Source organism: Pinus tabuliformis, chromosome 4_2 (genome assembly GCF_031772625.1).
Source record: "Pinus tabuliformis cultivar Carrire ecotype Pingquan chromosome 4_2, CPIR1, whole genome shotgun sequence".
NCBI classification, from domain to species: domain Eukaryota; kingdom Viridiplantae; phylum Streptophyta; class Pinopsida; order Pinales; family Pinaceae; genus Pinus; species Pinus tabuliformis.
This window is the reverse complement of record NC_142304.1, coordinates 631816835-631961013: the sequence shown is the minus strand read 5'-3', so window position 1 is coordinate 631961013 and position 144179 is coordinate 631816835. Positions and strand designations below refer to the sequence as shown.

General features: G+C 36.9%; 1 pseudogene; it reads left to right on the top strand.

Annotated features, from left to right (window-relative positions):
• Positions 1-15298: 15298 nt before the first annotated feature.
• Positions 15299-15655, top strand: LOC149170941 (antifungal protein ginkbilobin-like protein pseudogene; annotated as a pseudogene).
• Positions 15656-144179: the final 128524 nt, after the last annotated feature.

The window sequence follows — 144179 nt, the reverse complement described above, 5'->3', positions numbered from 1 at the left end:
GCCATGTTGTTAGTGGCTTTTCCTAAGTGTCCATGGAAGAGGGTGATTATGCTACCTGTTTCATCCCTTAGAGCTCCCCCAAAGCCAGCCTCCCCCAGGTTGCCTTTAGAAGCTCCATCAATGTTGTACTTTAAAAAACCTTTAGGGGGAGGATGTCATAATTCCTCCACCTCATCTCTCATGCTTTCTTTCTTGTCTAGACCTTGAGGAATAAGCCCCTACATGTCTAACAGTTGTAGGATTCTTGACTCTTCTGCTGTAGGATTCTTGACCATAAGTTTTGCGTCCATATATCACAATATACCAAGTCATGTGAATCATTACATAGGAGTGATGCTTTATGCCTTTAATAGAATAAATTTTTCATAATGTATCATATGATATCATGATATGAATTTAATAATACAATTTAATTGGAGGTAAATCTTTTTTTTTCATTAAATCTTACTGGAAAAGGATCTGTAATACTTTTCTAATGTTTTGTAATTACTTTTTCAATTTATTTTATATTAATTAACTAATTTTTAAATGTGATGTTATTGAAATATGAAATGGAAATTAAAATTTCAACAAATTTTAAATTGGAAAAAATCATTTCAAGACAATCCAAATTTTCTCATGAATCACAATCGATAGATAATTTTTTTAATAACCTTCTTCCCTTTGCAATGGAAAAACGAAATTATTAAAATATAAACTCTTATCTTTATCAAAAATTCAAGATTTATATTATTAAAATAATTGTATTCTACATAATTTAATAATTTTGTGTACTTATTATTATACTAAAAGTTAATAATTTTACTCATAAATACTTCATCATAGTTTATATACAATTCATAATATGAACATTGTACCATAAGCCTTTAAAAATCAGTGTCTTGAAAAATAGATTCTTACTTATACTCCAGATTTCAAAAACCAAAAAGTATATCGCAAAAATAAAATATTTATAAATATTTAAAAGGATTATTTTTATTTGGTTTTTAAAAATTATCTTTTCGATAAAAATTAAATTAATGATGATGAGGGATTGACTCCTATCAACATTGATGATTCCTATTAATATTTAACAACATTCAACGATTAGTGAACTTCTCATAAGTTCCAATTGGTCACCCTCAACAAGAGAAAACAACCTCTTGTATTATTATTATTATTTTATGTCGGGTTCATCTTTTCACCAAAATGGGTGGCCAAACAAAATAAAATACATCTAATTCATAATATTTAAATCCAGTGTAGTTGTCTAAACAAAATGAAATACGTCCAACTCCTAATATTAAAATCAGGTGTAGGTGTCCAAACAAAATTAAATACATCCAATTTATAATTTTAAAATCTACCATGATACTTCATGATACTAAATACATCTAAAATGGCTACCCAAATAAAATGAAACACATCTAATTCATATAAATCGAATGCAATTTCCTAAACAAAATAAAATACATAAAATTCATAATATTAAAATCCAATATCATAGTCCAAACAAAATAACATACATCCAATTTATAATACTAAAATTTAAAACAAGATAAACACTTCATAATACTAAATGCATCTACTTATAATTCTAAGATCTACAATGAAACACGTACTTCATGATACTAAAGACATGAACTTTAGGAAATAGAATGTGACATAAGTAATTTTTAAAATGCCCATACTACATGGACTACGTCATGATACTAGAATATCCAACCAATACGTCTACTTGATAATACTAGAATCTCTTTCCACTGAGTAATGTTGGAATTAAAGAAAAGAATGTCATAGTTCATATGTGTGAAGGAAAAAATGGTGTGATTCATCCAAAAGAAAAAAAATTTATTTTTTTTGTGAGTGACACATGAAACCATGTGCCTCCATGGCTATAAAAAGGGGCATCCTAAGCAGGATCGTAATAATGTTTTCCATTGGAAGGGATTTCATTTAGATTTCATTTATTTTATTATTAGAGGTGATATTATTTCATTGGAGGTAGCTATGGCGATCATGTTATTTAGCTTTCTTTACCTCTCATACTACTATTCCTGATATCTGTGGTGGATGCACAGGCACAACTTCATATGAGAGCTTCTCCATTGGAGTTTTTCAAAACACAACTAAAACTAGGGTCTGAAATTTTTGACCATTGATATTCAACCTAGCGTCTGGGTGCTCCAGATTGTCCACGCTCCTGGTCCCTTGAGTCTACATGACCATGCACTAATCAACATCGGAGGCCCTCCATTAGATCGAAAATTTTATAAAACATTTTAAGCCGAAGGTTAGAAAATTTATTTCCTTCGAAAAGATGAGCTATGAAATGTTTTCGAGCTCCTGTAATCACCTCCAAAAATCTCTAATGTCTAACCTTACCATATTGGCCCTAATATACTTTCCGTTTCATTTCGGCTCTCCTCTGAATTTCAGCTCCAAAAGTTTCGGGTCTCTGATCGGATAGTGGTATCCAATATCTTGAGCCTTCTCCAACAATATCTTTCAAGGTGTTGCCTCATAGATGAAATTGTGTCCATTTCACATAAATGTAAGAAACTATTACACATACAACACAAGAATTGAAATATTTGATCAAGAAATACATGTTCTTAGTTATCCTTCTTAATTAGACAAACTGATGAATCAAGAGGTCCTACTAAATCAACACAATGTTTGGAGTGGTGGTAGGATTTTTCCCATTAGTGCAAGGGGAGCTTCATGAAGGATATCCACCATGTGGTCTCAATATTCACTCGTTAGAATCATGTTCAATATGACACTACTTCACAAATTGCATTCTATAGATTCATTCAAATCATGGATGTTCTAATTTAAAATTTCATTCATGTTTAATTTAAAGAAAAACATGATTGTTGGAATTCCTTACTGCCCCTCTGGGAAAATATTTTTTTAGTGAGAATGTATATTGGGTGGTGACATCAATAAAAAAACATGCATTACTGGGAAAGATTTAGTGGATCCCACATTCAATATCAATTCCAAGAAAATTTATAAGAACTTATCTAGAAATTAAATTAGGTAGAGATAAAACCTTCCACTAACAAATTCGCTTCGACAAATAATGAGACTAGATTGGGCCATTATACTACCAAACTCGCCAAACTTAAGCAAACCCATGAAGAAGGTTTGGAGCAAGTGGATACTAGAAAGATGAGATACGTTGTGTGATAAAAATATCAAAGGCTTCAATCTTGCATTAGAACAATGGGCTCAAGGAAAGTAATATGAAAAATACGGAAAGATAGAAGCACATGAAAAACATCATGGACATTATATATGATAAGATGGAGAAAGGGTTAGTAACACATGATTTGGTAGAAGAAGAATAAAAAGAATCTATATCATAACATAAATATCAGAAAGAGGAAGAAGAGATTCGGAATTTAAACAAAAAATAAAAAAAAAATATTAAACCTTTGAGATATGAACGTGAAATATTTTTCACAAGAAAGAAAAAAATTGATTTTGGGAAAACAATATTAAAGATGTTATTATAAGAGGTATAAAAATTTCACATTTTGTATCATTCAAAGAGGAGGAAGTTTGATATCATATATCAACTTCATGCTCATTATGGAAGGAATTACAACATGTATCAATTTTATGCTTAGCATGGAAGGAATTACACATGAGCAACAGTAAAAAATGTTTTAAGCAAAAAAATTATAGTTATTTTACATAATTATGCTTATAAGGTGTGGAACAGGCTTTCCATAATTTAATTGTAATGTGCCAAAATATTCTTATTATTCTTCATAGATCAAGGGTTGAGATTTATCTCCAAGGTAGTTATGATCTCTTAATTAATTTATCTCAAATTAATTAAGTAAAGAAAATGCCATATGAACAATTTTCGTATTGTATAGCTGGTCTTAATAAGACATGGTATTCTCTCACGTTGTTGTAATATGTAAATTTGACATGTACCATGGAGTAAGTGTTTCGATGCTCACCATGTATTGATATCTATCTATTTTTACCTACCATTTAATTTATACAGCTACACCATTGAAATATTTTAATGGGTATTCAAATATTTTATTTATGTTCAACGATATTCACATTTAAAAGTTTTTTTCTTTTTTATTAATATATTTTTAAATATATGTCTCCCTTATATTCATAAGTATCTATATACTTATTTCACTTTTCTTGCTCGTTCACTCTCTCTCAATAAATATTTTACATAATATTTTGTTCATAACAAACATTGACATGTTTTTTAAACATCTATTTCCTATAGTATATTAAAAATGGAACCAATTAAAAATTAAACCAATTGTGAATCCCTGTTTCTAAGAAGTAATTGATTTTTTATATTAAACTGCATTTTATTCCAAATAAATATTGAAATATTTTAATTACCATCAAATTATATCTGAAATGAATTCACATGTTTGACAAAAATGGTAGTCAATAAGAATGATTCTAACACTAAAACAATAAGCACCATTAATAACTCGCAAAACAATAGCAACCATCGATTGTGGGTTTGGTACAAACCCTTATGTCATAACAACAGGGAAGTACCTGCAGCCTCATTGATCCAAGTTTTGAAACTCTCGCTATGGTATTTATGATAATATAGCACATGTACAACTCGTGCAAAAGGCTATCAATGTATAGTGTGACCAGCCTAAAGGTTAGTTATAAATATTGCTATGGTAAGGGTCTATTAATGGATAAATGCATGTGATGGGAGTAAGCACATGCACAATGTAATTGATATAATATGTTGGTAAGGATTGTCATTGAGTTAGCCAAATTCAAAGTTCAAAATCTGATCCTAAAGGTTTCATGAGAATAAACTAATAGTAGCACAATGGAAAGGAAAAAATCTTAATAATAATATTAACATAACAAATGAATTTGTGGATTTTGTTAAAATCACATATACATTTACAAGTGTGTATATATGAATATGATGTGAGGCCAAGTGAGGCCAAATTGTAGTATAAGTAAAAATCAATAAACGTATTTTATTATAAAATATTACCTTTTTAAAAGTACAATTTCTAATTATACAAAGCGTAATGAATGAAGTCAAGTAATTGGTTGTGGAGATCTTATAAAAATGAAAGGGAAATTTGCGAAAACAAATTAATATCAATGTTCCACCAAGTTTCGGGGACCAGGAGGCGAGGGAGCGGGGATACGCAGGAGCGGCCTATGCAAAAGCTCCGCACCAATTTTTAGGAAACATGGGGGGATGTCGGGATCTTAAAAACTTATAAATATAAAATATAAATCGATGAATCATATAACTGAAACAAATTTAAAACAAAAAGCATGATCATTCATATCATTATCATATAAATTATAATCATACATCATACATGTAATTTTGTAACTGTATAGTGTAACTACTAGTCTACTAACTTACTAACACTACACAATGAAAATAAATTATAAAATTATAAATGTTTAAACTTTAAAACTTTAAAATTTAAACCATATTGATGTTCCACTTCCAACTATGAACATCGAATATTGAATAATATAAAAGTCAAGTCTGATACATCAGCGACAGCATTTCGTTCAACGAAGGAGCAGACAAGAGGCTACTTGGCGATGGCGGCAGTGTTCAGTTCAACGGAGGAGCAAACTGAAAATGAAATGTGAAATGAACATAATGTAAACCCTTCCCAGTCGGTCAAAAAATATTAAAAATTATGATTTTTTGGTTTCATATAAAAAAATTGTGAATTTTTCCTACAGAAACAGCCCCTCAAGACCCCTTAAGGCCCCTTTTGCCTAGGAAAGGACCCCAATTTTAGGAAACGACCCCTTTCAAGTTTCCTCCCATACCTTGTTTTTTAGGAGCATGGGGAAACGTCCCCCTCTCGTCCCCAAGTCCCCGGAGCGCGAGGGAGCTAGGAAACTCCCAGGATTTAATAGTCAAAATAAGTGTATAGAGAAAGCTTAAGTTCTCATCAATAATGATTGTTGAATATGATTGTGAACATAAGTTTTTCAAGAATTGATAATTGTAAGATAAAAGTTTTATATATATGACTTACTAATACTTTTAAAAAAAATGATATTATGTAAGTGCAATAATTAGGTTCATCACAATTATGATGTCGAAGAAGATGGAGTTCTTTTATGTAAAGGTAGGATTTATGTGCCAAATTCTTAAATGATCAAAAAAGTGTTGCTGAGTGAGATGCGTAGAGTGCCTTATGTTGGGCATCCAACCTATAAAAATTACAATTTTTGTAGTCTAAAACCAATAATTTTGGCCACATATGAAGAGAGTAGTGTCTCATTATCTAACTAGATGTCTAGAATACCAAATGGTTAGTGCTGGTTGAGCACAGGCACCCAATGTTTTTGAGGTAATTGTTTCAAATGATCAAATGAGTATATAAAGATTAACCATAACAAATTCCAACAATGTTGAGGTATTAATTTCATACCATTAATAACCCACCATTATCACAATCAATGCATGGATTTTTCCTATATGCAAGGTTCCAAATACACATGGCCATCCTTATTAACCTTTATTTAATATGTCATATCCAACATATATCATTTATCATCATTGAATGCAAATAATTAAGGCATGCCAATTTTTAATGTCATAACAAATTATGATCTTATTGTAGGTTGTGGTGTCCATATATCACAATATACCAAGTCTTGTGAATCATTTCATAAGAGCGATGTGTTATACCTTTAATATAATAACTATCATATGATACCATGATACGAATTTAATAATATAATTTAGTTGGAGGTAAATCATTTTTTATTTTCTTTTCATTAAATTTTAGTGGAAAAAGCTCTATAATACTTTACTAATGCTTGGTATTTACTTTTTCAATTTATTTTATATTGATTAACTAATTCTTAAATGTGATGTTAATGAAATATGAAATGGAAATGATGAGATTCTCAAAATTATAATTACGTTGAGGAAAAGACAGGAGCGGGGAGCGGGAACGAAGTAAGAAGACAACCAGGGTTTCAAACTAGCACAGATGCAATCCTCCATGAAAGGACACACAAGAGGGAGCTCCACTCCTTCCTACAAGCAGGTTGTGGCTAGCAGGGGAAAAAAACCAATGGAAAATGACAGAGAGCCTCTAGATGGAAAGGATAGAAGCAATGAAGAAGAGCACAAGGGAACTAAGTCAAGGGAGCATAATGATGCATTGGAAAATGAGGAAGAAATCAAGGAACAAAGAACTGAAGACAAAGCACACATGGGACCATGCAAACCCAAGGCAGCGGTAACTCCAAGAGTCATTTTAAATGATCCAGCGCTACGGGCACACATGGATCACATACAAACATATGCAATCATTTGTAAATTCATGGGGTTGTGGCCCACTGAAAGAGCATTACAAACGTGGATTAAATACCACTGGAAACCAAAAGGCAGCATTGACCTACATCTTGGGTCCAAGGGATTTTTCACTGTCGTATTTGCAAATATTGAAGATAAGGACAGAGTCTTTGAAGGAGGGCCATACTTTTATGTTGCAGCAGGTCTCTATATGCGACCTTGGATTATGAAATTTGTTCCAAAACGTGAAACTTTTACTTCAGTCCCAGTCTAGGTAAGGCTCTATTCTCTACCTATGGATTACTAGCAAACAGAGTCTCTATCAGCCATAGGAAATAAGTTAGGGCGTTTTGTCAAAGTTTCTGAGGCTACCAGAAGGGGAAAGTATACTTCCTTCGCAAGAATATATGTGGAGATGGATCTCTCTCGAGCTTTGCCGGATGAGGTTATTCTGGAAGTTTTTGATGAGGAATGGATACAAACAGTAGATTATGAACATATTCCTTTCAGATGTCGCAAATGTCACGAGCATGGAAATCTATTCAGACACTTCCCTCTCAGTAAGATAGAGAACAAAAACAAAGCTGATATAATGAAGGATCTAGAAATCTTCTCCAAGGTGGAACACAAAGGAAAAGGGGGTAAAAGAGGACTAACAACATGCAAAGCTGCAAGGCAGCAAGTTAACCAGAACATGTTCCAACTCCTCAAAGTAGATGAAGGTCCAATAGATACTGCTAAAGCAAAGGAAGGAAGCCCAATGGAGGAGGAGAAAGAAGAAGAAAGTGAACAAATACAAGAAAACAAAAAACAAAAAGAATTTATGCTAAGTACTGCAGAATAGGCGATGGATCTTGAAATGACCCAAAGTGAGATGGACATGGAGGACCATGAACTCCAAGAAATTCTTGAGAAAGAGAACCTAGATTTAGAAGGTTTCTTGAATCAAGGAACCAAAGAAGGGTTAGACTCGTTACCTACGGAGGAGTTCAGTAGGGTACAACAGATGTTTTTGTGGAAGACCCAAACCACAGGGTTGGATAGACTAAAACACAAAGATAGACAAGGCAACGAAGGAGTGAAAACGATGAAAAATACAGCAAAACTAGACCCAGAATCCCAGGAAAGAAGAGGGGTAGAAAAAAGCAGAACGACCTGTTGATGGAATGTGAGAAGCTAATGATAGATTCAGGTAATATGAAAGACCTATCTAGTTACTCCTTTACTAATCTTTAATTATGGAGCTCACTTCTCGGAATATCAGGGGTCTAGGTAGTAAAAGGAAACAAAAGTTACTGAGTAATAGAATGAAACAAGCATCTCCGGATGTGATTTTCATTCAGGAAACTAAGTGTTCCATTCAGAAAATAAGAGACATCCACAGTAAATGGCTCAATAGATTTGAGTTTCTGGATGTCAAGGCAGAGAATACAGCAGGAGGTATTCTCACTCTCTGGAATCCACAAAAAATTGATTTAATAGATGCGGAGGCATCTAGGGATTATTTATATGTAGTAATTCAACCAGTAGGAGAAAAGGAAACCTGCATGGTTATAAATGTCTATGGCCCACAAAGAATGGATGACAAACTTAGGCTTCTAAACTCTCTGGAGACTCTCAAAAATAGACATGTAGGAATACCCTGGATCTTAGGGGGTGATTTCAGCATGATTAAATCACTCACAAAAAAAAGGGGGGAACTAGAGTTCTTGACAAAGACTCTTTGGCTTTTCAAACCTTTATTGATAAGATGAAGCTGGTGGATATTGAAATGAATAACAGAATCTTCACCTGGAACAATAAAAGAGGAGGAGAGTCTCATGTAGCTTCCGCATTAGATAGATTCATAATCTCAGAGGATCTTATGCTCAATGACAAGGAAATGGTAGCTAGAGTGCTACCCTTTGGCGATTCAGATCACTGGCCGGTCCAATTGGAGGTTCAGGGCATTGGTAACCCCAGGAACAGACCTTTCAGATTTAAGAATATATGGCTTTCCCACCTAGATTTCATCAGCAATGTAACCAAATGGTGGGCAAAGGATTTAAACATTCAGGGAACCAGAATGTTCCTCCTACAGAAAAGATTAAAACACATCAAGCTTCGGCTTAAAGATTGGAACAAGAATGAATTTGGTAATATCTTTGAAGAGAAAAAAATGATTGAGGGCAGACTACAGGAACTTAACCAAACCCTTATCAAAGAGGGCCATGACAGAGTCCGAAGTGATCAAGCCACCAAATATCAACAACAATGGGAGAATATATGCAAACAAGAGGAAATATTTTGGAGACAAAAATCTAGAGTCCAATGGCTAAAAGAAGGTGAACTTAATACCAGATTTTTTCACAAATCCACCATGGCAAACAGACCACATAATAGAATTTCTTTGATTAAGGATAAAAGAGGAAATATTCTCAAATCTCATGAAGATATAGAGGCAGTGCTAGTCCAGTACTTTAGAAACATAGCGCAGGAAACCTGTTATGAAAGAGATCACTACATACGAGACTTCACTAAGCACATACCTAGGTTAGTTACCAGAGAGGATAATGTTAACCTTTACACCTTCTTGTGACCAAAGAGGAGGTAAGTGGGGTTCTCAAAGAAATGCATAATGGTAAGGTGGCAAGCCTGGATGGTTTCAATGTCAATTTCTTCAAATCCTGCTAGAATATTGTCAAACAGGACATTCTGTAGGTAGTGGAAGATTCTAGGAAGCACAAAACCATTTTGAAAGCTCTGAAATCCTCTTTTATAGCCCCGATCCCTAAACTGGAGCTGGCTCAAACCCCTGATAGATTCAGACCTATAGCTCTATGCAATGTGATTTACAAGATAATATCAAAGGTGGTTGCAAACAGACTCAAACCCCTCCTGCCTTCACTACTTTCGGGGGAACAATCTGGATATGTGGAAGGAAGGCAAATTCTTAATAACATCATCCAAGCTCATGAAGTGGTGCACTCTCTTACTAGTAAGAGAAAAGTTGGAATGATCATGCAACTCGACATAGAAAAAGCTTATGATAAATTGAATTGGAACTATATTAGGAAAGTTCTTATTGCATTTGGGTTTGATCACAATTGGGTAAGATGGATCCTGGCTTTGATTACTTCTTCTAGTTTTTCAATTCTAGTCAATGGCTCTCCTTCGGAGACTTTTACCCCTTCCAGGGGCCTAAGGAAGGGTGACCCTCTCTCTCCCTTTCTCTTCATCCTCATGATGGAAGGACTTGGCACGGCTATCAACCATGCAAAAATAGTTGGTAACACTAGGGGGATACAACTCTGTGACAATGGACAAGCCTTAACTCATCAACAATTTGTGGATGATACCATGCTGCAGGGAATACCCACAGTCAAAGAAGCTCTTGCTTACAAACAAATCCTCAATGACTTTGCCATGGCCTCTGGTATGGAAGTTAATCTTTCCAATTCTAATATTTTTTCTTCAATATTAACATTGCTATTCAGAGGAACATATCTAGAATTCTGGGCTTCCAAAGAGACTCTCTCCCCTTGAAATACCTGTGGGTACCTTTAAATGCAAAACCATTATAGAAGAGTATTTGGGAGCCGATGATTAGTAAGCTGCAAGACAAGACCAGGAAATGGAAAATCAGATCATTAAACTTGGTTGGTAGGTTGGTACTCACAAAGGCTGTGCTTCAATCAATCCCAATCTTTATGCTTTCAGCTATCCCTACCCCAAAAGGAATTCTGCATCAAATGAGAAACATTCAAAGAGACTTTCTCTAGGGAAAGGGGGAAGAAAAGAAGAAATGGGCCTTAGTTGCATGGGAAAAAATGTGCAAACCCAAGAACTGTGGGAGTCTTGGATTGGATGATCGTAACATTCTTTGTAAGGTTCTAGGGGCAAAACTTTGGTGGTGATGGATAAAGGAACAAGAAGCACAATGGGACATCACCTGGAAATAAAAATATGCAAGCTATTAGCTACATAATGACTGCATAAGGATGGATGGGAATATAAGAGGATCTCACATTTGGAACAAAGCCTGTGATAACAGAAGCTTAATTCAAGACCATAGCTTCTAGGAAATTAGAGAGGGAGAGTTAGCCTTATGCTGGGAGGATAGATGGAAACAAGAACCTATTTTGTTATAGGAGGAATTTGAGAACCTCAAAGCCGAGACAGATACCAAGGAGCTCACCCAGGTAAAGGATTTTGGGATCAAACTGAGAGTTCAGGGAAATGGAGACAATGGAGAAAACTTGATCTCTGAAATGGCAGTCCTCCAAAAACTAAGGCCGAAAGACTAATGAAAATGTTAGAGCAAAGGAAAATTCTAGTTTCAAGTGGGCATGACCAGCTGAGATGGGGCAACAACAATGAGGGGAACTTTAATCTCAAAGAAGCTAAACTCATACTCCTTGAACTTGTTTCCCATGCTCTTGACAGGATTTGGCAAAAGCTTTGGAAGCATCAGGGGTGGATGAAAATTAAACTTTTTCTGTGGCTGGTTCTACTAGGGAAAATCCTGACCTGGGATAATATCAGGAAAAGGGGTTTCCTAGGGCCCTATAGATGCCAACTCTGTGAGCTCAACAGGATACCATAGAACACCTTCTCAACAATTGCAGTTTCACCTCCAGATTATGGGATTCTTTTGCAGCTATCTTCCAATAATCTGATAGAGATATTGGAAGTCTTTTCAATACTCTCATCAAATGGCGAAAGAACTTTTCAGATAATGAAGTTCTTGGTTCACTATGGGCTCTTACGCCAAGCTTCATTCTTTGGAATGTTTGGAAGGAAAGGAACAATAGAATCTTCAAGAACGTTAAGAAACCTTCCTAGTTTATTTATGATCTAATCCTAAAACAGATTAAGGAAACGATTAGCACTACCATTTGAAATCTTCCCTCGAATCCCCCCTCCGCTGCAAACTAGAAGATTCTCTATAGGCTAGAGTTGCAGGGTCTTGTTCCTCGGGGCTTAGTTAGGAAAGTTTCGACTGTGGATCCTAAACTAGACTTCTGGCATCCTCCCCCTAAGGGCTTTCTAAAATTCAACATTGATGGGGCTTCCAAAGGTAATCCGGGCGAGGCAGGCCATGGAGGGGTGTTAAGGGATGACAAGGGAAATATTCTGTTTATCTTCCATGGCCACTTAGGAAAAGCCACCAATAACATGGCAGAGTTAATGGCCATGGAACATTGTCTTGAGTTCCTAGTTCAGGAAAATCGCCAAAATACAATCATTGAAGTTGATTCCGAGCTAGTCATTAACTCAGCCAAGAGAATAAGCTGGGGAACAAAACCAGAAAAAGCCTCTGCAAACTAGAGGCTAATTTAACTCTTCCAATAGATTCAAAGTCATCTACAGAGACTGAGAACTGTCAGTTTTGCACATGTGCGAAGAAAGGCCAATAAACTAGTGGATTTGTTGGCCAATCAAGGAGTGATCTGCACAGATAATAGGGTAGTGAAGAACTGGCGAGAGTTCCCTAGAAATAGACTAAATACTGAGTGTCAAAACCAAGAAAATGAAGAGAATAGAATGTTCCTTAAAAGAACCATGGAGGTGGGTACAGTTAGCCAATAGTTGTTTGATCAGAGGCAGGCTCACAATGGGGTCTTTTGAAAGCAGTCTAGAGAGGTTAACTGATGATTCCCTTCCTAATTGGTTCAATGAAGTATCCAGTTGTACTGATGAGGAAGAAAGGGCTTCATGCGATGCAGGAAGGCAGACGCCAATTGCTTCACGCATCGGGTCAAGGAGAGCTGACAATGCAAACAATCGGGAGCATATGACACTTGAAAACTGCGAAACTAGAGATTTTCCAATTTTTCCCTTTTCTCCGCGACCTGAGTACTTTTCAGTTGGTCGCGACCCTCACAAGCAAGAAGCGGTTTTTCCCTTTCGGGAGTGATCCCTCTCGGTGAGCTCCACGTGGTGGTGGGGTCAGGAGGCAAACTACCCTTATCGCACGCTAACTTCCATGAATTTTGGTGGGTGCGACATCTATCTCCACTGTTGGATCTTACCAGGTGAATCAATGGATCAGATCGCTCGTGCAGGTTTGCAGATCCTGGCAGTAAATGGTGAGCATCTTTTCATGGCGATTTGATCTATAACCGTTAGATTAATCGGAAAGGTTCAACAGTCAAGATTAAAGAGAAAGGCTAGGTTTGGCAGGAAAAGAGTTTTCCGAGGGAACAAAGGCTTACCATGCGGGCAACTTAACGAAAGTTTAAGAAATCAGGTGGAATTTCTGCCTTTATATGCAGACAACCATGTATTCTTTTAGGGTCCAAGTCCATGTGTATTTTTCTTTTGAGAAATGTAAAGTTTCGAAATAGGGTGTAGGGAACAGTTTTGATGGGGCTTCTCCCCAATCATCGACCATGAGAGTTTTGATGTATTCTATGTACTTTAGTTTTTGATTAATGAATGGGAAGGTATGACTCTTGCATTAGCAAAAAAAAAAAAAATATGAAATGGAAATCAAAATTTCAGCAAATTTTTAATTGGAAAAAAGCATTTCAAGGCAATTACTACCAATTTTTCTCATCAATCCCAATTAGAAAAAATAAATTATTAAAATATGAACTCTTATCTTTATCAAAAAAATTACAATTTATATTATTAGAATAGTTGTATTCTACGTATTTTAATAACTTTGTGTATTTCTTATTATACAAAAAAATAACAATTTTACTCGTAACTAGTTCACCATAGCTTATATACATTTCATAATATCAACATGGTACCATAAGCATTTAAAACTCCATGTCTTGAAACATAAATTCTTCGTTATGCCCAAGATTTCAAAAACCAAAAAATACATATGAGAAATAAAATATATATAAATATTTAAAAGGTTTTTTATTTTATTTGGATTTTCAACCTTATATTTTTTATAAAAATCAAATTAATGTTAATGAGGGATTTATTCCTATTAATATTTAACAACAACATTTAATTATTAGTGGATTTCTCATAAGTTCTAATTGGTCACCCCCAACAAGAAAAAAATGCCTCTTGTATTATTATTATTATTTTATGTCGCATTCTTTTTTTCATGGAAATGGATCCCCAAAGAAAATAAAATACATCTAATTCATAATATTAAAATTCAGTGCAGTTGTCCGAAAAAATGAAATACATCCAATCCCTAATTTTAAAATGAGGTGTAGTTGTGCAAACGAAATGAAATACCTCCAATTTACAATTTTAAAATCCACCATGATACTAAATACATCTACTTCATGAAATACATCTAAAATAGTTACCCAAATAAAATAAAATACATGTAATTCATAATATTAAAATCAAATACAGTTTTTCAAACAAAATAAAATACATCCAATTCATAATATTAAAATCCAATATCCTTGTCCAAATAAAACAACATAGGTCAAACTTATAATAATAGAATTAAACAAAATAACATAATTCAAATTTATAATAATAGAATCTAAGATAAAATAGACTTATAATAGCAGAATCTAAGATAAAATAAACCCTTATACTAAATGCATCTGCTTATGATTCTAAAATCTACAATGAAGCAGGTACTTCATGATACTAAATACATGAACTTCAGGAAATAGAACGTGACATAAGTAATTTTTGAAAATTCCCATACTAGAATCTCCAACCAATACGTCTACTTCATACTAGATTCCCCTTCATATTAGAATCTCCAACCAATACGTCTACTTCATGATACTAGATTCCCCTTCCGCTGAGTAAGACTGACACTAAAGGATAGAATGTCATGGTTCATACCTGTGAAGAAAAAAACGGCATGGTTCATACGTGTGAAGAAAAAACGGCATGGTTCATCCAAAATGAAAAAATTGTATCTTTTCTGTTGTGAGTGACACACGGAACAATGTGCCCGCAAGGACTATAACATGGGGGCGTCCTCGGCAGGATCGCAATAACGTTTTTCATTCGAAGGGATTTCATTTGGCTTTCGTTTATTTTATTATTAAAGGTGATATTATTTCATTGGAGGCAGCCATGGCGATCAGGTCCTTCGGCTTTGCTTTACCTCTCATGTTACTCCTGTTATCTGTGGGGGACGCACAGGGACAGCTTTCACCTCCTGGTTGGTTCAAAACTGTGGGAAAGCTGCTCCAAGATCTGGAAGAAAACACGCCCTCGAAGGGTTTCGACTACAAGACGTCCAGTGTAGGCATCAGGGGCTCACCCACTGCCTACGGGCATGCAACGTGTCTTCCGGGACTCGATCATGATAGTTGCAGCAAGTGCCTTGCTATCCTAAGTCCCCGCATGTTGCTCGTCGGTGGCGTTGCCATCAGTGCTCACCTTCAACTGGCTGACTGTTCCATCCGTTTAGAGCAGCACCCATTTTAGTATAGACTATACTCCAAGTCATGTTTTACCATGTGTGTGGTTCATGAGTACTCGTAAGTCGTTTGTTTTATAATATTTGTGGTTAGTCACTACTCCCAAGTAATGTTTGTTTAATAATGTGTGTTGTTCGTGAGTACTCCCAAGTCATGTTTGTCATGTTTTACACACAGTAATCGATGTTTTTACAATATGTGTGGTTCCCAAGTCGTGTTCGTCATTTTTGACACGGATAAGTCAATGTTTTATAATATGTGTGGTTCATGAGTGCCCTACGGTCATGTTTTACAATGTGGCCTGGTTACTTTGGATAAATTTTGTGTATTCAAATATAAATGTGATTTAATAAAATATATATATATATATATATATATTTTATTATGGTTAGGGTATTGACTTCTTTTTCATAAAGAAACAAACCATGGAGTACTCATATCTTTCATTTACATGATGGGATTCTTGTGATTCTTGTGGTTTTAATGGTATAAATTGTTTTACCAAAATTGCAATCACTTCGAAGTGTAAGAAAGTTGATTTGGGTGAGTTTTAATTAATCTATAATTCAAATTTCATAAAAATGAGTTGAACATAACGTAGTTTTGAGTATGGTTATTTTTACCTTTTTGTTGTAGATCCATGTAAGGTTTACACATAACTTAGTTTTGAGTATGGTTACCTTTAGTTACTTTTTTTCTTTCCTTGTCTTGTTGCCAATATTTCTATTTCCATGGAGTCGCCATAAAGTTGCAAAATCCTTTCAAAGTATAAACTTTCAGATTGAGCTACTTATTTATTTTGTTCAAATGTGACACTCCTTGTATTTATTTATTGTAATGGACTTAGGTTTGTACTCTCTACATGTATGTATGTATGTATACACCATGTATTAACTTCATGCTCACCATGGAAGGAATTACACATGAACAACAAAATAATAAAATGTTTTAACCGTAATGGTTTTCGATTATTTTATATAAGTACGTATATAGGTGTGGAAGAGGCCTTTCATAATTTTAATTCATTTATGAGTAATTATTATGCGGTCGATGGTATATATTTAACCTTCATAGAATATGCCAAAATATTCTTAGTAGTATTCGTAGATCAAGGGTTAAGAATTTTTCTCCAAGGTACTTATGCTCTCTTAATCAATTTATCTAAAATTAATTAACTAAATAAAATGTCATATTAAGACATTTCATATAGTTCATATGGTATTAATGAGCAATGGTATTTGGTCATGTTATTCTAATTAAAACTATTTACAAGCTAAGAATTTCGGTGGCAAAGTGCCCATGGTTAAGAAAACCATTTTAACATACCACACTTGCCTCCATTTTTTTTCTCTCTCACACACACATATGGGTGGTGGTTACATATTAATTTATTTCAAACATACGAACAAATAATTTCTAAGGTCATTTTTCCTCCATATTTCTTTTATCGTACAGAAATTTAAAGCCATGTACCCATTAGCTTGCCTAATCAAAATCCACTTCTTTAATATTATTCCATATTTCATGGTTTATCATGGTGAAATGCCATATGGTTAGGTTATGTGCTCTAAAATAAAGTATAATTATACATGTTTCCCCTTGGAACATATGGTTGGCACATTTCTTTGGATGGACTATTTACATGTTGTTGATACACTATAGTAGGGTCATGCACATTATCCTTTTACTCTATATCTAAAGTCCCACCTATAGAACTTATTAAAGAACTCAAGGGTTCACCACTTTTGGGCATGGAAATACTTGGTATAAGATTATGGTCCATCATTTAATTTGACCCACCTTGGATACAATGAAAATGGTTTTTTCGAGGTCTCCCATCTACCCATACCTTACTTGGCCTCCATCAATTAAAGTTCTCAGCACCTTACGGACTTTCGCCAAGTGGTATGTGCTAATTTTTTATTAGCTTGGGAGGTACTCCAAGCCCTAGGGTTCAAGGTTTGGAGGGAAAAGTGCAACAAGAGTCACTTGGGGGCTTGGAACCCAACATTGGAGTTTTTCACCCATTGGGATTTGGGCCAAAATAATGAATAATTTAAGCATGAGAAAATTTTAGGTGATAGAGGATGGTGTGGCAAATACAACAGTTTGAAAATCATTCAAATCGGAGCTCTAGAACTTGAGATATGAATTTTTGAAGTTGTCAATTGATTTTTAGACAGTCAAGTCATGTAGGGTTGAGGAGAATTCATCTAATAGAGATGAATCTTCACTAATTAGAGTAGCCCTTCTATTTGGTATAAATATAGGGTGATGTGAGTCTTATTTTATCATCCAAATGTGCAAAATTCATAGCAAATCAACTTCTAAAGAGGCCAAAACTCAAATAATGGGACCAAGTTTGGAAATAGGACTATTTTGGGGTTTGTTCTTGCCTATTTCAGGGGCCGAGTAGGATTAGTAGTTGGTTGTGAACTCCAGGATGAATTTTGGCCACTATTCAAGGTTGTTTTGTGTGGAAAAGACTCAAAATGAGGATTCCGCTTGTCTATTTAAGTGACTAAAGAAAGGCCACAACCCTACATAACTTAGGTGAGGAGCAAGAGGTCCATCTATAGGACTAGTAGCAGCCGAAAAGTCAATCATATAGTAACAACACCTAAAAGGAGGAGTGCCACAGTTGTTAAGGGACAATTTTCTGATAATAAGAGGGTTGATATGTCTTTCATCTTGCCCTAACCAATGACGCTAACCTACAATAGAGTTGAACCAGAATTGATGGATGTTGTAAGTTGATTTAATTTTGAATTGTTGCTAGTTGGTTGGTGTCGAAGTGTGGACAACATTGCATCATATGAAATCCATGAGTTGAAGTTGACTTGGGTAATAGAAGACTTCAACAAGGAGAAAATTTCACAATGAATAATTGGCCATCTTTGGATTGTTGGAGGAAAACATGGTGATAGCCCAAAGTAGCCCTAGAGAATAATACAAGAAGCATGTTGGTTGTTGTGTGGTTGGGTGAAGTTTAGAGCCTAATCTGCAGCACTTTGATGGGGAAAAGTGACCACTATATTGGTGGATTGGATGTTGAGGGATTGGCCAACCTAGAAGAGAAGATTTGATCATCAAGTGTGTGGGGTGCACTTTTTAAGCATATCTTAGAAACCTCTTTCTCCATTTCTTATCATTCTCTCTATATAAACCCATGAACTTTATGTCCTAATTACCATTTTCCCTGGTTATAAGAGAAATCCTTTCTCAACATATTATTTTTCCATCTTTCTTTAAATATTGAATGAAGTGATGTCTTTTTTAGATGGCTAACAAAGATAATTGTGGAGAAGTTCTCTGGTTATTTTTCTTTCAGGTGTTGCATATGAATAAGGACTAAGGATGAGAAACTAATGTTGTCACTTGCTGTTACACTTCAAGGATTTGTTGTTATAGTCCAAAGTTTGTTGTTACACCTCAAGTTTCTTTTAAATCTCGAGTTGTTGTTACGTCTCAAGTTCTTGTTAGATCTCGAGTTTTTGTTACACCTCGAGTTACTATTACACCGCAACTCGCACAGATCGTGGTTGTTGTCTTCAAAGATAGTTGTCAAGAATCATGAATTATCTACCGATGGTCAAAGGATATCAATGGTTATGATTTTGGAGATGATGTAACCTGAATTGGTCTTTTATTGGAAAATTGTTTGTAACACTTTCTATTTTTCTCTTAATGTCAATCAATATGACAATCGTGAGACTGTCATGACTGATCTATTCCCTAATTTTCGAGGCTTGTAAACTTTATAAAAATGTTTTCTTCCATGAAAATGGAATGGCAACATAGGAACAACACCAAAATTTTGATCTTGTAATTTCCAATTATTTTTACTACTTAACACTTCTAGTGATGTTCATACAAATTATATGTTAATTTTTAACTATTTTACATTTCATCCCTGCACCGTGATAGGGACAAAGGGCCTTCCTCTTTAGCAGGGATTGTAGCAATAGTAAATTAGCTGTTTTCTTTATCTTTCCTTTAATTTTGATTTTTTAATGATGTTGTACTAATTGTAGTATTGATGCACTTATGTTTTTAGATCCATTATATGTTGTTACACAAGATTTGTTAGAACTATAATATTTAATCAATTCATAGAGTTTTACGAATGATGTGTGGTGTGCCTATTATTTTAGAAAAACACAAAGTGTGATGAGTGAATTTCATTCCTATAGAATGTATTTTTAATTTCTTCATGAGTGCTTTAAGTTCTGCAATTTTGTTCAATGAAATTTTCTTTCATTTGTTTACCTGGTTGCTATGTATCGACATAGGTAGTGTAGGCACCTTTGAAATAAATAGACCTACCCTATTTGATAATTAAATGCTTAGGGTTTAGTCAAATTAAACAGTGATTAAACTAGAATAACATTTTGGCACCATGAATGGTGAAGGTAGTTGGCGATACAGTCAACCAGTGTGTTTTGTTAGTATCATGTTTATTGTGCACAAGTGTTGGGTGGTAAGACGAGAGGTAAGAACATGTGCATCGATCTAATATACCAGAGTGGGCTCACCACTATGATCAATAGAACACTTAGGATGTGTTAAATTTTGAATTTCTTTTTTTTCTTTAGAAATGTCCTCAATCTCAAAAACGTTAGGTGGTAAGACGAGGGGTAAGAACATGCACATCACTCTAACATACTTGAGTAGGCTCACCACTATAACAACTCAGGCACTTAGAGTGTGAAATAATTACACATAGGGTCCATGTGTAGAGTGTGTGAAGAGAAGTGGCACATAACATAATAACTCTAATAAACCTACAAGAAAAACGGGCCATGAAAGCAACAAGAATGATAGAGATTTAGGGAGGAAAAAATTCATTCAGGAATTAATTTCAAAAGCAGAGAGAGAACAATCAAATTCACAGCGGGATACAAGAAAAACAGGACTACTGAAAGTTGTTACTCCCATATTAAGGTCATAATCATTTGGTTCCTCTGTCTTAGGACCTCATCACCCTCAAACTAGTATATACACTCCCAAGACTATAGATTCAATTCGAGAACAACATGAAGAAACTAGTGGCTAGGACTTTGGGTCAGAAGGTCAAGGGGAAGCTAGTGGGGGGTACATAGAGCCAGAACTGGAAAAGCACTCTTTTACTTAACAATACCCAGATTTAGACAGTGAACCCTAGAGCAACCTATACAATCATCATCTTTGGGAGGGGAATCATTAAAATAAGAAACAGGGGATCTATAATGGAAGGAAATAATAATAATAAGAATGATAATACAAGGACTGATGCCACTATTACGACCTTTGAATTCCCTATAAGTGATATAAGGGGTGAAACTCCCATGAAAAATATTCCCTTATCAACTCTTCCATCTTTTCAAGGAATGACTATAGAGGATCCTAATACATTCTTGTTTGAATTTGATGTCCTATGTAGGAGCTATGATTCCACTTCAAATGATAAAAAGATGAAAATGTTCCCTACTACTTTAAAGGGAGCAACATTGAGATGGTTAATAGGACTGGGCTTTGTTACTATTCAGACATGGATAGAAACAAAAAATGCCTTTTTGTCAAAATATCATGACTATTGTTGGACCAATTACTTGAGGGAAGAAATATTGAGGATGACACAAAAAGAGGAAGAAATCTTGGAGGATTATGTCGAGAGATTCCACTATAATGTACAAAGATCTAAACATAGTGATTTGGATCCAGAGATCCGGAAAACTATGTTATACAAGGAATGAGATATGACATCCTGGTTACGCTGAATCTACTAGGGAAGGGAGATATATCTCAAGAATCATTTGATGAGATAATAAAAAAATTCTGAATATTCTCGAGAGGATCATCACCAGGAAGAAGCATGACATGGGATGCCTCTGTTCGAATGCAAAAATTTGCAAATAAAGGTGTGACCAGAGCTGAGATCAGGAACCTATTCGAGAATTTTGAAAATGACCTTCTCAGTACTCTATCTGCCCAATTGACAATTGCACAAGTAAAAAAAGGCACATGATGAAGCCGAGAAATCTTTGTCTATATTTTACCCAAAAGTAAGGATAAACGTTCTTTGAGTGATTGTAAAGTCAATAGCATCATCTTGTGCAACATTTGTGATTTGGATCACAGTTATAATGGTTATTTTCCATAGCTTCCCAGACTAAAAGCAATGCTTAAAGAGTCAAGTGAGGAAGTCCAGTCCTCCTACTTCATTGGTTCCAGGAAGCCCTGGCAGACATGACCACCAGGTATACCTCAATATTTTTCTTTTAGTCCATGCAATAATGTATATAATGCAAATAAACTTCCATGGAAATATTCCTCACCTCCTCTAGCTGAGTTTTCCTCACCATGGAACCAATCGGATCCCTCTCCACATTTTCATTATACTCCATCTCAATCATATTCTTGGACCCAAAATTGGAGAGGAGATTCTTTAGGTCTAGCCCCTTTTGTGTTACCAATGCAGCAACATTATCACTTGACACCTCTCTCAACATCTGCTGCTACACCTTACCTATGACCCCAATTACCTATACAACCTAATCGTAACATAAATAATAAGGAAGCCCAAGCTTTAGAAGCTCCCACTTCCTTCCCACCTTACTACATCATTTTTGTTGAATGTAATGAAATCTATATATGATTGGGAGAAGTAGTAAAAACCTCTTCTATCATCATTGAGGAAGAATGTGAATCCCCTAAGGGCAGTCTTGTGGACTCTCACGAGACTACTGCAGTAGGTCTAGGTGATGATGTTATATCTATAACAACTAACCCTAATAATGCTAGTAAATTTGTGTCAACTGGATTAGCCATTACAATAACTAAGGACCCCCCATATCAACAAATATTATTAGAAACTAGGATGACTTCACAGCCTGACTCCGATTTTCTCATGTAGTTGAAAAATCTACATGTCAAGATTCCCCTACTACAATCTATCAAGGATGTTTCCATCTATGTGAAAACATTAAGGGACACGTGTGTTAAGAAACATGGAATAAAGCCTAAATAACCTATCACTATCCATGTGATGGGGAAATTATTAAAATTAATGATTGGTTAGTATCGGTTGACTAAATATAATGATCCAAGGAATCCTACAGTTATCGTTCACATTGATGTGATGCCCATCCCAAATACACTAATCGATTTACGGGCAACAATTAATGTGATGACTAAAGAAATCTTTACCATCCTAGGTTTGCACGGGTTGAGACAAACACCTATTATACTAGAATTAGTGGGAAGGTATCGTGTTAAGCCAGAAGGGGTACTCGAAGACATATTTACTACATTGGAATCCTGGAGATATCCAACAGATTTTCTTATCTTGCAACCCAAATCAAATTTAAGGGGGCATCCCTTGATCTTGGGAAGGCCCTGTTTGGCCACTATAGATACATTTATAGGCTGTAGGTTAGGATGTATGACAATTTTAGATGAATAGACTACAAAAAACCTCAACCTTTATCCCCTTGCAAAACGAATAAGGGAGCTCGAAAACCCATTTTGGTATGAGTTCGAACCCGAATCAGATAAGTCCCAACCACTTCTTCCCCCAGTAGAGCCGAGTACTTTAAGGATGAGATAGAAGATGATATTATAAATGGTTTTATTAGTAATCCTTTTTTTGTCACTTCTATTAAGAACTCAAGGGAGGAAGAGGCTATGGAGGATTTGAGCTTTGAACATATGAAGACCACCACAAACATCAAGAGAAGCCCAGTTGAAATAGAACTAGTTAAACATTTGGGTGTTAACCTGAACCTGACTATCAAACAAAAAACAATTGTTACAACTATCACAAAAGTATAAAAAGGAATTTTCACGAAATTACATTGATATGAAAGGAATTCATCCTAGCCTGTGCACACACCATATGTATTGAAAAGAAGGCTACAGTCCAGTTAGACAGCCACAACGACGTATGAAACAAACATTTAAGGAGCTAATCTAGGAAGAATTGAAAAAAGTCCTAAATGCTAACTTCATTTATCCAATTTCTCATAGTCAATAGGTATCCCCACTTATCATTGTCCCTAAAAATAATATACGTAACTTAACAAGGCCACCAAAAAGGATTATTTCCCATTTCCATTCATAGATCAGGTCCTTCACAACATTCCTAGAAAGACATTATTTTCATTTCTAAATGAGTTTAGTGGTTACTATCAGATACAGATTTCCCCAGAAGATCAGGATAAAACCACCTTTACTTGCCCTTGGGGAATTTTTGCATACAAATTTCTTCCTTTTCGACTTTGTAATGTGTAAGCAACTTTCCAACTGGTGATATTGTGGATATCCTCTGATCTATTAAATACCTGTTTAGAAATATGGATGACTTTACACCTTACGACGATGATTTTGAAACAACATTAATTAATCTTGAAAAAGTACTAGAATGATGTGTACAAACTAATATTGCTTTAAGTACAGACAAATTCCACATGATGATCAATGAAGGAATTGTGTCGGGACATTTTATCTCTGCTGATGGAATTAAAGTAGACCCTGCTAAGAGAGTGGTAATTTTGAAAATTCCATTTCCAAAAACGCGAAAAGAGGTATGCAGTTTTTTGGTACATGTAGGGTATTACAGACGATTTATAGAAAAAAAAATTAAGAATTGGATCCCTTTTATTTTCTCTTCTTATTAAAGATGTGGAATTTGTTTGGATAAGGAAATGTGAGCAAGCCTTTACAGAATTGAAAAATGTGTATCAGCGGCCCCTGTTTTACAAGGACCAAACTAGAGTTTTTCATTTCATATAGCCACCAATGCATCCGATACTGTTGTGGGAGTTGTGTTGGGTCAGCTAGAGGATAGAAAAACATATGTTATTTACTACATAAGCAAGAAATTGACTGCATCTAAACTGAACTACATGGTGATAGAAAAAAAAATCTTGCAGTGTTCCATTCCATCAACAAATTTCGAAACTACATTACGGGATATCAAGAGTTTGTGCATACTAACCACTAAGCCATTCATTTTATAATGAATAAACCACTCACTAAAGGAAGGATTACACATTGGTTATTTTTGTTACAAGAATTTGACATAACAATCCTAGATAAACATGGGAAAGATATTGTAGTGGTTGATTTTCTTTCTAGACTGGTTGTTGATAATGAATGCATGCATGCTGAAGATTATTTTCTCAATGAATATCTCTTTTCTATTTCTACTCACTCATCATGGTATGTAGACATCGCTAATTATGTTGTTGTAGGAAGATTCCCATAACACCTATCCTCACATGAGAAGAAAAGAGTTGTTTAGAAAAGTGAAAGATACTCTTAGATCGAAGGAAACCTCTATCACACTGGGTCAAATCATCAGACCAAGTCCTATGTGAGGGAGGATGAAAATTTTGATATCCTTAAATCTTGTCAAGAAGAACCTTGTGGGGGGGACTTTGCAGATAAAATAATAGGGTATAAGGTGCTTTCAACAGGGTACTATTAGCCTACTATATTTTAGGATGAAAAGAAATTTGTGAAAGGATGTGACAATTGTCAGATAATGGGTCAACTGCTCTAGTCACATGAGATGTCGTTACACCCCCATATAGTCTTAGAACCATTTGAGAAGAGGGCCTTAGACTTTCTAGGGTCAATTAGTCCTCCATCTCAACAAAAGTACTACATATTTTTCTTCACTAATTATGTCACGAAGTGGGTTGAGGCGAAGGCACTATATAGAGCTACAAAACAAGTTATTTCATACTTTTTGTTTGTAGACATTTTTTTTCACTTTAAGGTTCCTTGGGAAATCGTGACAGTTGGAGGGCCGCAATTTACATCTCATTTGATACAAAAGATAGTTGTGAAATACAAAATTTGCCATATAATTACTTCACCTTATAATCCACAGGAATATGGCCAAGTGGAAAGCACCAATAAGGTTATTGAGGGAATTATTATCAATATTGTGGCTAGCCACTAAAGGAATTCAGTTTATTAACTTCCAAAAGTGTTGTTGGCATACAGGACTACATGGAGGAACACTACAAGATTCTCACCATACGAATTAGTGTATGGTAGAAATCCTTTATTTCCCATAGAGTTTTGTTAATAGTGTTGGACATTCAAACATGTCAGTGGCTCTCCCTGGTAATAGGTCCCAACTAGACCTCAGATCATTTGGTGTAGAAGTCCCAAGGGTTGGTAGTATGGTATCACCTTGATCGCAGTTGTGCATAGAAGTAAGTAGGATGTCCTTGTTGGTAGCAAGGGTGTCACCTTGTAGCAAGTCAAGGAAGGTGCATGAAAGGATCTAATCACATGGAAGGGGGAGTATGTGTACCCCTTAGAAACATGTGATAGTATGCATCTTGAAAGGGACCACATGAGTAGTAAGACACCATGAAATGGAAGGAAGGACAGTCGATGATCCAAAGGTATGGGTTATATCAGCAACACACTTTGATAAGATTCATACAAACACATATGATGTAATCCATACATACATGCATAAATAACAACTACACACATCATTAAAGTAATGAGGATAGCCAAACTACAATAACAACATATGCATGAAACGTGTTGGCTCTGTTATAATAAAAGAGTGAAATATCCAATCATACATACAACCAAGACTTCCACTAGCCCCGATAGCAAAACATTACAGTCAACGCCGCCTACTCCTCCAAAGAGATGTACAAGCTCTGCAATGTGGAGAAGCTAAGGATCATTACAATACACTCTAAGATTTCTCTAAGTTACACCTATAGGAAGATTGGCTCCCAAAAGCATGTAAAATGAGATTTGAGGTTCTATAAATAGCAAAGGGTGGAGTGACCCTTGACACTCCCCTTTATTACTCTTCACCTACCCTCATGACTCTTCAACTAGCACATGATTATCACATTCTACTTAACATTTGGTCTTTCACTTTTACAACATTTTTACATTAAAATCTTCACATGTACCCGTGTGAGACAAAAATATTCTTGAGTAAGCCATGAAAGACATCATTAAGACTTAGAAAACTATGGGAAGACTAACTCCTTGACATCATCGTGATCATCGACGGTTGTGAACTGATGCTAAACTTGCTATTTTGGTATGGTGTCTACGTGCTCTATGGTGACATCCTTCTGAAAGTGAACTCTTACCTCCATTGCATCCGGGTACACTAATTTGGCACCTCTGTGCAATTCATCTGAAACCATGTGCATCATAGTATTTAGTGTAGTCATACCAGAAACATATTGATGCATAGTGTTTGCGTTGGTGGCTACGCGCATTAACTGATCAAAATACTTGTCCAGCTCGTGTAAGACATGGTTCTTTGAGTTCACCTCAGTGACTGTGCCAATGGATGGGATTGAATGGGTGCACATAATGAAGTCCATGCTCCTAAACACCATGCATCTAAAGTCTTCAAAGTGGTGATGAGTTGCTGAAGTTCCTGAAATTTTCGGATTTGACTCTGGATGTTTGCCTTCAACTCTACCGACTTTGGCTTCATCGTCTTTGGAAAGTGAAATGGGGCTTCTATGTACCTCATTTTCCATGTTTGCATGTGATAAACAATAGTGTACAGATATGACAAGATGTGTGCTCTCCTAGCACAACACTGTTGCGAATCGTTGAGTTGGACAACTGACTTATGCATGGTGACGAATCTGGAATATAGCTTCTACATGACTGTCTCGAGAGATGATACTTCATCTAGTATCACTCTCCTCAACTCTGCTCTAGTGAATGTTGTAACCTATTCTCCTTTGTGCTTGGCCTCTTGTAACTCCTTAGCCATGCACTCACTCTCAAGTGTCAAGAGTATAACACTCGAGTTTGTGGCTTCGGCATATTCTTTCATAGCATCATCAAATGAAACTAGATGCTTGCACACCTTAGACATGATAACTCATTCTTCAAACTTCACAAGACATACATGGACATCCAGAGTACGCACGTTGTGTGACTGAACAACTTTGTATTATCACTTGTCTAAAGATATGTTGTTCTTCTCCACTTCCATATTATCTTCAAGGAATTTTGCGTCTCCTTGATCCCTTGGGACTTTCTCTGCTTCTAGATCTAGTGATGCGAATGGGGAGACCTCTTGGTTCTGAGGCTTGTGGTAAATATTCTAATATGACTCTGGCTGAACCATATCCATATCCATCTGCTCTAGTATCTGTTCAATTTCTTGAGCCAATTCCTACTATTGCCACTGCTCACCCTATCTGCACTGTTCCACCTACTCAGATGAGTCAATAACCTGCATGGGCGTAGTTTCATCGATATGTGCATGTTGCCCCTCCTATTGTACCTGTTCCTATTATGCTTCCTTCCCTATTATGTGTAAGTCTTATTCTTCCGTCACTTTTCGCTTCAACTCCTACAACTCCTTTTCTATTTCCTCCATCTTATGTTTCTCTCTTTCCTTTTGTGTGATCCTCTTGTCGTGTTGTTGCCTATTAGCCTTAACCTCCAAAGATGCTTTCAAAATATGTGGATCTACTTTGAACTTTTAGCTTTCCTCTTCCTCTGCTTTATCAACAACCTTCCCCTTACCTTTGTCATGCATAGGTCTGCTACCCTCTGCTACTATTGATGATGCTACTCTCAGAGATGTTGCTTCCTTCTACTTTGCTAGCCACTCTACAACTATTTTGACCAGTTCCTTGAGCCATGAGAAGTGATAGCAGTATCTCCATGGGTCTTTCTCAAGACAATGACATGCCCCATGGATCCAAGGATGTTGCACCCTCACACAATTGTCCTTCACTAAGTAATGCAGGTCATAAATATTGGAACTTATAGTGCCGAATGTGAATCTTTTGAATTCCTCTGTCTCAGCCTCAGAATGTTTGAGATTCCAGATCTCATAAAAAATGATCCAAAAAGGAAGATAGGGCCAAGGTTCCTTCCTCTTCCTCTCCAGTCAAGCTGAGAACCTTGTTGAGATGTGATACAACACTTCTTGCATGACGAGATTATCCATGGAAAACTTTCGTAAAACATGAGGAGCCTTCTCTGTGTTGTACATTTGTATGAAGGTATCGAGCGTTGAGGCATACCAATCTGCTATATCTATCAATTCCTCCATCGCTACCTACAAGATTCAAGGCGGATATTGTTCAAATATCATCCTATATACCGGGATGACAAAGTTGTTTCATAGCTTTAGGATAACTTCGCGGAATATGCATTCAGAGAACAACTTGTAATAAGTGTGCATAGAAATTTATTAAAGTTTCAATTCCCAACCCAATCTTGGGAACTACTAACAGGAACAAAGTGCATCAACTATGTAAGTGAACATATATATCTTCGCTTGCTGACCCGTGGGCAGATGTCGGGCTTCTGTTACCTGTTCCTTCAACCTGAGAGCCAACATGTCAGACCAGTTGCAAGGTCTTCCTTCGCTCGCTAATTGATCTAACACAATCACCAACTCGATGGGAAGGTCTTTGTGGTATCTTGGCTGTATAAGTGGCATGCGAAGATGACCAAGACCTGATATGCCTTCCACAATATCTTCGTCTTGTAAACCTGGTTGGATGTTGTCCTGAACCTGGCGGACTCTTTCACCTAGCTCTTCAATACGCCTCTTTAATTTGCACTGCTGCTATGTATGGTGAAGGGTGTATCCATCATGATCACTAGCTGTGGAAGTGATACATCTCCTAAAATTCATTTGCCCTAGAGGTAGAAAGTTTCATCCCACTGACACTGATCAACACCATTTCCTATGGATTAGTATGTGAGGCAATCCGGTGGATCATTTCCATGCATGGAAACGCATGATACCTACATGCAATCCAGTACGAGCCAGAGTTGTGTCTGTTGACATAGACCCTAAGGTATTCCATATTTGCCTTAAATGTGCCTAAAAAGGTTTCGTTGATGTCCTGTCATTTGATCTTGATATCCTTGTCTATGAACAACTTGGTGTCTTCATAGATAGGCAAGCTCATAAACACTTTCTCAATTGCATCTCAAGTTGCACTCTCAACGGTGTCCTTTGAACCTGCTCTCTTGGAGGCCATTGTACATGTACTACTGAGCAATGGATCACTACAAGAAAAAAGGTCATTGGTGAGGGTCATGCCTATGACGAACCTTTAAGGTTCATCACCAATGTCGCATATGGTGACAGTCTTTAAAAAAGCGTTATTGTAAGTGTATATAGTGATGGTCCTTTAAGGTTTATTGCCAAAGCCATTTTCAATGACACTTTTGGTGAGTGTCATTAAACGCCCATCACTACTTCTCTCTTTGGTGACACTTCTATTGACGATATTTTATTGACCCTCACCAATGCTCTTTTTGGTTACTTTTGGCGACGGTCAAAAAATGTTCATCATCATTGATCATTCCAATGATTTTTTGATGATGCTTCATCCTTGTGATGGACCTTCAAAGTTCATCACCAATGTCGCATATGGTAACAATATTTAAAAAAAACTTGTTATAAGTGTATTTAGGGATGGTCCTTTAAGGCTTTTCACCAAAGACATTTTGAATGACACTTTTGATGACAGTCACTAGAGGCCCATCACTAATTCTCTCTTTGGTGACACTTTTGGTCAGGGTCATTAAAGGCACATCACTAATTATCTCTTTGGTGACACTTCTAGTGACGATCTTTTATTGACCCTCAAAAATGCTCTTTTTGGTTACTTTTGGTGATGGTCAAAAAATGTTTGTCCTCATTGATCATTCCAATGAGTTTTTGATGATGCTATGTACCTGTTACTATATTTTTTTCAAGAGATAACGATTTAAGACCATTTTTATGGAGTATTTTTCCTTATGTGTCCAAGGTCATAGTGGTTATATTCAGTCAATTTGTTAAGAAGTAATTAGTGTGTATCATTTCCCTCAAGTCATAAGAATATAGTTTTCCTATGAGCCAACACATGATTCATCTCTATTAGGTTTATTATCTAGTAGATTTCCTTTAAATAAAGTTGCACTAGTGTGTGTAGGAACTATATTGTTTAATACATAATCAAGCTCTACCAATTCTATTAGTGAGAGAGGCCTAGCACTCCTCAACGCTCATGTCACATCTTAACATGCTTTGGAAAAGTACACTAACATTCCTTGCAACACCTCGCATGTCGTGGAACATCTTTGTACCTAGAACATATTGTGAGGAGTAGGACCCCCAAGCACATTTTGGCATGTCCTAGCATAGCATAGCACTCCCCTATCATGTGTTGGCATGCCCTGTAGTGCCTACCATGCCTTGGAACACCTTGGCATAAAATTTCATTGACAAACATTAGCACTTGGCACACATTGGCACTTGGAATGTATTGGAACATATTATTAGTGTGCCTAGCATGCCCCTTTTGAAAAATATAAAGTCTTGACTTATTAACCCTCTTATGTGTTCATCTCCCTACATTTTAGCTTGGTTATTCCTTTTCGTGCCTTCAAACTCCTTGACGCATATTGGCATACTCTGGCACCCTGCACATCCTAGCATGTCTTAGCACCTGGCATGCCTTGGCTATGGCACATGTTAGCACACCCTAAAACTAGCTAGCACACTCTAGCACTTCTTGACATGCCCTAATTTTTCGTGGCATTCCTTACCCATTCTTAGCATACCTTGTCACTTCCTCCTTGGCATGACAACTAGCAATCATTGACACTCCTCGACACACCCTCGTATTCATTCACTTCCATGCATTTTGACCTAGTGCTCCCTTGTGTTTTACTAGTACTCCCTATCACTCCTTAGCATGCATTGTCACTCTCTCGCATACCTTAGCACTCTTCTATATGCTTTGCCACTTCATAGAATGCATCACACTCCCTGATGCACTTGGAAAGTCTTCGCCTGTTTGGCATGCATTGAGATGACTTGGTATGCCTTGGCATGGTTTAATATCAAATTTATTTAAGAGCTATTATTGGAAACTAGATGAGAAGGAATGGAGGAATATTTGGCACTTAGAATGCATTGACACTTGGCACTTGGAAACTATTGTCACCTACTGTTGGTGTGCCTAGCATGCCCCTCGTGGAAAAGGTAAATTGATGACTTATTAACCTTACTATGTGGTCATTTCCTTGTAGTTTAACTTTTTCCTCTCTTTTGCTGCCTTGACAGTCCCTAGCATGCATTTTCACACCCTTGTATATCTTGGCATGCCTTAGCACTTGGAACATATTACCTTGTTTGAGATGTCATCATGCTATCTAGCACATGATAGCATGCCCTAGAATTCCCTAACACACCTTGGCAATCATGACCTCACAACTAGCATTACATTTTTCCATGACTTGGGAACCTTACATTCACTAGAAGACCTTGGAACTCCCTAGTTTTCATGCCCTCTGTTATCATCCACAATGTCCCAAACTGATGAGGAGATCGATGGAGGTAACCACATACCAAGATTTTAGTTTCGTAGCTAGCCCTACCAAACTAGAGAGGGCCCTCTCTATGAAATCACAGGCAATAGATGACTGGAATATAAAGGATTTCAGGCTAGATAGCTAGGCTCAGGTGGGTTTATGAAAATTTAGGGGTTTGTTGCTAGGTAAGGGAGAAAAACCAAGTAGTTAGGCCAGAGGATCAAAGGATTACATTAGCAAAGATATAAATGAGCAAGGTAGCATTAATTTTGTGATGGATCTTAGGGATTTTCAGTGTAGTGTAGTGTTTAGAAGAAGAAAAAGGCCTTAATGAGCATAAAACATGAATTCATTAAGCAATAAGGAAAGTAACACATAATGATTTTTCCATCAAAACAGAGATTTATGCAAAGAATTATGTTTATAATCTATAAGGAAAACCATTTAAGAATTGATGAATGGAAAGAGAAGATGAATATGCTATAACAAATAAAAAACAACATCACAAACTTACTACACATGAATTCCTAGATAATAGTTGCAAACTATGTCCTTTGATGTCCAAAAGATGTCCAAGTACAAGATACAATAGTTCACTCCTTTTAAATCCAACCCATTCTGTCACTGATAAACTGATACATAAAGACAAAAAACCTATCTCCCCACTCTCAGGGGTCGAATCCATGACTCTAGGAATTGTTCCATAGTTGTTCTAACCAAACCCTAATGTCTATGGAAGTTAAAAACAACTTCTACAATTAACTTTGACTCCAACCTCTCTCATACATGAGGTCAAATATACATCAAAACAACTTACAAAGACTAACCACCCATTATTTACATTTGATTTTACCCCTCACATTCATCTACTTCCCCCTTTTTACTTTTACCAAAATCAAACTAGGAATTACAAAAAATTACACAGTGAAAATTTTACAAAAATCTCATAAATTTCTAGGTGTGTAGCGAGCTGTTGGAGGCCATTTTTGAGTGTCTTTCTGAAGTCCAAATCTAGATCTGAAGCCTTTTCTAGAAATATGGGAGAGTTTAGATTTCTTTAGAGTATTGTTTCACTCAAAAGGACCCATTTTGTGGCTGAGATATGGCCATTCTCCAAAGGTGTCTCCAGGTGATTTTTGGCCTCAATTTTGCAAATTTCTCAAAAATTGAGCCCTAGATGAACAAAGTGCGAAAATCGGTTTTGAGAGGGGGTAATAATCTTTCCAAAGATGTTGATTTTCCATCATTTGGATCCCTGAGGAAGTAGCGCAGCATGAGCTCACTGCGCTCCTAGACCGAAAATTGCCAAAAAATTTCAAGTCTGCACCAAGACAAAAAAATTTCTCCAAATCCTCCCAAAATTTGTCCAGAGATGCCTAATGAAATATGTTATGAAATCATGGATGCATCTAAAAACAAATCTAACTTACCCTTCCCCTCTTTGTTGATTAGGGTTTCCTTGAGTTTTTCCTTCAACTGCTTGATTTTGACCTTGGCAACCTAATTCCTTGTGTAATAATGGATGGCCATTTTCTTTTGCAACTTGTTATCCCCATTGGCCTTTTCAAGTAGATTCTCAAGGTGGAAATTGACTTTTTCAAGCCAAAAATCCTTGTCCTCATTTATTTCCATGGCAATCTTATCTTCAAAGGTCAATTCTTCCATTGGTGGCTTTTGTTCTCTTTCCCTCTGAAGTGCCTTCCTAAGACCCATTGTGCTTGGTCTCTTCCTTGCCACATGTCTCTAATTCTTCTCAGCGTCCTCATGGTCCACCACTTCATTTCCCTTCATCTCTTGTTTCTTGGCTTTGAATTAATCTTTCTCCATGACTATTTTTTTTTGCCTTAATTGACTATTTTCTTACTCAAGGAATGAAATGATGAATTTGGCCCTTTCCAAATTTTCCTTGAGCTCCATGATCTGAGAATCCTTCTCTTTGATGACTTGTTGGAGAGTTTTATGCTCATCATGTGCCTCAAAATAAACTAGGTCAAAATCATGCTCAATGGGCTCCTCATCATGCAAAGAAGCCTCATGATGTGTTGGTGATCCTTGTTCTATTGATGTAGTAGGCTTGGCCCCTTCCTCAATTTGAGGAGCAAACACAAGCCTTTTGCCTCTATGATATGTCTTCGTCACCTCAAGCCTAGGTTCCTTGGAAAACTCATCATGTTTACTTGATGACCCCACCTCCATGGGATGTATTGACGTGGTTTGGTGCTGGCTTGGTGAAGTGGTTATATGTGTTTTCAAGGTTTCCTCAATGAAGGTGTCCCATATCATGTTATTCTCTGTCAATTGATGGAGCAATATAACCTTTATCAGACTATGGTGAAAGAGGCTGAGATAATGCACTCTTCCTTTCAATTTCACCCTTTCAGACATTTTGGTTAGGCTCCTATACAAGTAGCAGGACAAATTTATAGAATTAGTGGCTATAAAGTGCATGAGCGGTCTTATGTGGTATTGATATAGCCTAGAAAATCTACCCTCACATGTGAAGAAATTCATGACAACCTTCATCAATGGTGCATATCTTTCCAACAAGTATCTGAGTGGGAAAACATGTGAGTGAGCTCTTTTGTATTGTGATTTCAAGTAGGCTTTTTACTCTTCTAGGTCTAGGTTCATGCCTTTGAACCAGTTTTCACCATGTTTTGGTATGCATGTAGCTTGAGAGATGGAATCCACTGGAAACATGAAATACGTCTCCTACAATGGTGATCTTGTCTTCCTTCAAGGTGAGGGAAAATGTACTTGTGAGATGCTCATGGTAACCTACTTGTCGCACTCTTTGACAAAACCCTAAACAGTTGACATCTTCAAAGCATTTCATGACAAATGGGGAGGAGGTGATTTCATTGCAATTAGAGGGCTCAAACGTTAGTATCTTCCCCCTTGTTGTACTTCCTCTTCTCTAATGGTGATGAGTCAGGCTCCATACTTCAAACCCTAGGTGAAAGGAAAGCAAAGACAGTCAAATTTGTTGTTGTGAGGGAATGAGGTGGTATGATGGACATAGGAGTTGCCTAAATTTGTAAGGAAATTTAGGAGGGTTGGGGATAATTTAAATGAGTAGGGGAAAAAGGAATTTTGGGAAACAAGTGAGGGGATTGGGTGGAAAATGCCAAAACATAGACCTATCCTAGAAAGGGGTATATTAGTGTTTAGAGGAAAATGATGGAAAATGAGGAGATAAGGCTTTGTGATTGATGGAAATGGTGTATTAGCTGAAAATAGAGTTGTAGGGACAAGGAATCTAGGGTTTAGGGTAGCAACTCGTCATTTGAGGATCAAAATCATGAAAATCATGTAAACCCTAGAAGAAGAAGTATTTGATCATTTTCTTGACATATGAGGCAAAGGAGGGCATGAAAATGATTAAATTTACTTTCTATAGAGCTTGGAGGATGAAATGACTGAAGAGGAGCATTGAAAAATGAATTTTGTTGGTCAATCAACAATTTTTGACAACTCTGCCCCATGCGCAGAGAAAGCTTCCTATGCACAACATCTTGTGTAGGTGCACATCGAAGGCACTCTGTGCGCAGTGAGAGTCAATTTTCGCCATTTCGGGCTATGGAATCACAACTTTTTGCAAAGGGGAGGGGTGATTTCGATGCTAGGATGGTAGACAAGTGCAAATGAGTGTGAATGATCTCCTCCATGTGCTTTTATAATTTGATTTTGGTGTCTAAGTGATTAATGAGGTAGGATGGCCCACCTCACCAATTCACTTTCTTTTTTAGTTTTGTAGCCTTAGGACCTTTTCTTGTAACTTTAGAACCTTAGGAACATGATTACATATAGAAACATAAATTACATTTGAAATAAAGTGTTATTGAACAAATTTACCTATTGCTACTCATTTTCCGGATTTATACATGAAATTTCAAATGACTGATTTTGTGACCTTAACCCTAATGACCTAATGATGACATTGAGATGAATGGAGACCATGATGATGTGAATGAAGTGATATTAATGATGTTTTCATGATGGTAGACTCAACTGAGTGATGAAAGTGACTGACATATGAAATTCTTGAGAGAGTGGAAATAACCCTAGACACACTAGCCAATAACCAAATTTTTATATGAAGGTTCACTGAAATGACAAAAATTTGACCTGACACCCTAAAAGCACCTTGTAAAATCATATTTGATCACTCATGACAGGCTTAACTAATTGACACTAACACCCTCACATATAACCTTACTTTTTTTGTGACTTGGGAACCCAACCAATTCATTAGCAAAACAATATTGTGCCCAACCCAATGTCTCCCTTTCTCCAAGTTTAGGTCAATGATGCCAAGTTGGAGGTCCACCAAGTCGAATTTCAAAATTCTATAGAAATGAGAATTTTTATATTTGTATATTTTTTAAGATTGAAATGAGAATTTTCTATATTATTGTTGGACCAAAGCCCTAAAATTTACTCATTTAAAAGAACCCAAAAAATACAAACTTATTGGGCACATTCCATTTGTTTATCCTTGTTTTGTGACTATTGGTTCCACACATTCAAACAAATAGAGGTAGGTATTGGGAATGATATGGGTGTGCTAAGGAGATCACCTACCTCTTGATTGGGCATGCATTTTGCATTTTGGACATGTAACACCCAACAACAACTTATTTTTATCTTATAAGTAGAAAAGTTGCTATAATATAGTAGGGCTCATCTCGGGACACTACTAGCAGATCTATTATGGAATGGCACTTACTCATATCATCAAGGACATCTCAAATAGGTCGTCTATATCACATGTATTTTGAATTTCTCTTGTTGATTACAAGATATCCCCAGAGATCAACTTTAGGAAATTCCATTCTAACTAAATAAAAATAATCTTCATTTTTTATCCTCGATGAAGAAAAATAATGGTCATTGGATACATTGAAAATAGATTTTGCTATTGAAAAATGCCAAACAATAAGGGTTTTGATTTAAGATAAGATGATCTAGTCCCAGTGATGTATTCTTTTCATCATAGTTGTAAGGATGAGAAGAGGTTTGCACTGCGAACCTTAGCTAGTAGGAAGGAATTCTTAGTTGAATCTAATCAACTAGTAGGGTAGCATCATCCCAATTGGCTAATGTTATATGTTGGATGAACTTGTTTGCACCCCTTGTTGGTGCTTAGCTTATTTTATGCCTTCTTTTATGCCATAGCAACCTATTGTTGTCCCTTAATGGAAGACAAGTAAAATGTAGATATCAGGCAAGCTCCATCTTTGCCTATTGAAAAAGGTTAGACCAGCATCCACACACACATAGGAGGACTACACTCATCCCTAACATATATGGTATGAGTTTCTTATGCATAGGCCAAGGAGATACTTATCAGTGATGTAAATTGGCTTTGATGTGGAGACTATGAAAAAGAATAATATCATATGGCACATTAGACACACTGAACGGGTTTGAAACCCTCCTCTTGCATAGATAGACACCTTACCACGGGGTGAAACACTCATAAATCAATAGGAAACACTTAATGGCTCTGAAAAGCCTCCAACCTCCCTCCACATAAAACTTGATGGGTTGAAACCCTACATCTGGAAGTAAGGAAGGAAGGATGGGTTCACATTTTGGTTGCGGACCATCATAGTTGGATGGGCAAAGTCCAACGTCTCAATGCAAGTTTCGTCGAGCCTCTCAATAGAAGGCATCCTGCCACTATTATGGAAAGCCACATAAATCCTAGTTTTTCCATTTGATATCGTAAATGTGGGATTTCGTCATTGAACCACTCAAAATTAGATTTTGACACTATGGAAAAATTTGAATTGAGAGGGGTTTGTTGTAGTAACTATCATGATAACTATTTACAAGGAAGGAGGGGTTCGCATAATGAACAATAATAGTAGGCAGGAAGGAATTGGTGTTTTCATAGCTCTCAACCTTAACTGCTCTCATGGTGGATAGTTCAATTTAACCACCTCATCAACTATGTGGTTACTAAAACCCTCTCCTATTTGTTTTATTGAACCTCACTAAATTCATGGGGAACAAAAAAACTGATTATCCAAACAACCATATGAAAAAGCTTCACCTTGCTCGACCTCAAATAAATCTAAGGGGACACTCTCTAACACTCCCTGGCACACATTTCCACACTTTGGTATTTGGCACAATCTTGCCAAGTCACCCTCGTACTCTAGCATTCCTTAGCACTACCTAACATATCTTTTAACTCCCTCTTTAGCACACCTATAGGTCACTGGCACTCCCTATCACACACACTTATCCATTCATTTCCATGCATTTGAAACTAACACTCCTTGTGTTTCCATGACAATCCATAATACTCCTTGATATGCATTGGCACACCATAGCACCTGACAGATCTTAGCATGTTTCTTGGGACTCTATATTGTGGGGAGCGATTAAAGTTGTAACAAAATTCAAGTAATTTACACCTCCAATGTAAATGACATCATTATATGTTTGTGTTAGGTTGTTAGAGAGGTTATTTATAGACAATTCATTTAATGTACTTAGACTTCATCTTTTCAGGGCCTCGACTCTAACATGGATTTGTCCTAGGAACACTTCATGAAAATGAAAGGGGGACTTTTTGTTTAGCCACATACGACAAGAGCACCAAATGTTGCCCTTCAGATCCCCCTTAGTGTGTTAAAAGTGGGTTTACATCCGCGTCGAGTTGAAACTAATCATAATGACCTTCCTCTTCTTAATACCGATGAAAACAACCTCTTATTTTACCTTAGACAATATCATCACATATGAAGTCACACCTTCACCCTATATAATCTTGGTGTACTTCAACTTATCCTCGAATACTAGTACCCATTTCTCGTTCTTAATCTGGAACAAATTCTGAAGAGTCATCCACATCTCATGTGCAGTGTTCCTCCTAGACACTTCCGGCTCATTTAGATAAATTGGCTTCTTAACGACTTTCTCGGTGAACTCTGAGATCTTGTTGACCTACAATACCAACTTGATCCTTTCCTTCCATGTAATATAGTTGGAAAACCCCTCCAACTTGTCCTCATGTTGGAGACTAGCCTACAATTTCAACATTATCACTGAAAATGTGACCAACTCCCTCTAAAGTTGTACTTCGTTGTACACAATCTAATTCATTCTCTTCCAAAGTAGCTCAGACACCCTATGATACCATTTTTAATTTGCATGATCTTGGGTCTAGGATATAATCTTAGAATCTCTGATGCTACCAAACAAGAATCTCAACAAAAGCTACTTTGCACAGTCGAAAATAAATAGTAGTAAATTAGACATGCGCAAGTATAGACAACGTTTTAACAAACATATTGTACAAATATGTGCAACCCAATATTCATTATATTAAACCACTGTGAATAATAAAATAGTCTATGCAATCAATCTTATGCTAAATCACACCTACCTTCTCATTTTAATATCTTCGTGAGCTTTCACCTATGAACCTTAAATTTAGTGTCCTTTACAACCTCGAATGATGGAATAGAAGCTGTTGCAATAGGAGGTAAACTCCATCCCCCTTCACCTTTGTCAAGTCCTCTAGAGACACCTGCAATCTATGCCCCTCCTTTGACTCAACATCATTTTTTTTTTCACTTCCTTTACAAACCCTCCTTCAAGGGCATCCTCATAGGAAGAGATTCTGGTAGAAATATTATGACAAAAAATGGGGCACATCATCTCTTTACAGAGTTTCAAGGGAAGGGTATTGGAAAATAAGTGTCTTATCCTCTATAGCCCTTAATACCTTCTCAATGCATAAGTGAAACAACATAGTGATAACTAGACCCAAATATAGATCTCAGCATTCAAGGCCAAACTCAAATAGAAAGAATCACACCATGGATTAAGAATTGGCATTTGGTTTTGGTAAAATCGAGGACCTCCTTTCAAGATCATGATCTTACTTTTAAAATTCTCAAAAGGATGGTTTAAAACCCACATTAAAAAGGGCATATTTGCACCTTAGCCTTTGCAACCTTTTCCCATGACAAATCTATCTAATGGAGTATTTTGGATATGTTAGGTCTTGGAATTCTAGTGCTGGTGTCCAAGTATGAAGGATTTATTCACCCTATTCCGACATTAGTTTATCAATCCAAGTGTGTATCCTTTCAAGGCAATGCGCAAGGTATATGCAGGGGAAAATCACAATGGATTCCGACCAAGGGTTAACAGTTAAGATTCAAAGCATGGCTATAAGATTAAATTAACTACATCGTTCCAGAAATAATCATAAACAGTGAAGAACTGTAACAACAAGCATAAACTAAGAAATAACACACACACAAAGGCGCAACACCTGATCAGAAGAGCGGGCCTAGCTCTCTAATCAGGGCTGCGTTAGTCATAGAGAATATTGGAACAGCAAAACATGTGATACTTTATTAATCTGTAATAGGTGATTACAATATCAATGGGAGAAATCCACATTTACAGGAACAATCTCTCTTTTATACACAACACGGGAGAATAACATGTCTCCATGAAACAAGGTAACAACATATGCAGAAATATACATCAGTTGGAACGGCACCAACACCAGATAACTGAGATAACAAAAATTCCCAAGAGTAGTTCCAGGTAATCATGACTCCAGCTACACAGCCTCCTTAGGGCTGGCCGTTACCAGATATATTGCAAAATGTTGAAGCGAGGGTTCCTGTTCTCCAAGCTACGACCAAACATTCAATTCAGTGATGTGAATAGATAAGACTCCATGAATTTACTTAATTAATTAAAATATTCAAATCAGACAAGTCACAGGTATTTACCTTATAAGTTTAGCATGGAAAAATGGGTAAATAAGTACAAAAAGGGTTAAAAATGATTATAAAAATGGACAGAAAGATAGCTAGATTAGGTGCCCAACATCTTCGCCCAACTAGTCTTCTGCATGTCCTCATGCAGTCTGCCACCTCCGCAGGTCTAGATTCTATAGATTGTAAGTTTCATGAAGTTGGGCAAGATCGTATTCGGAGGCCATCTATGTTCCTAGAACTTTAAAACCATCCAAAAGGAGAACTTCCTTCCACCAATCCGTTGGAACATCATATGCTGGAGTGTAAATTTCTGCAGTCAACCAAATAATAGGAAACTAAAACTGGATCCCCATCCACCAAACCCCACATGTTTGGACACATGACACATATTTGGGTACTCTGGTGAGCACTCGTGCAAAATTTGGTGCCCCAAAAGGTTCCTTGTTCCGGACAACTGTAGGTGACATCATCCACCTTTTCTGACAGCAATCAAAGGCCTCATTTTGAAAAGCAGTTAACTATTTGACAGAAATATCAAGGCATCATATTTGTGTCCTCAGCATCCTATCTTTGTTCCCCTTTTCTCCCAAAAAGGTGTTGTGCTTAGTGAACATTGTGATTGACCTCTCATGACTCCTCTCACTATAAATGGCTTTGTAATTGATTGGATTAAAAAGTGCTAAAAGCCTTCTGCCAATGGATCTAATTGAAAACAGTGAGGGCCCTTAAATGAATGTACCCTACATACAAAACTAGGTTGAAATCTCTGTCTAAACATAGTAGATACCCATGCAGGTAAAACTCACACATCAAGTGTTGAGTTGGCACATCATGATTCCTCATTATTCGGAGGAATTGTACACCATCTTCTATCTCATAAATAATCTCGTTTTTTATGCTTTCCATGCAGAATAAAAGAAAATATTCATGTAAGAATAGAGAATAACAAGGAGTAGGGGGATGTCATGTCATCACCTCTTGCACCAGATTGAACATCTGCTCCTTATTGGCCTTTAGTTCTGCCACTTGCTTTTTCTAGCTACTCCATCTTGAGCTACTGATTTGCATGCCTTAATATCATAATATCTATGCGCTCCACATATCCAAAGATGGTTGTGGAGGTTGTTTCCCGAGTTCTCCTAATCTCATTTTTATACTGGTTCATAGTATATTTCCAAGTCTGTACCTTGGTCATTAAGGCATACTCCCGGTCTTCAAACAATCTTTCAATCATGTCTGTTTGAGTAGCAGCCGATGTTGTGACTATCTGGTCAACCTAAGTTCCTCCTTAGACCCCTACCACCTTGGACTTCTTAACTTTCTGCTTGTATTTCTTTATCCGTTGCGGAATTTTGTGCACTTACATTCTCAATTTCCTAACCTCCATTTTGAGCCGCATTTTCTCCTTAAAATGGAGCTGATATCTTTGTTTGACTATCAGTCTTCGTTGTTCGCATAGCTCTACCCATTCCTGCATCACCTATACTTCCTCTATTTTAGTAGCTGGAGGTAAATCCCCCGAGACAGCTTCTGCTATGCTGACTTCGATCTTTCCTCCACTCTCTGCTTTTCTTTCATTATTTCATGCTTCACTCCCTTCTCACCTGGCTGTTCCCTTCTAACTTCGCTTGGTCCCTCCTCTTTGCCAACAACGATTTCTTCTTTATGCGTGCTTTCTAAGACCGGTGATGCCCTGGCGAGATGCTCTCCTACTAATGTTCCTGTTGGAGTCCCTTCTGGTTCCTTAGCCTTAGTAACTGTTGTCTCTTCTCTCCTCTCAGGCTCTGAAGTGCCTATCTCCTGAGTAATAACCACCCTGCACGATTGTGGGCTCTGTGCTAAATTTGAATCCATAGGAATGGCAAAACCTTATTCTTCTTTCTGCCAAGGGGAACGAGTTACCCTTTCTCATCGCAGAATAGAGGAGAGGAAGGAGAACCGGAATGAATCCTCAACGTTTGGTCCCGAAGTCGACGATGGTTCTTGTCGGTAGGCGTCAACGTCACACCCTAGCTCTCCCGGTGCTTCCGCCATGGGTCCCCTGGTTTCCTTATCTCTAGGCCCTTCTTGTCCTTGTTCCTTTTCTTCCATGGATTCTCTGGTCGGAGTGGTCGTGACCTCTTCTTCAATTGGATTATCCTCCTCCATCAGCTCCATTGTGGCAGGAGATCCTTGTGGGATACCCTCGGTCACAATATCGACCAATTCGTCCACTCTTGCTTGTTGTGGGTTTGCCTCCGTGGTCATGATGCTACCAACTTTCTATACTAGTTCAATGGGTGGGGCTGGTTCTTATGGGAAAACCTCAGCCATGGTACTAGTAGGCACCTCTGTGTCAACCTCTGTATCTTCCATTGACTCCATAGTTTGGGCTTGCTCTTAGGGAGCCGTCTCTTCTTCAAGTTCTTCAGTTTCCATCTCCATCTCTTCTGGCTCCTCTTGGTCAACATACTCATCATCTTCTGAATCTTCCTCCATGGTTTCAAGTTAATCTACCCTGGCAACCACAACGACTACTATTTCTTCATCTGTGGAATCCTGAAATAGTTCCCACAGAATCAGGATCTGTCTGATGGCATTCATTACTAACAGCTGAACCAACCAATGGTGAATGATGACTGCCAATAACTATCGTGACCTCGGAGCCGAATGCACCATTAAGTGAAGGCTCCTTAATAGAAAATAGGGCACACTCATTGAAAAATCCTTTGCCTGTGGAAATCGCAGGTGAGCTAGTATGTGGAGATGGTATTTGAAGATGTTGGAGTATCTCCCTTCGCAAGTCATATATTTTATGACGAACTCTACGACTGCTCCCCATGGATGTGGTAGCGAAGTTCTATCATATCCCTGACCCTTCTGCATGATACCTTCTCTTTCTTGTAGAAAGGCCTTAGGGAATTTTGGAAGAGAAGTCCTCCTCAAAAACCATCGATGCCCAACTTGAGGGAGCCCACTGACTTTTGGAATGGTTTCCTCTGTTTCAGGGATCTCAATTCCATAGACCCAAGATCCTCCTTCTCCTAAGTTCAATGCAAATTCCACTGTGATTTCTTCATTCGACCCTCTTAGCCTATCGAAATAAACATCCCAGCCTACGTTCTCAAACACTTGCCACACCTCCCGATTACTCCAAGCTCTTGTTGTATCCTCAGGTTCATGTCGCACAAATCGGCCACCCATTGCTGCAGAGGTGGAATCAGCCTGACGACTATAGTTGGCTAGCAGGGGAGAGTGACATGGCTCCAAACCATTGGCAACTGAAATAATGTCATGGCCTCTTTTGGGGACAACGGATGAAACATTATTGCTAGGCTTGAAAATGATGACAGATTATGATGGTACTATTAGATATTGCAAGAATTTAATGCAGTGTGTTGGAAGGGTGACTGATATGACTCTGCGTGTATGAATACGCATTCCAACACATAAAGGTATGATTACAAAGTACCGAAATCATTAGATTCTGTTAGGTGAGAATCGTGTTTCATGAATACTTTTTCGAGGTACGCCATTATTTATTATGACAGTTCCCCCACCCCCCCAACTTAATGGCAGTTGTCCTCAGCACGTTTTAATGTCCTTTTTGGAATATTTAATTAAATCCATAAAATTGACAGAGACATACCTGCGGACCTACCTTATGGTGGAGTAGCAACAAAAATATCTGATGGAGTAACAACACATTGAGTAACAGCAACAATGAGTAACATCAACAGTGAGTAATAGCACAACGAGTAATAGCACGGTGAGTAATGGAAACAGTGAGTAACAACAACAGAGAGTAATGGCAGTTACGGAGTAACAACAATTACAAAGTAACGACACTGACGGAGTAACGACAACGGCGGAGTAACAGTAGTTACGGAGTAACGCCACCGGCAGAGTAATGGCAACATCGGAGTAATGACAGTTGTGGAGTAATGGCACCAGTGGAGTAACAATAGTTGCAGAGTAACAACACCGGTGGAGTAACAACAGTACAGGAGTGACAGCATCGGCAGTGTAACGACAGTTGTGGAGTAACATTAGTTACGGAGTAACAACACTTAGTGGAGTAACAACACTTAGTGTAGTAACAACACTTAGTGGTGTAACAACACTTAGTGTAGTAACAACACTTAGTGGAGTAACAACACTTAGTTACACCACCAGTGAAATAACAACAACATCTTAATAGCAGCATTGGTGGTGTAACAGCACTGAGTGTTACCTTTCTCCTGGCCATATTTCTCTATTATTCTTGCAAAACACAAACAAATAAGTAATAACCAAATATTTTTTTCTTTTGTTTTTTTTTTCTTCTTTCTTTTTTTTTCCTTTTTAATCAATTTTTTTTTTTTTAGAGCAGAGTGAGAGTGTCCTCTATTCCAATAACCATTAGATCAGATGAATCAGAAAGGTGTTTGACAAAGGCATCTTTAGAGGCTGGATAGTGGTATAGTTTTAGAGGGTGCCCATTTAGTAAAAATGAAGTCTGATTCTCATCTATTGTAATTAGTCTGACTGTTCCATTTTTGAACATTGTGTCTACTTGATATGGTCCCATCCAGCGAGTGTGAAGCTTGCGTTTGAAATCCTTAAATCGGGAGTCATACAGTAATGCCCAATATCCCACATGAAACACCTTCGTTTTGATAAATCTATCATGCCATTTCATTCTCTGCTGTTGAACAGCAGTAGTCTTTTGGATAGCTATTGGAAGAATCTCATCTAACTCATTCAGCTATTCCAGTCAATGTTTCGATGCGTCTGATAGATCTAGGCCTACTTCGAGAGCTGTTTTGAGTGTACTGATTTCAAATTATACCAGAAACGAGGGGTATTTCCCATAGACTAATTCGAATGGAGAAAACCCAGTTGTGTTCCACCATGTTGTTATGTATGCGCATGAAGCTTCTAGAAGTTTCTATGCCCAGTCTCAACAATGGCTTGCTATTGTCTTTGTCAAGATATTTTCCAATACCTTGTTTGTGCTCTCTACTTGCCCATTCACTTGTGGGTGATAGGGAGTTGTCACTCTATGTTTAACCCCATATTTCTGCATCAGCTTTCCTATCATATGAGATGTGAACTATGATCCCCCATCTGATACAATTTCCCTTGGAGTACTATACTGGGCAAAAATTTCTTCAAAAAGAAAGCCTGCCACTACTTGCTTTGTTGCTCTTGTGACTTCTTTGGCTTCCACCCATTTAGTTATATTATCGATGTAGACCAGGATGTAAGCTTTCTGATGAGAAGGTGGGTTAAAGGGTCCCAAAATGTTGATGGCCCATTTATAAAATGGTTCAAGGACTATCTGGGGTTGAAGAGGCATTTCATCTGCTTTCCTAGGTTTTCCCAACCACTAACAACTATCACACCTTTGAACATAATCCCAAGCATCATGAAATATGGAGGGCCGGTATCCCATTTGCAGCACTTTGTGACCCTTCTTTTATCTACAAAATTTCCTCCACAGGGTCCATCATGTGCAGCCTCTAAGATCTCATAAATATCATCCCCTGCCACACAACACCAAATCTGTTGGTCAACCCCTGTATGGAAGAGATATCCTGCCATCCATGAATATTGGGTACTCTGGTGAATGATCTTCCTTTGCTCCTTATATGACAGATGATGAGGCACCTTTCCTGTAGCAAGATAGTTAGCAATATTTGCATACCACAGAGTGTTAGCAGAAACTGCAAAAAGATGCTCATCTGGAAAATTATCCTCAATTGGTGTGTTCTTACCATCATGTTCTATCCTAGATAAGAAATCTGCAACCACATTGTCCTTCCCTGGTTTATCTACTATAGTAATATCAAATTCCTGTAGTAGCAAAAACCATCTTTTAATGAGACCAGGGGTAACAAGTTTGTTCATTAAATACCTGATAGCTGCATGATCAGTGTGCACAAAAGTAGGATACCTGGTAATGTAGTGTCGAAATTTGTTGATGGCATAAATGACAACAAGGAATTCTTTCTCAGTTATTGTGTAGTTTAATTCAGCAAGAGCCAAATTCTTACTAACATAGTAGACTGTGTAGGGTATATTAACCTCTTGTTGTCCCAACACTGCACCAATCGCTGTTTGAGAAGCATTTGTATGAATGTGGAAGGTAATGCCCAGTCTAGACCTCTAAGGATTGGAGCACTGCAGACCAATTCTTTAATCTTTGTAAAGGCTGCATCACAGTCACTTAACCACACAAATTCTGAATCTTTTGTTAGTAATTGAAACAATGGGTGTGCTACTTTTGCAAAATTTTCTATGAAATGCCTGTAATAACCAGCACAACCAATAAAACTGCATACCTGTGTGGGCGTTTTCGATGCAGAATTACCTTTATTTTCACTGGGTCCATTCTGATTCCTTCAGCTGAGAGCAAATGCCCCAAAATGATTCCTTCTTCCACCATCCTATGGCATTTCACCGTACTCAGAGAGACACACACCTGTATACATCTTTCAAGAAATTTTTCTAAATTTTTTAGCCCTTCTAAAAATGAGTCCCCATATGGAGTAAAATCATCCACATAAATTTCAACACTGTCATCTATCAAGTCAGAGAAGATCCCCAGAATTTCCCTCTGGAAGGTGTAGGAACATTACACAGGCCAAAAGGAAGGACTCGGTACGCAAATGTTCCCCAAGGGCATGTGAAAGTGGTCTTATCCTAATCCTTAGGAGCTATCTAGATCTGGTTATATCCACTAAACTCGTCTAGAAAAGAGAAAAACTTCTTACCAACCAATGTGTCCAAAACCTAATCAATAAATGGAAAAGGAAAATGATCCTTCTGCATTGCCTTGTTTAACTCTCCATAATCTATGCAGATCTGCCATTTACTGTTTTTCTTGGGGACCATTACTAATGGTGAGACCCATTGGCTATCTAAGATAGGGTAGATGAAACCCACGTCCAGTAGTTTCTGAAGCTCCTCTTTCACAACATTTTTCAATGCAGGGTTCATTCTTCTCTGAGGTTGTCTTATAAGATGACAATCTTCCTTGATATATATGTGATGGGTACATAAGTTGGTAGGAATCCCCTTCATATCCGAATAATCCCAGGCAAAGACTTCTTTATTCTTCTAAAGGACATCTACAAGTTACTTCTTCTGGGATTTTGACAAATTCGGATTAATATTCAGGCTTTTTCCTGGTTATAACTCTACTGGAATGCTTTCATGAGGTGCATCAAAAGGTGGCTCCTCTAATCCTTCTTTTGTTTCCATTGTTTCCTGAGTCTCACGGCTTAGGATAAATTCTAGGATTTGTTGGTTTGTCTCTGAAACAGAGCAAGGATCATCCATGAAGGAGCTAATTACATCATCTTCCTATTCCATTTTCAACTGAAGGGCCTGTCCTATAGTGAGGACGGATCTCACTTCTTAATTTTCCATTTTAGCCTTTACCTTAGATACAGCTTTCTTGCCACCTGCTGGTTTTATGGGTGAATTTGGTTCTGCATGTGGATATAGCACTAAATACTTAGCGTTATGCCCATTAGAAATAACCATATTTCCTAAACGACACCCAATGTAAGCATCTGTAGTAGCTAGCCATGGTCTACCCAAAATCAAAGGATGACTGCCCACTAAAGATTGCGTATCTAATACCAGGAAATTTATCGGGTAGTGCCATGAGTCCACTGAAATTGTTACATCTTCTAGCTTCCCTACTGGTTTGATTGTAGGTTGGTCTACCAATTCCAATACTGTAGGTGTGTGCTTCAATGTTATATACCTAGGGGGGATAATATGGGGTACCAAGGGAGGTACCCAAGGTAATAATGTAATAATGGGATGGGCCATAGTAATAAATAAGGTGGTTAACCCATATCATGTAAGGGACCACAAGTAGTTAGTAATAATGTAATGGGCCCATGATATTAGCTGATGGTATGAGGGAACCATGGTAATGACCCATGGTATTGTATGTATGAGGCCTATATAGAGGCTAGAGACTCCAAATCAAAGAGGAGAGTCAAGGATAGTCAAGGATTATTGTATGAACAGGCATATGGCTTGTGGAGTGTTCTCCTTCCTTAAGGAGTGAATGTATGGTGTCGCCCTACCTTAAGGGTTTTGATATCAATAAAGAAGCATTTCTATCTATTTCTATATTGTTATTCTTGGGTTATTTCTATTATCATCATATCTTGGGTTAGATCTACAACAAGTGGTATCAGAACTACAATAAGTGGGCATAATATGGGGTACCAAGGGAGCTACCCAAGGTAATAGTGTAATAAGGGGATGGGCCTGAGTAATAAATAAGGTGGTTAACCCATATCATGTAAGGGACCACAAGTAGTTAATAATAATGCAATGGGCCCATGGTATTAGTTGATGGTATGAGGAAACAATGGTAATGACCCATGGTATTGTATGTATGAGGCCTATATAGAGGCTAGAGACTCCATGTCAAGATAGTGAAGGATTATTGTATGAACGGGCATATGGCTTATGGAGTGTTCTACTTCCTTAATGAGTGAATGTATGGTGTTGCCCTACCTTAAGGGTTTGATCAATAAAGTGAATAATTTCTATCTATGTCTATCTTATTTTTTCTGAGTATATTTGCATTATCTTATATTTCTGGGTTAGATCTACAACAAGTGGTATCAGAGCACTTTCTTGGGCACAAAAGTGGAGATTTTTTTTTTATTTTTGCAGGATTTCAGGGGCAGCGAGTTTGCAGATCAGATCTGTACATTTTGGTGCAAGATTTGCTAAATATAATTGCAGATCTGGATTATTTATGGAAAAATAACTGATTTCAAAAAAAAACATTAGTTGAATCGGAGTCCGGATGAAGGAGATATCACTAATCTAAAAAACAGTGGGGTTGCAGACAATTTTCAGGGCAGCGGATTTGCGGCACAGATTTCGACATTTTGGTGTACAATCTGAAAAATATAATTGTAGATCTGGATTCTTTGTGACAAAATATCCAAATTCAAAAAAAAAATCAGTCGAATCGGAGTCCGGATGAGGGAGATATCGCTGATTTAAAATCAGCTCTTTTTTGCAGAAATGTTGGTGACGGCGGGAAAGTTGCAGTGCAGATTTGAAATTTCATTGTCTGGATCAAAATTTCTATCACATGGGCAGATGTAAAATGGTTGTTCCATTTCCAAAAACAGCTCATAATAGAGATTCTGAGCAATATTGACTAAACTGTGACAATTTCAAATTTTCGCCAAGTAAGTGAATTTTTTTCAAAACTCTCTTCATGGCTTCTAGCAAGGTTCTATTATTTACACGAAAAGATAATGGCCCTACTATTGAAGAATACATACAAAAACACAAGTTATTATGGAAAAATCATTGGAGAACTTTTGTAGTGTGTAATTTTGAAGACGAGGCAACCACATGGTGGGGATTACTTAACCAAAAGAAGTGTTCCAACCAGTCCGATGAAGAATTTGGAAAATTACTTTTAGACAGATGGTCTCATGCCAGAAAACAAGATAAGGAGAAACATGGGCCATTTCCTACTGGTATATCCTTATTGCAGGTTCATGGATTGGTTCAGAAAGAGAAGATCATTGTTTCTATAAATCCGAGTTGCAAGCATAATTTTATAAATGTTAATTTGGTAAAAAAATTGCAAGTTCCAAAAAAAACACATTGAAAACACATAGGTGGATGATGAGGATGTTCAATTGTATAAGGATTTGAAGATTTCTATGGATAAGTATGTGTTGCATGGTGATTTTTATGCTTCAGATATGGATAACATGGATGTTTTTTTAGGATACCCTTGGATGGAATCAGTGGGTACTATCAATATTAATGTACAGAAGAAATTCCTGAAGCTCTGGTATAAAAAGAAGAAAATTACATTACAGGATATTTCCATTAATAAACAGGTAGAGTGCAAGGAGGCTGAAGCAGAAGATATTCCAGGGTCTGACATATTAGATGATGAGCCAATGATGATAGACAATCAAACACAAACAGAGGCGGAAGCAGAAAAGGTTACAGGTGCTGATACATCAGAGGAGGGCACAGTGGTTGAAGTCATATTGGAAAAGAAGACACCACAACAGGTACCACAGCAGGGTGAATTAAAGAAAAAGACACTGTGGGTTAAAACTTCAACATATCATCACCCACATCACCCCGCAAGAAAACAACCAACAAGATGGCAACCAATTAGCCATAAGGACAACAACCCCCATATGACGGATAGCGAGGAGCGAAGATCCACCTACTACACATCAACACAGAAGAGCTGCCATGGTCAACTTCCATCTCAAGCGAGCGAGATACCAGCGAGATCGAGGGTTCACCTTTGTCTTGGATGGCTAGATACACGTGCATGGTACCAGTGGACTACTCTTTTGAGTAGATTTTATTATTTGTGTTCTTCCCATGTTTCAGGGACGAAATATGCTAAGGGGGGTGGAATGTTATATACCTAGGGGGGATAATATGGGGTACCAAGGGAGGTACCCAAGGTAATAATGTAATAACGGGATGGGCCATAGTAATAAATAAGGTGGTTAACCCATATCATGTAAGGGACCACAAGTAGTTAATAATAATGTAATGGGCCCATGGTATTAGTTGATGGTATGAGGAAACCATGGTAATGACCCATGGTATTGTATGTATGAGGCCTATATAGAGGCTAGAGACTCCATGTCAAGACAGTGAAGGATTATTGTATGAACGGGCATATGACTTGTGGAGTGTTCTCCTTCCTTGAGTGAATGTATGGTGTTGCCCTACCTTAAGGGTTTGATCAATAGGGTGAATCATTTATATATATATGTCTATCTTATTGTTTCTGGGTATATTTGCATTATCTTATATTTCTAGGTTAGATCTATAACATTTAAATTGCGAAGACCTAGTGCATGAATAGTTTCCATGGTGATGACATTGATGGCGGAACCCAGGTCTACCAACACATTTGGAATCTCTACCCCTTTAATCTTCACTAACAAAATCGGGTTCCCTGCATCTCCATATTTCACCAGCATTGATTTTCCCATCATGAAGTACAATAATTTTCCCATAACATGTATAGTGAGGGGGTCTTTAGTTTTCTTTATAGGTTTCTTTGAACAAAATTCCCTAAGAGTCTTTGCATATATTCACACGTCCTTCATAGCTTGCAACAAGGGAATTTTAACAAATAGCTTCTGCAATTCTCCTAATAAATCAAATTCAACTTGAGGCCCTGGTTTACTCATAGTTAGTCTCTCTGGGTAAGGTGGTTCACATTGATGTTTTTTAACGGGAGGTAGCTAGTTTCTATCAGTTTGTTTTAGCTCTTTACTAATTGGTTCTGCCTCCTTACCTTCACTATCAAGTTGTTCACTGATAACTGGAGGAGGCTGGGCATTAACTGTCCGTGCTAATCGCAGATTCATTTCATACAACTCTGCAGTGGAGATACTATATGAAGGCAGGTTAAGAACATTAGCTTGATGAGCTCCCTTATTATTAGGGTTAGGGTTAGGTTGCATTGGAAGCTGAGGATGGATAGGCTGATTACTAGGAGGCACATTGGATGGCAGTTGGAGCTGCTGCTGTGGCATCTGTTGAGGAAACTGTCCACGAGAGGGTCCTCGCCAAGTTGGAGCCCATGAAGAGCTTGTACTGGCTTGAGGGTTCCAATGCTGCCAAGGTGGGAACTGGTATTGTGGGCACATGGGGGAATAAGGCATGTTCTGAGGATTCATGTTACAATTATTGAAATACTGAGATGGATCTGGGTACATACCTTGATTTCCCATCGGTGGTCGAAGCTGGCATGGCTTCCTACATCCCATGAGGTACAGTTGCCCCGTGCCCTCCCCCATTCCTTGAAATACTGCTTTTAGGCCTAGCAAGGAGGGGCATGAGCATTTCACATGGTTGAGCTCACAGATCACACATTCCTCTATGGAGTTTAGTGGACATTCCCTTTCTGGATGCTTCTTTCTGCACTTCAGGAAAAATATTGCCATGGTCCTGTCTAGTTCCAACTGCTTCTGCTTTACTTGCAGAGTGTCCATCTGTGCCGATAGGGTACTGAGGATATTTGTCCTTAAGTTGTCTAGCAGGTTTCCAATTTCTGCTTTTGTAACACCCCCGCCAGATCCCTTGGCTAAGAGGATCCCTAACCTGTTTCTTGCAAGCCCCCTAGAGCATTGAATACGTAAATTGAAAATATCTTTGAATGTATCCTTGGAGATGTCTCCCTTTCCCACAATGTTCAATAGTTCCATCGAGTCCTCTCGAAAGGATTGGAGGATAATCTTTAAAATTTCCTTATCCAGGTTAGAATGACCTTACCTCTGTAAGGTGTACTTGAACCTTTCCACACAATCTTCTAAACTCTCATCTTCTTTTTGTGTGAATTTTAAAATTTCCTCCTTGATGTTCCGGAATTTACAGTAATCCTGGTATTTCTCCAGAAAGGCTATCTACATATCATCCCATGTGGAAATGGATTTTCCTGCAAGGCCCATGAACCATCGCAGAGCTCTTCCTTTTAATGTAGAAGGGAAAATCTTTAACTTCTAGGCATCTATTGTGTAGTCGTACCCCCATCACACTATGTCGAACTCAAATAGAAATGCGTCGAAGTCTTCTAAAAGAGAAATAGGATTTGGAGGCACACCGGCTCCCAGATCCCCAATCATAAAATCAATGGTGGAGGTTGTGGGAGCCATAAATATCTTCCAATAGTCACTGGGGATTTCAACAGGCTCTATGGAGGATGGATGAGGATTCCCTACTGCTGAGACTCGAATCGCTTTAGCAGTACTACCTCAGTCCCTTGGTGATGCAAGTATATCCTCGTTTCCTTCTCCTGTGTCCTGATGGCTTGATCCCTCGCCTACAACCTTCTTTCCCTTACTGGAGTAGTCTTACCCTGTCGATGTTCTGCTTTCAATTTCCTCCTCTACTATCACTAGCACAAGATTCTCCTGGTCAAGTCTACTACTGGATATTTCTTCCATTACTAGAGGAACCTATTGTGTTGAATAACCGAAGAATGTCATAGACAACATTGGTTCCTCTACTGACTGTGCATCAGACTTCACTCTCCTTGCCCCTGGTCTCACAGCTACAAGAGAGGATGCTTCTGATTCAACCTTTGCTATGATCTGCTGGATATAGGTTTTTCTTCCTAGATCTAGTCCTCCTCTCTTTGGGGCTCTCCCTCTGCCCCTCTTATTTGGTTCTTTGTTCATACAAAATTTGGTATGATGGAAGGTCTTGGTATGAACCTACAATGCTTCAATCTCGGAGTAACGTGTCAACTGACTATTCCTTCCCCAAGATGAAAGAACTCGCAAAAAGAAAAGAAGCTTAAAAAAAACAAAAATCTAGGGTTTTAGGCCAAGAGCGCGATGTCAGAGGACTCCTCCCTCCCTGAGACAAGAGCCAGAAACAAACACAAACCACGGGAAGACCTAATACTTCCATATCTGAAGCAAGGCATCAAAAGACTCCTCCCTCCCCAAGACAACAGAATGGCCCAAAATCAACAGAAAGAAAAAAATAAACAAGAAGAAAAAACACCTACACTTAGGACTTGAAGTAGAGTGAGAAAACGCATTCTCTCCCCAGGACGAGAGATTGACCTTCTAGTTGATTCGGATCATTATTTGCACCTTGTTAGCCTCCCTGGAAACGACACCAAAATGTTGGTGTCCAAGTATGAATGATTTATTCACCCTATTCCGACATTAACTTATCAATCCGGGTGTGTATCCTTTCAAGGCAACGCGCAAGGTATATGCAGGGGCAAAGTGCAATCCGTTCCGACCAAGGGTTCACAATTAAGATTCAAAGCATGGCTATAAGATTAAATTAACTACAGAATTCTAGAAATAATCATAAACAATAAAGAACTATAACAACAAGCGTAAACTAAAAAATAACACACACACAAAGATGTAGCGCCTAATCAGAAGAGCGGGCCCAGCTCTCTAATCAGGGCTGCATTAGTCACAAAGAAGATTGGAAGAGAAAAACAGGTGATACTTTATTAATCTGTAACAGGTGATTACAATATCGATGGGAGAACCCCCATTTACAGGAACAATCTATCTTTTATACACAACACAGGAGAATAACATGTCTCCCTGAAACAAGGTAACCACATATGCAGAAATATACATTAGTTGGAACATCACCAACACCAGATAACCGAGATAGAAAAAAGGCCCAAGAATAGTTCAAGGGAATTGTGACTCCAGCTCTGTAGCCTCTTTAGGGCTAGCGTTACCAGATCTGTTGCAAAATGTTGAAGCGAAGGTTCCTGTTCTCCAAGTTGTGGTCAAAAACTCAATTCAGTGTTGCAAATAGATAAGACTCAATGAATTTACTTGATTAATTAAAATATTCCAATCGAACAAGTCAGGGGTATTTACCTTATAATATTAGCATGGCAACATGGGTAAATAACTAAAAAAAGGTTTAAAAAGGATGATAAAATGGACAAAAAGATAGCCAAATTCGGTGCCCAACATCTAGAGAACCCAATGAATGCTTTTGAGAGGAAAACTCCCTAGCTCCAACTAAAATTTAGTCCTATTGAAGAGGAAACTTGAAATTTTTTGCTAATAGGAGACATTTTTCCTTTCTTTTGATTGATTTACAACAAACTTCAATGCCTCTTCTTTCTTATCTCCCTCTTCCATTCCCCAACAAAAAATCATTAATCTTATATCATAAACACTCTATATAGATAAGAATTGGAATCATTTCCCTCAACTCATGGGGTACCTTTACACCTCAACCCATGCAAGTGGACCAAAGTCCATGGTACAACCCATCACACTCTAAGATGGTTCTAATTGTCTCCTCAAAACTAGGGCATAAGACACCTTACAATGCAAAATGGTCAAGCCATCTGAAACTTGTGTGGGATATTTGCCTTCATGGAACACATTCTAGCCAGTGCTCATCAAACATAATTCACTAACACCAATAACACACAACAAAAGTCCAAGATACTCGTAATATGTGGCCCACACCCAAGGCACTTAGACTACACCTCCATAAAATGCACCTTCAACTTTGGATGTCCAAAAATAGTAATATCCTAACCCAATATGGCCTATTTTTTAGATTTGTGTACTTCACTCCTTATCAAATCCTTGCACCTCCTTAACACTCCATGAGAAATCTACTCTAATGGTCACCTTCAAAGTTCCAACACCTTTTGCAACACAAAAAACCACCTATATATGTTGCAACAACCTTGTCAACTTCTTTAGTGGGTTGCACATATATTTCACATTTCTTCTTCGCCTTGCAAAGTGGTAGTGCAAGGAGAGGGTATCAACTTCAATCAAGGAATGTTCACTTAGTACCACTTCCAAGTTTCCTTCCCACAACTTGTCAAATGTCTTAAGTTAGCTTCACAACTTCTCATGGTGCATAACTTGCTTGTCTACACCTCTAAGTGAGACCACAACCCCCCAACCCCTCTAACTATTTCACTTCCTCAACCCTTGTTAGAGGCTTTTCGGGCGTGCACCCATGCCTCAAGTAGAACATAACACTATAATCCCAAATGTGCATGCGTGTTCCATCTTTTAATGACTCACTGAAACCGCATTATCACACTGCTTAAAATGAAATGTGTACATCTTAAGGAAAAACACCTACTTTTCTTGTGACAACCTAAACTATATGAGTGACTTTGAAAGGACTCCATTTTCTCAAGATAAAAGCATAGGGTCTTTCAAACACATTCACACAACAATTTGAATATATTTAACCTGAAGAAGGGTACATAACCTACTCCTTCCAAATTTTTCATATAATTTTGAAGAAACTAACACTTGTTTTTAATTATTAAATCCTTACAATAGACTCTCTTTTGTTGGAACCCACCTAATACGCAAGAACACTTAAATATTTTCAATACAAACAAGTTGAAAACATATGTTTCCTTCTTACACTTAAATGTTTTCAATACAAAAAATGTGATTCCTTCTAATAACATTCAAATTCCATAAATACAATATATCTATCTTCATAAACTTTAACAACAAAATAACATTCAAATTCCAAAAATATAATATATCTACCTCTATAAACTTTAACAACAAAATTATTACATAAAAATTCTAATCTTAAAATTAAATTCCAAAAATATAATATATCTGCCTCCATAAACATTAACAACAAAATTATTACATAAAAATACTAATCTTAAAATTAGATTAAAATTTTGATGATAAATACACCAAATATACCATAAATGCTTTCAAACCCCACCAAAAACATGCATGAGGGTGCTAGTTTCTCAAATGAAACTAAAAACTTAGTATGAAAGTGAAAATAAAATAATGTATTTAAATGAATATTTATTATTATTTAGGAAGGAAAATTTTGGCATATTTAAAAAAATTAAGCATTAATTTTGTTTTACAAAACCTCGCTCAACCACATCTCATTTACGTTTAGAACACGTAGTGTCTTTTCACTTTTCACAGGTGGGAGAAAAAATGATATTTTAGAGAGTTGTCAATGAGAGTTTTACAAGTATAAAACCCAATATCAAACCCCCCTCTGATCTTTAGTCCATTGACAGTGCCAAGGTATGTTTTACTTTTAACTTCACCACATTTTCCCTCATTTTCAGTCTTCTACAGAGAGAGCAGTACACATAGCTCAAGTCTCTAGTTCAATATCCATTGCTTTTTTGCATCACACTTGTATATTTAGGTGTTGATCTTTGTGTTGCATTTTGTTACAGTTTGCAGGCATGACATTGGCATTTCATTATTTTGAGAGGCTATTTATCATAATAAAGGAGAATGAGCAAAAAAACCGAGAAGAAAACCCGAATGAAAGACTTAGATGCTCATAAGGCCAACATTGTGGCTTCCAGAGCCATATCGAGAATCCTCTGCACCTTACTCGACTCGAAGGGAATTGGAAAGATGCTCCATAACCCGAAAATATTGTCACCATTAGTAAGCTCCTATTTCACTTAATTTTTCTCTATTTTTGGATCCATGAAACACATTAAATTATGAAAATAAGTAGATTGTACTTCAAAAACGTATGATTTATAAATAAAAATTACTTTAAAAGGTTCTGTAGATATTTTGCAAGGAGTGAAATAACCAAATATTCTATGATATGCTCACTCTTTCTCACACAATGTGAGGCCTATGAGGCCCACTGAGTTCCTACAGACATAAAAAAAAAACAAAAGATCATCATTAAGAGTAGCTTCTACTGATGCTAGATCTTGGTATTGCAATACTACTCTGAATGTCACTTCTTCATCATTCTTTGGCCAGGATGGTACATGTGGATCAACTGCATTTAAGCAACTTACACAACCTATAATAGAAGGCAAGTGCCTTCCTGTATTGTAGTAACCAGGTTGTCTTTGGTATCTAAATCATTATTTGAGTATGTAATATCATTCAGGTTAGGTTTCTCAATCACTTCTTCGTCAAGATTTAGTGAACCATATGTCTAGGTAAAAGGAAAACTCCCACCTCTCCCCTGCTTGATTTGTGTTTTTTGTTCAAAACTCCCACCATTCCGCCACTCCTTGATTTGTGGATTGTTTTCAATACTCCCACACATACACTCCTCCCTAGCTTGTGGATTCTATTCAAAACATTGACCCATCCACTCCTCCATGACTTGTGGTTTCTGCTCAACACGAAATTCTAAATATTGGTAAGAATTACCTCTATTTTGCTTCCTTTCTGTGAATTTTCCTCCCAACATAGTTTTGTATGATCCATGTAATTGCAACCAAACTAGTTATCTTTCATCAACATTGGTGCACATTTTTTTGAGAATTCCAATCTAAAAGGTTAGAGTTCTTCTATGGTATCTTCCATGAACCTTTCCTTACATTTTTTATTTGATGGTTTACCTGTGACAAGAGGTTTTCTATGAGCATCAACATTCACACTATCTGGTTTAGAAGTGTGTCCAAACTGGTTAAGCGTGATTTCGACATATTCATCATTGTTGTTTTCTTTAGTGAGGTCTACCAGCTCCCTTGCAGCTAAAACCAGGAAACCCCATCCTGAAATAGATTCCTTGACATTGTTTGCACTTAAATTTGTATTTACCGTAGCAAGATCATCATCAGTCAAACCATATTTTTTTATGATTCCTCTCAGTTGTGTCGAATGAATTCACAGTGGAAATATGTGTGACAACATTGTTTCCCATGTTTGTTGGGGACATCCATTCTGATGCCAAAACCGAGGGATCTCTCTGTTGGGGCCTTTCAGATTTGATAGGATACACAGTTCCCAACTCATCAAGGCCTAACACACCTTTCAACTCCTAAAACATATCTAATATCTGATGATGAACTTGGAGTAGTTCTTCTTAGTTGTTCTGATTATAAGCTCTCACTTGAATTTAGATTCTGGCCCTCTCATAGGAATATGTCTAGCCTTTTAGATAGAAGAATCTGATAAGTCCCTTCGACACGGTGCTCTTTGTGTAGATATGGTTCATAATTGATATGGAAGTTGGACGATTCTAAACCCATTGAAGGTGTGCCAATGTTTAGCTATTGTTCCTCATTAGTATCTTCTTGTGAAGCCTTCTCCTTGGCTAGGCGAAGCTGGGAGGCTTTGCCAAGATTTGAAATAATTCATTGACTTCCATGTATAAGTCCATCAGAGGTCTTGTATCGCCAATAATATTCTAGAATAATATTTTGCAAACAATATTTCAGAAACACTTTGGAATAGTCCTAAAACATTGCAATGAAATAATACTAGATCAAGCCTTGAAATGACACTTGAGAGAGTCTTACTTTGGTATTGGTTCAAGTGATGCTCAATCTTAAGGATGTAGGAGTATTATGAGATCAAAAGCCCACATTTATGTCACAGTGATCTATTGAAGAAGGACTGAGATGGGGATCACGAAGAAGTGTGAGAAGCCTTAGAAAATTTCCATAGAGGTCAATGTTTAGCCATTCAGATAGAGGAAAATACTCCACTGAAGAATGTAGATAAGTTCAACCATAAAACAAATCATGGCTCATGCCTCAGGTGATTTGAATATCTCATATTCTTGGGGTAAAATAATCTCATACAAAGTCTCATTGTTAAGTTCAGGTATGTTCTTGCTAGAGCAATTTATTTCAATTTTCACAGTTAGCTTAATATCATGTCCAGATTAGCAATCACATGAACATTAAAGTAAACTATAGATAGAACATAAATATAAATCACAGAAGACCAGCTAGGACAAGATGACACATGATGTGGTGCTAGCCAGGGACAAACCCCAATGTGGGGAAACCCTTCATCAATTTTTCTTATATGATCTTCAATAGTTCATGCGAGAGAGAGAGAGAGAGAGAGAGAGAGAGAGAGAGAGAGAGAGAGAGAGAGTAAATTTACAGAAGAATTCAACATTTTGACTTATTTAGATAAGAGCATAGATCATCTCCTAGGATGATGATACATGAGATCAGTTGAAGACATGCTACTTCAACTGATTCTCCAAGGTGACTGCTTCACCAATCATAGTGTTGAATCTCATCATCATGTTGCACCTCACCATGCTGCACCATGCTACACCCATCATCATAATGCTAGACCTCATGCTGATGTTGTCCCAATGTTTAGCACTACTATACATAGTGCCACGACTACACTATGCCTACTACTATCCCATTGTACTTATTGTTGTCCCTATGTGTCACCAAGCTTGCAGCTGTCCTTCATGTTGCACCTTCACTGAATCTCACAGAACTATTGTACTATGCATAAAAACATTCATCCTAAGATACCAAGGTTGCTTGCTATGGTGCTATGGCCTGCAGCCTAGCACTTAGCAATGCTAATGTAAGTGGTTTCAGTTGAGATTTCTACAATAGTCCTAATGGATTAACCTGTTGCCTACCACAGTTTAGCTGTCATCTATAGCTCACCCAAAAACAGATTCCCTTACCTTGATTTCTATCCAAACAACCTTGATTAGGCTCCTATAGATACCTACCCTAACAGCCCTACACATAGCTCCTACACAGCTTCCTTTCCCATGCAATAGTAGCCTCTCTCTGGAACTCAAATAGAAATGCCCTAACTGTATTTTTTCTAGCACCTCAGTGCTCTTGAATTTCCTTCAAGGTAGGCCTATGGAGAGCCTCCTTAATCGTCCTAATCTCTAGCTCCTTGCTCCTTTGAGATAACCCTATTCCTGAGCCTATTTTCACCCTCAAACAGCCATCAAACCAACCTGCATCCCCACAGCAACTCAGCGTCTAATTAGGCCCTCCACATTCTGCTCTCGCTGTCTCTTTTGCTACGTCTAGGGCATAATATGTTTGCCCAATCCTTGCTATGTCCATGACCACATTTTAGCGTAGCGTTAGAGCTATGTTCTAAGACTGCGTTGAGTGCTTTCGTGGATCTCCATTTAGCTATGTGCATCATTGCATTTAAGTGTCTCTTCTTGTTTCGTATTAGACATTGTATTTGGGCATCAAGTGGCCTCTCTATATCAACGTTAAGGCTAGCTTTATGGACTCTATTTTAGGACAGCGTAGGTCTCCTTAGAAAACCTTTACAGCTCCACATCTATAACTTCTCCTTGACAACATATGAGAAATTGTGTCTCCTGCATGACAGTGTTAGGGTCTAGGGCTTCTTCTAGGCAATATATCATCCTGAGATCTCTCCCCTTACCATAACCCAAAGAAAAGTGGAGAGGAAGAGATCATAAGAGGTGTATAAAATGACTTGAGAGTCACCTTCATTTATAGTGCTACATTGAGGATGAGAGGCGGAAATTTCTTTTCTAGCCGAGCTTGACAAATTGTCCCATAACACAAATAAATTTATATCTCCATGAATAATTATCGGAATTGAATGATAATTAGATCAATCCTACACCTCTTGACGAGAGGGATCCACGAAAAATATCAGTTGCCATAAATAAGATGACCCACATGGAGTTTGGCCCAAGTTGCCAATTTTAACAACTCCCTCTCAACTAGGGAGAACTGCATCTTCTGATCCATCTGTCTGACTGTACTATCTCTACCATCAGTGCCTTGCACTGCTCTGCTCTATTGAACCATGAAGAAGAAGAATTTATCAATAATTTCTCGTGCCATTCTCTACTGACCCGAAGTCAGTCCTATATGAAGAGAGTGTTTAATATCACTCTTACTGATCTGAAGACAGTTTTAGTGATCCCGGATCAATATCACAAAAGAGTGTCTAAAACCACTCATACTGCTCTCAGATCAGTTTCATTGATTCCAGATCAATGGAGGTCATCCTAACATAGGGATTATGTTAGATACAACAATGCATCCATTGATAGTACTACTAGGGTCCCTAACCCTATTTCCTTGCTCATTGATCAGATGAAAGGTACTTCCCATGAGTCCCACACTACATGGGTAGGATGCCTCGACAAGAGAACTAATCATCCTGTCCACACGAGAACAAATCATCCTGAACCACAGTCGCCACAGGAGAACTAATCATCCCGACCCACACAAGAACTTATCATCTTGTTTCACAGTTGCCAAGGGAGAACTAATCATCTTGTTCCACAGTCGCCACGGGGTATCATAGGGCAAGGTTGAACCTCTCACCATGTACATACCGCACCACTAGGTGAGTCACCCTGTGGTCGTATGTCACTCCAAGAAGTATCCTGTGCACCCCTAGAGCTCCTAGATCTCAATGTGTGCATCATACATGACCCTCATAAGAGGGTCTCTAAATGACACTAGGTCATTCTCAAAAAGTCAAGAATTTGACCTTTCCCATGGGCTTCGTAAAAAATTTTGGCAACCTTCTCATCTGTACCGATATGTTGGAGCCTTCTCACTCCTCAACTTACCATATCCCAAATAAGGTAGTATCTAATGTCTATTTGCTGAAGCAAGCATCGAATACAATATTCCTCAACAATCGAATCCCCCCTAGTTGTCACATAGAATAACAGTGGTATTCATCATGTGTACAAATAGATCATTGAAGAGCTTCCACAACCAGGTATCTTCACACAAGGTCATACTCGTAGCTATGTATTCGGTCTTGGTAGCACTCAAAGCAACCATCTTCTACTTCCTGCTTATCCATGATAGCAAAGAAGAATCCAAAGAGAACCAGCACTCAGAAGTGCTCTACTGATCCTCCATGCTGCCTCCCCAGTTAGCATTTGAATAATCATGCAGCTTCATATTTTTGACAATGTATCTCATTCCATGAGAGATTGTTCCCTGAAGATATCTCAGAATATTCTCGTCACCAATCCAGGGAGGCTCAACAATATATGAGCTCACCATGCTAGCTACAAAACATATATCAGCATGGAAGTTCACCAAGAACATAAATGCAAATGAGTTTATGAAACTCAAAGGCATTTCCCAAATCTGGTCTGCCATCATCACCTTATAACTTCTGAGAGTTAAGATCCTTGAGGTAGACATGAGCTTCTAGTTTACCATTCCACATCCATGATCCAACTCCCTCTTACTTCTACAAGTGAGAGGGTCAGCACCTATCAGAAATAGATTGTTCTTAGAAGGTGTCAGATGAGAGGTCTGTCATCCACAACCTTCAAACAATGGTTTGTATCGGCTTCACTCTTAGTGAATCTCAGCCTCATTTGATAGCTATCAATCCTCTCACATGTATACATGAGATTCCCAATCATGAATCTCAAACTCTTCGGGTTGTTCCAAACCTGTGGACCTGCTGCATGACGGGAATGGTCCCCTTGTAGGATTTTCCTTGCCTACATCTTAATCATGTACCAGGTATCTTCGCACGAGGTCGTACTCGTAGCTATATATTTAGTCTTAGCATTGCTCAAAGAAATTCTCTCCAGCTTCCTGCTTATCCATGATATCAAATCAAAATCCAAAGAGAACCAACACTGAGAAGTGCTCTAGTGACCCTCCACACTGCCTGCCCAGTCAGCATTCGAATAATCATGCAGCTTCATGTTTCTGGCAATGTAACTCAATCCATGGAAGATTGTGCCATGAAGATATCTGAGAAGATTCTTGGCACCAATCCAGTGAGGCTCAACCAAATATGAGCTCACCATGCTAACTACAAAACATATATTCGGATGGAAGTTCACCAAGAACACCAATGCAAATGAGTTTATGAAACTCATAGGAATTTCCCAAATCTGGTCCGCCTTCATCACCATATAGCTTCTAAAAGTTAGGATCCTTGAGGTAGACACGAGATTGCAGTTTACCATTCCACATCTAGAATCCAACTACCTCTTACTTCTACAAGTGGGAGGGTCAGTACCTATCAGAAATAGATCGTTCTTAGAAGGTGTCGGTATGAGAGGTATATCATCCACAGCCTTCAAACAATGGTTTGGATTTACTTCACTCTCAGTGAATCTCAACTTCATTTGAAAGCTATCAATCCTCTCATGCTATGCCCGGGGTGTTTTTCTTGAAGCCACAGAGGGTATTCTTCCACATGTATACATGAGATTCTCGATCATGAATCTCAAACTCTTCAGGTTGTTCCAAACTCGTGGACCTGCTACATGATGGGAATGGTCCCCTTGTAGGATTTTCCTTCCATACATCTCAGACACATACCTTCATGCTCTTCTTGAATTCAGGCATCCCTATCACCATTTGACTCACATCGAGTAGTGCTCTATAAGTAGACCTCTGGTGTTATAAATGAGATATGTGAATTGAGATGATCCCCAGTGGACCATCTTGAAACTTGATACAAATTCCCAAACCTAAACCCATGAGAAAAATCATCTTTTGAAAATTCTATTTTCAAACACGTATCCTTCCATCGCTGAATACCACCCTAAAACCTTTGACTTTCATTTCCGAAATGGACACCAAGTTCTTCTTGCAATCAGGTACATAAAAGAGATTTTGTGAATCAATCAAGTTACCCTCATTCAATTGAGGGGTAACACCCTTTCCGGGATAGGTGGAATTAGCTCCAAGTATAATCCCATGAATGTTTCCATCTCTACCAAATTAGAGAGAGAGAACCCTTCTATTCGATGGAGTGCCTTGAGTAACTATAATAAATAACCCAGATTCCCAAAGAATCTGAAGGAGAGGGCCAATACAAGATAACACTTCTTTATCTTATCATAAACAACATTTGATTCTTCATACCTAAGATTCCTTGCTTTCTCTAAATATTTGGCCATTTTCATGATGACTTGCATTACATGTCATTCCTCTCATCATTGAAGATGTCCCTGGAATGATTGTTATCATCATCAAGTGATGTGTCCTTGCCATTCAGGCACTCCTTCGCATAATGGCGAACAAGTCATCTATCTTTCTTTCCACCCTTAGATCCGGACTTTCCAATGAAGTGATCTTTAGGTAGGCCATCATAAGCTTCCGCTGCGCCATTCTAATAATGTTCTCTACTTCAATTTGACCCTTGGCGAATTTGAAGAGGGATGAGGAATCCATTGATCCTTTTGTCCTTCCCAACTGTCTTTGTTGATTACTCTTTCACTCTTTCTTGGGCATTGTCTTCACCTCAGCTCTGATACCATGTAAAGTTTATGTATGTTCTATGCTAGAGCAATTTATTTCAATTTTCACAATTAGCTTAATATATTTTCCAGATTACCAATCACATCAGCATTAAAGTAAACTGTAGATTGAAGATAAATATAAATAGCAGAAGACAAGCCAAGACAAGAGGACATAAGATGTGGCGCTAGCCAGGGACAGATGCCAATGTGGGGAAACCATTCGTTAATTCTTCTTATATGATCTTCAATAGTTTAGCAGAGAGAGGGAGAGATAGAGATAGTACATTTACAACATAATTCAACACTTTGACTTATCTAGATAAGATCATAGATCATCTCCTAGGATGATGATACATGAGATCAGTTGAATACATGCTGCTTCAACTGATTCTCCATGGTGACTGCTTCACCGATCATAGTGTTGCATCTCATCGTCATGTTGCACCTTATCGTGTTGCACAATGTTGCACCCATCATCACAATGCTTGACCTCATGCTATTGTTGTCTCAGTTTTTAACACTACTATACATAGTTCCATTACTGCACCATGCTTACTGTTATCCCATTGTACTTGCTATTGTCCCTATGTGTCACCAAGCTTGCAGCTGTCCTTCATGTTGCACCTTCACTAAGTCTCACAAAACTGTTGTAATATGCATCACAACGTTCATCGTAAGATACCAAGGTTGCTTGCTATGGTGCCATGGCCTATGGCCTCATAGTTAGCAATGCCAATGTAAGTGGTTTAAGTTAGGATTCCTGCAATAGTCCTAACAGATTGACCCGCTGCCTACCACAGTTCGGTTGTCATCTACAACTCAGGCAAAAATAGATTTCCTTACCTTGACTACTATCCAAACAACCTTGATTAGGCTCCTATAGATACTTGGCCTAACAACACTAAACACATCTCCTACACACCATCCTTTCACATGCAGTAATAGCCTATCTCTGCAGCTCAAATAGAAGTGCCCTAATTGTCTTTACTCCAGCATCTCGGTTCTCTTGAATTTCCTTCAAGGTAGGCCTGCAAGGAGCCTCCTTAATTGACCTAATCTCCATATCCTTGTTCCTTTGAGAAAACCCTGTTCTTGGGCCTGTTTGCACCCTCAAAAAACCCTCAAATCAACCCGCATCCCCACATCAACTCAACCTCTAATTAGGCCCTCCACGTTGTCCTCACGCTGTCTCTTTTGTTGTAGCTAGGGCATAAGATGGTCACCCAATCCTTTTTGTGACCATGACCGCATTTTAGCGCAGTGTTAGAGCTGCGTTCTAGGACTACAGTTAGGGATTTTGTGGATCTCCATTTAGCTGTGTTCATGGCCGCGTTTAAGTGTCTCTTCTTGTTGTATATTAGACAACGTATTAGGGAATCAAGTGGCTTTTCCATATCAATGTTAAGGATAGCTTTATGGGATGTAGTTTAGGGCAGCGTAGGTCTCCTTAGAAAACCTTTACAGCTCCACGTCTATGGTTTCTCCTTGACAACGTATGAGAAACTGTGTCTCCTCCATGACAATGTTAGTGTCTAGGGCTTCTTCTAGGGTACCGTATCATCTTGAGATCTCCCACCAAAACCCAAAGACAAGTGAAGAGGAAGAGATCACAGGAGGTGTGTAAAATGACTTGAGAGTCACCTTTATTTATACTTCTACGTTGAGGATGGGAGGGGGCAATTTGGTTGTTGGCTGACCTTGATGAATTGTCCCATAACACAAATAAATTCATATCTCCATGAATACTTATAGGAATTGGATGATCTTTGGATCAATCCTACACTTCTCGATGAGGGGGATCCAAGAAAAAGATCAACTACCATAAATAAGATGACCCACATGGAGTTTGGCCCTAGTTTCCAATTTTAAGACTCCCTCTCAACTAGGGAGAACTCCATCCATTGATCCATATGTTGGACTGTACTATCTCTACCATCCGTTCCTTGCACTACCCTGCTCTACTGAACCATGAAGAAGAAGAATTGATCGAGAATGTCTCATGCCATTCTCTACTAACCCAAAGTGAGTCCTATATGAAGAGAGTGTGTCATATCACTCTTACTAACCTGAAGTCAGTTTTATTGATCCAGATCAATATCACAAGAGAGTTTCTCAAACCACTCGTACCGATCCTAGATCAGTGGAGGTCATCCTAGCATAGGGAGTACAGTAGATACAATGATGCATCCATCGATAGTACTACTATGGTCCCTAACCCCATTTCCCTGCTCATTGATCAGATGAGAGGTACTTCCCATGAGTCCTAGACTACATGGGTAGGATGCCTTGACAGGAGAACTAATCATCCTATCCATAGGAGAACAAATAATCCTATCTCGCAATGGCCATGAGATAACTAATCATCCCAACCCGCAAGAGAACTTATCATCCTATTTCACAGTTTCCATGCGAGAACTAATTATCCCAGCCCACAGGAGAAATAATCATCCTATTCCACAGTCGCCATGGGGTATTACAGGGGAAGGTTGAACCTGTCACCCTGTACATAGCGCACCACTAGGTGAGTTGCCCTGTTGTCGTATGTCACTCCAAGAAGTATCCTACACCCCCTAGAGCTCCTAGAGATCAATGTGTGCATCATACATGACCCTAATAAGAGGCTCTCTGAATGACACTAGGTCATTCTCTAAAAGTCAAGAATTTTACCCTTTCCACGGGCTTCGTAAAAAATGTTGGCGACCTTCTCATCGATACCGATATGTCGGAGCCTTCTCGCTCATCGACTTAACATATCCGAGATAAGGTAGTATCTGATGTTTATTTGCTGGAGCAATCATCATATACATGATTCCTCAACAATCGAATCCCCCATGGTTGTCACAGAGAATCACAGTGGTATTCATCATGTGTACAAACAGATCACTAAAGAGCTCCCACAATCAGGTATCTTCACACAAGGTCATACTTGTAGCTATGTATTCAGTCTTAGTAGCACTCAAAGAAATTGTCTTCTACTTCCTGCTTATCCATGATATAGAAGCGAAATCCAAAGAGAACCAACACTCAGAAGTGCTCTAGCGATCCTCCACATTGCCTCCCCAGTCAACATTCGAATAATCATGCAGCTTCATATTTCTAACAGTGTATCTCAATCCATGAGAGTGTCTAGTCAATTTAACGTCTTAAATTGCTCTACATAGATTATCAATCCGGGTATCGTAAACTGATGAAGTGTGGTGCACCATATGTGCTTAGTTAACCTTTCTCTTACTTCGTTGTTTTATAGTTTATGTTGTTTTTGGGGTTTTGTTCTTGTTGGTTTTCTAAAGTGTTTAATGCAAATGGAAATCCTATTCTAAGGTCTTAAGAGTAATTTTAAAGGACAAGTATGGATAAAGATTTCAAGACAAAGCCTATGTCCCTAATAGTAATTTCCAAAACTTAGCACTTCAAAAGAACTTAAAACATGTTATTGATGGAGTTAGTATTTAAACAAAAGTGTAAATATACAACTAGTTCAATCAAAATAAAATGCAATAACCAAATAATGAGCTAATGACTATGAGACCCAGTATCCTTGCTGCTTCAGCAAAAGGACAAGATGATTCTATCACGTCATTAGTTCATTAAAAGTTTATGTGCATCACTAATCTAAAATCAACTTGAAAGCAATTTATGTACAGCTAATATACATGAGAAAAACGTAAAACAACAGTAATCAAAACAACTTGTTATGTACAGCTAATATACATGAGAAAAATGTAAAACAACAGTAATCAAAACAACTTTGTTATGTACAGCTAATATACATGAGAAAAATAAAATGCAAAATTAAATGACAACTATACAAGGCAGGGGCCCTCTACCACCTATGAAATCAAAGCAAAATTAAACACACTTGCATTAATTAAAATTGCATGAATGAAAAATCTAATCTACCTTACATTCTACAAAGCAATATTTACAAAATGAAATCTACTCTACCTTACATCCTAATATGCTCCATGACATCTACTTCACATCTCCTTCCATGTTGAGAACATCAAAGCTTTATTCAATTTCTTCAAAAGTACAAAGTACAACAAAGTCCTCCAAAGCTTTCAAAAACCATCAAGGAAGAACTACAAACTTAAGAACTAGGGACTAACAAGCTAAAAAGTACTAACAAATGAAGAAGAGAGATCTCCTATTTATGCAAAAAGATGAGAGCCATCTCATTAATGAGAATCCATGAATCTCTCCCTCTACCTCTAGAGTCCTAATCAAAATAGGAACTGATAAGACACATGTCTTCTTAGAGTTACAATACAATTAGGAGATGTGACACATATCCTCATGATCCCATGATTCTTTCCACTCAAATTCGAATTTGGCCTTGGGGTGCCACATAAGGGTATTCTAGAGGCCTCCTTTCAACCTACACATGTCAACAATCTCAACCCATTTGTTAGGTATAAGCATATGCACATTATTTTCTAATGTTTAACCACAAATTCACTTAAAAGGCTTAGAATTAATAAAGATTGGAAAAACATAAAGGTGGCCCAATGATAATGTAAGTGGGATGAATGTGGTGACATAGTAGTGAAATGGAGGTGAAATGGAGGTGATATAATGGACATAATAGTGAAAGTGTAATGGAAATGAATGACATTTTCAAGACTCAACAGACCCCCCAACTGAAGCTATTGCATGTCCTCATGCAATATATATTACATTAACTCTTTTGATCCTTGAGCTTTGGCTTAACTTTGCATGATATCATTTGATAACTTCATATTTCTGCAAAGGGTTTCACTTGAATTGCAACATGGTTGGTTCTTGTGTTACAACCATTTTTTTTTTTTTTTTTTTTTTTTGTTACCTTCTATTTTGATCTTTGAACTTTGCATAATGATATTTTGATTATTGTTGCAAAGTATATCTTTATTGGATTGCATGATGGTTGGTTCTTGTGTGACAACCATGATTTTGTTTGTATCCAATTTATCCTTTAAGCACTTTTTCAAAAGCCATTGTATGCTCATAATAGCAATGTAATAATTAATATATGTTGGAAGTATGTGAGCTCCTGAATATGATATGGACATGGAAAGATATGAATATGAATGTATTCCTCCCCCCCCCCCAACTGATGGTATTGGCAATTTTATGAAATGAGGAAGAGAAATGTTTTTCCAACAATTATCATTCTAGCTTTTTATGGAATTCTATGGTCAAAAGTTAGAAAATCACGTACCTTCACTTACCCTTTGGAATGGATGAGTTGTATGTGTGGTGGCTGAAAACTTCTGATCATATTCTTCTTCAAGTGGCTGAACAAGAGGAGTCATGGATAGAGAGATAAGATGACTTTTTATTGCTTCTACTAAAACTTGTTGAATCTGCTCCAAAATGCTGAAAATAATAGTCTTCACGTCTTCAAAACTCATTGGCACAATTCCTACTATGTGAAAAGATGTTCTGATGTCGAACATAGTAGGAAATTGTTGGCTTAGTGGCCATTAATGGATGCCACTAGTCAACACGAGAACTCTCACCATTGATGACAATGAGAGTCAAGATGCCCAAACACATCTTTCTAGGTACGAATGAATTTGCTGAAGTCGAGTCACCTAGAAGATCTGACGAACAAGGGACATTAATGTATTCCCATTGTTTGTCAGCATGAGGACTTGCCATTAAGGCATGCAAGCCTCAAGGTGTTTTTACAAAGAACTTAGACTCAAAGGACTATGGACTCAATAATTTGCATTGAAGCAGGGCTTATTTGCGGAATGAAAATGACAAGGAATGGAAGATGAAAATGGAAAATGGCAATGGAGAATAGAAATGGCAATGGAAATAAGCATGTGAATGAGCCTCTTGCTTTTATTTGTGGGTTATGAATGGACAAAAGGAGATGGAAAGTGTATGTGAATGAAAATGGAAAATATGGAGGAAAATGAGATGAATGGTTTATTATGAAGTATGGATGTGATGGATGAATGTGATGGAGACAATAGTATCTGAAAGTTTTTCAAGTGTTTGGATATGATTTTGCATCAGCGTATTTCCTCTTTGTTGTTGATCATCCTCTTATGAAACAAATTGGTCTCTTAGAGAGACACCATTCTCTTGTAGTTATTTGTCCTTCCTCCTAGAACCTGCAAAAAAACTAATACTTCTTCTGCAATGGAATGTAAGATTATCAAAGGAGAGAGGTGATCAATCTCTCTAGTTATGATATTTACACACAAAACTAAGAATTTGTATTAATGAAACATGTTCTCAAAGGAAAAATCAAAAGAATTTATACCTGCTTTGAAATTGGTGCCCAAGTTGAATGTTGCTTCTTTCCAGCAATTTATTTCATTATTTGCCATTTCAAACTCTAATGATAGATTTCTCATTGTATAGATCTTGTTGAGATCTTTCCAATGCTAGTTAAATCATCAAAATCTAATTTTGTATGAGAAAGATAGGCTGATTTGAACAATGAGGTTTTTCTGGCTGCGGAATTGGAGAACAGCTGCGGAATGTGCACAGTTCTGTAGCTAAAACTATTGAATACAAAGTTAGCCATTCATCTTTCATCATCAGTCCAAAATTAATCAATACCTTCAGAAAAGTGAGTAAATAACTTATTCATTTCATTGATTCAAAATTATTATTTTTTCTTGACATGCAGCGACTCAGTGTGGCGACTCAATGTGGCGACTTAGTGATAACACACAATTTGACTTCCCTTTGACCGGGGTCTTTTCCATCAAATTTGATCGAATGAACAGGACACCATCCATGTACCAACATTCCCCCAGCTACCCATGTGACTTGTTTTGCTTGATGACACCTGCAACCTAGAGTTTAACAAAACAGCTGCGGAAAGTTGGGCTAGCTGCGGAAAGTGGCTAAAACAGTCGATCATCAATTTTGAAAAAAATTTCATTGTCTGTATGTAGGAACACTGCGAATGGAGCAAAACAATTTTATTGATGAATGAACAGCCTATAACCATGATCATAACTATTTGGCCCTTTCATAGACTTAAGCCCTTCCGGTTCTGCCCTTAGTAACCGACCAATCCTTTGCTCTGTTTAAAATTCAATCTGGAATTCAACTGCGTCTGAAGGTTTAACAGAGGTAAGATGATTATGTTGTAAGGTTTATGGAAGAACAATGGCTGAAAATGGAAGATGGATACGGGAGTGTTCAAGAACTGTAATCGGAAACAGAGGATGAGCAGCCAAGATGAATTCACAAGAAGATACAAATGCATGCGAGAGTAGTAAATAAGTTCACAAGAAGATACAAATGCATGCATGTAAACATTGTCTTCCCTATTCCATTTTCTCCCAACATTTAACTGGCAGTAACGAAACATGTACAGATGGGTGGCAACGACTTCCTGGGATTTAATGACAAAGAGTCGTGTTCAATTGGAATACGTCTCGAAAAAGGTTTGATTTTAATAAGGTGGAAGGCATGTAATCGGGTTTTAGATGCCAGCATGCAGTTTATTCCCAATTAGAATTCCTTTCCTCAGGCACGCAGAATTGAATCACGCATTTAAACTATCAGTTAATCAATTCAAATCCAGTTTTTTTTCACGCGGTAGCAGAAAAGAGGCTCCAAAGAACCGAAGATTTCTCCCAGACCACCACAAACATCTTCAAATGGTTTCTGGGTTATCTAACTAACCCACCTGGAAAAACAACCCATGTTTTCGTTTCTTAAAATTTGTCTCTATTTGGGAAAATCAAACGTTTGAAGTTTGACGTTTTTTCTGTGTTTACGTTTTTCCTGAGTTAACTGTTCTCACTGTTCTGCCTTTTATGAATTTGCATTCGGCCTGCGAAATTTTGGAATTAATGGTTGGATGAATTCTCATACATGTTGGGCAACACATAAGGCCACATTACATTCTTTGGAAGACATGGCAGAGACAAATGAAGTATGGAGAGGGTGAAGGCATGGACTCTGAAGAGACTCGGGAGGTAATAGGTACAGGAGCGGGGGAAAATACTCATGTTGAAGAAGGCATTGTGAAGGTGCGAGATGAGAATGAGAGGCTGAAGAAGATGGTGGTTGATCTGTTCAATAAAACTGAAATGCAGAATCAGTTGATTAATACCCTGAGCCTGAGAATTGCACGGCAGAGGCACTTAATACCCCTTTGAAGCATGACACTTATTCAGTGATCGAGTTTTTGTTGTATCTACAGACGATGGAGTTTGTTGTTCTTCCTCTGATTTTGTTTAATGTTAAGTAATAGCTCAAACAAAAAAACAACAGCCCCTTTTACAGCAATTTGTGAGCCCCGCAAACCCAAAATAATGGTGATTTTAATAGGGTGTTCCAGTGGCTAATTTTTCATCATCATGGCCCAATTCGTTCCCTCTAACAAAAAGCTTAATGTGCTTCTGTTTTTCTTTTGTCATGGGAGTGGACATGAGCAGGGTTCAGTGTATTTTTTCAGTGTGAATTATTCAATTCTACAACCTAGCCCTTGTGTGCTGCTCGTAGCTTTAGATTTTTTTCTAAAAAGTCCTTGCTTCAATCTAATCTTTTTCATATATGCAGTGCAATTTTTTTATTTTTTTTATGTTGCAGGTTTGTTTCAGGCCAAAGCTTGATCAAGGAGGCAGATTTTTTTATTGAAGCCACAATGAAAACTAGGAATGGAGATAGCCATAGATTGCTTTTCTCTTTTTTTCTTCTCTGAAATTGTAAAATTTTATAAAAAGGATTAATGATTTTCAATTTCAGGCAGTAAATACTTCAAGAAAAACATGCTAAAAACAAGACTTTGACTGAGGTCTTAGGCTGATTTTTCATAGATCTGAGCTAGGTGACTAGGATAGCATCCATGTTGGGACAATTTTGGAGATGCCCATGTGGTCTATTTCTTCATTGGACGCTTGTAACCTGCTAAACTTTGAAACAGCTGCAGAATTCACAGCTAGCTGCGGAATCAGGGCCGTTTCCGCAGCTAAGTTGCAAAACCTTATTAAAACAGGATATAGTGTTTTGAAGACCACTACAAAGCATAACCAGACAATTTTGGACAATTTGAACCTATCAAAGCAGTTGAGTTTCATTTTTTCATCTTTTTTTTTTTATTGAATCAATTGAAATGTTGAAGTTTATTTTGTCTCCTTTTTTTCTTTTTTCTTTTTTTACATAACAATTCTTTTTCTGATCCTCCAGATCACAGAAAGTGCAAGAGGAGAGCATACTCAAGAATTATTAACCCTTTTTTTTTACATAACAATCATTTTTCTGATCCTCCAGATCACACAAAGTGTAGGAGGAGAGGATACTCAAGAATTGTTAATTTCTTTTTAGATGTAAGAAATAAGGTCTCCTAATTACACCTCCCCGGAAACGGCGCCAAAATTTCTAGTCAATTTAACTTCTTAAATTGCTCTACATAAATTATCAATCTGGGTATCGTAAACTGATGAAGTGTGGTGCACCATATGTGATTATTTAACCTTTCTCCTACTTCGTTGTTTTATAGTTTATGTTGTTTTTGGGGTTTTGTTCTTGTTGGTTTTCTAAAGTGTTTAATGCAAATGGAAATCCTATTCTAACGTCTTAAGAGTACTTTTCAAGGACAAGTATGGATAAAGATTTCAAGACAAGGACTATGTCCCTAATAGTAATTTCCAAAACTTAGCACTTCAAAAGAACTTAAAACATGTTATTGATGGAGTTAGTATTTAAACAAAAGTGTAAATATACAACTAGTTCAATCAAAATAAAATGCAATAACCAAATAATGAGCTAATGACTATGAGACCCAGTATCCTTGCTGCTTCAGCAAAAGGACAAGATGATTCTATCACGTCATTAGTTCATTAAAAGGCTATGTGCATCACTAATCTACAATCAACTTGAAAGCAATTTATGTACAGCTAATATACATGAGAAAAATGTAAAACAACAGTAATCAAAACAACTTGTTATGTACAACTAATATACATGAGAAAAATGTAAAACAACAGTAATCAAAACAACTTTGTTATGTACAGCTAATATACATGAGAAAAATAAAATGCAAAATTAAATGACAACTATACAAGGCAGGGGCCCTCTACCACCTATGAAATCAAAGCAAAATTAAACACACTTGCATGAATTAAAATTGCATGAATGAAAAATCTAATCTACCTTACATTCTACAAAGCAATATTTACAAAATGAAATCTACTCTACCTTACATCCTAATATGCTCCATGACATCTACTTCACATCTCCTTCCATGTTGAGAACATCAAAGCTTTATTCAATTTCTTCAAAAGTACAAAGTACAACAAAGTCCTCCAAAGCTTTCAAAAGCCATCAAGGAAGAACTACAAACTTAAGAACTAGGGACTAACAAGCTAAAAAGGACTAACAAATGAAGGAGAGATATCTCCTATTTATACAAAAAGATGAGAGCCATCTCATTAATGAGAATCTATGAATCTCTCCCTCTACCTCTAGAGTCCTAATCAAAATAGGAACTGATAAGACACATGTCTTCTTAGAGTTACAATACAATTAGGAGATGTGACACATATCCTCATGATCCCATGATTCTTTCCACTCAAATTCGAATTTGGCCTTGGGGTGCCACAGAAGGGTCTTCTAGAAGCCTCCTTTCAACCTACACATGTCAAAAATCTCAACCCATTTGTTAGGTATAAGCATATGCACATTATTTTCTAATGTTTAACCACAAATTCAGTTAAAAGGCTTAGAATTAATAAAGATTGGAAAAACATAAAGGTGGCCCAACGATAATGTAAGTGGGATGAATGTGGTGACATAGTAGTGAAATGGAGGTGAAATGGAGGTGATATAATGGACATAATAGTGAAAGTGTAATGGAAATGAATGACATTTTCAAGACTCAACAGAGAGATTGTTCCCCGAAGATATCTTAGAAGATTCTTGGCACCAATCTAGTGAGGCTCAACAATATAAGAGCTCACCATGCTAACTACAAAACATATATATGGATGGAAGTCATCAATGCAAATGATTTTATGAAACTCAGAGGAATTTCCCGAATCTAGTCTAGCATCATCATCGTATAACTTCTGAAAGTTAAGATCCTTGAGGTAGACATGAGCTTGCAGTTTACCATTCCACATCTGGGATCTAACTCCCTCTTACTTCTACAAGTGAGAGGGTCAGCACCTATCACAAATAGATCGTTCTTAGAAGGTGTCGTATGAGAGGTCTGTCATCCACAACCTTCAAACAATGGTTTGTATCAACTTCACTCTTAGTGAATCTCAGCCTCATTTGACAGCTATCAATCCTCTCATACTATGCCCGGGGTGTTTTTCTTCAAGCCACAGAGGGCTTTCTTCCACATGTATACATGATATTCTCGATCATGAATCTCAAATTCCTTAGGTTTTTCCAAACTTGTGGACCTACTACATGAGGGGAATGGTCCCCTTATAGGATTTTCCTTCAGTACATCTCAAACATGTACCTTCATGCTCTTCTTCAATTTAGGCATCCCTGTCACCATCTGACTCTCATCGGGTAGGGCCCCATAAATATACCTCCGATGTTATAAATGAGATATGTCAATTGACATGATCCCCAATGGACCATCCTACAACTTGATACAAATTTCCAACCTTGCACCCATGAGAAAAAACATCTTTTGAAAATTCTATTTTCAAGCACATACCTTTCCATCGATGAATGCCACCCTAAAACCTTTGAATTTCATTTCCAAAATGGACACCAAGTTCTTCTTGTGATCAGGTACATGAAAGAGATTTTTTGAAAGAATAGAGTTACCCTCATTCAATTGCGGGGTAACACCCTTTCCGGGATAGGTGGCATTGGCTCCATGTATAATCCCACGAATGTTTCCATCTCTACCAAATTAGTGAGAGAGCACCCTTCTATTCGATGGAGTGCCTTGAATAACTATAATCAATAAGACAGATTCCCAAAGAATCTAAAGGAGAGGGCCAATTGAAGATAACACTTCTTTATCGTATCAGAAACAACGTTTGATTCTTCATACCTAGGGTTCCTTGCTTTCTCTGAAGAGACAACTATTTTCTTGATGAATTGCATTACCTGTCATTCCTCTAATCATTGAAGATGTCCCTAGAATGATTGTTATCATCATCAAGTGATGTGTCCCTACCATTAGGACACCCCTTCGCATAATTCCCCAACAAGTCATCTATCTTTCTTTCTGCCTTTAGATCCAGACTTTGCAATGAAGTGATCTCTACGTAGGCCATCATAAGCTTCCGCTACACCATTCTCATAATGTTCTCTACCTCGATTTCACCCTTGGTGAATTTGAAGATGGATGAGGAATTCATTGATCCTTTTGTCCTTTCCCAACTGTCTTTGTTGATTGCTCTTTCACTCTTGCTTGGGCATTGTCTTCACCTCAGCTCCGATACCATGTTAAGTTTAGGTATCTTCTATGTTAGTGAATTTTATTTCAATTTTCACAATTAGCTAAATATCTTTTCCAGATTAGAAATCACATCAGCATTATAGTAAACCACAGATAGAAGATAAATATAAATAGTAGAAGACAAGCCAAGAAAAGAGGACACAAGATGTGGTGATAGCCAGGGACAAACCCCAATGTGGGGAAACCCTTCATCAATTCTTTTTATATGATCTTCAATAGTTCAGTAGAGAGAGAGAGAGATAGAGATAGTATATTTACAACAAAATTCAACACTTTGACTTATCTAGGTAAGAGCATAGATCATATCCTACGATAATGATACATGAGATCAGTTGAAGACTTGATGCTTCAACTGATTCTCCAAGGTGACTGCTTCACCTATCATATTGCTACATCTCGTCATCATGTTGCGCCTAACTTTGTTGCACTATGCTGCACTCGTCGTCACAATGCTGGACCTCATGCTGCTACTATCCCAGTATTTAGCACTGCTATACATAGTGACACTGGTGCACCATGCTTACTATTATCCCATTGTACTTGTTGTTGTCCCTATGTGTCACGAAGCTTGCAGTTGTCCTTAATGCTTCACCTTCATTGAGTCTCATAGAACTATTGTACTATGCATCACAATTTTCATCCTAAGATACTAAGGTTGCTTGCTATGGTGCTATGGCCTATAGCCTAGCACTTAGCTTTGCCAATGTAAGTGGTTTGAGTTAGGACTGCTACAGTAGTCCTTACAGATTGACCTGCTTCATACCATGGTTCAGCTGTCATCTAGAGCTCACCCAAAGATAGATTTCCTTACCTTGATTGTTGTCCAAACAACCTTGATTAGGCTCTTATAGACACTTGGCCTAACAGCCCTACACACATCTCCTACGCAGCCTCCTTTCCCACGCAGCAGTAGCCTCTCTCTGCAGCTCAGATAGAAGTTCCCTAACTATCTTTACTCCAACATCTTGGTGCTCTTCAATTGCGTTCATGGTGGGCCTATAAGGAGCTTCCTTAATTGGCATAATATCCAGCTCCTTTTTCCTTTGAGACATCCCTATTCTTGGGCATGTTTGAACCCCCAAACAACCCTCAAATCAACTCGCATCCCCACAGCAACTCAGCCTCTAATTATGCCCTCCACACTATCCTCATACTGTCTCTTTGCTATGGCTAGGGCATAATATGTTTGCCCAATGCCTGCTGTGACCATGACCACATTTTAGGGAGGCGTTAGAGTTGTGTTCTAGGACTGCGGTTAGGGATTTTGTCGATCTCCATTTAGCTGTGTTCATGACTTCATTTAAGTGTCTCTTCTTTCTACGTATTAGACAACGTATTAGGGCATCAAGTGGATTCTCCATATCAGCGTTAAGGCTGGCTTTATGGGCTGTAGTTGAGCGCAACATAGGTCTCCTTAGAAAACCTTTACAACTCCACATCTAGGGCTTCTCCTTGACAATGTATGAGAAACTGTGTCTCCTCCATGACAGTGTTAGGGTCTAGGGCTTCTTCTAGGGCAACGTATCATCTTGAGATCTCTCCTCCCACCAAAACCCAAAGAAACGTCTAGATGAAGAGATCACAAGAGGTGTGTAAAATGACTTGAGAGTCACCTTTATTTACAGTGCTACATTGAGGATGACAGGGGGCAATTTGGTCACTCACCGACCTTGACGAATTGTCCCATAACACAAATAAATGCATATCTCCATGAATACTTATTGGAATCTGGTGATCATTAGATAAATGCTACACCTCTCGATGAGAGGGATACAAGAAAAATATCAACTGCCATAAATAAGATGACTGGCATAGATTTTGGCCCTAGTTTCCAATTTTAACACTAGTCTTGTGTCTAAAATAACCCAAAGAATAGCCCTTAGGGCCAAGGATCAAATAGCCACAATGCTTAAGTGAATAGCGCCAAAGAATGTCCAAATGAATCCTTAGCCAAGAGTCCCAAAACTTGCATGTAGTAGACCTTGGACCAATGTGTAACTAACCCATATTAGCCTTAGAAGGGTTTCCAACCAGTGAAATCTTCATATACCATCGACCCCTTTTTCTTGACCAACTAGTGAAATCTTCTTTTTTTGTTTCATACAAAGGAAAAACTTAGGATAAATATAAATAATTGAAACAATTTTAGCTTCAACTAAATTAATGCTACCATTGACTTAGCATTAATTATGAAACATTTTATGTTAAGAAAGAACTTTCCATAATATAGTATACTCCTTTGTAAAAATGTAAACACCTCTGGAATATGTAAACACATGTCTGGCATATGTGTCAACACTTTTGCATGGTCTGATGTGTTATCCATTGGATGTTAGCCTATCTTTGGTTCTACACATTGTTCTTTAAGCTTTTGCCTCCTCAGATCTTGCCTTCGTTTCATTCAGTTTAGAGAAGGTGCACAGATATGGGACTAGTATCCTTAGTGTCTGGGCTTCATTGTATCAACATCAAAGCAATTCAATTTTTATTTCATGGACTTGATTTATGCTAATAAATCGCACCAACATCCACAATCAAAGAGGAATTCTAGTCATGGCCAATGAACACGTTTCAGAGCAGCACCTGTTCCAGAAAACCAATTGGTAAGGAGGCTTTAAAAGTCCACTTGTCATATTATTGCATATTTTACTTCAAATGTAAAACCAAAAACATCATAGTAATTGGCTAGCATTGGGCCTTCACTTGTATTGGCTAGGTCAATAAAGTGAATTCGCCTCTTATTACAAGATTTCATTAGGATGTGACAAGAAACATTTGCAGGCCTCTTCCCTGACGTGCTAAGGAATATATCTATCTCTGGCACTTGCGGTGCATTACCTTGGGTATTTTTCTGTACCTCATCCATTAGCCTACATTCTATGATTTTAAGTACCAATTACCCAGAAAGAAAGGTTTACCATCAAAGGAAGAACATAAAGAATGCTCATTATGGCACCTTGTGCCTCCACATATCACCTAATGCAACCAGATTCAGACCTAGAATGACTGAAACAGTGCATAGGATACACCCACTCAAATCTAAATTCTTTGCACAGAGAACACTCAAGGGTATTTATTCCCAAATAGTTAATCAACAAGTTTCTCTAAAATAGTACCAATGTTTGTCATTTTAAGTCAGATTACTTAGAATTACGAGAGTTTATAACCAATAAACAACAATGTATATTTTTCTTAAGCGTTCACATGTCAACAACACAAATGTGTGTACATGTATGTTTCTTCATTTATTTACATTAGATTTATTACCTTGATTGGGGAGTGAAACGTCTGACGTGTCCTTTCCACTTATAAATACCCACCTATATAGCTCAACATTGTATCAATCAAATTTCTAATTTCAAATATTTGATGCAAAACAGAAGAATTTTCAATTTAGTAGTGTTTTATTCTATGCATCCGTGAAATTGGTTTCTGGTGGGTCCGGAGCACATTTCTAGAAACCAGAAGCCACCCTGGAAATGTCTCTAGGATGTTGTGTATCTTTTACATTCAAAAAAAGATAATTGAAAATGTCCCAAAAATTTCCCACTAACCCTAACATATCATAGCAAAAGCCTAGATGGTGAAAAAACTATCACAAAAGAGAGGGAAAAGTCATTCCCTTACAAAATAGAGAAGAAACCAACCAAATAAATCACTTTAACAGGGTTTAATATGCAAATTTTCCACAATAGGAGGAAAAAAGTCACATTCCCACAATTCTGCCTTTTGTTAATAATTATCTTCCTTTGCTCATATACCCTCCAATAATGTGGGTGAGTGGGAAACATATCATATCCCTTCTTCAGTAATATAGTGTAGTCTTAACATCGAGTTAGCTAGCCTATACCATCTTTCTAATTTTTTGACCATTACATGACATTAAGGATACCATCAGGTCCCTTATCACTCAAACACTGAAGATGCAGGACCTACGCAATAGCTTTGACCTTTAACAAAGGACCAAAATTAGTGAATTCATCCCCCTCAATGTAAATGCCCTAAGTTTCACCTGCAACTAGTTGCCACCAAAATCACTGGTTTTCCTTAAAGTGAAGTGGCATAACCTATGCAGTAGCTTAGAACTTAAAAAGATAGCCAAAATCAGTAAGTTCAGTCCCTTTAGTGTCAGTATCCTAAGTTTCACTTGCTACCAACTGCCAACAAGGTCACTGGTTTTGCATCCAAAGCACTGTGGCCCACACTTGGAAAGCCTCAAAAAATTTCACCTACCACCAACTGCCACCAAGGTCACTAGTTTTTCTTCCAAAATAGTGTGACCCAAACTAGACAAGCATCAAAACTGACATGGAAGTGTGTAGACAACCAAAGTAGCAAATCACACACAAGGCTACCTTTCTTTCAAGCTTTTTGGCAGGAGGTAGCTTAGAAGGTTGCATGGAGGATGGTCAGGCCTCCCAAGCCATAAACTCTATAAAATATACACTCAGGGAATCCATTAAACAACTTTTGGAGAGAGCATCATTTTGTTACTTGGTTGCAGAAAGAACCTTTAAATACAAGATTGTGTGAAAAAATTGTTAGGAGAACTTAAGAGATTGACCCTCTTTGACTCCTACGAAAGGAAGGAATGTTGTTGGTTGAATGTTGTATAAGACTGCTCTCTATTTATTAATAGAATCTCTACTTTCCTCCCTATGGTGCATTACCTTGTGTATTTGGCTGCACCTCATCCCTCAGCCTATGTCTAGTGATGTTGTTAAATTTTCATTTATGGACAATTCATTTACAGTTGAATATCCTCATGAAGGTTGTTGAATCTCATTCAAATTGAGGATTGGTTGTAGAAAACCTTATTTAGAATCATCACTTCTATTATCTATTGTTGAGCCTGAGCATATTTTCATTTGAAAGTAGTTTTGTATAAACTCTTCCCTGTGATGCCCCTGTTGCAGTTTAACTCAGACTTCAAAAATTCATTTCGAAAGTTCCTCAGACTTCAAAATGCATTTAGAAAGTTGAATGTCTAGCCAATTTATTCAAAATTAGTCATTAATTCAACATAGTCAAGACATGTTTGAAAATTAGGGAGAATCAAAGATGCGTAGATTGTTATTCTGAACTGCTGATTTAAATTCTAGAAAAATAATGATTACTATTACAATTTTGATTTTAGTTTGTTTTTCTGAATTGACAATTTTTGGACATTCCTTTTTCTACATTCAAAGCTACTTATCCTTCCTTGCAAAGAATTGTTTTCTAGATTACTTTATTTTCTTCCCAAGGATAAATTATTATTTTCATGGTTTTCTATCTTCAAAAGGTGTCATGATAAGAATTTTTCCAAGGTGGTTGACTACTACTATTTTTGAATTCTTGTTAGTGTATGTTGTAGATGCTTGAATAGGTCCTCTAAATATGATCCATATCTTCCTTTAGGGACACTTCTTTGCTAGCTTAAAACTCCTGAGTTGAATGAGTTCAAAGGTATTTCAATGCCTTCAAACAATCCATCACAAGATCCACAAACCTTCTTCAAGATGTGGCTTAAACTTTGAACTATTACTACAATTTTCTTGGACTTGTGAACTTCTATTATTTCAATTTTCAACTCTTTGAAATATCTCTGTACCTTCGACCTGTGTTTTGTTGATTATGCTCGGTAATAGAATTTACTATTCTTTCAGTTCTGATTTCTCCATCACATTGTGAATGTTGGTTTAGGGCTTCTTGTAACAATGCCCAAAATCATTCACCTAGTATGGTCATTTCTACAATTCTAAGAAGACTACGTGATGTGTGCTTCTCAGAATTCTTTTAATTTTTTAGAATCTTGGTCATCTCATATGGTATTATGGTCTTTTTTCCCTAATGATTTAGCTTTATACCAAGCCCTTAAACAATTCCCAGATTCTCAGATTCTTTGTTTGATGGCTCCTGATATTTATGTACTTCGAACCTCTCAAAAACTCTTAAATTTATGCATAAGTCTTTGATCTCAGATTCTCATGTATAGGACTTCGACCTCATGTTTAGGTGATTGTTTTTAATGTAATTTGCACAAAAATGATTTAGAGTAGGTATTTTTCTAGCTCAACTTCCATGGAAACCTCCTCTCATCCTTCAATGGTATGGTAAACTTCAACTGCCTTATGACTGACCTTAGCTCTGATACCATGTTGAGAAATCAATGTATGTATATATTAGGGTTTTTATTCCTTTTTTTCATAATTACCTATGATATTTGATGGTTTTATCTACTTCTTTATTATGTTGTTGTTCATCAAGCAATTACCAAATCAAAAATACATGTGGATCACAAAAACAAGAGACACAAGATGTAGGCACTTAGCCAGGGAAAAGCCCCTCTCCTAAGGAAAAACCCAGTGAAAGCATTCTTCTCTAATCGAACCAAGTGATACAATCCAATACCTTTTGACCAAGACAAATACCTCCTCCAATCACCAACTCAACCCTCTTTTCAAAGAGATAAACTATGCCAAATTCGACAAGAGTCAACACCATTTGATTTGCTCCAACTCGTATTTCTGCTTCCTACAACTCAAAATTTCAGACCTGTAGTCATTTCAGAAATTTTGGCCCCTGCAACTTGCCTAGAATCCATAGAAAATTTGCCTATGTGAAAGAGAGATGCCCAAAACTTTGATTTTTGTTCTTCCTTTGATTTTTCCTTGTTGTCCTTGACTTCACACTTATTTTTCTTGTTACTTCACTATAGATAAAACTTGTGGATGAATAAATTCCAATTAGGTTGAACTATCCTTCTATTTATATTGCTTCCACAGTGTCCAGTTGCCTCAATGAAGGCAGACTTCCTCAAGGCAAGGCCGACCTGGTGAGGAGGTGAAATATAACTGTTTTGACTAAAAAATATTGGAGTCCTTGAGCTCCAAGAGATTTGGTGTGATAAGACAATGGTAAACACATTTCAAATAACAAAGTGATCAAATTTTATGAGATACCTCACATTCTTGATGATCCAACGATGGTTGTTTTATTAGAATGGATGGTGGTTAACATGTTTCACAAGGAAATATGGTTAGTGGATAATGGAGTGACTACTAAAAAACTAAAAGTTCATATGTTGACACATGTATATGGAAATTTATTTTGGATTTTTTTGAGTGTTGAAAATACTTTATAATACCACTAGTTTTGTCTAAAAAGGACGATGTCTAACTTGACGTTATCCATAATTATTTCCTACTAATAATTGCATTTATGTTGCATGTTAGGAAACCAGCTCACAAAAAGATAGAAAAGAGACATCAACGCCTTCAAAATAAGCCTCTTCAAGGAGGAAACCTCATTTACATTACACAAATGAACAATTCTTCGATGATAGAAATGACAAGACCTCCTTTCTATACATAGGAGTCTAAGGGGTCATAATATAATCAAAGCTGACATAACAATAAAAATGTAAGGGCATAATAATAACAATAGTGGGCTTCTATGGGGCACAATAATAACAATATGGGGACTCAATGTGTACAACAATATAATAAGGGGGTTGTACTAATAACAATAAGGGGTTACACTACTAGTATAGGGGCCAAACATGCCCCTCTCCTTCAAAAAGTGTTGTCCTCAACCCTTGAGTAGTTCTTGATGCTTCTGTATCAAATTCTTGTCCTCCCATGTGGAATATTTAGCAGGTAAGTTCTTCCACTTGATGAGATGCTCTGAAATTGATCGATTTCGTAGCTGTCAGGTTCTTGTTTTTGTGACTGCTCCAGGTTCCAATATGATTTTTCCTTCCTCTTCAAGTTCTGGCAATATTGTTTGAATTGGGATATTCTGAAACTTTTGAGTGAGTGGCCACACTACTTTGTCCTTCTTCATTTCATCCCTTGCTTCATTTATCCAATCTAGTTGGATAATAGAAATAACACAAAACATTGCTTCCACATCCTCATCTTTTCTTGAGAGTGCATCTGCAACAAAAATTTTCTTCCCTTTTTTGTTGATGATGTCAAAGTCATAACCCAACATATTTGCGACCCAATTTTTTTGTTCTTCTAAATATAATATTTGTTCTAAAAATTATTTAAGACTATCATGATCCATTTTTACCGTGAAGTGTCTTCCCATTGGGTAAGGTCGCCATTTCTTAAGTGCATGTAGTATTGCCAACATTTCCTTCTCATAAATAGCTTGCTTGAGATGTAGCTGTAAAAATACCCATTCACCTACATCAAAAAAAAAATCACTATGATGTTGATCTACCTGTTGTGTCATCTGATTCTACACGAAAGTGTAGTTATCCTTTAAAAGTTGAACTTGTTGTTGATGCTTGATGTGATCTTTCACTGCTTGAACATTTTTCTTCTTGATATGTCCTTCTATCTTGAGATTTGAGGAGTGGTAAGGTTGGATTCATTTCTTGATGCTCGATGTCATCTTTCACTTCTTGAACATTTTTCTTCTTGATATGTCCTTCTATCTTGATAGTTTGAGGAGTGGTAATTCCAGCCAATGCATTACAAGATATGGTTGGATTCATTTCTTCTTTCTCGATCTGATCTTTCACTTCTTGAGCCTTTTTCTTCTTGATATGTCATTCTATCTTGAGAGTTTGAGGAGTGGTAATTCTTGCCAATGCTTTACAAGATATGGTCAGATTCATTTCTTCTTTCTTTGGGGTTGGGTATTGGCATATATCCTCTTCTTTTGATGTTTCTTGTTCGTTTTCCTCCTCCTCTTCATACTCTATGTAAAATAATTTCTTCTCAGCACACTTATGACCTTTAATGCATTTTCTATCACAATTGTAACAAAGCCCTTTTACTCTTTTTTCTTCCAATTTTTGTGGTGTAAACCTTGTAGGTTGTGGAAGGCTAGAAGAAGAAACACTTCCATAATTATAGTTTTGAGTGGTGAGATTCCTTGTTTCCATAATTTCTCTTTCAATTTTTCTTGCCCACCTGAATTCCTTCTCCAATGAATCAGGTTCTTAAAGACGAACCTCATGTTGAATGTTATCCTTTAAAGTACCTATGAAGACATAAATCCTTTGATTCTCTAGAATATCATTTACCCTTATATCCAATTTTTGAAAGTCCTCAATGTGGTTTGCCATTGAACATTTTTTTTTTAGATTTATCAATTGGCTAAAGAATGTGTTTCTCTTTGTATCCTCATTATGTGCTATCATTTACTCTATGAAATTTGACCATGTAACAATTGGTTTATGAGAATAAAGCCCTTTATACCATAAAAATTTATCCGGTTCTAAATATGAAGATGAAATATGTACCTTTTGTAATAGTTGCACCTCATGTAGATCAAAACATTTCTCCATCTGTAGTATCTAATTTACTGGATCCTTGCCATCAAACTTCCTCATATCGCCTTTTCTTGATTTTAGGTGCTCGATCTTGAAACGACTATAACTATGTAATTTCATCTCTTCCAGTTCTAAAGTGGCGACTTGGAGTAGCACTCTATGTCCTCTTTCCAATGCCACCAGTCTGATCAAAATTGGATTCTCTTAGAAAGAGTTATGCACAATCTCCTAATATGACTTGCTTATATACCTTCTTAGAAGAGAAAACCTGTATGAAGTTACACGTGTCACTATTTTTCCCTTTGGATCTAAAAAATATACACAAGAAACTATAGTCCATCCTCTTTCTATAACTTATTATGAAATTTCAATCTGATGCTCAGAGAGACAGTTATGACAATTTTCCAAAGGTGACCTATTTGGAATGTAATTCGAGGGTTTGCAAAAACCCTAACTTCCTCAAACTATATCTCCGAAACTGTAGCGAGACAAGATTTGAAATTTGGAGCTGAGGTTCAGACCTATTTCTTCTCAGATGGTTTTTTGTTTTAGCTTCTGAAACATTGTAGCGAAAGAGTTATCACGACAATCCCAGGATGACTTGTTTTAGTTGAAATTCTAGAGGTTGCAAAAATCCCAACTTCCTCAGATCATATCTCCGAAAATATAGCGAGACAAGCTCTAAAATAACGATCCGAGGTTTAGCGCAAGTTCATCTCAAATGTGTTTTTTTTCAGTTCTGAAATTTCGTAGAATAAAATTTATAACGAAAATGTCACCATGACCTATTTGGAGCAGTGACACCCTAGAATCCAAACCTTTGATACCAAATGTTAGGAAGCTAGCTTACAAAAAGAGAGGAAAGAGATAGCAACACCTTAAAAATAAGCCTCTTCGAGGGGACAACCTCCTTTACATTACACAAATGAAAAATTATTCGATGATACAAATGACAAGTACTCCTTCCTATATATAGGAGTCTAAGGGGTCATAATATAATCAGGGCCGACATAACAATAATAACGTAAGGGCACAATAATAACAATATGGGGACTAAATGGCTACAAAAATATGATAAGGGGATTGTACTAATAACAATAAGGGGTTATGTTAGTAGTATAGGGGCCTAACATTGCACGTATTACTAAGTGTACTTTCCCATGAATGAATACTTCATTGTTTGTTGTAGGTATGATCAACTATGTTAGCTAAAGTTTAAGTCATCAAAGAATTCTCCATCATTATCCTTCGAGGCAAAGGGCATTGAGAGAAGCTTGGTGAAAAGAAAGTTTGGTATATTGAATCCTTTCCAAACATGTAAGTAATTAGAAAGTTAAACTAATTTTTGAGAGTGCTTTTATGAAAAAAATATTAATCTAAGATTCATTTGGTTTTAAAGAGAAAGCTCTCAATCGTAAGTTCATTTTTAAAAATCTCACACAGATAATGTTATTTTTTTCATAGAGAAGTTATTGATACATGTGTTTTAGTAGGATTGTTGAAAAACACGAGGATCTAGCTAGAACCTTTTTGACACTAATTCAAACCGATTTTTAGACTCAACTCACAACAATCACATTTTTTACCGCACAGTTCCTAATGTCAACTCAAGGCGTCTATTGCTTCTAACTAATGCATTTTTTCATTTTTGTCTTAGGGAGATTGTCATGCTACCTTCAACTTTACAATAGTTATGGGAATTCTAGTTATATTTATTTGTCAAAATAATGGATGGGAAATTAGTATCCAATCTTCATAATAGTTCAAAACTACTCTGCATATTTAATAAGTTTGTATGCCTATTTGTTTATAATATTATTCTCTCTTCTGCAAGAGCCCTCTGATTTTTTCTTCTATCTGTTACCTATCTTTTGGCAATTTCTAGGTGATGGTGTTGTTGTTAGAGGACAAGGTTATGGGATAATAAGCACTTCTGTAGACCGGAACAATGCACTTTCTATGTACTCTACAACCCATTATCCTTTCCCTTAGATAAAGGTATCATGAAATATTTAAATAAACTACCATACTTGAATAAAATGTCCAAAACCAGACCATGATGACCTGATTCTGTACTGTAAACTCACCTAATAACTATAGATAATTAAAGTTGAAAACCACCAATCAAAATTTCTGTTAGGGGTGCCCTAACCAACAAACACATACTGCTACTAAAATAAAATAGCAAACATGGACTTCTAAACATGCAAAATAACATCTTTACATTACTATTAAATCTGAAAATAGAAATCGGAAGAAAAAGCTCCAAACTCTCTCTTTAACCTCAAAATTGTGCACCTTCTTTTCTTTTGTAAACTAGGAATAAAAGAGGTACAATCAATTTGGATGCTTGCACAACATCATCCCTACTAGGTGTAAGAACTCCTAATCCTAGTGAACATTCCTGTAGAGATAACCGAGTCAAAAGGGAAGTGTGCTCTCCTAGAGATTTGTGACTTTCATTATGTTGGGAAGACTCATGCATGCATGCCCCCTCTATCTTAGGGAACTATGCGATATATTTGTGCACGCAAAACTAATTAAGCCAAAACAATGATTTAGAACTAATTAGCGACCATGGGACAAATTTTTGGTTGTTGGAGTTAGAATCTCAGCTTACTACATTCCCATAGCTCTGAAATATGTTTGAGATTCTGAAATCTTAGCAAAATAATGTCATCTTGTATGACACTCAGCTTATTGGATGATTTAAGTCAGGGAGTGCATTTATATCTTAAAATTACCCACTAGCCTTGGTGGTATAGTTTCATGCTATCCTAGTAAATGGTCTTGTCCATAAGTCATAAGATTGGATAGTTAGATACAAGGACACCTATCTGATGGGTTTTCTGGCCTTTAGAGCTCTATGCTTGAGCTTATTGATATGTTTCCAAGTTGAATGCCAACTCTTGGATGTTTAGCCAAAGTAGATTGATGTGTCATCAAGGTTCATGGTCATACTAGTTGTCTGCTTCTACGTGTATGTGTCATCCATTTCATCAAAGATTAATTTCATCAAATATTATGTCCCATATTGGACTTGTGACTACTAATTTTCGTTACTAACATACTATTTTTGGAAAATCCAGCTAAGCAGAGTTTGGTTGATGGTGCTCATACATGTTTTTACATCTTTGGCTCTATGTTAGATACTTGGATTAGTGACAATGAGACAAATTTTTGGTTATTAGAGTTAAAATCTCAGCTTACTAAATTCTCACAACTCTGAATTATGTTTGAGATTCTAAACTTTTAGAAAAATAATGTCATTTTGTATGACACTAATCTTATTCGATGATTTAAGTTAGGGAGTGCATTAGATCGGAAGAGCACATCAGGAGGGATTTTCAAACTTGGGTCAGTGGAAGTTTCTTGGTACAGCAGGAAACAAAGGTCAGTTGCACTCAGCTCAACAGATGTAGAATACATGGCTACAAGTCAGGTAGCATGTGTGGCCATCTGGATGCAGAAAATCCTAGTTGGTTTGTTTGATCAGAGGATGGATCCAACAGTGACTACTGTGATAATCAAAGTTGTATCAAACTCTCTGAGAATCCAGTATTTCATGTTAGGTCCAAGCACATCGACATCTAGTATCATCATCTCAGAGACTGTGTAGCGAGGAGGATCATGTTGTTGTAGTATATTTAGACAGAGGAGCAAGATGCTGACATTTTGACAAAGGCATTGTCAAAGTGTAAATTTGATTTCCATAGAGACAGAATCGGGGTGGCAGATAATCCCTTTCTTGTTGAGAGGGAGTGTTGAAACATGGAAACAAGAATATCCCCATTTAATTTGTACTTGAATTAATTTGTGAATTAAAATCGAATTTAGTCTTAACAGCTACTTGGAAATAATTAATTAATAAATTAACTAGTTGGAGAAATTCAAGTTAGAAGTCCTTCTGAAGTCATGCAAGAGTTATCAGTTAAATTAAGGAGATAAGATTGAGTAATATTTGAGTCATAATAAGTTAACTCAGTTTACTAATTTAAGTCCAGTTAAATTGGTTCCAAACCATTTAAGGAACTAATAGTGAGTTAATAGTTAGTTGATGCATTAATGCACTACTCCAATTAATTGAATATTCCCTCATTGGAAACTCATGCATGTCTATTCTTGGAAATACATAGTTGAGATTAATGTCAAAGAATAGTGTACTATCAGTTGCATGTGTTTTCTCATGGAGAAAACTCATGCATGCAGCCAAGGATTCATCCTTGAGGATTGCGCAGTTTTGAAGGCTTGTTTTTTCACTTGGTAATAGGAAAATCATCCATAAGGAGCAGTGCAAGGAAATATGAGCTTGGGGGGAAGAGAGGAAGGTTGGAGAGAAGCCAAGATTTCCTATGAGCATCTGTGAGGGTTGTACTGAGAGCTGGCTAGCTATGAGAACTAAGGCTTTCTATAATTCCTATGTATTTCCACCATGTATGATAATACAATAATGTGACGTTTCTAGTTGAGGCTTTCTCCCAAGTATTTTCATGTGTATTGTGCCATCGATTCTTCTTCTTCTAGTTATACTGTTCAGCTAGATATTTAAGCTTCCACAAATTGATAGTAGAAGTAGGTTATAGTACTCTGCTTTAATTTATATTGCATTATTGGGCTAACCTATCACATATTTTCTACATGGTATCAGAGTTGTGAATAGTATACTGGGAAGAGAATTTGAAGTTTAAAGTTCAGGGTTGTAGCTGCAAATCAAATTCATATCATTTCAAGGTTGGCTAATGGCATTCTATGGCTTGAGACTTGAGTATGCTTTGGAAGGTAGCTCGAATTACACGGCATGGAAAGATAGAATGGAAGTTGTAATAGAATATAATGCTTTGAAGGAATTCATTAATCAAGAAATCCCAAATCCAGCTTCAACTAATGTGCAAGAGTTGGCTGAGTCGAAGAAGTGTGTGGCGAAGGCAAGACAGATCATCCTTGAGTGAGTTCTAGACCATATTGTCTCGAGTCTCCATGGGAAAGATACTCCATTTTCAATGTGGAAGACATTGAAGGACCTCTACTAGAACAATAGCAACCAGAGAAAATTAGCGTTCAAGGATAAGTTGCGAAGAATCAAGATGGAGAAGGGTGATGCTATTTCCACATATATGAACAAGCTCACCACCTAGATAGATGATCTTGGCAGTGTGGAAATAACTACTATCGGTGATGATATGGTGAGCCTCGCTCTCCTCGACCTTCCAAAGAGTTGGAATAGCTACCGGGATGGGAGAAACTGTCATATTGGGAACGATTGTGGTCGGATCTTATGCAAGAGGTGATGAGGAGGAGCACACGAGATGTTCTTCATCGAAGAATGATGATGAAGAAAATCTGGCCTTACTAGGTAAGGCAAGGAAAGGGAAGGGGAAGGCTTCCCATTTCAAATCAAATTCTTCTCATGGAGGGAATAAGGGTCACGTGTCTAAAGTAAGATCCTTTAATTGTCACAAGATGGGACATTATGCGACTAATTTCCTATCAAAGAAGTACAAGAAGGGATCCTCAAAAGGATCAGAAGGTGAGGCATTAGCCTCTCAGTTCGAAATATATTTTACACTCATCGCATGCATGGTGTCATCAATGATGGGTTGTGTCTGGTATCTTGACAGTGGAGCCTCATTCTGGTGATAAAAATTTATTCAGTTACTCGGAGGAGAAATACCTCAAGATGCGCATAGAGATGGGTGACGATGGAAGGTATATTGTTTTAGAAGTGGGCATGGTTTCTTTTCAGAGGGAGCATGTAGCTCCTCTCACCTTGACAGATGTGATGTATCTACCTGGACTGAAGAAGAAGTTCGCATTGGTCGCAATGTTGAAGGACAAAGGCTACGATGTTGTCTTCAGTAAAGGGAAAGCGTTCCTAAGACACATAGCCATGGGTTATACCAAGAGGATAGGGATTCGGGTGAAGAATCTCTATAAACTAGAGGTAGATGATTCTGCAGAATTGAGTATGAAAGCAAAATTGGTGCAAAGCTAAGACATTGGCGAGTTGTGGCACAGGCAGTTGGGCCATTTGCATCATGGAGCTTTGAAGATAATGCAACAGATATCTACAACACTTCCCAAAGGTAAACTTGAGCAAGTTGACACATGCAAAGGTTGTACCTTGAGAAAGTACACCAAGTATTCCTTTCATGATCGAGACAGTCAAGCAAAGGCTATCTTAGAGTGAGTTCATAATGATTTGTGTAGACCATTCTCAATGGAATCCACAATCAATCAAAGGTATTATTTGATTTTCATTGATGACTATTCTCATAAATGTTGGATTTATTTCATGCAGAAGAAGGACAAATTTTCACGAAGTTTTGTGAGTTCAAATCTTTGGTCGAGAAGGAGTCAGGGAAGAAGATCAAGGCCTTGAGAAGTGACAACATTGGAGAATATGTCTCTCAAGAGTTTAAGTACTTTTGTGCAGTAGAAGGAACTAAACGAGAGTTGACAGCACCTCATAACCCACAACAGAATAGGGTGGCGGAGAGGAAGAACAAAACTATTGTAGGGGTAGCAAGGGCAATGTTGCATGACCAAGGCCTGCCACTTCACTTGTGGGCTGAGGCATGAAACATAGTGGTCTATTTGCAGAATAGAAGCCTGCATCATATACTTGGGATGAAGACACCAAAGGAAGCTTTCTCTGGTAAGAGACCAGATGTGGGTCACTTCAGGATCTTTGGCTCATTAGTATATTTCCATGTGACAAAGGATGAACAAAGGAAGCTTGAGCCAACAAAAGAGTTGGGGATATTTGTGGGATACACTAGTACCAGTCGGAGGACAGTGGTTCATAGAGATCTCAAGTTTGATGAGCAGAAGGCCATGCAAGTTTCCCTTGAGAGGGAGCTCCAACTATAGGCTATGGAGGAACTATTGGTTCCTAAGGAGGAGGAGCCTCGGACTGATGTGGAGCATCCTCATTCATAGGTTCCAAAAGTGGAGACATCCACTCAAGCAGAGTCTTCCAGAGATGGACGGAAGCGCACAAGAAAAGATGAAAAATTGTTGGAGGATGTGAGAGAGAATGTGGAAGCACCATCTTCTCATCACCGAAAGAGGAAGTCACCTGAGAGGTACACTGGATACATGACCCTTGCTGGGGAATGTGTTGAGACCGAGCCATCTTCCTTTAAGGAAGTAGTGCAGCAACCAATTTTGGTTGATCCTATGGTGGACAAGTATGACTCATAACAGTGTTTTGGACGTGGTTCATAGACCGGAAAACAAGTCAATTGTGAGTTCATGTTGGCTTTATAAGGTAAAGCAAGCTTCTGATGGTAGTGTGGAGAAGCATAAGGCAATATTTGCTACCCGTGGTTTTTCACGGGTCGAGGGGATTTATATGATGAGACCTTTTCTCCTGTCTCAAGGTACTCATCTATTAGATCTATGTTGGCACTATCAACACAGATGGGTTGGAAGATACACCAGATGGATGTGAGGACTGCATTCCTCAATTGCTAGATTGAGGAAGAGGTGTACATAGAGTAGCCGAAAGGTTTTGAGACCTTCGGTCGTGAGTTGCATGTGTGCCAACTCAAGAGAGAATTGTATGGGCCGAAGCAATCACCTCATGCTTGCTACACTAGGATAGACAACTACTTCACCAGGTTGGGCTTCACAAAGAGTGAAGCAGATGCGAACCTGTACCACATCGTGGTGAAAGGTAAGATGTTGATCGTCATAATTTACGTTGATGATCTCATATTGACTAGTGATGACCAATCGATCGTGTCTTAGAAGGAGGACCTTGCAAGAGAATTTGAGATGAAAGACATGGGTCTCATGCATTACTTCCTTGGTATGGAAGTGTGGCAGAAGGATGGGGAGTTTTTTGTGTCTTAGGGCAAGTATGCGAACGAGATAATCAGGAGATTCCACATGGAGAAGTGCAAGCCCATGCAGACTCCTCTAGCAAGTAACTGGACGAAGGAGGTTGCTACTTCAAGAGAAGTGGTAGAGGCTACTATGTATAGGAAGCTTGTGGGTTCATTGATGTACTTAATGAACACATGACCAGATTTGTGCTATGCAGTGAACCAGCTAAGTCAAGTGATGGTTCATCCTACCAAGATGTTGGAAGGTGGGAAAGCATGTATTGAGATACCTCAGAGGCACATCTCAAAATGGATTATGGTATAGAAAGATGGAGGGAGTGAAGCTACAGGGCTTCACTGATGCAGATTAGGTAGGGAGTCCATGAAATCGGAAGAGCACATCAACAGGGATTTTCAACCTCAGGTCAGCAGCAATTTCTTGGTACAACAGGAAACACAGGTTGGTTGCACTCAGCTCGGTAGAGGAAGAATACATGGCTTCAAGTCAGGTAGCATGTGAGGCCATCTGGACGTGGAAAATCCTAGTTAGTTTGTTTGATCAAAGGATGGACCCAACTGTGATCTATTGTGATAAGAAAATTTGTATCAAACTCTCTGAGAATCTAGTATTTCATGATAGGTCCAAGCACATCAGCATCCAATATCATCATCTCAGAGACTGTGTAGTGAGGAGGATCTTGTTTCTGTAGTATATTTTGACAGAGGAGAAAGATGCTAACATTTTGACAAAGGCATTGTCAAAGTGTAAATTCAAGTTCCATAGAGATAGGATTAGGGTAGCAGATAATCCCTTTCTTGTTGAGAGGGAGTGTTGAAACATGGCAACAAGAATATTCCAATTTAATTTTTCCTTGAATTAAAATCGAATTTAGTCTTAACAGCTACTTGGAAATAATTAATTTATTTATTTTAAATTAATTAGTTGGAGAAGTTCAAGTTATAAGTCCTTCTAAAGTGATCCAGGAGTTATCCCTTAAATGAATTGAGTTATATTTGAGTTGTCATTAGTTAACTCAATTTACTAAGTTAAGTCCAGTTAAATTAGTTCCAAACTGTTTGAGGAACTAATAGTGAGTTAACAATTAGTTGATTCATTAATGTGCTCAACTAGTGCTACTGCAGTTAACTGTATATTCCCTCATCAGAAACTCATGCATGTCTATTCTGATAAAGACCTAGTTGAGATTAATGTTTAAGGACGGTGTACTATCAGTTTCATGTGTTTTCTCATGGAGAAAACTCATGCATGCAATCAAGGATTCATCCTTGAGGATTGCGTAGCTTCGAAGGTGTGTTTTTGCACTTGGTAATAGCGAAATCATCCCCAAGGAATAGTGCAAGTAAATAGGAGCTTGGAGGGCAGAGAGGAAGGCTTGAGAGAAGCCAAGATTTCCTATGAGCATCTGTGAGGATTATATTGAGAGCTGGCTAGCTATAAGAGCTAAGGCTTTGTATAATTCCTATGTATTTCCACCATGTATGATAATACAATAGTGTGGGGTTTTTAGCTGTAGCTTTCCCCAGAGTATTTTCATGTGTATTGTGCATTGATTCTTCTTATTTTGGTTATATTGTTCAGCTCGATCTTTAAGATTCCAGAAATTGATAGTAGAAGTAGGTTATAGTATTTTTCTTTGATTTATATTGCAATATCGGGATAATCTATCACAGATTTTCTACACAAACATCATAAATCCAATGATTAAAGAGAGATAAAAGAAAAAGAAAAAATGCCAGATGGTTGGAGGAAGTTTTCTTCATTGTTTGTTAAGACTCTATCAATTTTACTAGACTTACAAGTACTAGGCGAGTCTTAAACTGCTTTTCAAGTTTTATGCAATAGTGAGCCTAGAGATAAGAACCAAGTATTAAAAGTCATTAGTATCATCCAAAAATCTGATTTGATGTGGAGGAGGCTTTTCATCAGAGTTACAATTGTATAATAATATAATTCCTTTTTACATCAATATTTAGAGGACTTTCACGAATCTGATGAAGATCTAAAAGGTTAATATGTTGGACAATTGGTTTACATTTCTTTCTTAATTCATACTGTAGTTCACAGTACATGGTCTTTGGACTCTACATATAAATTTTGAAGCTTTGTATGATAATGTATCTAAACCTTAATGTAAATATAAAATTCCACATTTTTATATTTAAAACTAATTATTTACATTAATGTTTATTTTGATGTTTATGAAGTGGATTTATCATGGAATGAATTGTTTTACATTTTTTAAATTTCAGTATATTGGGAGTATTTTTTCAATTGTTGAGTTTTATGTTCAATCTTCATGAGTTATTCCCATGTCTAAGTCACACTCGTGAGGGCATGATAACAAGGGAGTGCCAAGGTGTTCTAGTGAATGTAAGGTTCCCAAGTCATGGAGAAATGTAATACTAGTTGTAAGGTCATGACTGCTAAGGTGTGTTAGGGAATGCTAGGACATGCTAACCTGTGCCAAATAGTACAAAGACATGCCAAACAAGCTACGATGGGCCAAGTTTTAAGGCATGCCAAGATGTACAAGGGTTCCAAGTCCCTGCCTCCTCTTCTTCCATATGCTATCCACTTATGACATTTCCTTTGCAATATTTGGTGAATTTGTTAGTTATAGGTCATTTATAGGTTATAAATGTCTTCAAAGTTTAAATTATAATTGAGTATTCAACTGAACATATTGATTCTCTTATACATAACTATTTTTCCCTCCACCCACTTTTCATAACTTCGATGAGAATTAGGTAGGGAACTACAGCTTCGATGTTTCTTTGCTTGTTTAGCAAAATATTGTCAAGACTTTAATTTATTGAAAGTTGTAGAATTTACAACTTATGAAGTTTAAAGATCTAATTTTTAAAAGTATAATTATTTAAAGGGTGCTAGCTCAATGGAAGAGCACCTGCTTTACAAGCAGGAGGTTGGTGGTTTGATTCCATCGTTCCCTAACATCAATATGGAATGGAAACAATCAATTTTTGGTGATGAAGGCTCTTTTGACCATCACCAATGAGCTTTGGTGACATTTTTCAACCCTCGCCGAAAATCTGAAATGGTGACGGTCAACGAACGCACCCATATATACACATCAATAGTGACGACTCTCAAAGGTCCGTAACCATAAATCGTTGTTGTTGATATGAAATAGTGTCAGTCATTGTCCGTCATTATAATCATTATTCGTGACAGACCTTGAATGTCACCACAACACCTATACTTCTAGAAATGCGATTTTTCGTGATGTTCAACGAATGTCACCATAAATATGCACCAACAGTGACAACCATTAAATATCCATCATGATAAATCATTGTTGTTCATATGAAATGGTGATGGTCACTATCCGTCATTATAATCAATATTCATGATGGACCTTGAATATCATCGTACTTTTGGCGATGCCACCTTTGGTGACGTTTAGTTTTTGGTGACAGAGGATATGGTCCGTCACCATTTCTCATATGTAATGGTGACGGTCACTATCTATCATTATAAATCATTATTAGTGACGAACATTGAATGTCACTACAACACCTATACTTTTGGTGATGCCACCTTTGATGACATTCATTTTTAGGTGACGGATGTTATGGTCCATCACCATTGCTCATATGAAATGGTGACGGTCCCTATCCATCATTATAAATCATTATTGGTGACGGACTTTGTATGTAAGTACAACACCTATACTTTTTGCGATGCCACCTTTGGTGACGTTTAGTCTTTGGTGATGAATGCTCTTTTGGCTATCACCAATGAGCTTATGGTGACATTTTTTGCCCCTCACCAATGTGCTTTCTTCTTGTAGTGGATGAACACCTTTGATACCTGGAGATAGAGAAACACTCGTGGAAAGCAATATGTTCGTTGAAAACTAAAACAACTTGAGGAATGACATGCAACACACCTGGGTGACTGGCTAGAAAGATTGCACAATTTTGATGGGAGACTAGGAGTCTGACTGCAAAAACTACATAAAGCATAGTCTGGACTGTTAGCGGGCTGACTGACTACTAAAACTGCGTAATGCACTGTCCAGCCTAGCGTGCTAACGACTGAAACTGATAAATGCGCAGTTTCAGTCAGCGATGACTATAAACTAGCAAATTGCATTTGCATAATTTATGGGGCTAGCAAGCCATTGCCTCTCAAAATTGCATAGTGCAAGCTTGGAGGCCAGTGCTGGGCCAACATTGTGTAATTTTTGGGTGGAAGATAAAGTCTTCACTCTCAGAAATGCACATTCCAAGCTAGGGCTAGGGAAGGCAACATCCGAGCCAAGGTAACCTAGACGCATTGACAGGCGACTAAAAGCATGAAATGTCTAGATGAATGGTGAAGATGAGTCCAAACAAGAGTTAATGATCATGCATGGAAAAAATGAGTGAAAGATTCATAAAATGGAAAAACAAGCATGTGTGTGAAGCAAGTCACCGCAGGGACGACCGTTAGTGCAAAAACAACGTCATGCATGTGACAACAATGAGATGCAATGAAAAACTTGAAACGGTGCTTCTAAAAGCTAACATGAATTCAAACGACATCAAGAATTCAGAAACACTGAGAAAACATCACTCACACAAAACTGAAATATAAAATGCGACAGAAAATAAGCAAAAGGCATGGAAAGCGGGCTTACACAGAAAATGTTGAGTTGAATGTGCCAAATGCTGCTAAATGCGACGTGGGATGTCATATCTACAATGTCGATGTGAGGAATGAGCTATGAAGCATCGAATAAATAAGTTTGATAAATTCCAGGCTTATGACACGCATGCCACAAATCTAGGAAGAAGTGACACTTGGCAGGAGGTTTCTAAAATGGCTTTTTCATGTAACCTCCAACTACTAAAAATGAATCCCTAAAATCTAGAGATGCTTTTTGCTTCATTTTTTTCCTTTTTATTTGTTAGAAAAAGTAGCCCATGAATGCAAATCAATATTGCCTAGTCTTGGAAGGATCTGGTCAACCTAGGAGCACATGCAATAGTCTGCAAGCCTAGCAATGACATTTACATAGTTTATGGGCTGAGAAAGTCTAGTTGTCCCTTAGGCATTGCGCAATTTCTGGACTGAAGCCCTGGTTGTCAATCAGAATTGTGTCGTTTTTTAGAGGAAGCCTAGTGTTGAGCTGCATTGTGATGTTTCTAGAGGGAAGGTTTTCTGGTTGTTCTGTGTATTTCTAGAGAGCATCAGGCAACCGAGATGGATTTGGTAATTTCCAGAGGGAAGGTTGGTTTCCCTCCAGAATTGCACAATTTTTCTAGGTGAACATCACAACCAGAAATTGACCAAGTTCCAAAATGTCAACCTACAGGTGGGAGACAAACAAGTTGACAAGCACAAGATGGCAAGCCACTAAAACTCAACTAAAGCATCTATACTTGGACAATGCAAGACATGGTGCTAAGGAAGGTTGGTAGGGAGTCTCCAAAATAAAGCTATGGAAAATTTTTGGAGGGTGGTTATAGCCACTACAACACTTGGCGACACACTGGTAGAACTCCATCTCTCTTAGCGGATCTTGTTTCGTGAAAAGAAAGTCTAACTCCTCTGAAAGTATTGTTCAGTTCTTAGATCAACTTGGCTTCCACACTAGCTTAATTAAAGAATGTAGCACCTGCTATGGTCTTGATCAGTCATCACACATTTCAAGCCAAGTCAACACAGTTGTTTCGATTGGGTATGAGGGGTATATTGTTACACAAGAAATATGACAGTGAGTTAAAGTTTCATCTTTCGTGTTGCTCCGGTGCCACCAGGCCTAGATAGTACCCTAGTGGAGTCACGTAAGAACACAAGCATCACTCTGCTGTGAGCGAGCCTAGTCAGTACCCCAGCAAGAATTTATTTTCTTTTACCTTATTGATTTTTCAAAATTTTCACATTTTCATTTTTTTTCATTTTTCATTTTTTTGGGAACTGTGCGCAAGCACTTATTTATTTTAGAGGTGAAAGAGGGATCCTGAGTTATTGAGAGAAGAAGAGGTTGTTCCTTTAGAGAAGTATTTTTTATATACCTCTAACATACTTGTTAAGGTTTTCCCCCTCACCTTACTCTACTTGAATGAGCTGACAATGGTTAATTTAAAAACACCGACTACAGTAAGTGGTAGTAGTTAGCATGCAAGCGTTGTGTTTTCATCAAGACTTACTTCAAAAATAATGTATTTCCCATTGTGTATCATTGATTGAAGAAAACAACTTCAACATAAAGAGAGAAGACAACAGATAACTAAGCATTGATAGTTGTACAAGTCCTCTTGTACTTTTACCCCGCTTGTTTCGAGAGTTGCACATGGTTTCATGCAAAACTAAGCTACGGGCATAAGCAAACAAAAAAACCTAAAATCAAAGAGCAGAAGTAAGTGTGAAATCAAAGAGAATAAGAAAAGAAAGAAGGCAAGCAAACAAACAAAAAAATAAGAAAAAACATTCATGCAAGCAATCCAAACATAAAGCAAACACTACTCCTACTCCTAAGCTACTGGTGCATGCGTCTGCTAACATAAAGTGATAATTCCAATGCAGCCACCAACGCATTGGCTAACCCATCTTGATGAAGGCATGGTTTGTGAAAATATAGTTAGGCGAACCAACAAACATGAAAGATATAACAATGAAGACAAACACACTCTTAGTTTGAATGCATCCAAAGAAAAGAAAAAAGCAAAACCTCATGACATGCATTCTCTGGACTTAGCATGGTGTTGTTCTACACTACGTGTAGATGTTAAGCATATGCACTCTCTTGACTATGATATGCAAGCAAACATGAAAAACATAGACATCTTGTGTTGCACAAGCATGCTTGATGTGTAAGATTCCTCTAATGCATGAGCGATAGGATCATGTGGTTAGAGTGGAGGAAGGGAAATCTATGTGTTGGATTGATCTTCAATGCATACAGATGACTGATGAGGAGCCTTGGGTGTTTCAAAAATTTCCTTATTGTCAGTGAAACCAACCTTGGGACAGTGAGGTCCTAACATAACCATCAACTCGAGCTGAAGAGCCTTGAAAGCCTATAGTGATTCGACTTCATCAATAGATAGATCATCATAAAATGGTGGCTATGAAAAATAAACAGTAATTGAATCAACATCATGATAAAATACAGGAGTAAATAGATAATGACAGCTATGATCAGAAAAATAAATGAGTTCATCAGCATCCTCATGATCAAATAAATCAAACAGAGGGGTAGATGAGAAGAAAGAATGTTCACACTCTGCGTTTTCGGAAAAAGTAGATGAAAAATCAAGTGGATTTTCAATGAAGATTTTATCCTCTCCACTGTTGAATGATGCATTGACCTTCGATGTGTTTTGTGAACGATCAAAAGTAGATGCATCGATGGATGGATCTACACAAGCAAAATCAAGGATAACAGAATTATCGAAGATGTAAGGAAAAAGCCGCGGAGGTGCGAACAAAAGGAGATCCTCCTTCACAGCAGATTGATGTTCGGATTCCCAATCATACTCATCATAAATGATACTGCGGGTTTTTTTTGTAGCACCAACTCCATCGAGATAGAGCAACACTCATGGCAAGCAATTTGTCAGTTGAAAACCAAAAAAACTTGAGGACTAACATGAAACACACCTAGGTGACTCACTTGAAAGATTGTGCAATTTTCACGAGGAGGATGGGAGATTGACAGCCAAAAGCATGCAAATCATAGTTGAGACTATCAGTGGGCTGAATGACTGCTGAAACTGCATAATACATAGTCCAGCTTGGCTTGCTGAGGACTGAAACTGTGCAATGTGCAGTTTCAATTAGCAATGACTGCAAACCAAAAAATTGCGTTTGCACAATTTCTAGGGCTGCAAGGGACTACATCATAGAATTGTGCAGAGAAAGCCTGGAGGCCATTGTTGGGCCATATTTGTGCAATTTTTGGGAGGAAGACAAAGCTTTTACTCTCAGAAATGTGCATTGCAAGCCAGGTGAGGCATGGTCCGAGCCAAGGCAGCTCAGACCCGACAACGAGCGATTGAAAAAAAGTAAAGTCTGAATACATGGAAAATTTGAGTGCAAACAAGAGTGAATGATCATCGTGCAAACAGTGAGTGAAAGATTCATAAAGTGAGAAAACATGCATGTGCTTGAAGCGAGTCGCCACAATGGCGACCGTCAGTGCAGACACAATGTCATGCATACGACAATATTGAGATGCAATGAAAAAATTGAAACAATGCTTCCACAAGCTAACGTCCATTAAAACAACAACAAGCATTCAACAAAAATGAGAAAACAACACTCACACAATCCGAAATATAAAATGCAACAAAAAAGCAACAAAAGAGGTTCAAAGTGGATTTACTTTGAAAAAGTTGAGTTGAATGTTCCGAATGGTCCTAGATGTGACATGGGATGTCAGAGCTCTAAGATTAATGTGAGGAATGAGCTCTAAAGCATCGAATAAATAAGTTTGATAAGATCAAGGCTTATGACATGCATGCCACAAATCTAGGAAAAAGCGACACTTGGTGGGAGGTTTCTAAACTAGCTTTTGCACCCAGCTACTAAAAATGGATCATGTTGTAACATATTTGGTTTTGATAAGTTAGCATATTAGAAAAAAAATGAAAAATCAAAATATGTTAAAATGTTAAGTTAGGACATGGAGAAAAAGAAAACAGAAAATAAAATGTTAGCAATATTTATTATGATGTCCATATCAAAGAAAATGATAGGTTAGACTGCCCTTAAAAGGGAAGGCAACATAAATAAAATGCTAACCAAGAAAAGAAATAAAAAAATTTCTTTATTTGAAAAAGAAATAAATTTGAGGCAGCTCAGTTTAAATGCACCATTAAAGTTTGTTTAATTTTCATTAATAAAGGTTAATTTTTTAAGTAAAGTTTAATTTCCTTTTCTCATAAAGTTTATAATAAGAAAAGCGCGCATAATTTATCCAAGGTCAGAAAAGGACAAAACATCAATTCAATGCATGATAAGCACTCATCATCGTTCGACGGAAGGATTGAATTCTGCCCAAATCAACAACGAAGGTATCGTTTCAAACCCCCTTCAGCCATTTCCCATTAACGTAAGGGGGGGCGGGGGTCCAAAAAGTTGTTTTAATGGTAGCCAATTTTGTCTATGTGTCAATTTGATACCATATCAGACCCCCCAAGCATAAAACCACAAACAAAAAAACGCCTCGCAGCCCCCCACCCGAAATCCCACCGGCGGTTCTCAACCTTCAAACAGTCAACCATTCCCGTTCGCCACATCGCTCATCCATTACCCCTCATCAACTCAGAAGCTACCATTTCATTAATCCATTGTGCTATACTCTCCCATCCCATTGCAAACATCATTTATCCATTTTTCAGTACTATTGGATAATTAATCCCGACTCCCTTGTCATAAATTTCTTACGGTTAAGTCTTAAACAATAATTAATCAATTCAACTTATAAATACACTATGGCCTTACCATTTATTACTTTTCCACCTAAAGCAATGCCATTATAAGCTATGATTTCCTTTGTCACTATGTATCTTCTCATTCTTCTCTCAATTGAGTCAATTTTCCCATTCCCCCTATAGTAAAAATGGCCCCGAAGGGTGAATCACATAAAATAGTTAAAGAGGAAAACCCATCTACAACCCTAATCGATCTGGATCACCTAACCCTTGCAGATTCTTTGTACAAAGTTGAATATTGTGAATGCAAATTCAATTTTCATGAACTGCATCTCTAGCTAAACCAAAAATATATAGATAAGGAAGACCTCATTCGATTTTGGGAGACACTCTTGTGCCTCTTCTCCTTTCCAAAAACTCACCATTTTCCATATTTGATCACCTGGTGTCAAGTCAAATATGATCCTGTGCAGAGAACAGTAACGACTCACAATGGAAACATTCTAATCACCATTACTGCTCAAAATATCAATCAAATGTTGTTAATACTTTCATCTTACTTGCTTAGATACTTCTCCCCAGCAGCTCTCATGGACATGTATAAAAAACGTACCTTCCCACACAGAGCTTTCATTTTTTAACTTTTTCTACTAGAAGATGTTGAATTACCCAAGAGAAATCCACCTTATTCATCTTCTATGTTCCCTGGATCTACTAGACATATCATCTCCCTACTATCATACCTCTTAGGTTATGAAAGTGATCAACATATTGATGAATACATCCTTGATTTCTTTTCTATTTTCAGTAAGGAATATCAGCCTGCATTCATGTACAATTATAGCTAGTTCTTGGTTGATAGTATACATGAGTAGTTCATGAACTTTACCACACAAGGAGTATTGAGGTATAGTTCAGTCATTATTCATTTTCTTTTTTTTAGCAAAGAGATTGATTACCCATTCAGCTCAACAAACCAGATGAACAAGGAGTGAATCATTCAGTGATTGACTGGAAAGAATTGGTTAGAGTAGGGTCATCAAAGTTTTGATTTTCTCATTTCTTTGATTCTTTTGTTCATCCAGTTCTTCAGTTACTCAACAGTGAGATAGAGCCCAGAATTGGAGAAAAAATCAAGAAAATCATATATCTATCTGAACAAACCAAGACTGTGACTAGTATCTATACCAGAATTACACTGAAATCAGGGTATATAGCAGTGAGTTGGCTCCATACAAACTGCCTAAATATTTTCCAATAAGGATATTCTCACTAGAATACATTAGCTAGATGATAAATATGGATGAAGTTCACTTTGTATCTGGTAAGAAAAAATCATAGTTTATCCTCAAAGAAAAGGTAGGGTCATTCATTTGTAATACTAGGGCTTGAGGCATAGAGGTAGATAGATTATTGGAGAACATGAACCTTCAGCCAAGTTTTACCTAGTTCGATGATCCTTTTGGGATATTTTCTGCATTAAGAGTTTAATTGAAGGCAACACCTTACAATCACACTCCTTCTCCAGAGTTAGAAAAGTTTATGAACTAGGAGCAGTGCTCTGAGGGGACACTCGTGGAAGTAGATGCACAGGTTGTAAATTCTCCACAAGTGAACACTCCAGTCACCTAGAATATTCAACACAAAAGAGCGAAAGAAGGAACTCTATCAGCTACAGATTCAATTAAAGAGTATTATATACTATAGAAGAAATTTAACACTGGATTAGCAATTCCATCATGGAGCAGGCAACTAGAATTAATTGATCTTGGCATTCTAGAGGATATTTGATCAGTATGGACAACTAACCCCAAAACTTCTTCTCCTTCAACTCCTTTCTCAGCAAAACCTATGGAGATAATTCATTCTACTGAGACCAGCTTTGTAGAAGATAGTAATATCTTCTCTAGATTTCTAGGAGTTAAGCAAAATAATTAAACCCTAAAGTCAAAATGTACAGTCAATTTTGGAAACAGACATCCACCTCTCAGCACAGGCTTCTCTCTGCCTTTGACATTGAAAGAGGAAGAATTAAAAAGGCTTTCTTGTAGGCTCATATTCCATTTCCCAAGTTTACAGCAAACTAAGAGAAGACTCTATTTTCATTTGATGTAAATCAAATACATCCTATTGACCAAATGGATTTGTAGAGGGAATCAAGTGAGATGTTATTCTCAACTATGACTACAACTGCCATGTCTTTCTCTAAGCTTAGAACTTCCTTTTGAAATGTACAATGACAACTTAAGATTGAGAAACTGTTATCTTTAGCTAAAGATAACAAGTTAAAATCTTTATAAGAACTCATTGTTAAAATTGGGTATGATCCCCAAGACTCTAAATCAGTTGAAGAAATACTTCAGAAAAAGAATACGGAGATAGCAGCCTTAAGGAAACAATTGAAATTTCCTTTCACTGGGGAACCACAAACCAGGGAAATGACAGAGAATGAACAAGACAGATTAAAAGAATGGAAGAACAAATAGAACAACTTCTTAAGGAAAAAGAGGGAGCACAGCTTGCTGTAATTCCAGTAAAAGCAGTTCCCATAACAGGTACAGAGCCAAGCTCATCTTCCTCTAGTATTGCCTCAACATTAACAACAATTAAAAAGGAAAATCTATCACAGGAATTGCAAGCACAAAAGCAACATAATGAAAAGTTACTCCAGAAGTTCCAAACTCTGGAGTCACAGAAGGTCAAAAATGATACATTGTATGTGGAGGAGATGCAGAAGTCACACAAGCTAGAAATCAAGGTCAAACAATTAGAGAGTAAGTCTCTAATGACGGACACATTGGAAAAGATAAAGAGGACATCTAGTTAGATCTTATTCACTCCATAACAGAATTATAGAAATCTATACAAATCATTTTTGAGCAGCAGGAGTTAATTTCCAAATGCAGAACATAAATTGATAAGTATGGGGAGGCACTGAAGACAAAGCCTAAGGAAGCAGTCGAAATGATTAAAGTATTGAAATCCAAGACTAAGAAATAGATACAAGACATCAATGTTTGAGATAGGACAACTACTATTTGGAAATTAAGACAGTCCTACAAAAGAAGAATTTACTAACACAGCTAAAGACAAAATGTGAAATTTTAAACATTGTTGTCCGAAGATTTCATTCCAAATTCAATGTGTTCAGCAAGAAAGGTTCACCAAGGTTAGCTTCATCAAATGATCAATTAGTCAAATTGGAGGATTATTGTGATAAGTTATATACTATTGCAGCAAGTAACAGTCAATTTTTAGGGATAAAAGGATAGATTACAGTGAAAGTGTTTCTGGAATCCTTGAACTTTGACCTCACAATCGAACATGAAGTTGGACACCCTTTTCTCACTAAACCGTATTTTGAAAGATATACTAAAGTTGATCAGATATTTGGAAGGATGGTAAATCTAGTGATACCAAGTGAGGAGAGGTGTGACCAACTACGTGAAGCAATTAATTAACTTTTTGATCCTAACAAGAAAAAATAACAACATCTTTTAATGGGCTAGTCATCAACAACTCCCTGCCTAATAGGGATACATCATCCAACAATTTTCGTTTCCTATTTTCCTTCAAGATATTTTTGTAATCAGTTTAAGATATTTTGTTTATAGTCTAAACTAGTATAAATAAATCTCTTCTACAAGTTATTAGGGGTTGCACCCTTGCATAAGAACTTTGTAAGCATTCTGTGTAGACAACTTTTCTGGAACACTAATGATAAAGCAGAGGATTCTGAATTTTGTTCCATACAGTTTCGTTTCTCTTGTAAGTTTTTCCAATGTATCTTTCATTATGTATCCCACATATGTTTGAGTTCTACAAAGATAGCTAGGTAAGTCTAACTATGTTTCAGTTATTCTTAAATTCCTTCTGAAGTTATAATCATTAAAGAGAATAGGTTACTATACTATCTATTCATGTATCTCCCTCTAAATCATTTAATTATCAGTATCTTTATAATATTAAGTATATTTTGTTTAAACTTTCAAACATTGGTTAAAGGTTTTCCTACTTGTGATTATTTAATTTTCTATCTGAAAACTAAACTAATCATATCCTCTTACTGTTTCTACTTAACATCAATAAAAACATAAACGACTGTGTGGAATTAAATAGTAGCCCTCTATTTACTGCTTACTAATATCCAAAGGGTTAAACAACCCTATTATAATTTGTTTAATACATTGGACCTCCAGTTAAATCAAAACCAACAAAACATTATATTCTATGGCATAACCAATTGACCTTAGGTTATCTCAAAGGACAACATTAGATTGGCATCATTGCCTTGGAACAAAGGATTTAAAGCTAGATTTTCCCTAGGGCAATGATTTTGCCTTTCCTTTAAGGTGAATAAAGGATAAGGACATAGTTTAAAATATTTCACCTCGCAATTCCACTAGTCCAAGCTAGCTCCTTTTAACCATATATGGTCACGTTCTGATTCTGAGATTGTTAAACCTCTAACAGATCCAAAAAGACTTGTTATGGGATCCTCTTCAAGGAGAAGGCACAAAACCCATTCTTCTCCTTCATCTTTACACGCTAAGGACATCTCATCTATAGATCCTCTTTCATTTGTGCCATCCCATCCTCATTGGACTGAACTACCTCCTAGGTTTCTGAACTCCATTCTAGAGGAATAGATCTTCCATCAGCCTTTTTAATACAATCACTTGAGTCATATCAAGTCCCATCCATTTCTATCAAATCACCTTCATCTAAGGAAGAATTGGTTTTATATTTACCTGAATTCAAGCCTACAGAATTCATTTCTCCAACTCCTTATTCAATTCCATCAACTTCCACTAATCTTGAAGAGACATTTTCTGTCTGTCCAAATCCTTTATTTGATAATAAGGATGACTTTCCACCGGGAGTTCAGAAGTTGGTTATTAAAACCCTTTGAAATCTTCATGGAGGTCCCCTGCTTCTTTCTCTCCTCCACATAATAATACCCCTACTGATTCCTCTTCATCAGATTCATCTTCATCCTCTTCATCCTCTTCCTCTTCGTCATCATCATCCACTCAATCACCCCAAAATCCTCCTGCTATGATGGCTTTTTGACCCATTGTGAAAGCAAGGTATGTTGCTCTAGTTATGCTTGCAAACTAGGCAAAGTTTCCTTATGGATATCTAAAGCATTTACCAAGATTTAATGGAGAAACAAGTCCCTTAGTAGAGGATCATGTATCAGCTTTCCTAGATTTTTCTTACAATATGAACATAGAATAAGAAGATGTGTATATGATATTATTTGAGCATTATTCCATAGAAGGAAATGTTAGGATCTAGTTTAGGTAACATAGAGCTGACTCTATTAGAACATGGAATGATCTCATAAATATCTTTAAAAATCAATGGGGGGTAATGAAGGAACTTGTCTACTTTCTCACTGAATTTGAAGAATTGAAGAGTAACCCTAGTGAACTAGTTGTTGAATTCATCAAAAGATTTAATAAACTCTATCATAAAATGTGTGCTAATTGTAAACCACCAGTAGCAGCTACAAAAGTAATATTTTACAAAGCATTTGAAGATGACTTTTCAGTTATGCTATGAGAAAGGGTATCTAATACATTAGAAGACATGCAGAAAAATGCTATGTTGTGTGTGGAGCATGATTGTTCAGAGGTCTTTCTTTCAACCGGATGTATACCCTAGGAAGTTTGTACACCACTCCACACGGGGTGGTGCGGGGGGGACTTGTCCCCCCCCCCACGGGGGTCTCGGGGCGCCGATCCCCCCCCGGCTGGGGGGTCTGGCGGCCAGCAGTCCCCCGGCGGGGGCTCGAGGGCAGTGCACCCGAAGCTAAAAATATATGTAAAATTGCCTTGTAAAAGTATAGTAATTTCTAGTCAATCTGGTTCATTCATTAGGCGAATGATCTCACGGTAGAACTTATGTTTAGCTTAGGGTTTTTTTCCCTAGAAGGCAACCCCTCTCTTTGTATGATGGCATTGTATTTGAGGCTACGTAATAGATGTGTATTCGGTGAGCGAGAAACAGAGAGGTGAGACTGTGAGAGAAAACAGAGGATATTACAGCGGATCTGCTGTAGGTTGTGTCTCTTCATTTTGCTGGATAATAGAAAGGAGGGACTGGTTGTTCGGGGTGAACGTAACCCAAACTGGGTGAACCACATATATCTGTGTCTCTCTTGTTTTATGCGTTTTCTGTGTTTATATTTCTGCAATATTTTGTGTGTTCCATTGCTCCGTAATATATAATTTTCTAACAACTGGTATCAGAGCCGAAGGTCTATTTGGTTGATAAACTTGCAGGAAAGAAGAGTTCCTCATTCAAGTGGGAGCAATCGCGGAAGATGGTAATTTTAGGGTCGAGAAATTTAATGGCCAAAACTTCTCACTATGGAAGATGTAGATGGAAGATTATCTGTATCAGAAAGATCTATACTTACCATTGGGCGGAAAAGAAAAGATGCCGACGGGTATGAAAGATGAAGAATGGAACCTTCTCTATAGAAAGGCACATGGAACAATATAGTTGTGCATTGCAGCATCGGTCGCTTTCAACATTTCGAAGGAAACAACGACAGAGGGTTTGATTAAGACATTGGAGAAACTATATGAAAAAACCTTGTCCTAAAACAAGGTATTTCTTATGAAATGGTTATTTAATATGAAGATTTCGGAAGGTGGATCTGTTGCAGATCATTTAAATGATTTTAATATTGTTACAAGTCAGTTATGTTTTGTAGCGATAAACATTGATGATGAAGTTAGAGCTCTGTTATTCTTGTGCTCATCGCCAGAAAGTTGGAATGGTTTAGTAATGGCATTAGTAACTCTGTGTCTTGATCTAGTACTTTAAAGTTTGATGATGTTGTTGGTGCTATCCTTAGCAAGGAAATGCTACGGAAAAGCTCCGGTGAGACATCGGGTAATGCTTTGAGTGCAGAGTCTAGGAGAAGAAAAATGGAAAGAGGAAAGATCTCAGGGTATCACGGTAAATCAAGGAAAGGCAGATCCAAGTCCAGATCGGGGATAGTGTGCTGGAAATGCAGAAAGAAAGGAAACCTAAAGAAAGACTGTAGATCTCAGAAGGGAAAAGAAGGAGATGCACAACAAGAAAACAATCATGAAGTAAATGTGATAGGTGAGGTGTTACAAGATGCTTTGATTCTTTCTTTCGAAAATATTATTGACTCTTGGGTGGTAGATTTAGGGGCCTCATTCCATGCCACACCTGATAAGAAATACTTTCATGACTATGTTCAAGGAGATTTTGGACAAGTTCGTTTGGGTGATGATAAACCCTGTAAAATTGTTGGAATGGGTAAGGTTCTTGTAAAATAGCAGAATGGAAACCAATGGCTACTAAAGGAGGTAAGGCATGTTCCAAATCTAAAGAAAAATCTGATTTCAATAGGGTAGTTAGGTGGTGAAGGTTGTGTGACAACTTTCACAGGTAAACCTTGGAAGGTCACGAGAGGAGCCCTGGTAATAGCAAAAGGTGAAAAGGTTGGTACATTGTATTTATGCAATGGTTTTTCTAACTCTGTTAATGCTTTAACTTCCAAAGGAGCAGATGCAACATTATGGCATCATAGGCTCGGACACATGAGTGGAAAGGGTATGAAGATTCTTTACTCAAGGAATTTGTTGCCGGGTTTGAAGAATGTTGATTTGGACTTCTGTGAGAATTGCATTTATGGAAAGTAGAAGAGAGTCATATTTTTGAGAGTTGGGAAAGAAAAGAAGAAATAAAAGTTAGAGCTTGTGCATACAGATGTATGGGGACCTGCTTAGGTATCATCTCTCGGTGACTCTCGTTATTATGTTACTTTTATTGATGATGCAACTAGAAAAACTTGCATTTACTATATTAAGAATAAATCTGATGTATTTGATACTTTCAAGAAATGGAAATCTTTGGTTGAGATTGAGACAGGAAATAAATTGAAGTGTCTCAGATCAGATAATGGAGGTGAATATTGTAGCAAAGGGTTTGATAGGTACTATTCAGAGCATGGAATTCGCAGAGAGAAGACAATTCCAAGAACACCACAAGAAAATGGTGTGTCAGAAAGGATGAAAAGAACAATCATGGAGCGTGCAAGGTGCATGAGATTGTATGCAGGATTGCCTTTACAGTTTTTGGCAGATGTTGTAGATACTGTTGTTTATCTAATAAATAGAGGGCCTTCAAGTTCCTTGGATGGTGGTGTTCCAGAGGAAGCATGGACTGGTAAAAAGGTAACTACTCTTTTTTAAAGCCTTTTGGTTGTGAGGCCCTTGTCCATATTGATAAAGAAAATAGAACAAAGCTTGAGGCAAAGTCAAAGAAATGTACCTTTATTGGATATGGTGTTAATGATTTTGGTTATCGCTTATATGATTATGAAAATCACAAAATCATTAGAAGTAGAGATGTAATATTCAATGAAAAAGTCTTGTATAAGAATCAGTTGCAGGAAAAGAAGCAAGAAAAAGAAAACAAGGAATATGTCATTCTTGATGAAATCACTAAAAAAGTAAAGGTGCCTGAAAATAATAATAATCAACAACCACAACAACAACAACCACCACAATAGAAAAAGGCACCCCAAACACCTGAAAGTGGTGTTAGAAGATCTACCAGGATAAGTAGACCCCCTGAACGATACTCTCCTTCACTATATTATTTATTGTTGATTGATTCTGGTGAACCCAAATGTTATGAAGAAGCAGTGCAGGTAGAAACCAGGAAGAAGTGGGAGCAAGCCATGAAAGAAGAGACAGACTCCTTAACACATAACCAGACTTGGGACTTAGTCAGGTTGCCTGCAGTTAGAATATCATTACAGAATAAATGGGTTTATAGGCTTAAGGAAGAAGATGGAGGAAAACAGAGGTACAAAGCTATACTTGTGGTGAATGGGTTTGCACAGAAGAGAGGTATTGATTTTGATGAAATATTTTCTCCTGTTGTTAAAATGACTTCAATCAGAACTATTTTAAGTCTAGTAGCAGCTGAAGATTTGCATCTTGAGCAGTTAGATGTAAAGACATCCTTTCTCCATGGGGATTTGGAGGAAGAGATATATATGCAACAACCACAATGATATGAGGTGAAAGGGAAGGAGAAACTAGTGTACAGGTTGAAGAAGAGCTTGTATGGCTTAAAACAGGCTCCAAGGTAGTGGTATCTAAAATTTGACAAGTTTACGTCTGAACAAGGTTATACTAGATGTCACTCTGATCATTGTGTTTATCTGAAAAGGCAAAATGATGGCAGCTATATTATATTGTTATTGTATGTAGATGACATGCTTGTTGTAGGCTCTAACATGTAGGAAATAAATGTGCTCAAAAGAAAATTTGCAAATTCATTTGCAATGACGGATTTGGGAGCTGCAAAACAAATCCTTGGCATGAGAATCACTAGAGACAGGAAAAATCACAAATTAGCATTGTCTCAGAATGAGTACATACAAAAGGTGTTGAAAAGATTTAACATGCACAATGCAAAACTAGTTAGTACACCTTTTGCTAGCCATTTCAAACTTAGTAAGGAAATGTGCCCAAAGACCCAAGAAGACATGGATTATATGTCTAAATATCCATATGCATCAGCAGTTGGAAGCTTAATGTATGCAATGGTCTGCACAAGACCTGATATTGCACATGCAGTGGAAGTTGTAAGCAGGTACATGAACAATCTAGGAAAGGAACATTGGATGGCAGTGAAATGGATTCTCAGATATTTGAAAGCTACCACAAGTCAAGCATTATGCTTTGGTGATTCAAACATTTCCCTACAGGGATATGTTGATGCAGATATGGCAGGTGATAGAGATAATAGGAGGAGCACTACAAGATATGTATTTACTGTTGGTGGAACAGTTGTTAGTTGGGTTTCAAAAATTCAAAGTGTTGTTGCACTTTCAACAACATAAGCAGAGTATGTTGCTGCTACAGAGGTAATGGAACACATAAAATATTGCAGAAATATAAACACAGAAAATGCATAAAACAAGAGAGACACAGATATATGTGGTTCACCCAGTTTGGGCTACGTCCACCCCGAACAACCAGTCCTTCCTTTCTATTATCCAGTAAAATGAAGAGACACAACCTACAGCAGATCCGTTGTAATATCCTCTGTTTTCTTTCACAGTCGCACCTCTCTGTTTCTCACTCACCGAATACACACCTATTACACAGCCTCAAATAAAATGCCCTCATACAAAGAGAGGGGTTGCCTTCTAGGGCAAAAAACCCTAAACTAAACATAAGTCCCGCCGTCAGATCATCCGCCTAATGAACGACCCAGATTGACTAGAAATTACTATACTTTTACAAGGCAATTTTACATCTAATTTTAGCTTCTGGGGCACTGCCCACGAGCCCCCGCTGGGGGAATGCTGTCGCCTGGACCCCATAGCCGGGGGGGATCAGCGCCCCCAGACCCCCGTGGGGGGGACAAGTCCCCCACGCACCCCCCGCGTGGAGGGGTGTACAAACTTACTGGGGTATACATCTGGCTGAAACAAAGACCTCTGAACAATCATGCTCCACACACAACATGCTATAGAGGTAGAAGCTAATACATCTGCTTCTCGTAAACTCAAGGTTAAAGCAGAGAAATAAGAAAGAAAATTAAAAGCTAGGGTTTACGACTCATCTTCTTCCAACTCTAAAATTAAGGATAACAAAATTAATGAAATTACAACTTTAACTGGAAACCTTTCAAATAGGATTTCCAAAGTAGAAACACAACCTAGAACAATCCAACAAACTGTTACTAGGCACCAAGTTAAAAACCAAGTTCAATACAAAAGAACCCCTTAATTGCAAATTCTTCAAAGACCTGGTAATGATCAGCAGGTTCCTACACCTTTATTAATTGATAATTAACTGCTTGACAATACCATGACAATTACTGAAGACATTAACAATTTAGACAACTATTATGTACAGACTACCATTATCCCTCTTCCAAAAACTTCATTATCTCAAGAAGATGCTGAAAATTCACAAATTTCCAAATATCGGGCCTTCTCAAAATTTTTAACTATTGAGCTAAATAGGAGATATGACTTAAGGCCAAGAGTAGGACCTGGAAGACCTCCAAAGGATCCTATCACACTTGAATGTCAAGTAAAATCTGTTAAAACTCAAACTATCCTAATTCAAACTTTGGATCAATTAACTGATACTTCACTGATGGATAAAACACTTTTGAATACCTTCAATGTGAAAAGGAGCTAGAAAGAATAAAAAACCCTATCCCACTTTCAGAACATTCCAAGAACCCTGGATACAAAAATCAAGTTACAAAATGGATTCAAAACAAAAGTGTAGATGTTGAAGGAGATGTAATTAGCCTTCATGATGAAAAACCATCAGTATTATTTGGTCCTTGTGCCGATATGATTGATGAGATTGTACCTCATTTCTATGTAACTTTGAAAGCCCATGATTCCATGTTGTACAATTTTATGCTTGATTCTAGAGCATCACATAATCTTATGCCCAAAATTATTACAGAACATTTAAATCTTGATATCACCAGATCTTATCATGACATGCACACTTTTGGTTCTTAAAAGGTACCCTATCTACAACTGATAAAAGATTTAGTTGTTACTCTTGCTCAAATACCAGTAAAAAGCATAGTGTTAGACATAGTTGTGACTAATATTCTTCCAAAATTTGGAATGCTATTTTCCAGATCCTGATGTGCCAAGTTAGGAGGAACCCTTCAAATGGACATGTATTATGCTACTATTCATGTTAATGGAGGAGAAAAACTTAGATTGTGTAGAGAAGTTAGATTTGTGCATACTGTGTGTAAAAGATACCAACCAAGAAACCATCCCATTTATGCAATTGATCAAGAAATTGGCTATTTTCAGCTATCATCAAATACAATAAAAGACTCTCAAGTTAAAATTGAAGATATGATTGAAAGCCCTAAGTCTTTTCAAACTGATGTATGGAAACTTTTCTTTGATGGTTCCTCCACAAAAGATGGAGTTGGAGCTGGGGTTGTTTTAATTTCACTAGAGAAGGAAAATATCACTCAATCATGCAAGCTTGATTTTGAGGTTACCAACAATGTAGCAAAGTATGAAGCTTTCCTTCTAGGATTAGAGTTAGCTAGAAGCTTAAAGGTACAGAATTTAAGTGTCTTCACTGATTCTGAACTCATTGTGAGACAGGTTAGGAATCTTTGCGAGACAAAGCATCCCAGGCTTAGGTCTTACAGAAATGAAGTTTGGGATTCAATTGAAAATTTCTTTAATGCCTTTAACATAACTTATGTTCCTAGAAACGAAAACATTCATGCAGACTCTTTAGTTGTCTCTGCAAGCTCATTCAAGGTCCCTGATCAAACACATGTGTTGTACCAAATCCAAGTCAAATATAGGCCATCCATTCCAGAAAACCATAAGCATTGGAAAATATTTGAAGATGATGAACAACTAAAGTCTTTCCTTCAACTTGTAGATGAATTTTCTGTTCTGCAAATTGATGAAGATGAGATTGATGTAAATGAAATTGTCAAGAAAAATGATAATTCAGACTTAAATCTGAAAATAGTTGATGATGACATCATATGGTGATCCAACAACTTTATTCCTTAAGGACTTATTCCTTTGGAAAAATTATTTGATCATAATGATATCCCCAGAAATCCACAATCCATTTCTTCACAAGATGATATTGAATTAGCTAATATTGGACCTAATGAAGAAATTAAGAATATAAAAGAATTGTGCTTCTTTAACTCCTGAAGTTAAAATTGAATAAATTAAGCTACTCAAAAAATATAAGGATGTTTTTGCATGGTCCTATGCTGATTTTAAAAGTTATGATACATCTCTGATTGAGCATAACATTCCATTAAAACCTGAAGCAAAACCCCATTACCAAAAACTTGGGAGGATTAACCCAATTCTTCTACCTACTATAGAAAAAAGAGCTTAAGAAGATGTTAAATGCTTAGATAATTCTTCCTTTAAGATATTCCAGTTAGATTGAAAATTTAGTTCCCGTTAGGAAAAATAATAGAGAAATTAGACTTTGTGTAGACTTCATAAACCTAAACAAAGTATCATTAAAGGATAACTATCTAGTACCAAAGATGCACCAGCTACTTCAAATATTTTTAGGAGAAAATAGACTTTCCATGCTTCATGGCTTTTCTGGTTCTAACCAGATTATGGTAGACCCAACAGATAGAGAAAAGACAACCTTCACTACACCCTAGGGTGCATTCATGTATGCTAGGATGCCTTTTGGCTTATCAAACACAGGAGAAACATTCCAAAGAGCTATTGATATAACATTTGTAGGGCAGGTAAATAAATTTGTTGTTATTTATCTTGATGATCTCACAGTTTTTTCTAATTCTGATCAGAAACATCTAAAGCACTTGATGAAGTTTTTTGACAAGTGCAGTAAATTTGGAATATCCCTAAACCCTAAGAAGTCACTATTTTCTATCAATGAGGGAAACTTACTGGGCCCTCTCATCTTAGGGCAAGGAGTAGTGATTGATCCTAATGAGTATCTGTTATTCAAGCTTTGACATTACACAGAAACAAGAAATAAATCCAAGCATTCCTAGGAAAAATTAACTTTCTTATAAGGTTTATTCCAAACTATGCTGAGATTGTCAAAGACATAACTGATATGCTTAAAAAGGATCATGAAGTTAAATGTTGTGCTCTAGATATGCATTTGATCAGATAAAGAAAGCCATTTCAGAAGCCCCAACTCTTGCTAGTCCCGATTATGCTAAGCCATTTAGTATTTTCTCTTTTGCCTCTGAAACCACTCTTTCTGTTGTCTTACTACAAAATAATGAATACTCTCATGACCAGCCTATAGCCTTATTTTCCAAAGTCATGAGAGATTTTGAACTTAGGTATGATATTACTGAAAAGTAAGCTTATGCCTTAATCCAATCCCTGAAAGCCTTTACAACCTATGTATTTCATTCACACATTATAACTTTTGTCCCTAATCATGCTGTTAAAATTGTTTTGACCCATCCTAACACCGATGGAAGAAGAGGAAGATGGATTTCTAAAATCCTTGAATTTGACGTTCAAATTAAGACCAAAAAGCTAGTAAAAGGCTAAGGCCTGGCCAAATTGTTAGCTGAATCCAATTGCAAAGTATTGGGTATAAATCTGATTTCTACAATATTGGGGTAGAATCCACAAGAACCTTCCTTAATATCACGGGAGAATGCATAAGAACCTTCCTTAATATCAGGGGAGAATCCACAAGAACCTCCTCCTCTTATAGAAGGGGAGAACCCACAAGAACCTCTTCCTTCAAATCAAGTCATTATTGTTCATATAGATCAGAAATATCTACTCTCTAATTAGTACTCTGATATTGTGCAGTTTCTTAGAGATTTTAAATGTCCACCTGATATTGACTTAAAGCAGTGCAAATCCCTGAAGCTTAAAGCAATAAAATATTACATTATCAATGATAATCTATACTGGAAAGACCCTCTTAATCCTCCTTCTTTGTTTAGATGAAAATGAAACAGAGGGGATTATAGATCAGTTCCTTGTAGGGTTTTGTGGTGGACACTATCCCTGGAGAGAAACAACCTAAAAAAAATTAAAAGCAGGTTTCTACTAGCCCACACTTTTTGAATAAGATGGAGCAAGAGTAAGAAGTTGCATACCATTCCAATTATTTGCAGGATAACAGAAACTGTCAGCACATCCTTTGGTTCCAGTAGTGGTGCACGCTCCTTTTCTACAATGGGCATTGGACTTTATAGGGGAAATGCATCGACAATCAAGTAATAACACAAATGAATTTTAACTGCCGCAGACTATTTTACCAAGTGGGTAGAATCCATACCTGTTAAAAATGCAACTGATATTGTTGTCATTAAATTCCTTGAAGAAAATATCTTATCAATATTTGGATGTCCTCGGTAGATCGTTACATATAATGTAACAACTTTTAGTAGTGTTAAAATGATTGAGTTGTGTCAAAATTACTCAATCCTATTACACCATTCTACACCATACTATCCACGGGGTAATGAGCTATCAGAGTCCTCCAACAAGAGCATAGTAAAGGGCATTAAGAAGACTCTTGAAGACCATAAAAAGAGTTGAGACAACCACCTAATCCATGCAATTTGGGGAAACAGAGTTTCTCTGAAGAGGTCAACAAGAAAGTATTCTTTCCAGTTAGTTTATGGTAAGGAAGCAGTTTTTCCTACTCATTTAGCTTTACCTGTTATGAGATTCCTTCAAGAATCCTTTGAAGAAAAGGATGATTTCTCAAGAAGGATTAATCAAATCATTGAGTTAAATGAAGACAGGGATGAAATTCAGTACAAGCTAAGGAAATACCAAAATAAGATGAAGGAACTGTTTGACAGAAAGGCTAGAGAAAGGAATTTCGATAAAGATGACCTAGTGATTAGATGGGATACCAAGAGAGAAGATAAAGGAAAACATGCAAAATTTGAAAAACTTTGGTTTGGTCAATTTATCATTGTAGAATTCAAATGGAACAATAAATTCATCCTACATAATTTGGAAGGAGAGTATTCCTTTTTTCCAGTCAATGGGAAATACTTGAAACTTTACATTCAGTATTAACTTTTCATCGAGTCATTCATCATATGTAAATATCTAGAGAGTTTATTTTATTTTTTGAAAAAATTTCAAGTGAGTATCTGTTTCAGCAAAGACTCCATAGCTCGAGCAGAAGGCACTTGGACCTTTTTGTTCTCTGCATCCCACACGGGGAAGCAGTCCCCAGCTGGAGCCGATGTTGTAACATCTTTGGTTTTGATAAGCTAGCATATTAGAAAGAATTTTTTTTTAAATCAAAATATATTAAAATGTTAAGTTAGGATATGGACAAAAAGAAAACATAAAATAAAATGTTAACAATATTTATTATGATGTCCATATCAAAGAAAATAATAGGTTAGATTGCCCTAAAAAAGGAAGGCAAAATAAATAAAATGCTAGCCATGCAAACAAAGAAAAAATAATTCCCTTAGTTGAGAAAGAAATAAATTTGAGGTAGCTTAGTTTAAATGTGCCATTAAAGTTTGTTTAATTTTTATTAATAAAGATTAAGTTCTTAAGTAGAGTTCAATTTCCTTTTCTCATAAAGTTTGGCATTTGTAATAAGCAAAGTGCCCATAATTTAACCAAGGTCAGAAAACGACAACAAATCAAATCAGCACATGATAAGCACCTATCATCTTTCGATGGACAGAATGAATGCCACCCAGATCAATGGCAGAGGTATCATTTTGGACCCCCTTCAGCCATTTCTTGTTAACGCAAGCAGGGGGGGGTCGAAAAGTTGTTTTAATGGAGGCCACTTTTTTCTACATGTTAGCTCCATAGCATTTCATAACCCCCAAGCAGAAAACCAAAAACCACCTTGCCTCCCCCCCCTTCCCCCACCGACATCCCACTGGAAGTTCTAAACCTTCAAATAGTCAACCATTCCCATGCGTCACATCACCCATCCGTTACCCCTCATCCACTCAGACGCTGGAATGTCATTAATCACTTGTGCTATACTCTCCTGTCCCATGCAAATGTCATTTATCCATTTTTCAGTCCTGTTGGATAATTAATGCCCTCTCCTCTATCATAAATTTCCTACAGTTAAGTCTTAAATGGTAACTAATCAATTCAACTTATAAATACACTATGGCCTTACAGTACTTTTTGCCTAAAATGATGCCACTGTAAGCTCTGATTTCTTTTGTCATTGTGTATCTTCTCATTCATCTCTCAATTGAGTCATTTTTCACATTCCCCCTGTAGTAAAAATGGCCCCGAAGGGTAAATCACAAAAAACAGTTGAAGAGGAAAACCCATCTACAACCCCAATCGATCTAGATCACCTTCCCCTTGTAGACTTTTTGTTCAAAGTTGCACACTGGGAATGTGAATTCAATTTTTATGAATTTCATCTCTGGATAAAAAAAATTATATAGATAAGGAAAACCCTATTTGATTCTGGGAGACACTCTTGCCCCTCTTCTCGTTTCCAAAAACTCACCATTTTCTAGATTTGATCACCTGGTGTCAAGCCAGATACAATATTGTGCAGGGAATAGTAATGGCTCAGGATGGAAACATTCTAATCATCATTAAAACTAAAAACATCAATCAAATGTGTTGATACCTTCATCTGACTCCCTTAGCTACTTCTCCGTAGAAGCTCTCATGGACCTGTATAATAAACTTACCTTCCCATAGAGCTCTCATTTCTGAACTTTTTCTACCAGAAGATGTTGAATTACCCAAGGGAAATCCACCTTATTCATCTTCTATGTTCCCTGAAGCTACTAGACATATGATCACCCTATTTTCATACCTCCTAGGTTATGAAAGTGATCAATGTGTTGATGAATCCATCATTGGATTCTTTTCTATTTTTAGTCAGTAATATTAACCTGCATTCATGTAAAACTATAGCCAGTTCTTGGTTGATAGTATACATGAGTAGTTGATGAACTTTACCACACAATGAGTATTCAGGTATAGTTCAATAATTATTCATTTGCTTTTGTTTCAGCAAAGATATTCATTGCCCATTCATCTTAACAAACAAGATTGACAAGGAGTGAATCAATAAGTGATTCATTGGATAGAATTGGTTAAAGTAGCATCATCAAGGTTTTGATTTTCTTAGTTCAATTATTCTTTTTTTCATCTAATTCTTCATTTACTCAACCACCAGATAAAGCCCAAAATTAGAGAAGAAATCAAGAGAATCCTACATCTATCTGAATAGACCAAGAATAGTGACTGGTATCTATACCATAATTATAAAAAAATCAGGATATATGGCAGTGAATTGGCTCCATACAAATTGCCTAAATATGTGTCAATGAGGATATTCTCACTAGAATACATTAAGCAGATCATAAATATGGATGTAGTTCACTTTTTCCTCGTAAGAAAAAGTCATAGTCTAAGCACAAAGCAAAGGTAGGGTCATTCAATTGTAATACTAGGGTTGCAGGTATAGAGGTAGATATATTATTGAAGAACATGAACCTTTAGCCAAGTTTTACCTAGTCCTATGATCCTTTTGGGATCATTTCTGCATTAAGAGTTCAATTAAAGGCAACACCTTAAAATCACACTCCTAGACTAGAGTTAGAAAAGTTTATGAAAAAAGAGAAGTGGTCTAAGGGGACACTCCTGGAAGCAGATGAACAGGTTGTAACTTCTCCACAAGTGAACACTCCAGTCACCTAGAATATTCAACACAAAAGAGCCAGAGAAGAAACTCTATCAGCTACAGTGTAGATTAAAGAGTATTTATACTACAAAATAAATTGAACACTAGATTAACAATGTCATCAGGGAACAAGAAACTAGAATTAATTGATCTTGGGGATATAGAGGATATTTCATCAGCAGGGACCACTGATCCCAAATCATCTTCTCCTTAAACTCATTTTTCAGCATAACCTATGGATATAATTCATTCTACTCAGAAAAACTATCGAGAAGATAGTAATATCTTCTCCAAATTTCTGGAAATTAAGAAAAAGAATGAAACTCTTAAGTAAAAAATGTAGAGTTAGTTTTTGAAATAGACATGCACCTCTCAACACAGGCTTCTCTACCTTTGACAGTGAAAAAGTAAGAATTCAAATGGCTTTCCTAGAGGCTCAGATTCCATTTCCCAAGTCTACAATAGACTACAATAAGACTATATTTTCATTTGATGTAAATCAGATACATCCTATTGACCAAATGGATTTTCATGGGCAATCAGGTGAGATTTTTTTCTCAACTATGACTACAATTATCATGTCCCTCTCTAAGCTTAGAACTGCCTTGTCAAATGTACAATCACAACTTAATATTGAGAAGCTATCATCTTTAGCTAAAGATAACAAGTTAAAATCTTTAGAATACCTCATTGTTAAAATTGGGCATGATCCCCAAGACTGTAAAGCAGTTGAAGAAATACTTAAGAAAAAGAATACAGAGATAGCAGCCTTGAAGAAATAGTTGAAATTTCCTTCAACTGAGGATCCACAAACTAGGGAAATGGTAGAGAATGAACAACACAAAGAGGAGATGTTGAAGCTCATCATAGAGCAAAACATACAGATTAAAAGCATCGAAGAAAAAATAGAACAATTGCTTAAGGAAAAATAGGCAACATAGCTCGTTGTAATTCTAGTAAAAGTTGTTCCCATAATAGGTACAGAGCCAAGCTCATCTTCCTCTGGTATTTCCTCAACATCAACAAGAGTTGAAACAACAAAACTATCACAGGAATTGCAAGCACAAAAGCAACAGAATGAAAAGTTACTCCAAAAGTTTCAAACTCTAGAGTCACAGAAGGTCAAAAATGATACATTGTATGTATAGTAGATGCATAATTCATATAGGTTAGAACTTAGGGTTAAACAATTAGAGAGTAAGTCTCTCATGGTATACACTTTTGTTCAAGCCAAAGAGGACATCTGGTTAGATATTAGTCACTGCATAATAGATGTATGGCCACCCATAAAAATCATTTTTGAGCAGTAGGAGTTAATTGCCAAATGCGAGATAGAAATTAATAAGCAGAGGGAGGCATTGATGACAAAGCCTAAGGAAGCAGCAAGAATGATTAAATTATTTAACTCCACGAATAAGAAATAGTTACAAGAAATCAATGTTTCAGATAGGACAACTACTATTTTGGAAATTAAGACAGCCCTACAAAAGAAGAATTTACTGACACAGCTGAAGACAAAATGTGAAACTTTGAACATTGTTTTCTGAAGATTTCATTCCAAATTCAATGTGTTCAGCAAGAAAGGTTTACCAGGGTTAGTCTCATCAAATGATCAATTAATAAAATTGGAGGATAACTGTGAAAAGTTATGTACTATTGCAGCAGATAACAGTCAATTTGTAGGGATAAAAAGACAGATTACATGGAAAGAGTTTCTAGAATCCTTGAACTCTAACCTCATAATCAAACATGAAGTTGGACACCTTTTTCTCACTAAACTAAATTTTCAAATATATACCAAAGTTGATGAGATATTTAGAAGGATGGTAAATCTAGACATACCAACTAAAGAGAGGTGGGACCAACTATGTCAAGCAATTGATTAACGTTTTGGTCCTAACAAAAAGACATCACAATAGTTTTCTGAGGGCCATTCATCAACAACTCTCTGCCTAATAGGGACACATCGTCCAACAATTTTCTTTTCCTATTTGCCTTCAAGCTATTTTTGTAATCAGTTTAATATATTTTGTTTAGTATCTAAACTAGTATAAATAACTCTCTTTTACAAGTTATTAAGGGTTTCACCATTGCATAAGAACTTTGTAAACATTCTACGTACACATCTTTTTTGGATAACTAATGATAAAGCAGAGGATTCTGAATATTGTTCCATATAGTTTCATTTCTCTTGTAAGTTTTTCCAGTGTATCTTTCATTTTGTATTCTAGATATGTTTGAGTTTTATGAAGATAGATAGGTAAGTCTAGTTGTGTTTTAGTTATTCTTAAATTCCTTCTGAAGTTATAATCATTAAAGAGAATGGGTTACTGAAACATCTGTTTATCTATCTCCCTCTAAATCATTTAATTATCAGTATCTTTATAATATTAAGTATATTTTGCTTAAACTTTCAAACATTGGTTGAATATTTTCCTACTTGTGATTATTTAATTTTCTATCTGAAAACTAAATTAATCATATCCTCTTACTATTTCTACTTAACATCAACAAAAACTCAAATCGTTGTGTGGAATTAAATAGTATCCCTCTGTTTACTAGTTAGTATTATCCAAAAGGTTAGACATCACTATTATAATTTCTTTAATACATTGGCCCTCATGTTAAATCAAAAGCAATAAAACATTATATATGCTTTGGCATAACCAATTGACCTTAGGTTATCTCAAAGGACAATATATCCCTAAAATCTAGGGAAGCTTTTTACTTCTTCTTTTTTTTCTTTTTTGGGCAAAGCAACCCATGCATGCAAATCAAGATTGCTCAGTCATAGAGGGAACTGGTCAACCTAGGAGCACATGCAACAATCTACAAGCGTAGGAATGAAATTTGCACAGTTTCTGGACTAATCAAGTCTAGTTGTCCCTCAAGCATTGTGCAATTTTTGGACTGAAGCCCTATTTCTCAGTCAGAATTGCACAATTTTTTAGAGGAATCCTAGTGTTGGGCTGCATTCGCCAGTTTCCACAGGAAAGTTTGCCTAGTTTTTCTACGCATTTCTGGAGAGTAGCAGGCAGCCCAGATGGATTGTGCAATTTCTAGAGGGAAGGCTATTTTTTGTCCACAATTGCGCAATTTTCAAGGTGAACATCACAGCGAGAAACTGACCAAGTTCCAGAATGTCAGCCTATGTGTGGGAGAAAAACAAGTTGACAAGCAAAATCTGGTAATCCAATGAAACACAATTGAAGCATCTGTACTTGGACAATGCAAGACATCTTGCTAAGGATGGTTGGTAGGGAGGCTCCAAAATGAATCTAAGGAAAAATTTTGGAGGGTGGTTGTAGCTGCTACAAAAAGTTTTCAACAAAGACACTGAGAACAACACTACAAGTGAATCTAGATTTGCACATAGTACAAAAACAACATTTAAATCAAGTAAATGAACTTGATGGGAATATATTGGCTCTCACTCAGTAAAAATATATTATCCAACAACAAAGGGCTAAGTGGAACAACAAATTCATCAAGAAGAAGGTGTTTCAGAAAGGTGACTGAGATCTATTATATGACTCGCGATTCAAGGGTTTCAAGTGAAGCTCTGCACTAGATGGATAGATCCTTATGAATTTAATACAATCATTGACAATGGGGCTGTGAGTTTAGTCACCATCGACAATGTTAGGAGACCATTACTTTCTAATGGGCATCATCTTCAATTATATCGCAAACTAGTGTCAAAGCATTCATTTTTCAACATTGTCTCGGAATCTGATCTTCAAATTATAGTAGCATGGGAAAGTTCTATTGTGTTACCAAATTTTTAATTTGCAATAAGTGTAACATTTTAAAACCAACTCTATTGGCAGTTGATACACAAAAATAATAAAAAAAAAAGAGAAAAATAAATAAAAATAAAAAGATAAATAAAAATATGTCTACGAAAACCTCTTCTAGGGGTGCAGGCAGATAATGGTAACGGTTGAAACCCACTATTTGGTGGTTGTTACACATTTTTTTCCCTGTAACAACATCATTTGTTTCATACATGTTATCTTATGCTACTACATGCTTAAGGCTTTTCCTTCTTTCTTTATTCTTTTTTCAGATTATTCTAATAAGAGTTTTGTTGTAAAGAGTAGCATTAGTGATTACATTTGTTGTTACAGATCTAAAATCCAACAATATGCAATAGAAAATTCAGAAAAATCATCTACCTTAATAAATGATATCACTAGGATGTTGTCATCAGAATAAAGGACCTAATCAGCATGTTTCCATTAGAATCAATCACACCACCAGTACTTTTCCGCCATATCACCTTTGATGAGTCATTAGAAAGGCATATTTCTTTTCTTTATTTAATGATTATGGAAATTAGTATGATGATCCACTTGATGGTAGAGGATGACCATCAAATTAAAACTGGAGGGAGGGTGAATCATTTTGTAATCTATAATTTAAATCAAACATTAAAATGACAGACCTTGTAATCATTGGAAAATCCCACAATCATTATCATCTTTTTATGTCAAGCATGCTATATGCTTAAATCACATTTAAAAGAGATCTTCATGACCCAGTATTAATAATGAGACCATAATTCATATCGTATGATCCCCTGATATGACATCACCGCTTTTACTACCCTGATTTTACTGCCCTGATATCTATCTCGGTGAAACACTATATCTTCATTTCACAAAATTCGCGGAAAAGAAAGAAGACAAAGCCCAAAGGGTATTTTCTGAAGCAGAGATGGGAGGAGTAGCATTCAAACATAAGCCCAATTCTACAGAAGCATTGGACAATTGATCAGAGGCATTCCATATTTTTAAAGAGGCATAGTGGTTCGAATTCTTCGAACAACTCAAAGGGTCGAAAGAAATTGTTTCCCTGGAGTTTTCCAAGAACATGAAAAGGAATCAGATGGAGGCTAGTTGGTTGAATTTAGAAATCACTGAAGAAGTAATTGCCAGAGTATTAGCATTGCAATCTAAAGGAAAAAGGTGGTTTAACTAGAGGATGAATGGTCCTTCTCTCAAGGAGGAATTTCTGTAAGGGGAGGAACAATTAGAGAAGAAGGGTAGGGGAATTAACCGATTTTCACTTCCTCATCCATGGGGAGATGTTTCCTTATACATTATCAAATACATTACCTATGAAGGAAAAGTGACAATAGTGTTTAATTATCATTTCTTGTTGTTAAACCATCTCCGACACAAGAAATTAGTTAACAACCTATATTTCCTATTAGAGAACCTGAAGCATATGGTTGCTACAGTGAAGGTTGTTGCACATCCTGAAACTTGTGTAAGCAATAATGGCCTTATAAAATTAATAATAATGGAGGGCGTGGAATGCTAAGGCCAGATCTGGGAAAATGTTACGAGTAGAAAGATGAGGACTTCATGACGGAAGCAAGATGAAACCCCGCTAATGCTCTAAAGGAAGCTAGGGTGACTGAAGTGAAAGGGCAATCCTCTGGAAGCATAATCAACAAAATATCACTGGACAAGCCAATAGGTGGTAGGAGACCTAAGAAGAGAGTCAGAGTTAGCACCCAGCCGAAGACGTTGCCTCCATATAGAAAGGGGTCAAACAGGCATAAGGATGGAGGGTAGCAAAAAGAAGAAGAGCAAGCCTATCCTGAAGAGGTTCCTTTGTCAGGTAAGGATGAGACCCAAATCCTACTACATAAAATTGAAGAATTAGAAAAATAAAATAAAGAATTAAGGCATCAATTAGAGGGTAGTAAAGTAGAAACAAGGGTTTGGATACTTTGCAGGAGGATGTTGATAAGATGAGGGTAGAAACTACACCAGGGTCTATATGTTCAGCATGTGCTAAGATTTTGGAGATAGTAGCGTATAAAGTTTGTTCTACAAGTACCATCTCGATAGGAACCCAAACTGAACCCTGGGAAACTGATACACAAGAACTCATTGATGACGTTGATGTTACACAAGAACTAGTAGCTAAGATGGAGCATCCCACCGTGATCAACTTGGAAATGGAAACACAAGAACCTGCTGATGGTATTGTTGTTACACAAGAACCAGCAGTTGTGGTAGAGGTCCGTCAGGAAGAAGAAGTAAGAGCTGATCCACAAGAACCTGCTGATGAAGCTACTATTACACAAGAACCAGCAGTTGAACCAGAATAGCTCAAATCTCAAGATGTTGTTACACCCCCTATTCATGTTGCAAGTGAGAAAAAACGATATCCTGAAGAAGGATGGTGTTCAGAAAAGCTTTTGTTGATATCGAAATTATAGAATTGGAAGCAGATAGCACTCTCTTTGCAAAAGGGAGTTATCGCGTTGGAGGAGCATCAAAAAATTACAAATAATCTCAAATAAAAGTGGGCTAAGAGGCCAGTAGTGCAAGCCTACAGGAGCATGACCCTTTTGCATTTCCTAATTTTGTGGTTGTTATTACAGAGGTTCCAGAATATGCCAAGATTTTTAATTTAATGGGAGTCTTCTAGATAGGGTTTAGATTTATGTTTCCCTTGATTTGGCTTCCAGTTGAGGAATACTAGTCCCACTAACAATTATGTGATTATGAAGAGGAATCATGGCCACATCAGCTCATGGGTAATCAAGGCTACATACCATTTGATGAAGATGTTGTTGGTGCCTATAACTTGACAGATTTACAACAACAATACAACAACAATACTTGAAGATTTTGCAAGAGGACATGTAGTTGCTTCAGTAGGGCGGAGATGTTGGGTGTAGTTTTTAAGTATATCTTAGACACCTATTTCCCCATTTTTTATCATTCCCTCTCTATAAACCCATGAACTTTATGACCCAATTACCACAATCTTTGGTTAAAAAGGTGATGTCCTTTTGCGATGGCTAACCAAGGTAATTGTGGAGAAGCTATCTAGTTATTTTTCTTTCAGGTGTTTCTTATGACTAAGGACTAAGGATGAGAAGTTGTTGTTGTCACCTGCTATTACACTTCAAGGATTTGATGTTACATTCGAAAGTTTGTTGTTACACCTCAAATTCGAGTTGTTGTTACACCTCAAGTTGTGGTTACACCGCAACTGCCAATGACTATGTTTGTTGTCTTCAAATACAGTTGTCAAGAATCATGAACTATCTTAGGATGGTCAAAGGATCTAAGCAGTTATGATGGTGGAGATGATGTAACTTGAATTGGTCTCTTGTTGGAAAATTATTTGTAACGCTTTCTATTTTTCTCTTAATATCAATTAGCATTAGAATCATGAGATTCTCATGATTGATCCGTTCCCTAATTTTCGGGGCTTGAAAACTTTATAAAAACATTTCGTTCCATGAAAAGGGAATGGAAACATAGGAACAACATCAAAAATTTGATCTTGTAATTTTTAATACAAAACAATTCTAGTGATGTTCATACAGATTTTGTGTTGAGTTTTAGCGAGTTTCCATTTCATCCCTGTGACATGCTAGGGAGGAATGGCCCTCCTCTTTAGCAGGGATTGCAGCAGTAGTAAATTAGCTATTTGGTTTATCTTTACCTTAAGTATTATTTTTTAATTATGTTGTAATAATTGTAGCATTGATGCACTTCTGTTTTTAGATTCATTATATGTTGTTACGCAAGATTTGTTAGAACTATAATATTTAATCAGTTGATACAGTTTTACTAATGATGCGTGGCATGCCTTTTCTTTGAGGAAAACATGAAAGGTGATGAATGGATTTCATTCTTGTATAGTGTCTTTTTAATTTCTGCATGAGTGCTTTAGGTTCTGCAATTGTGGTCAATGACATGTTCTTTCATTTATTTCCGTGGATGTTATGTATCGGCAAAGATAGCGCAAAAACCTTTGAAATAAATAGACCCACCCTAGCTGACAATTAAATGCTTGTGGTTCAGTCACATTAATCAGTGATTAAACCAGCAAAACAACTGTCATAAATAATAAGTTTCGATCTTTCTTGATGTTTACTAACAGTGATAACGTAGATGAAGGAACATTCACAAGAAGATTTCGAGGTATGTATGATTGTGGTTCTAATAAAATGGGAAGTTTGTAGATTGGTTGAAGCTAGTTGTTATGGAACATCTTTCTACTAGTATGCAAGAACTTCTATTTCTTTTACAAGTCATTCACGATCATATCTTTATTTTTACACATTGCTTTATACTAGTACTAATTGTATCCATGATTCTACTTGCAGGTCGGAAGCAGATTATTTGTTTTGATTGGAAATTTCACTTAACTTAACCTCGACCTTCTAGATTCTTACGTTAGGAGTAGCTCTAGTCACATTTTATCTTTCTTTTGTGTTGCATCTCCCTTGCATTTTTTTGTTTATCTAGTGTTTTTAGTCGCTTTATTTTCTTCCTTCTTGTCTTGCCTTTCATTTTAGTCTCACAATTTATTTGTTCTCTTTATTTGTTATCCTTGTTGTGTCATGTCTTTCTTTCGCATTTTTTCTAATAATATCGTGCATCCAAACTATTTTATTTTTAATACAAAGACAATGTGGTGATGATTTGGAAGGGGAATTGTAACGACGAGCAATGCTTATCTAGTCTATGATCCCCTTATTCTTTTTAGTTTACATTTATTTTAAGGTCAATGATATCTGAATGGAAAATATGATTCATTTAAATAGAAAGATATAAGTAGAACCATGATGCCCGTATTTGTCTTAGGAGCTTCATTGCTTGACTCGGTGTGGTAAATCAATGGTGTTTTTCTTTTTGATCTAATAGAGTAGTGAAGGGAAAGGAGAAATCTATAATGAAGTGTATTAATTTCAGAGGTATATAACAATATCTAAAGGGATGACCTATCTTCCCTCAATAAGTCAAGTTCCCTCTTCCACACTAGTGATATACGCAATAATAAAATTACAACCATCATATAGAAAAATAAATAAAGGGTGAAAGAAGAGAAAGGAATCCTACACAAAGAGATGAAGAGAGCAAGTTCATTGGGGTATTGAACATTCCCTCTGGCAGCGAAGCAATGCTTGCATTCCTATAGTGACCTAGTAGGGCATTTAACAAGCCTATTGATAATAGAGAAACAATAGATATGGAACTAAAAACGTGATCATCTTAAAATTGCAAATATATACTATCCTCTTCCTAGATCGAAACAATTGATATATTGTAAGCCTTGTGAATGTGTTTAGATGAGAAAGGTGACATGAGAGACTATGCATATAACTGGGATAGCTGGAGAAGTTGAGGTGATCCACATTATGAATCAATACTTCCTAAAAGACTAAGAATTTGTACTTAAAGGAGGACCTAAGTAGGGAACTTGGAATTCTTCCAATGTGTTTCCAAGTGTTTTCATTCTAACAAAAACCCACAAAAATTATTACAGTACTTGAATTTTGGAGCCTCCTTGTGATATTATTTTCTATTGTTCCAAGTAGATCATAGTTTCTTGATAGTAAGTTGATGTAAAAGCCTTGTTTAAAAATCCATGTAAAAATATATAACACCATAGTCATGGGACACATATTTCAAGTGGAATGGCGGAAAAAAACATCCTTATGTGGTGTCAATTCCAGTTATTATGGCTAAGGAAACTGACAAAGGCAATGGCAAAGGCTTTGGAAAGGCATGAGTAATTTATTGGCATTTTATTTATGAAAATGAAGGAAATTAGCAGAAAAGGAAGGTGAAAGGTCACAGGTTGCATGTGAGGAGAGAATTGAAGGAAAATAATGGTAATTAAAGAAAATAGAGACCTCAATGATAAAAAGGCTTCTGAGGCTCAGTTGGTAGGCTTGGTCTAGAAACGTTTTTGTGGAGCTCACTTATATTCTCTCTCTCTCTCTATTACTCTTGGACACTTAGAGTTCCTTGGAGCACTATTAGAGAGTGTGGCATGTTATTTTCCTATACCAATAGGTGTCATAATTTATGATTGACTTAGTTTATCTCTGTAATATGTACATACCTTTGCTTTCTGCAAATGTTTTCCATATTCAAAAATTCAAAAAAATTAAAAAATGTAAAGAGGGTATATCCTAAAAGAAAATCAAAGGATAAAAAGAAAAAGAAAAGGTCAAAAAAAGGATGAAAAATGAACCCCAAGAAAAAGAAAAGACCATGAAACTGTGTAAGTCCAAATGCCACTACTATTTACTTTGGTGAAAAATAAAAGATTGTGTGTAGCTTGTCACTTATGCCACAATCCATGGATAGTCAAAATGTTCAAACTTGGCTATTTCATGTCTTGAATTTCATGTTGATAGAGAGAGAATAAAATCTGACCAAACATTTTAATCTTGGCAGATAAGTAGATAAGTAGAGTAAATAAAAGGAGCTCAACAATTTATTCTAAGCCCATGGATGTAATAAGCATAGACTTAGATAGATTTCCTTTGTAAAAGAAAAGAAAGTTTAATAAGGGTTTTCCAGTTTAAGTGAACCCTAATAAAAGAAGTAAAAATGGTAGGATGTGTAGGTGGGTAAGTAGCGGATTGGTTGCAAAATTATGTATGAGAATGGTTAAGTTAAAAGCTCAAAGCATTTTCTTTCATCATTACATTACTTTGGCAAAGCATGGATGACAAAGCCACATTTACAAGGTTGCATAATTAATTTCCTCATTCATTTTACCCCTTTTTGTAATTAATCTCCCACAAGTAAAAGCTCCAAAAAACCTTATGTTAAAGGGGCTCAGAGCATTTCTCTAACTTCTGGAGGGACCGGACCCTCGGCCCAATGACTTATAAGTTCAAAGGTGCTAAAAACCCCTCATCAACATTCACCCCTTTATCATTTATTCACTTCCTCTAAAACCCCCTTTTCCCTAAACAAATTCACTATTTGCTAAGGAAACGTAATTACCCCACAAAATCCCTTTAGCCTAAGTTAAAATGTTTCAAATATGAAAAACAAATTAATGCTAAACGCATTATACTTAGCGCACTTTTTTTTCATCTCATATTAACAACTAATTTTACTTATGTATTAAATCCAAAAAATCATCCCTATCCCGTATATTTTATTGTCAAAAACCCCATATATTAATAATCCCGTCCCCAAGGTTTGAAACATAAGCATTAATAATAAAATAATTAAAATAAGGGATTAATTAATCGATTTGTAATTAATTAATAACCTAAAACTCCCGCCAAATAATGGAGATTAATTAACCAATCTGTGGTTAATTAATAATCTATCCTCGCCCAATCACATCACCCCCGATGTTATTAATTTCCCTAAATCTGCAATTAGTTCCCATCGGGCCCCTCCATTAACTCCCGATCAAATCTACGCCCCGATCACCATATGATCTGACCCTTTCAGATCTGACAGTCAATGCTCATATCGGGCAACCTCTGATGAAAAACTTTACCCACCCAATGTGAGCAGTTTCACTATTTGGCCGCCACTACGTGTCGCCCGATGAATGGCATCTCGCAGACCTCTCCCAATACCGCCTAGCACTCAAAAGCTATGCAATGAAAACCATTACTGCTTCCGCTTACCACCATCACTAAATGAAAAAATGTCCCATCCATTGGCTGGTGCTATATGTCCCTTTCAGCACACCCGCCAAACATTTTGACTTTGCGAATAAAACAAAAAAAAAAAACATTATTTTTGTTTTATCTAAACAATATAACCTCTTACTCTCCATGCACACAGAAGCATGTTCATGCTGTCACCCTATGTTCAAACCATCAACTCCATGAAGACACTTCAGCCAGTCACAGCACTGCCAGTAACAGGGACCACTTCGAATACATGTACACCAGCCAGCACATAGTCAGCATCAGAAAAGACAGATGAAATGGTCAAAGCCATGGAAGAAGTGAGTATCTAGCAAACTGAGTTGAAGAGACTTACAGAACAAATGTCAAGCTTAGAAACCAATTATGAGCTTGCACAAATTCAAAACAAAGAAGAAGAAGGAAAAACAGAAGGATGGAAGAAAGAATAAAAGTCCTGGAAAAGGACTTAACATTAGAAAAGCCTTTGAGAGATGTTAAAGATATCTTAAGGACCGATATCATTGATTCCATCAATGATATTTGGCCTTCTATCCAAATCATTTTCTACCAGACTGAGCTAGTTAAAATAGCTACGGAGGCCATACAGAAAACCAGAGAAGAATTGGGAGAGAAGCCTGAAGAGGCAACCCAATTGATTAACTTTTTGAATAGAAGAAATAGGCACCAACTAGAGCAATTGGAAATTGAGGATAGAACTACCACCATCCTAGAAATTAAGAAATTTCTTTCTAAAAGGAAATTGATACTTAATTTGGAAAAAAGATGTCAAAGTATTCAGGAGGACGTAGATGATTTTATGTTAGAATATGGCATTCTAAGAGACAAAGGCCTTCCAAGCCCAATGATCATAAATGACAAGTTGATGACTCAGGATGATTACATTGAGAAACTGCACAAACAAGCCAGATGTCAAGCCAACTCTTCTACAGCAAAAGCACTACCTACAGGAAAGTTTCTTTATGATGGTTTGGAAAATCTTTTTTATATTGAACATTAAGTGAAACACCTGTTCACAGTCCAGCCAAATTTTTCAAAGTACACTAAAGCTGATGAAGTGTACACAGGAAATTGATCAGAATGAACATACAAAATGATGAATGGTGGACTAATATGACAAAGATACTATAATTTACTATAGTTAATCTGTAAAGTATAAAATATTTACTACGATAAGGTCTGGTAACACAAGTAAAGAGTATCACAGCACAGGTAAAGAGTGTCATTAGATGAAAGTAAGAAGAAGATCCAGAACACAATTACAAAATAAACTACAAGAGGCAAATCCAAGTTCCAACATCCAACTCGTTCATAAATAAAGGGACAGAAACAATCTATTTTCCATCTGTCTCTATCTTTATGTAAAAGATATTTTGTACTTGCTATAATAAATCTCATATGGTTATGATATATTTTTGTGTAATTTTTGTATAAATACTTTAGAAATTGAAGTCATTGTGGTGAATTCGAAGACATTTCTGGTATACATTTCATATCAAGCTAGTGAACTGTTATAATCAAGTCTAGATTGGCTAGCGGATCATGAAATAAAGTTAAAGACATTTCACAGAATTCTTGTGTACGATGGAAACCAAATAAGTATTATCTTTTCATATCATTATTTTTTTCTCATCATGCTATAAATATTCACATGTTTTCTTTATAAAATCTAAATATTAAGTAAAGAAAAATATCTCAGAATTAGCTTTAAGCTCTCTATTTTGACATGTTTACATTCTCACTGTTTTCTACTGAATTACCTTCATTTGGGAAATCTTAGTTACTCCCCTACTTATGTAGCTTTTCCCTTAGGTCATAAGTGAAGGATTCTTAATTTCCCTTTACCATTAACCTCCCTCTATTCCTCATCCTAATCCCGGTTTAAGGATTCTTCATTGCCCTTCTACCTTGACTAGGTTTACCTCATCCATTTCAACCCACAGATTTGCTTTCTGTTGTACTAGCTTGCCCTGTGAATTCTTCCTTTAGCAATTGATCTGATCCAGTTAAGCTACTCTTTGTTTGACTCCATAGCCCAATGGACTGAAGGCTTGCTCTACACATCTGTTCCCGGAATTCCACCACCCAATCAAAATCAAAACACCCTTAAACTTTCATAACTAGCTTAATATCCCAACAAACAAAGCTAAATCATAAAGAGAGAGCCCTCTCTGAGTGTAGATCGGCTAGGATCTATACTTAAAAGATTGGTATGTAGTTACCTTGGATCCTTTCCTTCTTTCCAACAACTTCTAAGGAAAATCTGAGTGATAACATAGTGGTGACTCCACTGGGGAACAACAAATCCTCAGTTGAAACAAACCTTTAAGAATCCTAAAAAGCTTAATTTGAAATATCTTAAAGGAGTGATAGAAGTTACTTTGAATCCATAAAAGAATAGCATTGAAAAGCTCAAAATCTAACTTCAGGAAGAACTCATTACACTAGGGCTAACCCTGATCCAAATCCTCCCACTGTATTTGATAATCCCAACCTGATTCTGAGAATCATTAGAAGGCAAGAAAGTTTAGTTAGCCCCAGACCTTTTTTCAGGTCACATTCATGTCTGGTTGAGTGGCTTTTCCTATCAAATCTTCCTTTTGATGAACATTTTAAACTCTCTCTGATTAGAACCACATCTGGCAGTAAACTATTAGACCTATTCCAAGATCCAGAATTCCTCAAAGAACTTGAAATCCAACGAGCCAGTTTGTCAATTGATCGATATCTGCATAACTCCACTCAGCCATCTCTTACCACCAATAGAGCACCTGAACTTTCTGAAACTACTTCTCTTTCTGCTAGTTCATTATTATTACCTCACTCTTCTAAAATCCATTCCACACCTCCTTTTGGTCCCTTCACTTCCTCTCATGCCAATCATCACCCAACATCCCATCACCACCTCCAGATCTTCCTCCACAACCCAAACACCTCTTGTTACCCGAACTCTAGTTCATACACATACCAAAACTAGAATCATGGCCAATAGATATGCTTCCCTTGTGATGCCTACTCTCCTAGGTGCCATGCCTAAGGACTACCAGAGTAAAATTACTACTTTTGATGGCACTGGAACCTACATGGCTCAGCAACACACTAAGAAAATGATAGACTATTTTGAGATCTATGAAATTGACACAGTTGACGTTCAAATGAGAATTTGTGTTCAAAGTCTATCTAGGGAAGTGAGAACGTGGTTTAGATCCTTGGACCCTCAGAGCATAGATAGTCTAAGAGTCCTTTACCAACAATTCTTGAATAGGTGGGAGAAAAAGAAGTACCCCCTGCAGATTTCATCTGAATATGATAAACTTAGAAGGGGACCTCATGAAACTGTTCAGGGATATTGCACTAGGTTTAATAGTGTTTATAGTGCCATTCCACTTGACTTTAGACCCCCACCTAGTTTAGCCCTGATCAAATTTCCTGATGGATTTGATTCAGATATAGCTTTCCAGTTAAGAGAAAGGAACCCCCCCCCACTATGGAAGAAGTGCAGAGTGTAGCTTTAAGTTTTGAGGCTAACCTACTTTCCAAAAGATCCAAAGCTAGGAATGAGAGAAGAACAACTATAAAAGAATAAAATACACCCTTTGAACATAATATCGATGCTATACTCAAAGGATGGACAGACTGTTGGACATAGTTGAAACTATTGAAAGGAAATCTCCCTGGGATGGCCAACAGGCCAATTCAGGGAGAAATCCTAACTTTAGAAAAAATAAAAACAAAAATACTGGAAAGAATATTCCTGACCAGAATATCAGACCACCTTTCCAAGAAAACTATGCAGAGGCCTCCCACTCAGAAGACCCTGAACAAGATACTAAGATCAATTTAATGGGTTTAGATGATGAGGAAGGAGTTTTCCTAACTCGGGACGACCAAGAGTCCCATGTGCTCCAACAATTTCAGACCCAAACAAGGGAATCATTTGATTTTAAGCAACAGTATGATTATGTTATTTTTGAGCTACATAAACAGTACAATTTAAGAAGCAGAAGAAAAAATGATGCCCCAAAACAAAACCAGAAAACAACTCTTAATCAATCTGACAAAATTAAAAAAGTTCCAGTAACAAAAACCCTTTGAATCCTATCTAGATCAAATTAGAACCCCCCCAGCCCCACCATTGAAAATGTATCTGATAGTCAACTAAATAATGAAAAACCTTCCACTTTACTTCCCACCCAAGGGAACAGGAGAAGAGTCTCCCAAAATTTTATTAGAAAAATCAGTAAAAATTGTTCCAAGCCCTGAAAAAAATGAAAACATTGCTGCTAGAACTCCAAATGTTCAAACAGACAAAGCACCTTTGCCATTTAACCTTGGAGCAGAGGTGGCCAAGCTTAAGATTTATGTTCCTTTGACAGAACTGGTAAAACATGATACTTACAGGTCTCAGATAAACAAATCATTACATATCACTGAAAATGAGCATTCTGTAAATCTCGTTGATTACCAGCTCGAGTTAATTTTTGGCCCCAAGGTAAATGGGAAACCAATGAAAGGAGGGATACCACCCTTTTATGTCAGTCTTAATATCCATGACAGGATTTTACATAATTCCATGTTTGACTCTGGTGCCTCACACAATCTCATGCCCAAGTCTGTTATGGAGAAACTTAACTTAGACATCACTAGACCCTATAGGGATTTATTTTCCTTTGATTTGAGTCAAGTGAGGTGTTTAGGACTCATAAAGGATTTGTGTGTTTCTTTGGTTCAATACCCTACCAAAACTATACTCATGGACATTGTTGTAGCAGATATCCCACCCAATTATGGCATGCTGTTGTCCAGATCCCGCAGCACCAAACTTCAAGGGTCTCTATAATTAGACATTTCGTACGCCACCATATCCATTTTTCGACAACCAAAGAAGCCATATAGAGAAACTTTAATGAAGTATGTAGTGAGTAGTCAGGAGAGACCTCAAAACTTTCCTATTTACTCAGTGCATTCTGATATGGATTCCTTTATTCTCTATAATGTAGAAACTAATCTGGAAGATGCTCCAAATAAAATAGTAGCAGAACCAAAAGAAATTGTAAAAGAAAAGTCAACTGTCCAAATTCAAGAGATATCAGATGACAAAGAAAATCCATATGCCTTACCTAAGAAAGATTACACTACCTCAGATGAAAACTATGAACATGAAATCTTATGGCATTTAGAGTTTGAAGGTTTAGTAAACAAATTAGGTGCAAGGGCAAGGATATGGATTTATAACGTAGAAAATGGTCATGCAGAAGGACATACATATAGGTTAAATTTCAGATGCACAAACAACATGGCAGAATATGAAGCCCTCTTATTAGGTCTTAAATTGGTTAGAAGCTTAGGAGCTATAAGGGTGTCAACTATGGGAGATTCTAAATTGATAGTTAAATCGATTAATGGTTCTTGCCTAACCAAAGACCCTAGATTAGGACTTCACAGAGGAACATTTGTAGAAAATCCTTAACACTTGTTTAGAAACCAAGCTTGCAACCATTCCTAGAAAACATAACATGCAAGCTCATAGCTTGCCTATGTTTGCCAGCACCTGCAAATTTCCTTTTTAGCCAAATCACCAGTATACTACTGAAGTTAGGCGCAGGCCAGCTATACATGATAATATTAAGAACTGGCAAGTTTTTGAAAATGATAAGCAGATTAATCACTTTCTAACATTAGATGAAGAATTTACCAACATTAATATAGATTTAGACATGGCTTCAGATTTCGATCATGCTAATGAGTTAGATATTAACAAATTGGAATAAAACTCAGTTAACATGCTTCACCCTACTAAATTCATAAAAAAAGATATTCAGGAATTAAAGCAAATGGATATTGATGAAATAATTGATGATGAAACTAAAGTCATCGAACTCAAAGATAACCAATTACACAAGGGATTAACTCCTTTGGAGGACTTATTTGACTCCAATGATATTCCTAAAAGTCCTAAGATGGAGCCCTTGAAAACAGACATTGAAGAATGCAACATAGGAACTCAAGAGAATCCTAAGCTGATAAAGTTGTCTAAATCATTACCCCCCAATGAAAAACTGAAATATATGGAACTTTTGAAGGAATTCCAGGATGTTTTTTCCTGGATTTATGAAGACTCAAAATCTTATGATTCCAGCGTTATACAACACACAAACCCTTTGAAAGAAGATCAGAAACATTTTAGGAAAAAGTTAAGAAGAATCAATCATGTTTTATTATCTTCCATTGAAAAAGAGATCAAACGAATGTATGAAGCAGGAATCATTGCCCCTATTAGGTTTTCAGATTGGGTATCTAATCTTGTCCCTACAAGAAAGAAAACAGGAGAAATCATACTGTGTGTTGACCTTAGAAACTTGAACAATGTCTCACTCAAAGACAACTATCCCCTACCTAAAATGGATCACATACTACAAAGGGTAGTAGGTTCCACAAGGATTTCACTTCTAGATGGATTCTTGGGTTACAACCAAATTTTAGTCCATCCTGATGACCAAGCAAAAACTGCATTCACAACACCATGGGGCACCTTCATGTATGTTAAAATGCCTTTTGGATTGAAAAATGCAGTGGCCACCTTTCAAAGGGCAATGAATATTTCCTTTGCAAAGGAGATCCATAACTTCCTGGTTATATACATTGATGATATCACAATGTTTTCTAAGTCAGATCAACAACACCTGGATCATCTCAGGAAAGCTTTTCTTAAATGCAGGAAATATGGCATTTCTCTGAACCTAAAGAAGTCTCTATTTGGTTTGGAACAAGGAAAATTGTTAGGCCACACTATCTCCAAAAATGGAATCTAGATTGACCCAACCAGGATTGAAGCTATCTTGCAAATACCTCACCCAAGGAACATTAAATAAATTCAGGCATCTTTAGGAAAAATAAAATTTTTAAGAAGATTCATCTCTAATCTAGCTGAACTAATTAGATTGTTGAATAACATGTTCAAAAAAGGTTCGGCTATTAAGTGGATAGTAGAGGCTAAAAAATAATTTGAACAAATAAAATTAGCCTTAACTCCAACACCAGTCCTCATAAGTCCAATGTTTGACACTGAATTTATTATTTTTTCCTTTGCATCTGAACATAGTATTGCTACAATTTTACTACAGAAAAATGATGAAGGATTTGAACAACCAATAGCTTTCTTTAGTAAAGCTCTAATAGATGCATCCTTAAAATATAATATCATGGAAAAATAGGCTTTTTCTTTGGTACAAGACATCAAAGATTTCCGAGTCTATATCTTGTATTCTCACATTGTAGCTTATGTTCCCAATGCTGTAGAGAAAGACATTCTCACCCAGAATGGATTTGATGGAAAAACCGGAAAGTGGATAGCTACCATATTGGAGTATGACATAGAGATTAAACCTACAAAATTAATCAAAGGCAAAGGGCTGGCTAAACTCATGACTGAAACTAATTGCCAAGCCCTAGGTATGAATTTTATTGCAGAACTGGATAATGAAGAGGAGACGGCGACTCCACAGATCAGCTAGGCATTTTTAGACTCACATTGGTATGCTGATATAGTATATGTTTTACAAAACTTACAAGCTCCTTCAGGGTTGTCCAAAACTAAAAGTAGGTTTTTGAAAATGAAATATTTAAAATTCTGCATAATGGATAACACTTTATTTTAAAAAAATCACAAAGGCATTATGTTAAACTGTTTATTAAAGGAAGAATTTGACAAAGTACTCCAAGAATTTCATGTAGGTGATTGTGGAGGAAACCTCTACTGGAAGACAATAGCTGATAAAATCCTTAGGGCTGGGTTCTACTAGCCAACCTTGTTTTCTGATGTAAGAAATTTTGGAACCTCCTGCTACAAGTTTCAGATCTTTGAAGGAAAACGAAAACTTCTGCCTTTACCTTTGAAACCCATTTCTACAAAAAAACCATTTCAACAATGGGGTCTAGACTTCATTGGTGAAATTCACCACCGCCCCTTTTGCCCAACATAAATGGATACTGACTACCACATATTACCTTACCAAGTGGATAGAAGCTATGCCCTCCAGACAAGCCACTGAAACTGTTATCATAGGTTTCCTAGAGGCTAATGTTCTATACAGATTTGGTTGCCACAACAAAATTATCACAGACAATGCTGCATCATTTAAATCAAAAAGAATGATTGATTTCTGTCATAAATACCATATAACCCTTGGTCATTACATAGCCTACTATCCCCAAGGAAATGGACTTACCGAATCCTCCAAAAAAAACATAATTAATATTATTAAAAAATTGTTGGAAGACAATAAGAAAACATGGAACAAGAAACTGATCAATGCTCTATGGGTAGATAGGATTACAACTAAGAAATCTATTGGTACCAGTCCCTATCAGCTATTCTATGGGATGGAGGCAGTTTTTCGCTCATCGTTAGGAGTTCCAGTTATGAAACTGTTCCAGGAATCTCAAGTTGAAGAAAATGATATTCAGAGAAGAATCAATAAAACTATTCAGCTGTAGCAAACCAAGGAGGAAGTATACCTCAAAGCCCAAGTACTGCAAGAAAAAGTTAAGAAAGGTTTTAATAAAATAACGAAGGCAAAAGACTTCTATCTTGGTGACAAAGTTTTGAAGTGGGACTCTAGAAGAGAAGACAAAGGTAAACATGGGAAGTTTGACTTCCTGTGGAAAGGTCCATATATTATATATTCTTTCAGGGGTAATAACGCTTACTTTCTTAAATAATTGAATGGTGGAGAGATAGAAGGAGGACCTGTCAATGGTCGAATGTTGAAGCATTATGTTAACCCAATTTACTAATTTTACCAGTTCAATTGTACATATTATATCCTTCATGATGTTCAGTGTTGATTGGATGGTAATTTTGGAGTTGAAGCTCGAAGAGAAGGCCCTAAGCTTCAAAAGCTTTACTGTCACAAATATCAGAAAAGCAGCAAAGTAAAAGGGACATTGCAGAATAAAATCACAAGTCTTTCAAAGAAGGCCATTGATCTACATTTCTTGACTTTCCACCAGGGAAAGCCATCCCCAAGTGGAGCCACTATTATGTTCCTATACTAATAGGTGTCATAATTTATGATTGACTTAGTTTATCTCTGTAATATGTACATACCTTTTCTTTCTGCAAATGTTTTCCATATTCAAAAATTAAAAAAAATTAAAAAATGTAAAGAGGGTATATCCTAAAAGAAAAACAAAGGATAAAAGGGAAAGGAAAAGGTCAAAAAAAAGGATGAAAAATGAGCCCCAAGAAAAAGAAAATACCATGGAAGTGTGCAAGTCGAGATGCCACTACTATTTACTTTGGTGAAAAATAAAAGATTGTGTGCAGCTTGTCGCTTATGCCATAATCCATGGATAGTCAAAATGTTTAAACTTGGCTATTTCATGTTTTGAATTTCATGTTGATAGATGGAGAATAAAATCTGACTAAACAGTTTAATCTTGCTGGATATGTAGATAAGTAGTGTAAATAAAAGGAGCTCGATAGTGTAATATGAGCCCATGGACGTAATAAGGATAGACATAGATAGATTTCCTTTGTAAATGAAAAGAAAGTTTGATAAGGGTTTGCCGGTTTAAGTGCACCCTAATAAAAGAAGTAAAAATGGTAGGATGTGTAGGTGGGTAAGTAGAGGATTGGTTGCAGAATTATGTATGATGAATGGTTAAGTTAAAAGCTCAAATCATTTGCTTTCATCATTACATTACTTTGGCAAAGCATGGATGACAAAGGCACATTTACAAGGCTGCAAATTAATTTCCTCATTCATTTTACCCCTTTTTGTAATTAATTTCCCACAAGTAAAAGTTCCAAAAAGCCTTATGTTAAAGGGCTCAGAGCATTTCTTTGACTTCTGGAGGGACCAGATCCTCGGCCCAATAACTTATAAGCTCAAAGGTGCTAAAAACCCCTCATAAACATTCACCCCTTTATCATTTATTCACTTGCTCTAAGAACCCCTTTTCCCTAAACAAATTCACTATTTGCTAAGGAAAAGTAATTACCCCACAAAATTCCTTTAGCCTAAGCTAAAATGTTTCAAATATGAAAAACAAATTAATGCTAAACGCATTATACTTAGCGTACCTTTTTTTTCATCTCATATTAACAGCTAATTTTACTTATGTATTAAATCCCAAAAATCATCCCTATCCCATATATTTTATTGTCAAAAACCCCATATATTACTAATCCCATCCCTGAGGTTTGAAACATAAGCCTTAATAATAAAATAATTAAAATAAGGGATTGATTAATCGATTTGTGATTAATCAATAACCTAAAACTCCCACCAAATAATGGAGATTAATTAGCCAATTTGTGGTTAATTAATAATTCATCCTCACCCAATCACGTTACCCCCGATGTT